Source organism: Sitophilus oryzae, unplaced genomic scaffold, assembly GCF_002938485.1.
Source record: "Sitophilus oryzae breed Bouriz unplaced genomic scaffold, Soryzae_2.0 scaffold_1179_pilon_pilon, whole genome shotgun sequence".
NCBI lineage: Eukaryota > Metazoa > Arthropoda > Insecta > Coleoptera > Curculionidae > Sitophilus > Sitophilus oryzae.
Genome location: NW_022145814.1, coordinates 200,614 through 311,515, shown reverse-complemented (window position 1 = coordinate 311,515; position 110,902 = coordinate 200,614). Strand labels below are relative to the sequence as shown.

The window sequence follows — 110,902 nt, the reverse complement described above, 5'->3', positions numbered from 1 at the left end:
ACAGACTACGCCGGACCGTTTATAATACATATCTATTACCGGACCAGTTAAGGGTTAATTTTGGATATCAAGATAAATCTGAAATTATAAAATTAATTATAGAATTTGTATTATCACTGACTAACAAATAATTCGAAAATAAACTGCAATTTGGCAACATCGACGATGTGCGCTTGCGTAGTATCGATGATCAAAAGCAGCAAATATGGGCTTCAAGGTCAGCCACCGGATCCACACCTTTACCAATCTATGTATTTTTCCTATGGAGTGTAGAAGTAATTTTGGTAAAGATGTGGATCCGGTGGCTGACCTTGAAGCCCATATTTGTTGCATTTGATCATCGATACTACACAAGCGCACATCGTCGATGTTGCCAAATTGCAGTTTATTTTGGAATTATTTGCAGTTGAAATTTTTTTTTGACTGTTAATTGCTGTTAATCAATAATAATACAAATTCTATAATTAATTTTATCATTTCAGATTTATCTTGATGTTCAAAATTAAGGTAAGAAGGATAATGAAGATTGTGAAATGAAAATATTATGAATATATAAAATTCTAATAATAATAACATTTATTATATATTTACATTAGAATTAAAAATTATCATGTACGGATTTTTTTCTTAATGGTTTTAAACTTATTAGAATTATTTTATTTCTTTCAAGTTATCTAATTTCTAGTTATTTACAGGCAACAATAGTTTTGATTATATGTATTGATGTTTTGAAATACTACCATGACGAGTCTTATAGAACAATACACGTCAATGGGAGATAGAGGTAACATCTTACCTATAATGTTACTAATATAATATACTTTGATTATAATGTTTGTATCATAATTTCTTAAAAATATCAAGTTAGTGGATTAATAGCAATTTTAGACATATATTTTATCGAAGAGTGTGTTGATAAGACTAAAATAAGCTGAATAAGCTTTATGTTTTATCTTTTTCTCTTTAGAAGGGAGATGGTTTGTGTCGTAGAATACATTACAGCATTTAATATCGTGTACTTTGATATTCTTTTCTTAATTAACTGTAATTTCTTGTTACCTATAATGCCAAATCTTGACAATATGGTGAAGGTTGAGTTTTGATCTTATTAGTTTTATAGCTGTGTTTATACAAGACCAAATTAAGATTAGTTTGTAATTAGTTTGTGATTTAAATTAACATCTTTCTTATAATATTTTTTGTCTTAATCTTAATACTATATTATTCTTTGTCTGGAAAATAAATGTTAAAATATCTTAATTTTGCATATCCTATTCCATCCTTCCATTAGGAAAAATATGGTTTATAAATCATATTATGCTAAGAAAATCACATAAATTAGGTGTAAAGAGTAAAAGAAATCTTAAGGTAGCAGAAAAATTAATGCAATATATGTATAAGCAGAATTAAACAAGGTAACTGTAAATGTTGCTGAAGCTGATCCATCCTCCATAGTTTTGATGGAATGTTAAAAAACTATTAGGAACATGACATGGAGCTACAGCATTTAAAAATTAAAAAAAGAAAAAACTTGGACACATCCCTTTTAATTCCCGAATTTTAATAAAGCACTTTTTAAACATAGCATTATAATCTAGAGCAATTAGATTAATTATAGGAATCTAGAATTGTATTTCTATTTAATTTTATTGACTATGAAAATACATAATAAGCGTTCACGTTTCACGTGTTGTGCGAAATATTAAAATAATAATATAAATAATATACCGCGTACTATGATTGAAAAAAACAGCGTCAGCGATAACTATGAAATGAAGATCGTTGTCATTTTACATGGGAAATGTCCTCAATCGTCATTTCCCAGCCAACTGGACGCCGTTTTTTCGATCATACAGTATATATTGACAAAAAACACTGAAAAGCACATATTTGTTTTCTACTGAAAATAATTCCAAAATAACTTGCAATCTGGCAACATCGAAGATGTGCGCATGCGTAGTGTCTGTGACTATATGCAGCAAAAACTCGTTTCAAGGTCAGCCACCGGATCCACACCATTACCGTAATTTTTTCACACATACATTTTTGAACTCTATTGACAACTAAAAAAAACGAGAAAAACTATTTAATTGTAAAGGTGTAGATTGTGGATCCGGTGGCTGACCTTGAAACGAGTTTTTGCTGCATATAGTCGCAGATACTACGCATGCGCACATCGTCGATGTTGCCAGGTTATTTTGGAATTATTTTCAGTAGAAAGAGGTAGAAAACAAATAATGTGCTCTTCAGTGTTTTTTTTTGTCAATATGTACCGCTGATGTACCGTATGATCGAAAAAAAACGGCATCCAGTTGGCTGGGAAATGACGATCGATGATATTTCCCTATTTCCCAGATAAATATACATATAAAATGACAGCGATCTTCATTTCACATATTATAGTTATCGCTGATGCCATTTTTTTCGATTTTGGTAAGGTGTACACTCTTGCGCACATTGGTGCGATTACGGCCGCGATCACGATATCCACGCGGCCGCGGCCAAACGTTGCTGAAGAATACACATGAAATGAGACTTGTGTCTAGCCCTAGCAGGCAACTGTTAAGCCCGACCAATCACGTTAGAGCTTTTGACAAACACAAATGAATTAACACACTCCAAATAACCACGCTAACCAACCTGATTGATCAAGCTTAATAGTTGACTGCTAGAACTAGACACTTCTTGAAATGAGCCGTTTCACATTGGCGCGATCGGGTTTTGGAGACGAAGCGGCCTGGCGGCGTTCTATTCTGCGGTGGCGATCAGATTCAACTTGTCGAGTTTGATCGCGTGATCGCGACCCAACTGATAGGAATTTTCCTGTTTTTTCTTGTTGCAATTTATAAATGGAGTTAACAGAGCATCTAATTAAGGCTGTAAAAATACACAAAATTCTATATGATTTATCCGATCCAAGTTACAAAAATAATAGAATTAAAAATAAAAAGTTTTGAGACAAAATTGTAGTTGCAATTGAATTGGATAGTACATATGTATACATTATTATTATTTAAGTTTAAATATTGTAGGTACATATTTAAGAATGTTTTTTTTTCGGTATACATAATTCACATTTTTAATTTGTACGTATGTATACCTACAGCAGGATAGCTCACTACATATAGGTATGGCGGTGAACGCGACCGCGTTGGTGTGTGCTAGAATGATCGCTCATGGATATCGCTGCCCTGATCATGATCGTGATCGCACCAGTGTGCGTGTAGCTTTTTATACTATTATTTTAATATTTCATACAATATGTGAACGCTTATTATGTATTATCATAATCAATAAAATTAAATAGAAATAAAACTCATCTAGATTGCTATAATTAATCTAATTGTTCTAGATTATTACTATGTTTAAAAAGTGCTTTCTTAAAAATTCGGAAAATTAAAAGGGATCTGTCCAAGTTTCTTCGTTTTTTTTTGAATTTTTAAATGCTGTAGCTCCATATCATGTTCATAATAGGTTTTATAACATTCCATTAAAACTTCGTAGGCCTTAAAAATTAATATATAGGGTGTTCCATTACAAAAAAACACAACTTTGATATGTATCTTTTTATGGGGACACCCTGTAAAACTCTCTATATTTTTAAAAAGTGCTTTGAGTTAACCTACATAAGCTCACAAAATTTCATTTCAATACAAACTGTCGTTCGCCTTGGAGCCCCAGCGGCGTATGAGAGGCGCCACCCTGTACATATATATATATATATTGCATTATTTTTTCTGCAACCGAAGATTTTTCTATTCTTACACCTAATTTATGTGATTTTCTTGGCCATATATGATTTATAAACAATATTTTTCCTATGGAAGGATTTGCAAGTATTAAGATATCTTAACATTTATTCTCCATACCACAAGGTATAATATGTAGTAGGTATTAAGACATAAAAAAATTATAAGAAATATCTTAATATAAATCACAAACTAGCTTAAATCTTAAGTTGGTCTGTGTATAAATCTAAGATCAAAAATGAACCTTCACCATATTATCTATATCGCTTTTGGCATTACAGGAAAGAAATTACAATAAATTAAGAAAATAGTATCAAAGTACAGAATATTAAATACTGTATTCTATGACACAAACCACATCCCTTCTAAAGAGATAAAGATAAAACATAAAGCTTATTTCAATCCTATCAGCATTCTTCGATAAAATATATATGCCTACAATAGATGTAATAAATGTTTCATATTGATGATACAAAATAATAATTCTAATATAGGTTTAAAACCTATAAGAAATAATCCCTAAATGATAATTTTTAATTCTAATGTAAATATATAAGTAAATAAATGTTATTATTACAATATTATCTTACTTACAACCAGTGGGGGCTCGTCAGGGTAGGCAAGGAAGGCGGCGCGGCGCCTACCGTACAATTTTGTCATGTTTTTTTTTACATAACATTTATCTTTATTAATGTTGCCAATACACATATAAACACTATTAATACACGGAAATGAGTTGTATCAATTAATATTAATTTAATATTTGTAGTCTTTTATATTAATATATTAACTACCGCTGGCGTATGGCAGCGTTAGAAATCAAAATAATTTTGACCGTCGGTGTATAATGCATTCATCTTTGTTCGGCAATTTGTAACATCGCCTTCAAATTAAATTTCGATCTCCCATTCAGCCGTCGATGAGTCTCTTGTCTCTCTCTAGCCCATGGCTTGGTAGCGATGAAAATCGATGACTACATCGAATTAAGGGGTTTAGGCGATATCTTCGGTCGCCTCGGCGTGCGCGTGGAGCTCGATAGGTTTTAGAAATTCGGTGGTTCGGGTGGTTCCCATAATATATTATTCATCATACGTTATCAGTATTTAAAACTTTAATTAAAATCTGTTTATCGACTCCCTATTATCATATATACATATAAGGAAACTAGTAGTTTTACTCCTTGTCAAATCCTTTGTTCTTTTTCTGCCACTTTATATGACCTTGTTCTCGCCTCCCGTGACCACTGACGTAACTGTATAGTCGTAGTCTAATAACTAGGCAAAGTATAGTCGTGGCACTCGCCATAGTTTCACAGATATGTATTTAGGAAAATATGAGTTCACAATAAAATAAAATAAAAAAATTGATCATCGAGTAAAAACTTGCTTGAAAACAGAATATTTTCACATTTCGCGTAGGTAAAAATTCTTCTGTATCTCAAAATGCGGAAAAAATATATAATGACATATTTTTATATTATTAACTATTTCAGAGGTTTTCTAAAACTTTTTTTTGTTTAATTTTCTGTACATAACTGGATTCTGCATAAAATTCTGCATATAGTACACCGTCTTTATTTAAAGCACACTGCGGTGTGGCCATTCTATTTCTTATTTACTAAAACTTTGGTTAAAAACATTATATACGAAAGGTGGTAAAAAACTAGAGTGAATATAACTTTATTAATACTTAGCTATGTTTTCTTAAACACGAAGCATACCAGAATAAATTCGTGTAGAAACATTTACTTTATCGTATACAGGATATTTTTTAAGGCGTCACCAAAATCGTAATATTTAAAATATTGTATCTCATTTTTTTTAAATGCAACACCATTTTTCTTTCAGATGTAGAATTAAAAGGTAAACATTTGTTGTATTTAAAGTGTTCTTAAATTTTTAGCCGTTTTGCAAATATTTTCTGTATTTCATTACATATGGGATTTCCAACGATTAAATATCAGACAAAGATCATATTAGGTAGATAAAAATTTACTGTTTAAAGAGCCATATGTAATATAATACTGCGAATATCAAACCGTTAAAAATTTAGAAACCCTTTAAATAAAAAAATGTTCACTTTTTAATTCTTCATCTGACAGAAAAATAATATACAGAATGTGGTATTTAAAAAAATTGAGATATACCATTTTAAGTATTCCGATTTTGGTGACGCCATAAAAAATACCCTATACAGGGTGTCCCAGAAATGAGTGCGTAATAAATGAGGCTCCAACACAGCAGCTATGCTATCCGGTGCAATAATCCTCTTTCAACGGTAAAATGAGTGCGAAATAGAATAATGTAAAATAATTAAAAAAAAATAAAACTAACTTTACCATAACTTTTTTGTGACACCCTGTATATAACAAAATATTTTAGGATACGCCCCTTTATAAACCTTGAAACATATGAATAAAACTTTTTTCACATCTTCGACAACGACGGCGATATTGGACTTCCTCGCACTAATAGGCCACCCTGTATATTTAAGGTGGTTTAAAGCTAGGTGTGGCACTTTTCTTCCGTCAAATATAAACTCAATATTTTGTCTATAATATTTTGAATATTGTTATATTACGACCACTTATAATAAAAAATAAATAAAAAAACATAAAAAAATACAGTCCACTAAATTTTTAAGAGATTATGCTATTATAAAATTCTTTCAATTAAAAAATATGAATAATTTGCGGGGACTTTAGATGTACAAAATATTTACTCTAAAATTGTTTCAAAAATAAATCTATATAAATTATCTCGTAAACTATTATTGGAATGAATCATGCGCATATTTGAGACAACCTGTATATCTAAAAAACTATTTTTAAAATCTGCCCACATGCTAAAAAAATAATAACATTTAATTAATTACATAATTAAATGTTAATTGATAATTACTATCAGCTTGCCGATTTATATCCGATGGAAATCTAAAAAACTCAAAGAACAATTTTTTGAATTATTACTACAATTAATAGCAGCAATGCACTCATTTTTTATCAATCCGTCTCTGTGCTGGAACGCAACGCTCGAACCTCGCAGCTCGACGGACGGAATTCAACGTGAATTCAACTAAAACGCTTTGCAACCTGCCGATCATCTGCCGATATTCGACAGCTTACAAAAACTGGCAGAAAATATTTACGAGAGTGCAACTACTCTTTTCCTTAAACTATGCTATTATTGACTAGAATTATTGTGTACTACAGTGCATTTGGATGATAATTTCTAAGTTAACAAGGAGATACGGATAAGTATTAATTTAGATTAAAATTTGGAGTAATTAATGTTGATTTTCAATATGGATAATCCAATTCATGCGATTTATGCGACGTATACAATACATTCATATCATTTCTAAGTATTTCGGTTGAGAGACTTTTTCATGTTTGAAACGCATTAAAAATTAGTGATGGGATAACTCGAGCGAAAATTCGCCCGAGTACTCGATTATTGAAATAACCGACATCGCTCGATTATTAACGAGCGATGCAAGTGACGAGTACCAAGCGACGAACGCAAGTGATCTTAGAATGAAATAAATTGAAATCCGATTTTAATGTGACATACGCGATAAAAAGCCGAGCAAATTTTCTACATACATTGCAGTTACCAAATTTATACGACGCCGTATATACCGGGTGCGTCTCAAAAGTGGCTCACCCAAACTTTTTTATTTTTTAGATAAAAAAATGAGATTTGGTATGTTAGTATATGACATAAATTAGGATTGATTGACGTATTCAATTGTTTTCTGTCACTTCCTGTTTCACAGTAAATGACTACAATTTTTGATTTTTAAATGGCACCCTCGGTATTTTTTTACTTTATTCAATAGAAAATGACATTCTAAATAGAATGACGTATCATATGTCAACTTTTGACATATTCGCTCAAAAACAAATTGTATTTTAAATCTCAATCTAGAGTGCCATGTCTGTGTTACACTAATTTTTAATCAAGGAGCCTTGGAAAAATAGATTTGATCGTCTAATGTTTTTAGTGTCTTGTCCTGACCAATTAAAAGATGCCCAAATCGTATTTTTGATGATTTTTTTGTCAAATGGAACGAGGGTGGCTCATTAGCATATTTCGAAAAAAAAAATTTTTACGAATAATTTGATACCACACACTTGGTACTTCGAGTCAAATTGTCGTTATGAACCGCATGCTACAATTTCAAATAAACCATATGCGAAAATGTCAAAAGTTGACATGTGAAATGTCATTCTATTCAGAGTGTCATTTTCTACCGAATAAAGTAAAAAAAAATACCTAGGATGCCATTTAAAAATCATAAGTTGTAGTTATTTCCGGTGAAACCGGAAGTGACCGAAAACAATTGAATATGTTAATCAATCCTAATTTATGTCATATACTAACATACTAAATCTCGTTGTTTCATCTAAAAAAATAAAAAAGTTATAGGGGTGAGCCACTTTTGAGACGCACCCGGTATATTCATCCGTTGCGTATCTGAGGGACAAAATTTTACGACCTACATCGATAATGCTTCGAAATAAACTAAATCAAGCGATCAAGCGAATCGCTCACTGCTTACTACTTGGCATTCATTACCGAAAGAATATGTGCCCTGCGTACGCAACTTACTGCTTGGCGTTAACGAGTACTTACAACATGTGACGGGTGAAAAACCGTATTTTTAAATACGAGTGATATATCGCTCGAGTGATCACTCGGTTATTGCAATCGCTTGATATTCGAGTACTCGATTATTGAAATTAATCGGTTTTCCTAAGGTTTTTCCCATCACTATTAAAGATAACACTAGAAATTCAATGAAAAATAAACGTTTATCGTCATTTGCCTTACTTTCAATCGAAAAAGATATTTTCATAGCCCTTCAACAATCTGATAACATTACTGATATACTAATAATAGGTACATAAATTTTCATTATTAAGAGATCGGCGAATCAATTTAATATTATATAAAAAGTAATTATTCCTTTCATTTGTTTATGAGTCTCGAAATATGCATATGAATAAGATAATCTGTTTTTCTTTGTAAATTTATTTATCTAATTTGTCTTTGTAAATATATTTACTTATTGTTAAGCTACGTAAATAAATAGAAATAAAATAAAGTCCTATGAACTGCATGGTACTATTATCTACCTTATTTATCAAGCATTAGCATTTAGCATGCTATCTGAGGAAATAAATAAAACACACATATCCATTATGTTAATCATTATCTCATTATGTTGAATGCTGTTAGTTTAGTTTTATCCTAAATATTCTTATGCTATGTTTTTACCCATAAGCTAACATATTGGATTGGTTTTTACGAACTGGGTTAAGATATTATGTAAATTTTGGGGAGCAAATAGATGTAATTTTGAAAAAAAAATTTGTCGCCTACACAGTCCCACAGGCCACGAGCCGCCACTGGTCTATGTTATAGGACAAAAAAGTAATTTTTCAGCATTCCATCCTATCAAATTATGCAGTTTCATTATATTCTTACTAAATAGTTGTTTGTGAGAAACGCTTTCTTGGTGGTGCAGATTAGAAATGTATAAGTTGCTGGTTTTATTCTGTTAAATTTATAACTTACATTAATAAGAGACTAACATCTATCATTTTTTTCATTGTTTACGCAGAGAAATACGAAGGCGATTCTTCATCCGTCCGGAAAATCCCCTTCGTGATTCGATCAGATCATATATGCGGATCAGTATGATCCATTCTTTTTTTTTTCGACTTTGGACGAATTTTCTTTTTTCATTCATCCACGCATCGATAGGTGGATACACCCAAAAATAAGCTAATTTGACGATCATGAGTAGTCTCGGCAGTTTTATGCCGAAAACGAGATCTCGACCTGATTTTTAGCCGAGAATGTACCGAGACCGAGGTCTCGGTCGGACCTTACTCAATATTATCATATCGATATTGATAGCCATAAAAATTGTGTTTTGTTTTTAGTAATAAAATTCTGTTCAATTGAATATTGATTTGAGTTACAAGAAATTATGCATGATCCATCTACATAGGGTGGAGCAAGTTCCCCACCGTGGTTACGTCCATGTCGGAAACTATCTGTTTTTGAGATATAATTTAAATAAGGCGATTGTAAGGCTCCACTATTTGTAGTTTGACATTAATTTTTTGTTAAAAATACAGTTTGTGAAGATTTTTTTTTCAATTAGGAATAGTAATGAGCGAGACTGTCCTTGATCTTAAAAAAATTACGACCAAGAAGAAAACTAGCGTTAGATCTGCAAGACATAGTTACTATGATAAGACAATAATACACATAAAACTAGTTTTGACTTGCATTATTCCACATGAGTATTCAAAATTCAAACACTGAGTGACTTGAGAAAAGAAACAAAGAAATGATTTCAACTTGAATTTATTCTTTCAAAAATTCATAGATCTAGGGCCATTTTAATAAAAACAAAATGTGACATACATATACATATAAAGCCTGTTAACCCACTGTTTCATAATCAGAAAAAAAGGTTTCAAAATCTTAAACAGGAAACATTATGAAGAGATCTTTATTGTTTCCTGTTGAAAGCTTAATTTGGAACCTCGAAATTAATGGTTTCAATTATATTTTATATTTAAGAGTTTACAATCACAACATAAAAAAATACAATTAAAATGAGTAGAATATCCTAGTGACAGCTTGCGGTAGTCAGTTGTATCCACAGTAAAAGCCTAATAATTAGCTTATAAAATAATATTTTTTTTACTTCTAACCTCAATTTCTCTTCATGGATAATAATCAAAGGCCAACATGGCATTACTCGCAAATTTTGAACTATAATTAGTGGTTAACTTTTTTTACTAATGAAAATTAGTACCGTAAATTTAGACGTTCTGAACACTTATATTGAAATTAGAGCAAACAACAGGTCTACATTACTACTTACAAACTTCTACACAAATTGAAACTACTAATTTCGAGGTTCTGAATGAAGCTTTAGACTTTTAATTTCATTTTTGTGGAATGAAAGTTTATGATCAAGCATGTTGTGTGAGGACAATCCTTAATTACCTACTTGATCATAAAATTCTTTGATGGTCCAGTATAATAGTTAGGCTGTCGCAATCGCGCCATGCAATTTTCTCTTTGGACAATCTGTATTTGATTTAAAAAATACACCTGTGTTTAGTGTGTAAATGGTTTCGATCACCATATTATATATAAAAAAATTAACATCTTTTAAGAACAGTGGGTTACCCTGTATTTATTTGGGGCCATCCATAAATTACGTCACACGAATTTTAGGACTTTTGAACCCCTTCCCCCGTCCTTGTCACAGGTCGTATTTTTAGAACCCCCTCCCACTGATGTGACGTCACACTTGTGCTAAATTATTAATAAATATAGATCAAAGTCGAAAAGTTTTAAAGCTTTTTAAATTTTAACGTGTCACAAAACTTTTAATCCCCCTCCCCCCTTTAACGTGTGACGTAATTTATGGATGGCCCCTTTTAATGACATTTATAATCAGTACAGAGTCTATATTATTTATTAAAAATAGAAATCTCATTTACATATATTTTAATTATGTATTAAAAATAACTGAATTAGTGCATAAAATATTATGACTAGCGCATGTTTATGATTATATAAAAAATCTGTTTTTCCTAGCCCATTAACCAAAACAAACCTAATTTCAACTTTATAAAACAGAAAACTTCAATCATAAAAATTAATTTATTTCATTCTTCGATTAGGTTCACTAGCTGTGGGCGGAGGGGGCGGTCCTCGTCTGTCTAATTCTTCTAAATAATTTAAAATTAATTGAGTGCGCTCTTGTGGAATGTGATCCAGAACCAAATATCTGCCCATAAAAAAAATAAATTAATAAAAGCTCAAAAAAAAAAAATTCAAACTTACCTTTTATCATTCTTCAAAATATCCTCAACTTCTTGCATGTGGTTTTGATTTTCTCTTAAAAGATTAAGTGACTTGTGTGTTATTAATTTCGTTTCCTGTAGTAATTCTTTGAACTGTCCTTTTGCCGTCATAAGTTTATCTTTTAGATAATCCTTAAATTCTCGTTCACACTAAACAATAACAAAAATTATTCAATATTGTTAATAGCTCTGACTTGTGTTACTTAAATTTAATAAGCATGTTTGGGTTTGGGCTTTATTACATAGAAGGTCACAATATAAAGTTCGCAAGAAATGGTAAAAATTTAGTGAGTTGGCGAAAAAAAGTTTATACAGTATTACTTCAGCATGTCCAGTAACAAAAAGTAATTTCGACATATATCATATGATTATAGTGTCATTTACAGTCCTCCATTCACGCAGTTGTGCAGCTCTGAACTGTTCAAGAACGCGATACTCTCCCTCCATTCAATTGAGGGTAAAAACATAGTAGAGCGACGAGGCTAGAGGCACAGCGACGAGGTAAGCGTCGCGACTTGAATTTGATCGTGTATTGTAATGGAGGCAAACATAGTAAAGAGATTGCCGAAGTGTCAAGCGACGAGACAAGCGAGGAGATGCGCGTCGAGATAAAAATATGATTTCTTGTCGCGTTGACGCTGGAATGCGTGTGGCCTTTTATCAGTTGACTGGTATCATTAAGTAGGTGTACTGCTGGTAAAGAGACAACATTTATCATTCGCAATGGCTGAGAATAATATAACATCCGTATTCAACATGCGTGCGTTATGGAATGCATCTCATCCAGACCACAGAAATGCTATGCATTAGACCAACTTTGGGCAGAAGTGGCTAGAGAATGTGGAATAACAGGTAACATTGTCGGAGAACATTGTACATACTGGTTTGAATTTGGAAAGTCGAGCAATAAATCGCAACTTTTGTCTCCTTACTATGTACATGTCTCTTATCGCGTCGCTTATCTTGTCTCTTACCTCGTCGCTGTGCCTCTAGCCTCGTCGCTCCACTATTACAGTCCAAGACACTCGAAGAAATTTATCAGAACTTACGAAATTCAAAAAATAAATGTTTAAAAATAAACATTTTCCTTGATTTAAGTCTCTTCAACGAACACCTCAGTAGATTGAAGATCAGTAAATTGAAGCTAAGAAACAACGGCGAATGCAGATTCTGTGGGGAAAATGGGGAAATATCAAATATCTCATCACAGAGTGCGCCGCGCCGAGATGACAACTATTCGTGCCTATAAACTTTGGTATGGCTGATATCGAAGATGGGGAACTAACATCTGTAAAACCGTCGCAGATACTGGCTTTTGTCAAACCCCGGAGACTGTATGTGAGACTGTATGATCTGTATTTGAGTTATAACTCGTTATAACTCAAGAAAGGGGGACACAATAGATTTGTAAGGTCACTGTGATTAACCCCCCTCCTATACATTCTACATGCACCAAGTTCCTAAATAAAGGGGGTCCCACAATTAGTGCGACAAACTGAAAGGGGTTGTAGAAGGCATCAAAACAAGTCATTTGAATATAGGAACCCATGTCCGGAAATGTGCCGTTTTGGCAGGAGGTGGAGTGAAACGTAAATTTCAAGTTACATTATTTCCATTCTGTTGAAGACACAAATGCACACGCCTGGACGGCACTTGGAGTAGTTTTTGTAAATATTTTGAATAAATAATGCAACTTGAAATTTACGTTTCACTCCACCTCCTGCCAAAACGGCACATATCCGGTCCTATACTCAAATGACTTGTTTTGATGCCCTCTACAACCCCTTTCAGTTTGTCGCACTAATTGTGGGACACCCTATATAGACATGTAAAAAAATAATTTTATCAGGTTGCTCTTTTGATTTCAGCCGTAACATAATATACAGGGTGTCCCAGAAATAAGTGCAAATATTTTAAGTGGTAGTGTAGTTCAAGTTCAGAAACACGCCTGAGGTTTTCTTCGCGAAATTTTTTTTGAAAATTCGAAATTTTTTGATTTTTTTTAGTTTTTGGTTAAAAAACATAATTTATTGATAATATGGCAACATAGGTATTAGATTAAATTTACAAGAAAGAAAATCCAGAAAAGATCCAGTGGTTCTCAAAATTTTAGCAAAAAATCTTTTTTTTTTGGAAATTTTCGGAGTAATATAACTCCGTTATTTTGGACTTATTTGAAAAACGATAAAGAGAAAATATGTTTCTTTTATCGAGATCTACCACCCCTTAAAATACTTACACTTATTTCTGGGACACCCTGTATATACCCTGTTGGTTATTCAATTTATGTGGTCTGGATTTTAACGAGTGTGACAGAGACTAATATAAATGACTGGTTGACAGACAGAGAGACAAAATCAAAAGCGGCATACAGTGTTGCCGGTTTTTTACGTTTGTTGGAAAATGTGTGTAGAAAAATATAAGCTATTTTAAAAACTTTTATGTATACTACTGAAATAAAGATAATATATCTAAACTAAATATAATCTATTACAGCTGTAGTAAAATCAGTAACTAATAGTGAAAAATAAAGTTCTAACCCTAAATGCAACCTTTTTCGTAAAGGCCTACTGTTGCGGTTTGAAATTTTGATGCAAAATCCGGCAATAGCGCATAGAAGAAATGTGTCGACCCAATTTTTATCTCTTTTTAATACATTTGATTTTCCATTAAGCTGTCTACATCACTGTCTTACACGTTAAAATCCAGACCGCACAGTTTCGATGACCAAATAATCGGTATATTATGTATTAATGCATACATATTTCTATATTTCTTAGTTTAATTATTGATTTAAATTGAAATTTAGTAATCGACAGCTTATAAATAAATCAAATTATTCATCTCACCCTTTCGCTAGTGGGAAACTTGGAATATCTTGGATCTTCTTTTACAATCTTTTTAATTTCTTTCCAGGTGCTTATTAAAGTAACTTCTGCTGTTTCATCTAACATTTCTCTAAAGCTTTGGCGTTTCTTTTTCAAAAGTTGTTCAATGTGCTCATTGAACAGTTTTTCTTTATCCTCTCGCGATAACGAGTCAGCTAAATCCCATCTGTGATCTTTACGAAGAATCCTTTTGACTTCTTTCCAGCTCAAGTCGGAATTACGGACGAGGTCGACAAGCAATGCATTAAAATGCTGTAATAAAATTAACATAAATTTACTGAAGTCTAAATTTAAAAAGTTTCTTAAAATTAAAATATAAAATTATAGAATATTTTTATATAATTATGGTTGTCATATTAAAAATAATTAATATAGTGCTACAAATGAAGTCGGTCGCATCATATTAAAGCATCATATGGATTTTCTTTATTAATCAATTTAGGTAAAATATGACTGATTATAGTCTAAGAGCTGGCTACATAAAAAACCTTATCATCGTTACATGGCTATTTTTTCTTGTGAAGCATCCTTATATGTTACAGTCATGTCTGCCTGCGCGATCTCGAGGCTTAAAGCGGGGGCGGCCAATCGAAAGGGTGAAATTTTGACACTAAAAGTATAACACTATATTTACTAAATATTTTGACACTATAAGGTACATGAGTTATAATTGCGAAAATAGCTTTTATTTATTATTAAGGAACGTGAAAAATTGTTGGCAGACATTTTCTGGTTGCTAAAATGCCGGCAGACAACGCGAAAGAAGCATACAATTTTGGAAAAAAAATTATGGCTCACATGCATGCCGATTTGTGGAATGTCATATTTATTCATTTTAAAAGCCGTATGCAGACGTATGTAGACAAAAAGATCGTGGCTAAATCAGCGGCAGACAGTTATCAAAAGCGCGGTATTACTCTAGCGCTTTCAGGGAACGCTCCCCGCCTTAAAAACCGTGCGTTTTTTAAACATTTTCCTTTATATTTTAGAAAACTTCGTAGAACTGCCTGTTCACCGCAAATTTTAAAAAATTATTCAAAAAGAAATTACCCACGGTATAATTTCTTAATATACCATCATTACAGCTTTAGTCATGGTTACGACACTAAAAGAATGGATGCAAATACAGAAAAAAAAACAGGTGACTCACAAAATTATTTAAAAATAAATCTTTCTAAAAATGTCTTTTTAAATTTTCAAACTTGAACGGTTAGTTTGGACTCATTTGAAAAACGGTAAATAGAAAATATATTACTTTTGTGTCGAGATACCAGCCCTGAAAATATTTGCACTTATTCAAGACTCACCCTGTAGAGTAATATCGCGCTTTTAATAACTGTCTACCGCTGATTAAGCCACGATTTTTTTTGTCTGCCCTTTTGCATAGTACGGCTTTTTAAATAAATAAATATGACATTCCATTTTTTTGTCAAAATATAATGCTTCTTTTGCGTTGCCTGCCGGCATTTTAGCCACGAGAAAAATGTCTGCCAACAATTTTTCACGTTTCTTAATAACAAATAAAAGCTATTTGGCAATTATAACTCGTGTACCTTATAATATTTTTAGTGTCAAAATTTCACCCTTTCGATTGGTGGCCCCTACTTTAAGCCCCGGGATCATGCTGGCAGACATGATTATTTCATGGCTACACAAAAGGATACTTCACAAGAAAAAATAGCCATGTAACGATGATAAGGTTTTTTAAGTAACCAGCTCTCCGTCTATTAGTTTTTGCTTAAGTTTGTATTCCCTTGTAAAACCCTGTTAACCAGCTTGCTAAATAAATTATGTCAAGTACTGATTTAGGTAAAAAAATGACTCTGGCATTAGTTTTTGCTTGAGGCTGTATTCCCTTGTAAAACCCTGTTAAACGGTTTGCTAAACTAGTTAAGGATTGGTTTCTGAAAAATATCGTTTTAATATGGAACGGTTCGGTAAATGATAGAAATGCAAATGTTAAATTGCAATATATTACTTAGAAAATTTTTATTTTATGCTTTTGTTCATTTCAATAGTTACTTTGAAATTTTTATACAACACCGAATTGTAATAGAAGATAATTATATACAGGATATCTCTTAAATGAGAAGAAGTATTTTATCTGGTAAGTGTATTTATATAGACCCAAGAAACACAATGTGCAATTTTTTTTTTAATTTTTCGGAGAAATTTAAAAAACTTAGATTCCTTGATAACGTTATCAAGTTTTGCTTATTTTTGTGAGAATGAAATCCATACATTTTCTTTGTCAAACTCTTGTCCTTTCGTAATAGACTCAATATCTTATGTTTTTCTTTGTAAAATAAAGATGTGTATGGTTTTACATTTACGTAATTTGGCACAGTCTGCTACGCGTCATCGCAGAATAATATAAAGAACCCTTTAATAAATTTAATTCATTACAACAAACAGAGTATAACAAAGATTTTCGCAAACCCTACAAAAATAATCTAACATCGTTAGGTTACCATCTATTTTTTTAAATTTCCAACGTTAAATAACTCAGTTATTCTCAGTTTATTTGAAAAATAACAAATAAAAAACGTTTTTTTTTGCCATCCTGTATACTCTTCGTCGCGATGTTAACGAAATAGAAAATTCTGAACATTTTGGATTGACTTATAATTGGTCATAGTTACCTTGTTATAGTAATTGTTGACGCAGCGATGGTTGCCATAGCAACGATTATCATGGCCACCGTCGCTATAGAATTTTGTATCATGGTGATCATTATCATTGAAGAAATTATAATATATAACGATTTCAATTTAAGCCTAGTATAATCTTATTTTTTATGTATAAAATAAAATTTACGGAGTCGTAACAAACTTTCACCTGGATGCGTATTTACTAAATCTAATATAGTGCAACGCAAGTAACGCCCCCGTTCAATTTTATTGGTCAATTTAATTAATCTAATCCGTCACAACGTATCGTTTTAAAATCTAATTGAATACAATGCAGCCACAAACGCCTTACGGACGCTTGAAATTAGGCTCCTAAATACACACGGTTATAACGCAACCTAGGAAACTCTTAATTCGTTGCAGCGCAACCGCTGTTTATTTTCCTTTAAATAAGGCTTGTCAAGGCTTTTCAACCCCAAGAGGTTTTAATTGATGTGGCCAATAATAATAATACACGTAAGTTGTTTTAAATATTTGTAAAACGACTCGCTAATATTTTTTTTCTATAGAAAGTATTAACGAAGAACATAGAACAGCGGTGGCTGAATTAAAATCAGAGTTGAGTAGAATCTTCAATTTAGCGGAAACTCAAACATGCAATATTGCCCTTATCAAGAAACTTACCAACGCATTGAAAAAAAATAACCCTGCTAGCCAATTAGACTAGTTTTTTGCAATAAACAGACCGACATTGAGACAAGGAGGGATTATAAAAGTGCAACCAACTGCCCGTGGTAGAAGAAATGCTTCCATTGGATCTAGGCGTGGTGCTAAAAGGGTTCAAAGTGGCAGATTGTAAGAGGAAACATTTCCTAGCGCTAAATAGCATGTCCAATATACCTAATGCTAAAATTTATTAATGCTGTTTTTTATGTATTATAATACTTAATCTTGCAAGAAAGTTCCTTTGTTTATCTTAATTAATAAAGCTAGCAGGTATCATTTATTAGTGTACATATACCTATATCAGTCGTCCAAAATAAAAAGCGTTGAACGTCATCAATGACACCACGCGTCAACTTATGGAGTTTACTGGCATACTCTGTTTTTTTTCTCAGGTAAGATTTCGACAGACGATGACAGAAAAAAAGCAGATGACTTCCATACCAATTCATTTATTTTACTAAAAAATGTTTCTAATATTTTTTAAGTTAACTATGGATGGGTTTATAAATAAATATGTCATGCGTCGTCTCTTGTTGTTATAACCAGTTTTATTGGTTTATTTAAAAAATGACAGATCATATTTCAATATTATTGGTTTGACGCCACGATGAACGACAAACGGACGCCTATGCGTATGAACTCGACTTGAGATTTTTGAGAATTGTCAAACTCTTGTCAAATTATAGGTTATAATTTAATGTCAAAATATGTCAAATAGAAATGATAAATATTTTGCATTTTGGACTGTGTTGTTGCTTGTGTTTCGTGTTTTTTTAAAATTAAGTGGAGGAAAACTCTAGGGAAAACTAAGTGTTGACCCAGACCATAGTTTACAGTTAATATTCGGTGCACAGAGACCGCCAGAGACACAGTTTTCCAGAGACCATGACCAGAGAATTGTATTAGCCACAAATATATTGTATACCATCTCGTATATGGTACCAAAAACTGGAGTATTTGTAAAATAACATCACACGATAGGTAAATAATACATTTTAGTACTGCAGAAAAAAGTTAAGATTAAATTTAATTAACCAAGATTAGTTTTTTTCAATTTTATATAGTTTTTTTACAATATTTTGAAGTAATCACTTTTCACTCAAAATTTAAATATATGAATTATGCGTTCCAATTGTACCAACTTATTTCTTTGTAAAATAAAATAAACTTCTTTGAAATTAAAATGACAGACACATCTATCACTGTCAAGGATTTTGTCGTTGGATAGACTATAGTCGTATTGTGACGTGCAACGTTTTTCGATGACCATTGTAACCACCTTATTATTATTGTGTTCATAATCTTTTATACTGGCGGCGCCAAAAAATGTGCTGCAATGAATTAGGTTTTGTCAACAAAATAACAAACAAAATAACAACAATACTCATTACTCGCCGACACTAATAATTGAAGGTTATGTTATAATATTCTCCTTTTGATTAGATTAACTGCCTTATTTAAAGGAAAATAAACAGAGGTTGCTGCAACGAATTAGAGTTTCCTAGGTTGGCGTTGAAGAACAACTGAATATCGAATCTAGACTGTCGATATCAATAAATCAGTCATACTTAAGATATTTTGGCCACATATCCAGGAACACCAATGGCCTAGAAAAACTAACTGTGGAGGGAAAAGTGAACGGGAAACGTCCTAGAGGGAGATCTCCAAACCGTTGGAAATTGGGACCAAATGAAGACAATAATAGGTCATAGTCTGCACGAGGCCAGTACTGCTGCGCAAGACTGCTCTTATAGAGTAATAGGAAGGAGGTGGAGGTTGGCGTTATAACCGTGCGTATTTAGGAGTCTAATGTCAAAAGTCTTGTAAGACGTTTGTGGCTGCGTTGTATTCAATTAGATTTTAAACTGATACGTTGTGACGGATTAGATTTTAAATTCACCAATAAAATTGAATGGGGGCGTAACTTGCGTTGCACTATATTAGATTTAGTAAATACGCGACCTGGATAGTAATATCTATTTTTGTAATAGAAATAACCCCCCTATGATTTCAAAACAGCCAATTTAAAAATATAGATAAAATTAGTAATAATAATAATTTACAACTCAAAAAATAAGGATTGATTTTTAGTATATACAAATATTTTAGTCTTGCTTTCCTGCTGAAGGAATCAAATTATATTCTGATTTTGAGTTATTTAAAATATTTTACCTGTCTAGCTTCGTCTCTCTTATGTTGCTCCCTTTCTTTATCCCTATCTCTCATATGAGTAGCCAAAGTCCTTTGTACTTCTTCTTCTCTTTTTCTTAGACTAGCTTCTGCTCTTGCTTGCCTATCCTTTTCTTTTTCCTCTTTAACCTTAAAAGAATAAGATTCAATACACATAAACACTTATATTTCTCAGTCTTTACCTTCTCATCCTCCGAATCGTGATCTTGTTCTGCTTCATCGACTTCCTTACCAGAGGCAGCATCATCTTCGTTTCTCTCTTTGTCGCCTTCGTCCATAGGCTCAGATGTTTCTTCTCTAGACTCCTTTTCTTTTTCCTTTTCACGCTTGTCTTTATCCTAAACAAATTGAATACAACGTAAGTATAGCCTGTCTGGCTGGAGGACATGATTTTGACAGATGGTATCCAAATAATGAGAGAAACAATTTACGTCTAAATACAAACGACAAAAAACTGACACTGATGTCATATTTTTTCTCCAGATAGACAAATTATTATTTTTTAGACGTTTGTCATAAATCACATTAGGAATATTAACTACTTTAGTAAAATTATATAATTTTTTCACATTTAAAACTCTCCCAAACTTATAAAAGCATTGTTTTAAATTGCAAATATTTTATAATGTTTTTCCAATCAAACGGAATACCTTGTGTTGTAGGACATAGAGAAACGAAGTTCATATTTATTAATTCACCAAGTGACAAATTAATTGTGCAATAAATTAAGACATAGAAATATATTGGTACCACTCTATAGATATCCCGTCATACTCGGCTTGAGGACAATTTAGAAATATCACAAACAATTTTACATGCACTCATGTCTAAAATATCTTCTACACCGAGACAAGCCGTGATTGGTTGTTTGTGTTTTTTATTGTTACTGGAATTGTCTCGATAAATGTTTCAAGAAATGTTTCAATCAGTTTCGACAAAACTTTTATAACACGCGTTTATATTCTTTGTACTACTTCGTGCAGCAATCAAGGTCAAACTTGTGGTGGCTACAGAAAAATAAGTAAACATGGAGTATGAATAAATATAATTAGTTTGTAATGGAGAGTAATGTAATGCCACTATATTAAACTGATATGAAAAATCAAAAACAGTGCATATAGAAAACACCGATGATTAGCGATGTAAAATTCCTGCTAATTTACAAATCGGTAATATTATGGTAACATTGGTAATTTATAAAAAATAGCTTTTTAAATAATTTTTTACCGGTCAAAACTGTAAAAACATTACAAAAAAAAAAGAAAATTTAAACTAGTCAGAGTCAGAGTTGCCTATGTTAATTCGGTCACACACAATGTATCAAGCACCTTTCAACGTTGGACACATGAATATTTGGCACATGTTGGAGATACTTGTCTATTGCAATATTGTTTCGGTTGTCGGTATATTGCAATTTCGTTTGTCGACTGTTGACGATGGTAAATTTAAAAGTTTACAGCCAACATACTTTAGAAAATATATACTTTGATGAAAAAGAGTAGAGCGGAAAAAAGGAATATTTCCTGTGTTACCGATTATGCGGTAATATATGTCTATAAACCAATATAAATACCTTCTTCTCCTTATCTCTTTTCTTGTGCTTCTCCTTGCTTTTTTCCTTTTCTCGTTCCTCTTTCCTTCTTCTCTTTTCTTCCTTTAGAATTTTACAGTATTCTCTAAACCAGTCTTCTCTCATTCCATGCGAGTCTACAGCTTTGTATCTGGGATCGGTGTCTACCTTCCTCTTAACATCAGACCAATGAGAATGTCGGTCGATGTCGGAGTGCTCTCGAAGCATAGTGAAAAAGTCTTTCTTAATCTGTAAATCATGGATTAGAAATTTAAAATTTTGGAATGGACAAGTGTGCCTAAAAACTAAAATTTGCAGTTATACAAATTATTTATTAAAATAATATAGATATGTATAAATAAGAAAGTATGTATAGAATAGTTGTTCAAGTAACGCTTTTCCCTATAAAAAATAAAGTCAAATCTGAAAATAAAATTTATTAATAAAACCTGAAAAAAAAATCATTAATCCTGAAAGAAAAATTAAAATTCGCATTAATATTTTCCAAAGACTGCCTTTTCGGTATGACAAGTACTATATTTTAGAAAGCTACGAATTATTACAAATCTTAATATAATAATTCTGGAATATTTTTATACAGTAAAAAAACTACAATCCTCTTTCACGTTGGATATTATCATAAAAAGCGTATTTGGAAAATACTTACGCTATGATTAGATTTATAATTAAAACAGATTTGATATAGAATAACAAAAAAACAACGAAATTACTTAGACTATAACCTAGAAAAATATATTTAGCAAACATATGAATATAAAATGGTATGAATATAAGACTTGCATCACTATGTAAATAACTTTAGTCTTTCATTATTATTTCATATTACTAAATTTCTGTTAACTCTGCAATGTTTTAAAATGAGCTTGTTTACTTTTCAAACAAATATACCTAAAATGTATAAAATAGATACAAATTTAATCTATAAAAACATAAATACATTCATTATATTTCTAATATAATTATTGAAAGTTAGAATATTGATTTTATCTACATAGAATCTTTCAATATACCTATAATTAAAACGCCTTGTTTAGACGTTAAGGATATTCTTATTTTAAGTCATTTTTTTATTTGTCATTTTTACTTAAGACAGAATGACAAAGATGATGTAAATAATAAACAGGCCATAAACAATGTATTTTAATCTAAACATGATTAGTTTTTCAAATGATTAGAGGAAATTGCACTATACAGGGTGGCGCACCTCATTAGCATCGGTTGATGCGAATTGTGCACCTCATTCGCATCGGTTGATTATACGAAAACAGAAAGATGTAGAAACAAAATATTTTATGAGTATACGTATGTGGGGAGGCTATGTGCATAATTTAAAATTATTTTGAAATATACAGGATGTTTCAGAACTAAGATCCATACCAAAGTTATATTTTTTCTTATGGAACACCCGGTATTTTATTTCATTTTTGGATTCTTGGGCCCAAAAAAAGGCATGTATTATAAGGAAATATGTTTAAAATATTTGGAGATATTGAAATATGTATGCTACAATAGAATAGATTATTAACACCCTGTACATTACTTTTCAGAATTAATTCTTGTGCTGAGTTTAAAGGTGGGGAAATAAACTTTACTGAAAAATGTTATTGCTTAAATTTATACAAGGGTACCAAAAATTGCTGATCTATTTGAAGGATTTATTTTATATAAAAACTTCGTTATTTCAAATACAACACCCTGTATTTTTTTAAATAAATCGAAGCAGATTCAAATGCTCTTTCAAACTATATTAGGGTTTCCTGTACCTAGCTAGCTCAGATTTTGAATAAAAAGCGATTTTTCAATAAAATCCATGGCAATTTTCTAGTGACATTTAGTAACTATTTTCAAAATCGACATTAGCTAATGGACTTTATTTAAATTTATATCAGGTTATTTTTATTTAATTTACCTACAATAAGGTTAATAAGTAAGTATTTATTACTTTATCAAGAAAAATGAAGCAGTATCTGCTGGCGGAAGGAATGGATATGTTACTAGTGATTTTATTTTGTGAGGACAATTGCTTCTTGGCCTCGAGAGCTTATGCTCAAAAACATTTAAATAGGAATCTTCCTGATAAGCGTTTCTTTGAAAAACTACTTGTCCTATTTCGCAGAGCTGGTTTATAAAAAAAACCCTATTAGAAACCTGTCGTTGGAAGTGAAGAAAATGAATTTGCCGTAATTCGCTCATTTACAGAAAATCTCTATATCTACAAGTCATCGTAAAATAAATCACAGAACTACTTCTTCATTTTTCTTGATAGAATAATAAGTACCTATTTAATAAATAATATTTATTATACTATTATAGATAAATTAAAGTGAAAAATTTAAATAAAGTCCATAAACTAATTTCGATTTTGAAAATAGCTACCAACTGTCACTAGAAACTTACTATGATAACACTAGCCGTCTTGAATGCCATTTTATTGAAAAATTGATCTTTATTAAAAATCTGAGGTAGATAGGTATAGGAAACCCTAATATAGTTTGAAAGAGCATTTGAATCTGCTTCAATTTATTTTAAAAAACACAGGGTGTTGTATTTCAAAAAGTTTTTATGTAAAATAAATATTTAAAATTGACAGCAATTTTTGCTACCCTGTATGCATTAAACGAAGCAATCAAATTTTTCAGTAAAGTTTATTTCTATGGCTAAAAAGTCAGCACAAGAATTAATTCTGAAACGCAATGTACAGGGCGTTCATAATCTTTTTTATTATAGCATGCTAATTTAAATATCTTTAAATATCTCAAAAACTAAAGCTTGTAAACATATTCAATCCTTATAATAAATGCCTTATTTTGTGTCCACGGATACAAATATGAAATAAAATACCGGATGTTCCATAAGAAAAAATATAACTTTGGTGTGGATCTTAGTTCTGAGATACCCTGTACATTTCAAAATAATTTTAAATTATGCACATTACCTTCCCACATATACTCATAAATTATTTTGTTTCTACATCTTTCCGTTTTTGTATATCAACCGAGGCGAACTAGGTGTACCACCTTGTATATTGAGAGAAGACCATGATTCATTTCTGAAATATATATTTTTATAAAACATTTAAATTGCGTATGTAGCGGACTGTATTGATTTTAAAACGTTTTAAATGAATGGATAACGTTTTAAATGAATGGATACATTTAAGTAAAAGTACCACCTTCAGTAAAATTTAAACTGAATTTAATAATTTAAATTAAAAATGGGTTACCTACACAAGTGGAGCCTAAATATTTGTATTTAAATGTCCGGTACGATAAATTAGTGCTGGGCAAAAAAATATTATATATTTTAACTATTATTAAATAACAGTTGGAAACTGTTACTGCTACTTATTATAAACAAGGGGTTTTTATCAGGTTTCAGTAATTTTTGAACTTTATTGTTAAACATCTGAAACAGCATAATCCAAATTGTCTTAAAATCATAACAATCCTCATTTTTTTAGAATAAAAAATGTACATTCTAAAAATATTAAACAAATAAGCTCTGAATTATATGTCTGAATATGTTTATTATATTAATAATAATTAAGAAAATAGTAATATTTTAAACAATTATCAATATTAATTAATATGTTCAAAAATATAATAACTTAGACAGCCTTCATTTATTTCAGTAGTTGAAAAGTGCCTAATCTTTTCTTTGGTGGATTTACAAGTGACAATTTTTTGATATTATTATTGTTAATGACGTAGTTAAAAAAGAACGTAATATTTAAAAATATTAGTAAAAATAAATATATAAAATTAAATTACGTTATTAAGTTACGTTACATTATACGAGTAAACTATAGAGCGATGTTTGCAGAAAGCAAATTGTAACAAGAAACTTGCTCAAATCAATTCTAATAACAGAAGCATCCTCTAGACAGTGGTCAGCAATCCGCGGCCCGTGTTTCCATTTGTTATGGGCAGAGAAGTTTTACCAGCAAAATAAAAAAAAAAGACGAAAAAAGTAATACCGACGTAATTTACCGGAAGAAGCTGGAATACATTTGAAGGCAAAATAAAAAAACTAAATCACCACAATACACCAAAACACTTTTACTTTTACACTGGACGCGCGTTTCGCTAACCATGTTAGCATCATCAGCAGATGATTATAAACTCAACATAACATGGTTAGCGAAACGCGCGTCCAGTGTAAAAGTAAAAGTGTTTTGGTGTATTGTGGTGATTTAGTGTTTTCATTTTGCTGTGTAACACCAAAGGTTCCAACCCTCAACTGTAATATACATTTGAAGGGCCCAGGGAAAAAACTTCATAAGCACCAATTTCTTAATTTTAGAATTTTACAATATTATATATTATAAACTCTGCTTATATGTATAAACTCTGCAAGGTAATAAGTTGTTAAATCCTATGTTATGCCTAAAGGACGTACAAAATAAAAACCGTTGCACGCTATCGATTAAGCTAGTAAATGTGTGCAGTGCTGCCACCACGCAAATATAGCCCTAACGGGACGTCTTCAAAGAGTTTTACATGTCCCTCTCGATACTGTGTTGGCAACGCCAAGAAAGTGGTTGCTGCGGTGCCACGTTTATTCGACATTTGTCAGAATTTTCTGAACGTTAATTGAGAGTTGTGTCTCGTGTGTATTGTGTCTTAAAGCTTTTAAAACCTATATCTAGCGATTGAAAACTGTTGTTTTCAGAATATTTTGTGTAGTGGTTGTTGCAATTCTTGCAAATTATTTGCAAAATGCCCAAGCAGTTAAATAGTCGGTGTCAAGAATTAGTGTCATCTCTGATACAATATTTTGAGGAAGAAAGGGACAATAACGACCCGTTGTTACCTTTAAAGGCGGTTCGAGAAAAATGAAGATGTTTGGTGAAAACTAACATAAAAAGTGTTTTAAACAATAAAAAAAAACATGTTTTTTTATAAATAGTGCTCTTCAGCACTGCCTGAAACTATTTAAAACTGTTAACAATATAAAGCTTATTTAAATTTTTAATAGATCTTAGATATTGTACATTTTTCAAAAAATATTTTTCTTTCTATTACAATCTGGCAACAATGCTGTCTAAAATGTAAGCACGTGCTCGATGGAGGTGGCTTTATCCTGACGAAAGTTCAAACTGTCGAAACTTTTGTGTAGTATCGGGGGCGGTCGTGCGGAGCCGACTGTAAACCGCCTAAACTCCTCCTCCTTTCTTCGTTTAGGATATGTCTAAGCCGAAACAGAATAAAAACGTGTTCTTCTTTCAAATGTTTGGGCAAATAGACAAAAATTTGACGTTTATCCCTAGATCATATATACAGAAATACATTTTTAAGATATTTGTATATAAATTATATATGATCTAGAGATTTTATCATGTGACCAGCAGATTTTATTCAAATATTAAATTAATTTTTAATAGCATTATGTAATAGTTAATATCTTTTATGGGTAATTACCCTTTCATGTAAATATTTTTTAACAATGAATAATTTTGAATGTAACATTGATTGTTGATTTAGTGCTGGTTGATTATTTATGATGTTTTCATAATGTTTTCCGTCAAAAGAAATTAATATTTTTGAATTAGTTTTCAGCAGAGGGCTTTAGTAAAAAATTCGAACCTTAGCAGACTTTAGTAACTGTTTTCTTTTTGCCAAAAAGGTAGATATTTTTTTTATGTTAGAAGTTATAACTTAATGTGAACTTAATTGGGCATTGGGCACATCAAAATAAACGTGAATATCTTGACTTGGTGTTTGTTGTCTATTTTAAGTGGTACTGAATTTATTAAAATAAACGTTGTTTCTCCACATTTCTGTTTTATTTCAATAACAAAATACCACCAGTGTAATAACAAAGACATCTAAATTTTAGCCGAACACACGCCGACCATTTTATAATCAGATTTGGTCGATCTATGATAGAATTGCAGGAATTGTATCACCTTCAACGAAATCAGCTAAGAAGTATTTAAAATATTAAGACAAAACCTTAGAGGGAAAAAATAAAAGGCAAACCCGATTTTTAAAAGAATTTAATATATTCCAAAAAAAATATTTTAACGCCACATGATGTAACACAAAAAGTAGGCAAACATCACTTATAAAAAAAACATTAGAAATTTATACAGTATCCTTTAAGCTAGGCTCACGTTTTTCTGCAGAAATAAGTATTTCAATTCAACACATTCACTATCACAATAACTACACTAACTATATCAACTGGTTAAGCTCCGCATTATGAATATTCTTCACCCGGTCCTATTTTCAAAGTGAAATAATGTAATTTTGATCCTGATTTATAAACAATATTATTTCAATGAAACTTTTGCTTTTAATTTTCCTGTCATGCTGGTAATTGCTTTGGATTTGTATTAACATTTTCAGGGTTAGAGTTCAGTATAGTTTGATGTTGAAACCCTTTCTAACACAATCTCAGCTTCAGGTTTACATACTATTCATATGCTGTAGATTTTTGACCTAAAAGAATCACTAAATATAGAAAAACTATAGGGAAAAAGCCTTACTTTTGCTTTGATAAGGAGATGGCCTGCAATTTTGAGGCTTCCATAATCACTAACAAAATCTTGCTTTAAAATATTTGAAACACGCCTCTTATTTCCTTTTAATTTCTGGAAATTTGTAAGAATTCATGGTGAACACTACTAATAATTTCCGTGTTTCTTACATCTTTGAAAACTCCACTGAGCAGTCTGGGCTAGCATTTAACATCAATATCAAAACTAAGGGCTTCTATTGTCTATGTTATTCACAAGTTAAATTTTTGGTTTGTACCTATTCCGCATTTCTAGGCTTTCAGGTTCTAATTTTGCAAGATAACTTTACATTTTAAAGCCTTTTAAGTGTATATTTCCACAAAAACAAATTGCGTTGACTTTTGTTTACAATTTAAAATACAAATAGCGAGGGGAGGAGCCGAGATTCGATAACTTCCAATCGGGACCATTCGGTTTACCGTTCGCTAGCGTTCGGGTTTTCGATAACTTGGGCTTTCGAGAGTTTATGGTTCTCCCGCTCGATGAGGTGCAACGGTTTTTAATTTGTATCTCCTTTAGTAAAAATCTAACACAGAAAGAACTTGATAACCGCCAGCCGTCCAGTGCTCTCTTGTAAAATTAGTAAAATGGCGCTTATCATGTTTTTCCCCTGGACCCTTCATTTTAGATGGCAAAATATTGAAATTAAAAGGACAACTACAATCTGAGATCCGGCTTTGTGTGGGGCCCGGAATTGTTTCCTCTGAGGTAGATCTTTCGTAGATCTTGAGGATGTTGTCAAGAAGACCATAATGAAAGTCATCCGTTTCCTCAATGCTACCGAATGGTTATAAACACTTAACAATCTCTCAGAATGAGTCTATGATTGAGTGGTATCAAAGTCATGTATATGAGTCAAAATGAGTGGTATCAACGTCATAATTCTGCTAATTGGAGTTCGACAAGCCGTTGTATTCGCTACTTAAACCAACGAACCAACAATCAGAGATTGAAAATCGAATTCAAAAAGATCTCTTCTACACTGGATATTTTCGTAAACCCATTTGCAGTGGATATTAATAATGTGCTAAATAAGTTGCCGATTAATATATGATTTATAAAGTAATACCACGATAAAAACGGCTTTTAAGGCAAGTACTAACTTGGTAGGTTTTTACAGAAATTTACTTTTGATTCACTTCAGAGAGTTAAAAGAATGTGCATTAACGATTATAAGTATGTATAAGTAGTACATATTTATGTGAATAGACTTTTTTAATCATAAACTACCGAAAAAGGAGCATTGTTCTCGATTGATAGATGCATAATCAGACGCGATACCGCGTATTTCTGCATGAGCAAATGAGGCCCGTTCATATTTCCTTGAAGATATTCTGGCCCTCTTATAGCAAAATGTTGCCGAGCGCTGCTCTAGACAATTCTCTTTAATATGATTATTAATAACTACTTTCATAGATATTTTTTATATATATTCAATGTTATTGCTACCTTTGTTAATAAGTTTTCTTACCATGTAGTGGTTTCATTGATCCAAAAAACTACCAAGAAACCCCACAGAAAATACTACTTTGCAACTAATGAAATAAATTCAGCCTGCCAAAATTATTTAGGAAAACATAGAGTGATTTTTTAGGCAAATATACATATTACAAATTAAATAAATAAACTTTTTTTTAAAACTCTAAAAGCTGTAAAAAAGGTAATAATTTTTTAATTTTCTGCCTGGTATATGGTAAATTGGTTTTTGTAGTATATGCTAAATTGATACATATTTTATTTTGATAAAACAGTATTAAAACTCTTCTATTTGATGCGAATATTGATTACCAAAAAAGAAGTAATAATAGCATAAATACTATATACAAAAAGTCACAAATAATTTGTTTGAAATAAACAGGCCCATTACATTGATTTCGACAAAATATTTTACATGTAGTATTTTTATGTACCGTCAATGAAAACTAAGCTCCGAGAGACCTCATTTGACAAATTGACATTCAACAAACTCGCTGTTCCTGTGTGCACTGTGGGAATGACATGTGACAGTTTTTTTGACAGCTTCAAGCAGCCGCGGCAGACACCTCGTAGGAGTTGATGAAAAGCTAGAGAAGATACTGTCATGTTTAGAATTTTGAAACTACAGGTATATGAGCTTAAAAACTATAACGACAACCTATAGTATTCTATTAAAAAGTACTTATAAAACATCATGTTACCAGTGGCATGCATATAATGTAGGCAAAAACAGAGCTGCAACAAGTCAATTTTGCAAAGACTTAAATCTTAAGTCATTTTTAAATTCAAAATGATATAACTCTAACTCAATTTCAAAATAAGGTTAAAATGTTTTAAATGTTAAGTATTTGACTAAAATCATTTTCGTTAAAGTCAAGTCATTTTTCGTAAATACTTAAATCGACATAATGTAATTAGAGCCGTTCTTATGACTCAAGTCTATATTTTTTATTTAAATCATAATGATCTGCGAGTTAAGTCGGCGAAATGACTTAAATCAACATAATCACCGTTAAGTGAAGACAGTATCTATTTTTTAACGTTAATATAAATTTTAAACTTTTCTTGTATTACCGATTGCCGATTATCTATACGAGTATTATTAATTTATTGTATGCACAAATGAGACTAAAATCACATAAAATAAAACGGTTAATTTTCAGAATATAAAAAATGTAGATATGCTGTTTTGTAAAAGAATGTAAATATACCGGGTGCGTCTCAAAAGTGGCTCATCCCTATAACTTTTTTATTTTTTCAGATAAAAAAACGAGATTTGGTATGTCAGTATACGACATAAATTAGGATTGATTGGCGTATTTAATTGTTTTTGGTCACTTCCTGTTTCACCGGAAATGACTACAACTTTTGATTTTTAAATGGCACCCTCGGTATTTTTTAACTTTAATCGATAGAAAATGACATTCTGAATAGAATGACATATCATATGTCAACTTTTGACATTCTCGCTTAATAAAAAATTGTATTTTAAAATTCAATCTAGAGTGCCATGGCTATGTTAAAACACTAATTCTTAATCAAGGAGCCTTGGAAAAATACATTTGATCATCTAATATTTTTAGTGTCTTGTCCTGGCCAGTTAGAAAATGCTCAAATCGTATTTTTAATCATATCTCAATTTTTTCAAATGGAACGAGGGTGGCTCATTAGCATATTTGGAAAAAACATTTTTTTACGAATAATTTGATACCACACACTTGGTATTTCGAGTCAAATTTTCATTACGAACCGCAAGTTATAATTTCAAATAAACCATATGCAAAAATGTCAAAAGTTGACATATGATATGTCATTCTATTTAGAGTATTATTTTCTATCGAATAAAGTAAAAAATACCGACGGTGCCATTTAAAAATCAAAAGTTATAGTCATTTCCGGTGAAACAGGAAGTGACCGAAAACAATTGAATACGTCAATCAATCCCAATTTATGTCATATACTAACATACCAAATCTTGATTTTTTTATCTGAAAAAATAAAAAAATAGATGTGGGCCACTTTTGAGACGCACCCGGTATATGCTTTTTTTTATCAAAGTTAACCTATTCTGTAGCACTTTATATATTTGATACCAATTAAACTTTTAGTTACGTAATCGACGGCGCGATTTTTAAATTCATTGTTGGCCAACCATGGACATATTCGGGGCCGGGCTGACTAACTGGACATTCAGATGGTAGCTCTGCTGTAACAAATGTTAAGTTGCCACATTTATTTATTTTTATTATTTAATAATTTTTTATTAATTTTTAGTTTTGTATTACGAGTTATTGATTTAAATGAATTATGTCTCTAATGCGTTATTAAAGGCAGCACCTTTGGGAATCTTTCACGTACTCTGCAGACCGCACTGACTGGAAGGCCAATGTGTCAGAAAGAGATAGAACCCGTGACTGAATTTCGTCGACGCCGAATGTAAAATGCCCGCAGTAATGCTAAGTCCAAAAAAATGTCCCCATATTAGAGTAAAACATATTTGTAATTATTACTTAATTACTTATGCTATTCTTATTTTATTATTTTGCAAATTTTTGCCTACTGCATGCAATTTACGCCACTGCATGTTACTGATTTTCAGATAAGAGTAGAGACTAAATCAAATACACAAAATATTGTGCATATATTAAAATATTAAAAAAATTATCACATACCTTATAAAATTAATTATAAAACCCAACAATAAAAATGTAATAATGGTAATGGTATCAAAATACTCCAAAGTAACGTATACGTATACGAAAAATACCCCAAAGTAATATAAAAATGGAGGTATATAGATAAACAGTAACATTTCTATACAAAAATGTAAAAAAAATTATACAATTATTAATTTAGAACGTAAAATTAGCTTCATAAATCAAAATATAACCATACAGAAGCGACAAGGCGATCTTTTACTGAACCAAATTTTAAGTGAGTTTTATTTTATTTGTCATCTTTCTAGGTATTGTAAATTTTAATGACAGGTTGTTTTTTCAGTTCAAATTTTAATAAATTGAATACTAATAATTAGAATTAGCTTCTAATAAGCTCCTTTAGAAACGATTTGCTGCTGATGACTATTGCAAATATTAAATTTATTTCCTTGAAAATAAATTATATTTTTTTATTACGTAGAGAAATCAAAAAAAATGTTATTTCTACCTCAATTATTTTTTTTACATTTGTAACTTGTATTTCACATTAAAAACGCGAAAAAAGGAGATACCCTTAAATGCCATTTCAAGTTACAAAGAAATCATTTTTCTTAATGTAACAGGCTTAATTGTCTAAGTACTCCCAGGTCAAAAAATTTGGGACACTACTCCGAAGGAGCCAATGCTTATTGTCGCTTTTTTATAGCTAAGATATCCTGCAATATAAGATTAAAATTTTCGATAGAAATGTTATTAAATTTTTATTTGCTAATGCTGAAGTAAATACTTTACCACATTTTACACTGTTAAGAATTTGCCGACCAATTGTGATACACTGGTTTTAGCTGAAAAACCTTAGTAAAAACACTTAAAGAAAAAATGACCATAAGAGTTATTTCTAACTTTCTACTGGCTCATTTAGTCACATCAATAGAAAAACCAATAGACGAGATGAAGCTTCAATAAATAAACCTTTGAAGATGGGATATAATAAATAATAAACGCATATAGTAGCAACAGAATATTACTACATATCCTATCTATTAATATACTAGATTAAAATATTGAATGTGTTAAGGGGTACATGTCTTAAATAAAATGTTAAGTTTTAAAACCAACAATAAAAATAATTATGCAGGATGAGCCAAAAAGTTAGCAATAAAAGGGAAATTTATTGATTTAAAAAGATAGCTACCCCATAGCGCTCCATTCGGGGTAGATCTACCCCTTTGTCAAACAATTTAACGCTGCTATCTCGTGATAATCTACCCCAATGAAAAATAAGCTTGTAACCACACTGGGTAACGATCTGTGCCATACGCGGCTAAGAAAATCACTATAATAAAATTGATACTGTACCAACCTTGATGGTCTGGTTGTGTAGGAAGTAAATTTTCATCAATAGGTTTGTAGCTTCTGAATAACAGTCTAGGTAAAGCATCTAACTCATTTGCCAGCTCAGAATTAGAATTTAGAGTTAGTAACTCGCTTTTTCATTGGAGGACACTGTCATATTTATTTCAAACCAATAATCAACGATAATATTCGTATAATTTAATAAAATTACTGTAAATCACTATAAATAATGAATTATTTGTAATTGAACTGTAATTTCTGTATTATTAATTCGGTAAATGATGGAGATAAACAATTGTGATTGATTAAAATTTTCTTTCAAAATGAAACTTTTGTTAACAACATTGAGAATTCGAATAATGAACTGAATAATGACAAGGCAAGTGACATCTGTCTAAAAAAGACAGATATTTAGAGTGACAATTTGGTTATGTAAAATTTAGAGTGACAATTTTGATTATGCAAAAGAAATACATATTCTGGTTGTCTAACGATTAACATTAATTGAAAAATAAATCCCTATCATAAATAAGAACAAAACATTTAAACAAAAACAGATCACAAACCAGACAAAACAAATTGTTTGTTAGTAGCAGTTGATAGTAGTCAGGGATATACATGTAGTAGTATTTTGGTTTAATGGAAACAGATACCAGGGATATCCGGCCGAGTGATAATAAAAATTGTTTTTTAATAAAAATTAAAAAATCATAAAATTATAAAGCTAGAATAGTACGATTTCATATTAACTCTAATTTCTTTACGTTTATAAAAACCATTCATAAAAAAAATATATCCTTCAATTTAATAGCAGTTAGTAAGTTCGCTTCAAATATTCGCACATAGGGCACACACGATTTTTTTGTTGAAATTATATAAAACTGTGATAACACGCATCGAAGTATGCCTCGTCGTAAAAATATACGCGACGCAGTCACGTCACGGAGTTCTCCCACAAGTCGGGACGGATTTTTAGAAATTATCTTTATAATTAGATTCCATGTGTCTTATATTATTAATAAAAAAAACTATTTTATTTTGAAAAACCATAAAAAACTGATGATTTTTTAAACTCCCTGAATATTGACGAAACTTTACACATAGACGTAAAATCAAATTTTAAATAACTTTTCTCTTTGATATTTTTCCTTTAAGCTGGTTATGTATTAAAGAATTTTGTAATTTGTCTATGACCGTTTTCATTAATTCAAGAACGTTGCGAACTTTTTGGCAAAGCCTGTAATGCTATGTGACGTCATCATAATGACACTCTGTGATATTATAGAATTACATTTATTATGCTATATGGCAATAGAACTTGTAACAAAAGTAGTTATACTATGTTTCTTAAAACGAGAGAATAAATAATAAATAATCACAATAATTTCATTACTTTTTTCTGATATGGCATTTTCCAAAATAGTAAACTATTATATTATTATTTTGTAATTTAAATGTACACAAGGTAAAATTAACAGCGCACGTCAGTGTTTAAGAAAATATGAATATGGTAGAAAAGATGCTCAAAATATTTTACCTGCTTACAGGAAAAAGTAGACACGGACATCAAATAAGCACTCAAATTACCATATTCAGTATAAAATATAATTTCACATATTATTACCCTCACCATATAAGTGTTTTGCTTAATCATTTAGGTTTTATTGATGTTTATTTCTAAAATGACAGCAGTATTTAATTATTATTGATGTGAGGGAAACACCGACAACGCATGACGGACGCATATAAACTCACATTAATATTTTCTCTTTATGAAACATAGTCTATAAAATGAATAACTTTGAATTTTGATCGTTATTTTTTACCAACATGGAAAATATAAAATCCTTAGACAAGGAAAGAGAAGGGACGGGTAACACGCATATTCTCCCGTGATCGGATAGTGAGGCCAAAATTCGATCGGCGGCCATACTTTGGTGACAAGATTTCGAGGTGACACCGAGCGAATTTTTATGTTTTTTTGACAACTGTTTTGTTTTAAATTTTTAAACTGTGTTATTTAGTATGGTGAGATGTTCAGAGTATGGCTGCAAAGGCCGAAGCGAGAAAAAAGCGGCTGAAATTACATTTCACAGGTAAAAATCGATACACAACTTTTGTTATGTGGTCATAAAATGTACATTTTTTCATTATAGCAGTAAAAATATGTAAAATGCTTTTAATATGTCTTGTACCACATCCAAACCAAACTATTTTTAATAATTCCAAGTAGTATTTTCAATATCCTGTATTATAATTAATGTTTGAAACTATAAATATTGCTACACAGACCGGATTTCACCAGTGACGTAGGGAATTATAATCAGAGAAATACAATTTCTGCAATAAACATATTTTTATATATTTTACATGTAAAAAAATGTATAAAGTATTGTTATCAAATAAGTAAAATAATTGTAAACTATAAAAAATGAAAAATTCTAGTGATAAAAAATCTATATGTATAGTTATATAAAACTTAAATTTACCTGCCAAGATTTGTTGGGGGTGGACAAACTTGTGGTGGGCTACTTGTTACTACATACATATATCTTTTTAAATATTCTTTCAAAAAATTTGCTAATTTAAGTGTATAATAATAGTTTCAGTGAGTAATTAATAAACATTTAAAAATAAATAAAATAACACAAAGCTTCTAGAATTGTTTTATTTTTGTGTGAATAAATTCGGATATTCTTAAAAATAGGATATTCTTATGATTGAAGGTAACAAATATTAAAAATTACAATATTCATTGACTCCGTACGCAAGTGTGAAGGGTAATGGCCAGATTCATTATTATACCGTATGGTCAAAAAAAAACGACATCCTTTTGGCTTGTAAATGACGATCGACGACATTCCCCATATAATTTTACATATAAAATGACAGCGATCTTCATTTCATAGCCATCGCTGACGCCGTCTTTTTTCGATGTCTTTTTGTATAGTTTTTATGTCCTTTTATATGTAGAATTATATGGGGAATGTCATCGATCGTAATTTACAAGCCAACTGGACGTCGTTTTTTTTTGATTATACGGTATAATAATGAATCTAGCCAATTCTCTTCACACTTGCTTACGGATTCAATATTCAATGAATAATGTAATTTTTAACATTCATTTGTGAAATTGTCATTTCTAAACAAACAAGACGCCGTTTTTTCCGATCATACAATATATATGTATATACACGTTTAAAATATATGTTATTACATTATTTTTTATTTAATTATACATTATACACACGTTAATAAAAAATAATTGTCTTGATAATCAGTCCACTGTGACTGTTAAATAAATTTTGCATTATCGACTTAGATATTCTAATATTATAAAGGTGAGACTATAAAATACAAAATTGTACATGCATTACTCAAAATGAAGGATATATTAGTTTACGTTTTACTAAATATTTTGTACCGTCTAGGTAAACCTAATAGGACTGCTCATTCAGCCAAAAGTGTCCGCCAGGTGCATGCGAAAACTACTCGCTTTGTGACGTCATTGTAGCCCTTGTCATGGTTATTAGTCCTTATCCGGCAACCAATAATACACACACGTGCATTATTGGTTCCGAATGCAAAACGTTCATTATTTAGTTTATTTATTTAAACACCTTATATGTAAGCAGTATAGAAAATTAACTGTATAAATTGTATTAAATACTCGGATAATGCGTTTTTAAGAACAGCAGTTCCCAGCATCACCTTTTGCAAGCATTCTTTTTAGAGTACTTCCATATTTTGCTTTAAAATAATTAATAAACAAAATCGTGGGCACTTAGTATGCACTTTGTCACAATCCACAACACAAAATGAACGTATTTATACACTCTATAGCTCTAAAAACTTTAAAGACACCTTTTTCACATTTAAAATTGACAAAATAATTAACTCAAAATTTCTCAGTTGTTACTTTTATAAGTTTACCATAGGCAACTAATAATACACACTATCATGACAAGGCCACGAAGGCTTTGACAAGGGCTACAATGACGTCACAACTGTCAACTGAAGCGCGGGAAAAGGCGAACGTACGTCTTATGAGGATGAGCAATTCTATTAGTTTACCGTTCTTGGTACAAGCTAATTTCTGATGCTACGCCATTGGAGAATTTCGGGTGGTGACAACTTGCCTCACTTTTAGCTAGCGTGTTACCTGTCCCCCCTCTTTCCTTGTCTAAGATAAAATCCCTCTGTCAAAAAATTTACTGATATTCTTTAATTTGAGTGCCTGAACGAATCAGATAGGTAACTCTTTTTACTTTCGTGAAATAGAAAAGGAAAATTATAAAACAAGTGACAGTTCTTCCTCTTGCAAAAATCAACACGAAATGTTATAATTGTCAAAAGTAAAATGTCATCAGCTTTTGACATTTCTAAATATCAGACCAATGCCGTCTCTAATAGAACAGCCTCGGAGCGAGATTTATGACGTCACGCTAGTTAGATACTACGGATTAATAAATAATATGTTGTAGAATACGTGGAAAACATAATTATTCCTCGTATTTTTGGTTTGTATTTTAAAAATGATATAGTTTACATGAAATATACATAATATATAATTAATAAATACAATATATATATATATATATATATATATATATATATATATATATATATATATATACCAATTTATAGTAATAAATACTTTGGCAAATAAACTATCAATCATACAAATGCAGAAAATGTTTTACAATATACAAATAATGAATAGGTACATAAGATAATGGGTAAAATGTAAAATATATTTTAAATTTTGGGGTTTGAAAATCGATCTAATTTAACAAAAAACATTCAATATCTACTAATAGTGATGTATTATTATTTGCATTCACAAAATTTATATGTATATTTTGCAAGTATCAATGTTCGAAAAATTATATTTGCAAAATTATTTTTGTATTAACAATATCATAGAAAAAAAGGCGTCAGCGATGGCTATGAAATAAAGAGAGCTGTCATTTTATATGTAAAATTATTCTCAAATTTTTGATTTTCTCGGGATTTAGGTTCGGGAAAAACGCTAATTAATTTTTCATTTGGTTTTTCATTATTTTTATTTGTTTAAAAAAAAAGCGTTTCGGCTACATTATAGCCTTCATCAGTGTTGTGTCATATGAAAAAAATAGTGTCGAATATAATCCAAAAAATTAGATATAAAATATTCACATCACACACCACATAATGTTTAATGCAATTAAAAAACCAATATAAACTTGTCAAACGATGACCACATATATTTTAAAATTATTATTCTTAACACTAAAACTATCTACATTGACTATTGAGTACGATTTCAGCCATAGTCAATGTAGATAGTTTTAGTGTTAAAAATAATAATTTAAAAAAATATGTGGTCATTTTTTGACAAGTTTATATTAGTTTATTAATTGCAGTAAACACTATGTGGTGTTAGGTTAGGTTGTGAATATGTTATATGTAATTTTTGGATTATATTCGACACTATTTTTTTCAACATATTTATTAATCCGTAGTATCTAACTAGCATGACATCATAAATCTTGCTCCGAAGCTGTTCTATTAAAGACGGCATTGCGTCAGCATGGCCGCAAGTTGCTAACCTAATAAAATTAACACTAGAAAAGCCCGCGGGAACTGTCAAATTCAAAGTTATTCGGTTCACAGACTATATACCACTTTCCTTTTTTAAAACAAATAATAGCAATTATCTTTATAAAACGACTGAGGAGTTAGTACCTGCGGATATTGTGCTGTAATATGTGGACACAAGGAAAAATGATAGCTACCATTACTGCAAGTTTTATTGCCACTCTGTTTTTTTTATTATAGTGGTTTCTTTTATAATGTCTCCTTTTTATTTGGCTCGCAAGTTAAGACGTGTACCCATTATGAGAAGACATATATTTAAAATATATATTCGGTTGTGTCTAGATAACAATATATTAAGGAAGCAACTCTTAATATATTATTACTACACGAAAAGTAATATTTTAATTTAAACACAAAGTGACTTACCGCTTCTCTTTTTAGAAACTTTTCTTCCTTCTCTTTCTTCCGTACCTCAATTAGAAATTCATTAAATAGACTTTCTCTTTCGCGCATTTTTTCTACCCCTTTAAAACGTTCCTCCTTGGCGTATTTTTGAGCAAAATCGCTGAATGAAGATCTGCAAAAGAAGCAAAAATACAAATTTATTATTATATTAAACGCACTGCTATAATAGCAAAAAACATTATTTCAACTTCGTCGAGAATGTACATTGTCGACACCCAATACCTTGTATATTACGACTTGTATAAACATTTTTTTTAAACTTTTACTATATTTTAATTAGGGAGAAAATATAAGACATTACTTACTTGCCATGTAAATGTGCCTCACCAAGAAGTTTTCTAAAAGCATCTTTTCTCTCTCTTAATTTGTTTCTTTTTTCTCTTCTCTCTTCTTCAGCTCTTTCCTTTACATACTTTTCAAACACTTGCTTTCTTTCTTTGGATGTTAATAGTAAATACCTAAAAATAAATATTTTTTTGAAATAGCCTAAACTGATTTTGACAATTATCAATTAAAATTTTGAGTTGTTTTTTTGGTTGGACTGTTTCTTTTTTGGAAAATGTTTTTGCCTGTTTCAATTACTTATACAATAAAATCATTAATTTATCAATTATACTTTAAAAAATAACCAGATGTAAAACTATATTCTCTTTAAAAAGTCCTAATATTTCATTGTAGACTTTTAAAATCAATTAGTTTAGTGTAAAAAATTGTGTAATTTAAATAAAGAATATTAATGTTAACAATCCGCATATTTTTATTGTTTTAAATAATCAATCTTCAGAGAAGTTTATAAGAATCGTATTTTTTATTAGTTTACTATTATTGTATATTTTGCATTATACACTGCCATAAAAGAGCACGAAACTAGCAAAGATATTTATCTGAGAGATCTATTTAAGCTGAGAGTGATATAATAAACCCAGTATACTAAGGTATTTAAAAAAAGAAGACCTAGTATTAAATAATATAAAAATTGAAGCTTGCAAAGAATATATGTGTTTAGGAGTAAAAATCGGCAAGCAAAGGGAGATGCGAAAAGGATATCGAAGAACGGATTGGTTAAGGCAGAAAGGTGATAGGAGCGCTAAACTCGGTGCTTTGGTCTAGGGATAGCTAGGATCACAGAAAAAAACTGATCTATAACGCGATTCTGAAAAGCGTAATGTTATATGGCTACATAGAGCTAGATTATGACAGTCAAGCGAAAAACATAGAAAGAATGTTGTCGACCGAAATGGACTTCTGGCGAAGATCAGCCCAAATCTCCCGTTTAGACAGAATTAGGAACAAGAGAATACGTGAAAAAATGATGGTGGAAGGTAACATTGTACAAGATATATAAGAAAAACAACTGCAGTGGTACGGTCATGTCTGACGACAGAATACCAAAACAAGTGTTGCAGTGGACACCTATAGACAGACGTAAACGAGGCCGACCTAAGCTTTCCTGGAATCAACAAATCAACAGAGCCATGTCGGAAAGGAACCTACTACCAGGAGATCGGGACAACAGACGAAGGTGGCGCATAGAGACTGGAGGGCGATGAAGGACGCTGTAAAAACCGAATACATACATCCAAAAAAAAGTTAAAAACAAAATATTTCAAAATAAATTTAACATATGAAGTAAAATTATATCCAAAATTACACTAAAGCAGTGTCGGGTATACTCTGTTTTTTTTTCTCAGGTAAGATTTCGACAGACGATGACAGAAGAAAAGCAGATGACGTCCCATACCAATCTATTTATTTTACTAAACAAAGTTTCTAATATTTTTTAAGTTAACTATGAATGGGTTTAAATGTAAATCCGTCATGCGTTGTTTATAACCAGTTTTATTGGTTTATTTCAAAAATGACAGATCATATTTCAATTTTATTGGTTTGACGGAACGATGAACGCCGATGCGTATGAACTGGCCTTTAGATTTTTGAGGCTTGTCAAAGTCTTGCAAATTATAGGTTATAATTTTGTGTCAACTTATGTCAAATATCTGCGTTTTGGAAGATGATGCATTTTGATTCATGTTATTACTTATTACGTGTGTTTTGTGGCTTTTGAAGTGGAGGAAAAATCGAAGGAAAATTAACTGTAGACCCAGAGCACAGTTTATAGTTAATACTCGCTGCCCAGGGAGAAAGTCTTATACACCAATAAAGTTACCATCAATAAAGTTTGTATACCATCTCGTCGTAGATAAGTGCATCTCGTATATGCTACAAAGATCGTACTAAACATATACTACTGGAGTAGCTGTAAAATATCGACTTCACAAGATAGGTAAATAATGGATTTTAGTACTGCAGAAAAATAATGTCAAAAGGTACTGGTTTAAAAAAATTAAGATTAAAGTTAATTAATCAACCTTTAAGATATAAAATTTGGCAAGTGTTATTATTAATAAAATAGTTTGTTTTATTTATGTTGTTTCATTTATTCCTGTGGAATATTACAAATTTGTATCTCTACATAAGTTATATTGATAAATATAATAATAAATGCGGGAAGTTTCTTGAAGCTTGAAAGAAAGAAATAGTTCTTTTTTATATTTTTTTGGTATGTGGTGTTTTGTTCTTGTTTGTTTTGTATTAACACATACCGTTTTTTTAAATAAAAAAACTCTATTGCATTTTTTCAGTTTTATACAGTTTTTTTTCACAATATTTTGAAGTAATCACTTATCAGTCAAATTTTAAATGTATTAATTTCCTGCTATGCATTCCAGTTGTACCAACTTATTTCTTTGTAAAATAAAATAAACTACTTTAAAATTAAAATGACAGACACGTCTATCACTGTCAAGGATCTTGTCGTTGGAAACACTATACATTAAGAATATTATTCATTAGATATGCCCTGTTGCTTATTCCATCAAATGAGCATAACTGATATCATAATTTTGTAATAATTGTATTTGTTTATTACTTTTTTTATTATTTGTTATTTATAAATTGTATTTAAACATTTAATTTAGAGTGTATTCCTTAAACGTTCTCCAGTAAAACGCATTTTTTATTTATATAGGTATTCTAATCAATTTTAAATTTAAAAATTTAGAATGTTTATTCACTACATAATAAAACACCAGATTATGTCATCAAACTTAGCAACATCAACAATATACAAATTATTAATTCACAAAAAAATATAGCACAAATGTAGCTACATATCAATGTTGCAATAAAACAGAACCCAAGCATTTTTAATGATAGACAAAAAATGTGACTTTCAAAAGATAACCCTAATATTAAAGTAAAATGTTTAACCGCGTCTTATTCAATTCCCAGTTAAATATCTCGGCATGTTTCGCAGAGCCCGCGTATAATTTGTTGTGCACATATCCTCTTTACCACTGTGTCATCTCACATTATGCATATAATATATTACTACAAAATATCTATATGGGTATTGAATATGCTTTGATAAAAGTATAATATAATTCACTCACCTAGAATCAAAAACAATTTTGTGTAATTCCTTCTCCCATGTGCTAAAAGCTGATACCTGTTTTTCAGCCAGCATTTCCTTGAATAACTTAATGCGCGTATCTAAGGGTATTACCGCTCTTTCCTTTGCCGCTCTCACTTCTGCTTCTATTGCAGCTTCCTTACCTATATCAATCTTCTTTGTATTTGATGCTCCATTAGTTACAGCTGAAAAAAATATAGGTTACAATTATTAATACATCAAATTGTACATACTATGTGTTACATTTTTACTATCCTTGTCATATTTTGCTATGTTTATGATATACAAGGCGAAATTGAAAACAAAAAACGCATTTTGAGGAGAGAAATAAGTTAACTGTTATTATGTCATTATTAATAAAAATTCAAAGCAAAAACTACGCCAAGGTTAAATTTGACGTAAATTAATTAATAAAAAAATCTGGTATCATGCAGACTTTATTTGTGATAATGTACAGGGTGGGCTAAATTGGAAACTTTTAAAGGGAGACACCCTTTTCTATAGACGGACGAAAACTAATCGGCGTCTGGAGCTCAATTTTTGTCAAAAACATGATGGTGAAAACCGCATATCGATATCTGTTACCGTTTCGGAGTTACGTGGTGTTTTTCAAAAATATGCATTTTTAACAAATCGCTGTAACTTTTTTGCTCTGGAAAATTCTGTAACTTAACTTAACAACTTTGATCTTATCTTAAGTTAGAATTTTTCTTTAAAATTAAATCCTTAGTCCCACCCTGATGAAGATCGATGAGAAACGAAACGTCGTATCCAACTTTGCAGGATGGGACTCTGTGCACCGTTGCTCACATTTACTCCGATCGCGCGTAAAGAAGTTACACTTCAAAAAGAACTTTAATATATCAAATTAAAATAATAAACTTACGTGTTGAACTAGAACCAGTATCGGTTTTCATTTTTTTAGCAGGGGTTTCTTTTTCGCTATCGCTATCTTCCGAAGTTCTCTTAGTTTTTACTGGTGTTTTGCATTCTTCTGGTTTGGAAACAGTTGAAGCTAATGCGTCTGGAGGCGTAGCAACCATTTTATCCACATCTGAACGTTTCAAAAGTTCCTCAGGTCTCTCCCAAACTGATGTACGAGAAGAAGGATTGTAGAAAAACACACGCCCATCTCCAGTCCAAACAACACACCTATAATTAAAGGTAAGAAATTAACATTGCTAAAAATATAACCACTAAAATAGCTACTAAATTAAACAAGCGTCTAGGTACACCTCAACAATATATTTCGTAAAGCTTCGCGCAAGCGTATTCTCGGTTTTGGGTCGGGTATTTCACGTGCAATCTAAACAAAAACAAATTAACCACACATATTAACCAAGGCAATCAAAACAGGGCGTGTTTTTATTGCTATGGCCGACAGCTGTAAACAAAAAATTCTATATTTGATGAACTCGAACTTGGGACCCCTCGGTCCCGAAACGACTGCCTTACCAATGGAGCCAAAGCTGCTTTTGTAACCAGGCTATTGTTACAGGCTATACTTAGTTCCTCCGCAAAAGCATTAAAGTACGGTCATGGCTAATGCCAATCGCACTTATTGCGCAAGCGCGAAGCTTTCCGGAATATATTGTTGGGGTGTATCTAGACGTTTCTCTAAATTAAAACTAAAAAATATACGCAAAAGTATAGTTTTATGGATCTCATTGTCTTCAAAATTTTCATATTAAAGGCCAAAGACAACCTTTCATTAGTACTTTTTTCTTCATTTCTTTTTGTTGCTTTCTGCGCAGACACCCCAGTATACTTTACCTAAACTTTAGTGAGTTTAATCTCAGTTTATTTACTACTGTTATAATAAAACTGTTTAATTATTATATTATATTTCTGTTTAATTTTAGATAGTTATATTATTTAATATTGTAAATTATAAAAACGCAAAAGAAATTGTAAATAAACATTATAATTATTATTATTTAAAACATGAAATAACAAAATGAAAGAGTATATCACCACCTGAAACTACCAATGAAAGAGTATACCATCTTATGACCGAATTAATCTTTCGGTTACCTTATATGTTAGCCAATGTCAGACGGGGATTTTACGACCGCCTAGGCTTCTGTCTAGCACAAGAAGGTGGTCTTTTTGAACACTTGTTATAACTTTTTTTATTTAGAGTAATATGTGAGTTTTTTTTGGTTTAGAGAATTTATTTATTTTTAGTTTTGGCTTGTAAACACACTCAAATAATAAATATTTAAGTATTTTTATTTTAAATGTTACCCTAAGTGAAGGTAAACACTTAAAATGAAAATAATAAATATTCGGCACTCCTTGCGTCGTATTCCTAGTGTCACGACCGACCCGTCCAAGCACAACTGTAACTGCGTACTGCCTGACCAGCCGACTAGCCGGCAGTGAATCTCGAGTACGAACGCAAATCGGGTAAACGTAAATTCGTCCGGCAACTTGCTATGTTACTAGTAGCCTGGTCTTCTCTGTATAGCGTTTAACGCTTTGGGAGTAACAAGGTACAGCTTGCCCTAGAGCCGTTCGGCATACAAGGAAAGTAATGTGGCTAGCACTACGCTTCAACCGCCTATTATTACCTCAGTATTGTGAATTCCAAGTACTCATTTAAGGCTGAGTCGACCTAGGTACCCAAACTATCTTTATTTTATTAAAAATAGTCGGCTGATGAAATGCCGGCTGCAGGATTCGAACCCACAACCTTTAGATTGGTAGACGAGAGCTGTACCTCTACGCCACCGGGCACATTTATACTATATATTAAAAATTGGGCAAATCGTACTTTATAAATAATACACAACAATTACAGTAGAATTCACTATAGTTTTAACTTACCATGGTGTACCTGGAACTGGAGTACTAGACACTGGGCGTGACTTATCTTGTGCCTTCTGCTCCTTAGATTTTTCCTCTTCTTCCTTTTTCTTCCTAATTTCCTCCTGTATTTTCTCCAATTTCTCTTTGGTCTCCTGTTCCTTGTCCTGCTGCGTCTCTTGCTTGGATGTATCTGCTGGTGTACTAGATACCTTACCTGTATCTGAATTACTCTGAGCAGTTCCAGCGTCGGTTGATCGTGTTGAAATACCTTGAGCAGCAGCTAGTTTGGCCGCTAGCAAAATACCTGCGATTATTAAAAGAAAACACTTCTAAAACCACATAAAACTTACTTTCCAGATCTTTCATAGGCTGAGGTTTCTCCCAGACTGACTCTGATTTTTTGGCATTGTAATAGTAAAAACGTCCATCGGGTGCTTTGTGTTCCGTCCATTCAGAGGCCTTGGCTATTATATCGGGATCAATTTTTGACATGACTTCAGCTTCATTAATAGCTGGCAGAGCACTGGGAATATTCACTGAAATTGTTATAAGAACTGTTAAGAGCTGCGGTCTAGCCAACAATGTATACAGTATGTCTCCTGATTGTCTTTACAAGAGGAATGCATTCTTCACAAAAAAGTTGCTTGTTCCAAAATGGTTAATCCATTTTGGAACAATTTATGCTTTTCCAAATTTCCATACCGTTTTAGAGAAAATTAAGAAAAACATGAAAATATGGTTGAATTTATAGAATTTTATTCAACGTAATATTTTTTGTTATCTTAAAATGATAAAAGAAGCAGAACATTTATTTAGTTTAATGCTATCGAAAAGACGAGGATGGTTTTCGGAAAATTTGATTCTTTAACAACAGCAAAGAATACGCCATTACGCCAATTACGCCATAGTTGAAAAAATTCAACCATATTTTCATGTTTTTCTTAATTTTCTCTAAAACTGTATGGAAATTTTGGAAACCATTTTGGAACAAGCAAAATTTTTTTTATGAAGAATGCATTTTCTCAAAAGAACAGAACCCACAAAATTAAGAACTGACAAATAAAATGTAAGTTGCTTACTTGGTGGAATAATGCCTGAGGGGATATTCCAAGGAGCACCACCTGGCGGCACCCATCCACCTGGCGGTCCTTGTCCTGGAGGTGGCATACCAAATGGTGGCATTCCAAATGGGGGAAACTGGCCAGGAGGTGGCCCAAATGGCATACCAGGTGGCGGACCTTGCATTAGATTGGAAGGTGGTGGTTGACTATTAGGAGCAATGGGTTTAGCGGAAGAATCTTGCAACTCATCTGATTCTATAAAAATATAAATATAAGTAACAGCTCTAACAGTAAAACAAAATAGTAGTACCATCTGGTTTGTTAGTCACACTTGCTTGAGCTAAAGCAGCTTGTGCAGCAGTTGATGTATTTTGTGGAATGCCAGTGTTTGCTGCTTGAGCCATAGCTTCAACTTGATCCTAAATAATATTAAAGGTCTTGTAATCAAGAATGTGGTCTCTTAATAAATATAACATAAAAATATATAATATATATTTACCTGTGATATAACTTTTATGTTTGGACCTTCTGGTTTAGTCCAAGTTGTTTCCCTTGATCGAGCATTATAAAAATATGACTTTCCTTCAGCGGTTTTTGTCTCTACCCATATTTCTGAATTTGGATCTATAACCGGTGCCTAAAAGAAATAATAATACAATATCAACTTTAAATAAACATATCTAAAACTTACACCAGAATTTGTAGATGAACCTGGAAACTGATTTGATGATGCACTGTTCGGAACCGGCCCACTATTTACACCACTTGTAGGAGGCCCATTCATCATAGGACCTCCAAATGGTGGACCCCCAGGAGCACCCATAAGGCTTGGTGGTCCACCTGCTACACTTCCAGGTGGGCCCCAATTAGGACCATTACCAAAATTTGGTGGACCATTAAATCCTAGTAAATAAATTTATAAAAAATATAAATATGTAATCATCTACCACATAGTTTTTTTACATTTTGCAATATTTTAAGAAACTACTTCTACACATTATTTACATTTACATTTTTCATGATGACTATCATGTTATTGCAAATTGTATTATTTTTCCTATCGATATTATGTATAATTTCACGAGGGAAAGTGGGCTATTATTATAATACAATGCAGCTAGGGCTGGTTTTTACTGTCTTGTCCCAGAATCGTATACAGAAACGTAAATGATATATATATGATAAATTATATGATATTATATGTATTTGAAGTGTAAATGATATAGCGTGATTGCCTTGCATAAACTTCTACACCAGAAAATGTCATGAATTATTTTCAAGGTCGAAAAATGTCCGCTAGGGGGCGCATAATTTGCCCAATCAAAAAACGGGATTTTTCTAAAAAGACATTTTAAATATATATTGCTATTGTCATCAATAAAAATTATATTTTCTTGGCGTAGTGTGTTTTGCTCTATTTTATAAAATAAAGTGCCGAAGGAAGGTTAAATTTGCTTTTATTAAAACAAGGATAACTATAGTTTGGGTTAACACAATTAAACTTATAGGTAACTAATTATAATAAAAAAACTAAAAAACTAAAAATAAATATACATTTATTTCTCTAGCTTCAAAGTCAGCACATGAATTAATTCTGAAAAGTAATATACATGGTGTTCTTCATCACATGACAAACTTTTTTATTATAGCATGCATATTTAAATTTATTTAAATATCTCAAAAACCAAAGCATTTAAACATATTAAACCCTTATAATAAATGCCTTACTTTATGCCCAACAATCCAAAAATGAAATAAAATACCGGGTGTTCCATAAGAAAAAATATAACTTTGGTATGGATCTCAGTTCTGATACACTCTATACAGGGTTGTTCACCACATACGACACGGAGTATTGTAGCTAAACGATTAGATTTTTACAAATTGTAAGTTTTGGGTTCGTTGAAGGACTATTAGAGCTACAATTTCAAAATATTTTTACAAGATACAGAGTGTCCCAAATAAATAAAAAATATCAAAGTTGTATTTTTTTAAATGGAACACCCTGTATATTATTGAATTTTTAGTTTCTACGATTAAAATAAATGTAAATTTGATTAAGGTTTATTACACTTAAACATTACCGTTCTTGAAATATTTTCAATTTTGTAAAACTATATTGACAATATTAGTATCTGTGCTCTTTAAAAATTTGGTACATCTTTAAAAATAATCTAAAATGTCAGTATTCCATGGGTATATTGATAAATGAGTTCTAAATTACAAGAAAATGCATTTTCTACGGAAGATTGAAGAGATAAGTAAAAAATGGTATAATACAATTTGATAGACAATTAAATTGTGCATCTGATTCTCTTAAAATATACAGGGTGTTCCATTTAAATTAAACAAGTTATTGCGGTTTAAAGCAAATAATTATATAAAATAAATATTTAGACACTCTGTATAAGGTAGTAAAATTTTTATTACAGCAACACAATAACTGATCAATAAATAAACTTCAGTAAATATTTAGTATTAAAAACTTTGATACCCTCGGAGAAATGAAGCCTTAAAATTTATACTGCAATTTCACAAAATTGAAAATATTTCAAAAACGGTAAGGTTTAAGTGTAATAAACCTTAATCAAATTTACCTTTATTTTAATCGTAGAAACTAAAAATGTAATAATATACAGGGTGTTCCATTTAAAAAAATACAACTTTGAAATTTTTTATTTATTTGGGACACTCTGTAACTTGTAAAAATATTTTTAAATTGTAGCTCTAATAGTCCTTATATATATATACCCAAAACTTACAATTTGTAAAAATCTAATCGTTTAGCTACAATCTTCCGTGTCGTATGTGGTGAACAACCCTGTATTCTTGAAAATACTTTTAAATCATGCACATTGTCTCTCTACATATACCCATAAAAAAGTTTGTTTCTACATCATTCCGTTTTCGTATAATCAACTGAGATGCGCCACCCTGTATAAGTAACTTTATAGCTTTTCTCTAAGAGATATTAAAAGAAAAATAAAGTTAGGCTGTCGCCTAGTCCTACGTCTAATCGTTGATTGAAAGAATTGGGAAGATACGCAACGTAATGGGCGAATTCATGACCAAGACTGATTTTATTTCCCGTTACGTCTCAAGCGCTATACGGTGGATACACCAATCGCTTTGCGGTCAACGCATAAAACACTAATTTTCTCTAATTCGACCATCGAAGGCATATCAAAGACGGTGCGATATGCCTTCATTGTCGGATCTGAAAGCGACAGTGTTGTCATATTAAAGTGTGTAATATCTGTAATACGTTTGACAAAAATATCTTTGGATGGAAAATCCGCGTTTATGTATTGAAAATTTATTCCTGTTAAACAACAAAAATAAAAATTCTTGTATAGGTAATGAATATGTCGTATGATCGAAAAGTCGTTTAGTTGGCCTGGAAATGACGATTATTGACATTTTCCATAATATTTTACATATGAAATAACAACGATCTTCATTTCCAAGCCAACACTGACGCCGCTGTTTAATCATATAATATTATATTAAAATGTTTAATGATAGAAAATCCGTATTATTAACGTACTGTACCCAAAATCCGTAAATATACGGATTCATCACATCGTCTCCGGCAATCACTCACTCTGTCGACTGCAAGCAGAACTGCGATATAGTATCCTTTATCCGCTGCGCTGTAAACGACTATCGGTGCGCAGTGGCGCAGGGCTAAACTAAATCTCGTGATTCTTGGACACGCTGACGGTAACGCGAGCTACATCTTGGACAGGTATTGTGCAACGAAACCACCCATAAGGTTGCGCATCTTCTTATTTCTTCAATCAACGGTCTAATTAAGAATTACCCCCCCCCGTATATAGAAACTTTTCACAAGGAACAATAAAATTTGGTATCTATAGAATAAAATACAAAAAAAATAGTCGACAGTGTTGTAGGCTATTGTTTTAAGTTTATTTTTGCAGGCAGTGTATATGAATAATAAGAGACGAATTATTTTATTAGCGTTAAAAATCAGAAAACATGTTAGATGTTCAAAACAATTTAATCGACGTTATTGGGTCCAATTCAATTTTAGAAGTTACATAAATATGCCAAAGGAGCTTTTTACATTATATTTGTAAAACTGAAGTAACACGGTGATATTTTCATCTACATCAGAATGTATGTAGCAACGTTCGATTTCTTAGTTGCTTATTTAATGAAAACAAATTGCCAAGAATGAAACCTTGAAATTTTATTTTGCGATAAATCTCGTAACAATAGGACATATCTGAAAATATACACATAACGGTCGTTTTTTTGATAGCGAATACCACTGGTAAAGTGCGCTTTGCCCCGAAGTGAAACTACAACTAACCTCGTTCAAGAAAAAAATAGCACTAGTTCATTGCCAATATTGCGCGAGGGCAGCATAAGCATTAACACTACTTGCAGTACTAGCTGCACTCGGTACAAATAGTACCGAAATGGTTCTCCAACGGTATTTAAAAAATTTCCCCAAATTTACCAATGCTACATAATTGCTCTGAAGTATCCATTGCCTTAACTCTTTTTTGCACTTAGAGGTATGGTTTTACTTTAATATTGTTGGGAAGGCAGTTAAAAAGTCTTGGACCAAGACAATAAATATGATTCTGGCAAATGATATGCTTGGGGTTTTGACGTGTGACGTTGTTTTGAGCTGCATTTCTTGTTTTACGACCATGGCTTATGAATTCTTTATAATAGGAAAATTTTTTCATGAATCTAATTACTGCTTTAGGGTGTAACTATCTAATATCTAATAATTGGCTCTCTTTGAAAAGCAATTTAGTAGAGAACCTCTTATTTTTAAATAACATAAGTTTTATAATATATTTTTGTGCAACTTGTAGTTTGTTTAAAATTGTCACTCCGGCACTACCCCAAACCACCAACCCATAGTTCAAAATTGATTCCACCAGTGCATAATACACCATCGTTAAAGTGCTGAAGCCGAATAAACTGCTGAAGCCGAATGTATATGAAAAGATGCCGCCTTTTAACTTAAATATTTACACTTGCCGCCTTTTTACTTCCAAAATGGTGACGTTATGTTACTTGCCGCTTTTTTTAAATTTCAAAAATCTTAGAAAAAAAATATTTTTGGATATTTAGATGAGAGTAGGGTCACATCCAAAAACACAAAATTGCGAGCGGCAGAGCTTCCTATAAAAGCCCTAATTTTCAACACGTTTTATTCAGCGGTCGCCATTTTTGGAAGCGACGATTTCTTTGACTTGTTTAATTAAACTCTTCTTTTTTTGTCTAAACTGTTTGTATTACTTATATTTTTATTACTTATTTTCTTTGTCTAAACTGTTATTTACGGTTATTTGTCATGGTCAATTTTAAATTAGACAAACGTAAATGCCAAAAAAATGTCTGTGCTAATAACAAGATTCTGATAGTATTGGACTCGGTCATATCTTTATATTGAACTAAATCTATAATAACCCAATCATTACCTTGGTCTGCTGCAAGTATTTTTATTGTATTATTTCTATATTATTAATGTAATTTTCTATCAATCTATAATTTTTTTTAAAATATGAACCGGCAATGTTTTCCCATAATGAACCTATCACATTGAACCTATAGGTACACCAATATGCATATAGATAGTATTTAGATTATCTTCTGTTTCTCTTTATACCATGCTGGCAACTCTTTCTTTTGTGTCGGTATTTGCATGTGTGGAAGTAAATCACATAGGGATCTTATTAAGTCGGAGTGAGAAAAATGCGACGGTGTGCTGTTGCGGCGCTGCCACATTTCTCCGGTACGCCTTTCTCTATCAAGTAAAGTAAAATCAGGATCGCAAACCGCTTATTTTTAAGAGACCTTTATTTTCGAAAAGATAACTATTATAAGGATATCGTTAAGATGTCCATTTTTTTTTATTACGAGAAAACGTCAGTAATCGCGATAATTTAAAAACTCAACTTTTTAACACATAATGGTGCGTTTAGACTTGAGCACGCACGCACTGATCCTCCGCGAATGCTCAAGTGTAAAAGGCTGTGCGCGCACGCTCACTCTGAATCTGTCTGTGCGCGAGCAGTCGCGAACGTGAGCCGTCTGGTGTCGGTTTTTGGTCCGTGCTCAAAGGGATTTTATGTGTGCGCGAACGCTCAATTTGGACCGGCAATTTGTTTTGTCTGAGTTCGTGCGTGCGTGTGTAATTTTTTTTCATTTTCTTTATTAAAATCAATAAAATTATGGAGTGGATCAATGAATCTTCGTTATTATTAATTGAGAAATATGAAAAGTTGCCTATATTATGGGATGTTAAACATTCTTTGTATTATTAAAAAATCAAAAAAAATATATCGCATGGCAAAACCTTGAAAATAAAATTAATAATGAATATGTCGATATTAATGAAATTGCTATTCTAAAATTTGTATCTTTTGTTCGTAATTTTTGGTGTTATTAAATTTTGTAAATATTCAAAGTCAGGCCTGGTCATTCTTGTAAAGTTTTGAACTGGATCATAGCCCCCCTTGTGACACTAAGTTGTTGCAGTAAATTATATCGATTTCTAAAAATTTGGGTTTGCCACCAGCGACGATGTTTTCGATTTTTCCTCTTTTTAATAATTAAGCTGTGCATAACAATGACTGCAGCCTCGACTATTCCTTGGTCGTCCATTACTTTCGCCAACACAACTCTGCTGTGCGCGCACAAATGGATCACTTCATTCGTCGAAAAATAAGTTTTTAATTTGAACGGAGCCGAGAGCGCGAACGACTGCCGTGCGCGCATGCTTAGCTTGTGCGTGCTCAAGTCTAAACTTTCAAGTCTAATATTTTTAGTAGTTCTTGGGTTATCATGTGTTATGGTGCACACATGATAACCCAAGAACTACTAAAAATATTGAAACTTTTTTTTATTTTGATGTTCGTTTCTTTTACAAGATGTTTAAATAAGAATTCGATAGGCTTGTTTGTTTTAATTAAAAAATTAAATTTTCATTAAAATACGCTTTGCGGCGCTTTCCACCTTTATATGTACTCTTTTGTTTGTGCATGTAATAAAGATTATTTTATTTTATTTAAAAAAAGTCTATCCATTTACTTTTGTGCATTGTGTGCTTGTGCAATTGCAATTTTCAGTAATCGTGTAACTTTTTTATTTATAAAATACTGTCTGTGAAGAAAATATAGCAGAAATATTAAGATAGTTTTCAAGAAAAACTACAATCATTTATTTCTAATGCATTTCGAGATATTGATTTTTGAATTCAGAGTTCTAATAGCGCGACCACTGTCGCACACCCACTCAATTCTACTTATTTTTACCAAAAGTGCAAGTGTTTCTAACTTTTACTTAAAAATTTACAAGCTATAGGGAAAATTACGACTCGTTAATAAATAAACAAATAAAGTCACACGAGACGTAATTAAATTGTGAAGCTGAATGCATGATGCACACTCTTCCCTAGAATTTTAAGTACTAATGGGGTCGACCGCGACGAAATCTGCTATATCCCCTTCCACGTCTCTTAGCAATGTGCACAGTTTCTCGGTTTATTTCATATGTTTGGCAACGTTTTTACTTTGTATTGTACTCATCTTACAAATGGAAATCTCGATCCAAGACTAACTTTTACGACTAACTTTAGGGCTCAAACACACTGACGACCAGGTCGCACCGGCCAGGCCGCAGCTACCTCTAAAGCCATTAAATCAAATGATATAGCGCACACTAACGTCCTGACCGTCCGTTGGTCGTTGCGACCAGAAGACTGCACGGAAATATTATTATTTTCTGCTGCTTGTTGTCGGTTTTCTTCCAAATTAATATTTTTTCAGATGAAATCCCTCAAATTCAAGACACAATATTTTATTTTCTATAAGATATAGTGTTTTAGTGTAGTTTTTCCACACGTGCAGAAAATCCAAAGAAATAGTATACAGACTGGATCAAAGGTAAACTTAAATCTAATCCCTTTTTTTATCAAGGGTCGATTCTAGTAAAAACTCAAAACATTTTTATATGACATACCTACTCGATTTATGGTTGGTATGATATCTGTTATTATACCTTTGAGTTTCGATATTTAAAAAATAAAAAAAATAATATTTAAAGTTTTTCTACAACCACTTTTTTTTTATTAAATGTTTTTTTAGTTGTATTGTAGTCATGTACAAGGAGGACAACTGTATTTCAAATATGATATTTAATTTAACGTTTTTCAAACAGGGTACATTAGACTATATTTCTACTAGGTACATTATTTTGAAAAAAAAAATTAAGAAAGTAACTTAAACATTCATAAACATAGAAGTAATTACTGTTGCAGATTCTTCGTTATATTGTAAACATTGAAATAACTGGAAGCTAAACTTTCTACCTGCTTATATTTAGTAGCGATGGGAACTATCGAATGAATTAGACTATCGAATGGTTAATGAATGAATGATTTCAACTATCGAATGGTTTTATTCGAATAAAATCATTCATTCATTTGTATACTAAAGCATATGTGACAACCTCGCCGTGCGACTAAATGGTTATCGTTGAGCCACGACTATCGAATGCTTTTTGATAAATGAAATTTAGTATTCGTTTGATTTTTTGTATGCGTCAGTGCATTATTAGTTCTTCCAAATTTTTATATAACTTCGCCGTATAAATATTGTGCTATTTTTGCGTTTATTAAAATAGTTAAAAATACTAAAATAGTAGTTATTTTTTAATTTTATTTATTGACGATTGTGTGCATATGCAGGTGGTCAAAATTTTTCCGAAAATTTGTGTGGTTTTCCGTAGTCCCGATCTTTCAATTATTTAATTTTATATGGTATATGGTCTATTTTTAATGGGAAATTTTGAGAAGTAGCAATTTTTAAGAGAGATGAGATGAACTTATTAATTAATTTTAAAAATACATATTTGTATTTTTGAGATGTTTTAATAATATGAATTAGTTGAACTTAATAATCATATTTAAGTAATGTGGTTAAGTAAATGTGGTTATCGAACTCAAACTATGGGGTGAGAAAATTAAAATGAAAGTTTTACACGTGCCAATTAAAAAAAAAAAGTTAACGATGTTTGTATTTTGTTTATGCTAATTCTCTTACATGTAGTTTTTTTGCGAAGAAATATTTCATTTATTTTTAAAGTAAATGCCAGTAAAAGTAAATATAATTTTTAAATAGTAATATAAAGCACCTAATATAAATAATTTTGATTTCTAATTTTTTATTTATATTTTCCTTCCATTACACTGCATGCTTAGAAAATGAATAAATGTTTATATTTCATGATTTTAAAATTTGTTGTTAATATAACAAATTAGTTCTGTAATCATTATTATTTAATAAACCAACGTTGCCACACACAAAAAATTTAGAGACTATATTATTTTTAAAGAGGATCTAATATAAATAATTTTGACATCTAATTTGTTGTTTATATTTTGCTACTACTTAAAAAAAATATTTATATTAAACGATTTTAAATTTTGTTGTTAATAGGTATAACAAATTATTACTGTTATTATTATTTATTAAATCAGTCTTTGCTTAAAAACATTAAAAATCATTTTCCTACATCTAAAATAACAAGTATTATTGCAGTGTAACAACAGAATATTAATAAAAAAATGCAGAATATATAGACATACTATCCCTAACTAACTATAAAGCCAAACAATAATATTCTTTGCTAATATCAACTAATACCAAAATATGGCAACAGCGCCCTTCATAATGTATTTTCTGTGTAAATACAAGCACCTCAATAAAAAAAAATAATGTGTCCTTATCTATATCTGACTCCGCAAAAAATCAAAGATGCCGGCTTCTTTCATAGCATTGCCACCGACCGCTGTCGGGTTTCTCGGAAAGAAACTTACGTCGCCGGGCGACAACTAAAATTCAGTTAATATTTTATTATAATCGATCCTGACGACTAAATGAATTTCATAAATGAATGAATTTTATAAATGAATGGTTTTTGCTGCCGAATTATTAGAATACAATATTTCAAGGCAGATGACGGATCTATTCGATAATTTTTATTCGAATAGTTTTCAACGAATGTTTTCTTACTAACTATCGAATTATTCGAATGAATTGCAACTATCGAATGTTTCGATAGTATTCATTCGATAGTTCCCACTACTAATATTTAGAGCCAGTGTCTGACGATCTTTTTTTACGATGGCCCTAATATGTTTACTTCTAAAGTCGATAAGGGCGCCATATCAGTAGAAAAAAGAAACAGAATATCTCCCTTTTTGTGGGTCGCGCGTACACAATACTTTTTGTTTGTTGTGAATAGCAACTTCGCTTTTTAGTTAACTCGGATATTTTAACATTTCTGAAACAATATTTTCTAATTGGTAAAACGTAAAAAATCGTTAGATTTGACAACTCTGTTGAAACTGGTCGTTCATCTGGCCGCAGCTAAAAACTAGTGATGGGAATAATCGAATTATTTTCACCATCGAATAATTAGTAATAATTCATATTTCACAATCGAATTAATAATTCGAATTATTTAGTAGAATTATAAATTTAACCTAAAAATAAATTCGTCCCAGCTAGTGCTCGTGTAGGGGCTATTTTAAACAAATCTGAACCATTGCCATACCTATATTCTATCACTGAATAAAGAATAAAAAAAATATTCTTTATTCAATGTATTCTATTAACTGTACCGAAGCCGTTTAATAAATTAAACCATAATTTAAAGTTTTAAATTTAAAAGTGCCGAGTTTATGAATGTTATTGTTATGGCCTTTTATAAACATTTCAATTCCTATTGAAAACCTCCTCTCTAAAATTTCTTCTAAATAAGTATGTCCTTGTTTACGTGCGGTTCATATTTCTTTTTATTTTATCAGTGAGATGCAAATGAACTAAATAATAGTAGTATTCTTTCGTTCTGAACGAAATGAAAATTTTCACTTAAACTGATTTATTCCTACGTGGTATAGGAAATAACAATGATTATTTTTCTATATCGGATCGTTCCTTTCTTTGTCGATTCCCTTTATAAATCAGTTTAAGTGAAAATTTTCAGTTCGTTCAGAACGAAAGAATACTACTAATAGTAATAGTACCATAGACTTAAAATAAAATATAGACTACACTATTTACATCTCAACGCGGTCAAACAATATTTTTTGTATACATGTTTACTTCTGGGTACAGTCGACCGAGCCTTCCTCATCCAGCCTATGTTGTCACGTCTTTAATATTATCAATATTTTTTTTCTTGTTACACACATATATTGAGATATTAATACTACAGTTTAATAGAGTAGGTTTTAATATTTCATAGATGTATTAAATAGTCCTTATACTACTAAATTATAAGTCGGATACTGTTTAAAAGGATAAGTTCTTTACAATATGACAACACCGATTAGAGGCGAGGGAGCCTATTCATTCATTTATTACCTTGTAGTACGCGTCGCACGTGTGCGGTAAAGCTTTGTTGCCACTATGTCCCCGGCTGTTTTAACGCATTTTCTTAGCTTGTAGTCCTTAAGTGTTTATTTTATTGACTTTTTCTGTTCAAGAACTATAAAATATGGTTCGCTAGTGCCAAATGTGCATGAAATTTGACTTAAATAATCCATTTAAGTCTTGAAACGACTTTCGACCGGTAGGCAACTCTCAATTTAACCATTGGGAGTCAGTGGCGTTGTTGTAGAAAGGCGCTTATTTAGATAATATTTTAGTAAAATGTAAAATCTGAATTTTTTGTCTTGCATTACATTATTTACTTACTTACATTGTAGCAAAATCATAATTATAACCCTGTTAATAATTAATAATGTTTTTATTAAAAATATATTCCGGTTTATTCTAAAATTATCTTCAGAATCTAAAATAACATACAAGAATTTTAAAATGATATTACATTATGAAACAATATTTTTTAATATACCGGGTCGTCTCAAAAGTGGCTCACCCCCTATAACTTTTTTATTTTTTCAGATAAAAAAAACCGATTTGTATGTTAGTAGGTATATGACATAAATTAGGATTTATTGACGTATTCAATTGTTTTTGGCCTCTTCCCTTTTCACCGAAATGATTACATCTTTTGATTTTTAAAGGCACCCTCGGTATATTGCTACTTTATTCGATAAAATATGACACTCTGAATAGAATGACATATCATATGCCAACTTTTGACACTGTCGCTTAAAAACAAATCGTATTTTAAATTTCAATCCAGGGTGCCATGGTGTTGTTAAAAACACTAATTTTTAATCAAGGAGCCTTGGAAAAATAGTTTTGATCGTCTATAGGTTTCGTGTCTTGTATAGGCCGGTTAAAAGATGTACAAATCGTATTTTTAATCATACATATGTAAATTTTTTCAAATGGAACAAGGGTGACTCAGTAGCATATTTGGGTATAAGGGTGACTCAAAAAGCATTTTTTTATGAATATATTGATACCACACACTTGGTTGGCGAAAATGTCAAAAGTTGACATATGATATGTCATTCTATTCAGAGTGTCATTTTCTATTGAATAAAGTAGAAATATACCGAGGGTGCCGTTTAAAAATTAAAAGTTATCATCATTTCCGGTGAAACAGGAAGTGACCAAAAACAATTGAATGCGTCAATCAATCCTAATTTATTTCATATACTAACATACCAAATCTTGTTTTTTTATTTGAAAATATAAAAAAATTATGGGGGATGGGCCACTTTTGGGACGCACCCGGTATAATAAAGACAGTACCGAGTTAAATAAATGTAGTTTTTATTTTATCCACTTCCTATCACCTTCCTTGCTTTAATGGAACAGATTTATGTTTTCTCTAATTTACATAATAAGACATCACTTAACCAGAAAAAAAATTACAACAATATATTTTTTTCTCTCCCTGTCGCCGATTCTATTATATCTGTGGAATAGATCCTGTTTTGATTAATATTAGGGGTTGTAAATGTTTGACTAAAACTAATAATTTATTATTAATTTCAAAAATTACGTAATTTCGATTATAAAATTTCTTCTATAACGTGTATTTTATTATTTTTATCCTTTTGGACTCTAAATTGTTTTTTCTAAACTTTTATTTAAAAACCTGTCCTAAGTCTTAATAAAATATAAAAAGTTTAAATACGATATATTTTTAATTTAATTATAGCTTCATTAAAATAAAAAAATTACCCGGCTATGATACGGAGAGTTCAGGCGTACTTGAGAAACGAAAGACAGTGTTGTGTTTCTCGGCAGAGTCGTCAGGGAACGACCGTTACGACAGAGACAACCTATCTATCGCTCGTATCGCACTCGTTATAACCTAAAACAATAACACAACAATAACAAGACAGTGTCTGACCGCATGTTCCAGCTATTTATGAATGAGATGCTCAGTCTATATTTTATTTTAAGTCTATGAATAGTACTAATTACTAATATTCGTCCACAAGAGGTTATGTTTTATGTTCATTTATAATTTGGTTACCACAGATATAATATAAAATACTACTAATTTTTATCTCGATTACATCGAAAAAGATAATCAAATTAGTTAGTTTTAATTTACTATCGAATTAGTCTTATTATTTAATTCAAATTTTCCCAATACTACTAAAAACGCAATACATCCGGCCAGGTCTTTGCGACCTGGTCGTCAGTGAGTTCGAGCCCTTAGTGGAACCAAATTAGATAAAAAGTTAAATTTTAAGAAAAATTATCAAAAGGGAACAAAAACCTTGATTGTTGTTTTAAATTTCAGATAAACTACAAGTTTTGATTAAATATTTTAGAAATAAATATTAAGCTGAAGTTATGGAGGGTATTGTATTTGACTAAAAGTGGGTCCCATGGGACCCTCCACTGCGGCCGCGGGGGCCTATTGTGGCTAAGTTATGGAGGGTACAGGTTTACCTCTAAGCCTCAAAGCTGAAATGGACAGATATTATTCACCGATCTGTGTCGATGGTTGAAAAATTATTATTATTATTATTATTATTATTTACACAATAGAAAGCGGTATAAAAATACCGATGAGTCTACTGTCTTTTTATGTTGCGCGTAATTTTTTCGAGTTTACTGGCCGTAATGCAAATGTACAGAACTCAAGGTATTCATTTCTTGATCAATTTTGTTTTTAAATGAGTTGAGAGTTGGTACTGAAACACTTTCTTCTGACAGCGAGTTCCACGGGTACACCATGCGGTTAGTCAAAAATTTTTTCGCTGGAGTTTGGACGATCTTTCCTTTTCCAGGCGTCTGCTGTGGCCTCTAAGTTGTGGAGTTTGGCAAGGATGGTATATATTTAATGGGCAAGTGTAGAAACAATTTAGAATTTTGTAAGTCTCTCTATCAAGTCCCCCCCGCAAACGCCTCTGTTTTAATGTGGTGAGATTTAACATCGCAAGACGATCTTCATACTCTAGATCCTTAATTTCATGGGGCATTTTTGTCACCTTGCGTTGAATTTTCTCGATGAGATCAATATCCTTCTGAAAATAGGGACTCCATATTATTTGACCATATTCTATTTTGGGTCTAATGTAGGACTTGTATATCTTTAAAATAAGATCAATAGAGCGGTCTTGAAATGCTCTTTGAATGAAATAAAGAAGAGAATTTGCTTTTTAGTAATCTTTGATATATGCACATACCATTTTAGGTTTCCAGTAACTGTAATCCCTAGATCTTCCTGTTGTTCTACATGTCTTAGACTTAATTCATTTAGGGTGTAGGTTTTGTGCGCATAATTCATTCCAATGCTAAGAACAGTGCATTTGTCCTCATTCAGTTTCATTCTCCATTGTTTGGCCCAGGATTCCACCAACCTTAGATCATGCTGAAGATTGACGTAGCTCGTTTCGGGATTTGCATATAACTTTGTATTATCCGCAAAAAATATGATATTCTCGTTTTATGCCTCTTGCCAGATCGCTGATATACAGGAGGAACAACAGTGGGCCCAACACAGAGCCTTGAGGAACACCGCTGGTCACTTTGTGTTTAGTTGAAAGAGATCCGTTTATTCTGACTTGGAAGTAGCGTCGGGTTAGGAAGTTTGATATAAGTTTGAATAAATTCCCTCTTATGCCGTAGTGGTTTAGTTTATAAAGAAGCATCTGGTGGGGTACTTTTATCAAATGCCTTTTCAAAGTCAAGATAGATGACGTCTGTTTGTTGGTTTCTATCAAAGGCTGCTGTCCAATCGCTAAGACAAGATGTCATGTTCGTTTATTGTGGATCTACCTCAGGAAGAAATCCATGCTGTGTGCTGGGTAAGACATCTTTTTCCATTAGGTATGGAGTAAGTGTGCGGATGATTACCTTTTCCATGCATTTACAGATGCAGCTAGTTAGACTAATTGGTCGGTAATTACCAGCTAACTGTCTGTCTCCCTTTTGTGAAGCGGTGAAACGAAAGAAAGAGACCAAGTATCTGGAAATTTGCCAGATATTAGTAAATCATTAAATAGACATGCTAAAGGTTGTGCGAGGGCATGACAACATTTCTGAAGAAAAACAGTCGGTACACTATCTGGACCCGGCTGTCAGTTTTAATGATTTTATGGCTTCGCTAACGTTGAGCTCTGTAAATTTATGTTAGTAATCTCTTGTGGAAGCCTAGAACTCTGTGAAAGCGTTGGAATGTAAGAGTCATTGGTTGTCGTAAAGACTGATGCAAACCGGTGTGCAAATTCCTCAGCAATGTCACAGTCGTCCATGATAGGTAATCCATTGTTGGGGTTTTAAGAGTGAAACTGATACTTTTGTAGACAGAGTCCTATTAATATATTTAAAAAATTGTTTTGGTGAGCTGGAAGAGGCGATAGATTTTTCGTAGTTTTGTCTAGCACTTGCGATTATGTTTTTTAGAGTGTTGTTTTCCGTCCTGTATGCAGTATAGTTTTCGGGTGTTGGCGATTTAATATATTTATCCCATAATTTTCGTTTGTTAGTAATTTTTTTAAAAATATTCTGATTTATCCATGGTTTTTTAGAATTTATTGTTTTAGTTGTAAATGGGACAAATTTTGTAATAGCTTCACACAATAATTTTGGTGATTTTTTCATATCTGTTTTCTTCCAAATGTGAAGGGTCAAAATTCAAGTTTTCTGCAAGAAATACATTTATTTGTTCATAGTTGGCTTTCCAAAAGTTTTGTTTTCGTATTTTATTGGTAGATCTAGTTGGATATTCGAGTTGCGTTTTTCCAGTAATAACCAAATGGTCACTGCGCCCAATGGTGAATCACTTTCTATGTTGTAAATCAGTTTCTTATTATTTACTAGAAACAAATCCAGAAGCGCATCCTGATCACCCCTGAAACGTGTGGAAAAAATCTATTATTTGATAAATATTCGCTTTCATTAAAGCTGTCCAAAAACAGTTGATTTAGTTTCTCAGTTCTATATAGTGTTTTATTGTTCCAGTTGATTTCAGCATAATTGAAGTCTCCAGTGATGTAGACTGGTACGCCCCTCTGCACACACCTCAGCTAATACATTTATCATATTCCTGCCTGATTCTTCTGCTCGAGTGTGGTGGCCTATATATACATGCCACAATAAACCTTAAACCAGCAATTTTGATGTTCAGCCATACTGATTCAATAGGACTTATGGTTCTATATTTTTTGATACACTAGAGTATATTTTCTGTCCATTCACTTGTTCCTTTACAAAACACACACACTCCACCGCCTCTTTGTTGATTGCGGTCTTCCTAAAAAAATATTATAACCATTGATATCTATCAGACTGTTTCTAATGTCAGCATTCAACCAGGTTTCAGTTATTAATATGCATAGAGGATCGTGTTTTTTAATTGAGATAAAGAATTCTGGCCTTTTTTACTATGGAACATACATTGCTATACCAGAACGACGCCTCTAGAATTTGTTTATTTAGTTTTTTGGAGTTGTACTCTGATTAACTTTTTACAAGCTTTGGTGTAAAATCAAACCCTGATATCTAATTTTATAATTGTTTCTTCCCCTCCTTGGTATGTTGTTCCAATTCGTGCAGGAGTTTTTGAGATGGTTTCTTTGCATTGGTGTTTGGTCTCTCTTATATATATTCCATCATTGTTCTGAAGTTTGCTTTTTTTAAGCTTCAAAATCGCCAAACCGTCTCCTTGTCTTCAAACTGGACTTTATTGGTCTTTTTTATTGCATCAATTTTTCCCCAAACGATACATTTTAATGTTTTCTTTCAAATATTTAGCTTAATGGGCTTAAGTATTTCAACCACTAAGCCTCCGCGTCTGATTCTGATTTTCAGTATCGGTCCCAGGTTCAGAAATACCAAATATAACAAGATTGTTTAGACGCTTTTCTCTCTCTATATTTCCTCTATAGTGGGTGCGATATTATCTTCCCTTCCAAGATTTATCTCACCTTTAGTGATATTTTCCAGTTTTTCCTCCAGTTTCTGGAAATTTCCATGAAGAGCTGCTTTGATTCTCATTTTTTATTTTTACTATGTCAGCAAACGACTGCTTGGATTGAATTGATTTTTCCTTTAGTTCATTTATTTCCGCTTGCAAGTCAGCAAACCTTAGCTTTTTATCGCAGGTAACTCTCGAACTACAGTTATGCAATCTGTACAGAAATAAGGGAGCACTCTGGATATCATTGACAGCGCCCATATCTCAGTTGAAGAAAATCCTGCACAATTTCTGCACAATATGACTTTGCACATATCGCATGGATAGCCAAAAAGATCACTTTTAGTTTCTTTAAAAATACAAGCGGCACTACATTTCGAACAAGATCCAGTCATACTTGTTTATATTTTTGTCCTCTGTTGTAAAAATAACCCGAACGCGGAATTTTATGAGTTGTTTGGAATTCCGTTTTATTGCAAGTTTTTTTATTATTTGGTTGATTTTTTGTTTAGATTTATTTGCAATTTAATATAATATAAATGCACTTTTCCACAAGTAGGCACTGTTATTAAGAACTAAACTTTATTCCAATCAGTTCAAAAAGTAACACCATGTGTTCGACGCGAAAATCGCGAAAAAATACGCACGGAAAATGTCCAATAACAGTCCAAATACCGGGAGTAAACTCGACACGCAGCTATCTCGACGAATATTCGAATGTACTAAATGCATCTAGATTCAATCCGTTCAAAACAATAATTGAATATGCAACAATAGGTTGGTCAATACATTAAAAATGTGTGTATAAGTTGTTTGTTAAAAAAATATAAAAGTAAACTGACTAATAAATAACCCCAAAATAAAATAATCTTAAATCTTTATTACCTGGTGGACCACGGGGTGGTGGTCCTCCTCTAAATAAAGGTGGTGGGCCACCTCGACCTCCACGAAACATACCTGGCGGTGGGCCGAAGCCCCTCCCTCGAAACCTGGGTGGCGGGCCTTCTCTAGGGCCTCCAGGAGGAGGGCCTGCCCATCTAGGAAGAGAACCTTTACTGTATTTCTATATTTAATAAAAACATAAAATAATAAAACCAATAATTACCCAAAGCCTCCTCTGGCTCCACCGCGTCCACGACCAGGAAAATCCTTTATACCGTCTCTACTTTCTTCGTCAAAATCTACATCGTCCTGGAAGTTTTCATCCATGTCGCCGTTATCAATTAATTCGTTTTCGGCCATAGCTGATGTCAAAATGTGAAAGTGTCAAACTGTCTTTTGATATAAATACCTTATCAATAAGTTTTACAATATATGAAAAGGTAATATATCTTGAATAATTACGAATTGGTCAATTAATAAATTAAAAGCTGACCGGATTACCAGAAGTAACCAGAAGTAAAAACGTCCAAAGCCACACTGTCAACTGTCAACAGAGTCAACCTGGTGTCAACTTTCAGCTTGTCAATAGTTTGGTTTGTACCAGAGATATAGAGTTAGCAAGAATGAGCATAATAAACATGCGCATTAAATTCTGTTGTAGTCGCCAAGTGGTAGTAGCAATCCACACCTTTACCATTTTTATTATACTTTTGCCTCAATGTAGTTTATGTAGTTTTTAAGATAAGGTGAAGGTTTGGATCCGGTGGCTGACCTTGAAGCCCATATTTGCTGCATTTGATCATCGATACTACGCAAACGCACATCGTCGATGTTGCCAAGTTGCAGTTTATTTTCGAATTATTTGCAGTTGAAATTTTTTTTTTATAGAATTAATACAAATTCTCTATAATTAATTTTATAATTTCAGATTTATCTTGATATCCCAAATTAAGGTAAGAAGGATAATGAAGATTGTGAAATGAAAGTATTATGAGTATATAAAATTGTAATAATAATAACATATTTATTTATATATTTACATTAGAATTAAAAATTATCATTTACAGATTTTTTCTTAATGGTTTTAAACTTATTAGAATTATAAGTCTATATCTCTTTCTGTTTACAGACAATAATAGTTTTGATTATACAGGGTTGTTCACCACATACGACACGGAGTATTGTAGCTAAACGATGAGATTTTTACAAATTGTAAGTTTGGGGTTCGTTGAAGGACTATTAGAGCTAGAAATAAATAAAAAATATCAAAGTTGTATTTTTTTAAATGGAACACCCTATATATTATTACATTTTTAGTTTCTACGATTAAAATAAAGGTAAATTTGATTAAGGTTTATTATACTTAAACCTTACCGTTTTTGAAATATTTTCAATTTTGTGAAATTGCAGTAAAAATTTTAAAGCTTTATTTCTCCAAAGGTATCAATGTTTTTAATACTAAATATTTAATGAAGTTTATTTATTGATCGGTTATTGTGTTGCAATAATAAAAATAATACTACCTTATACAGAGTGTCTAAAAATTTATTTTAAATAATTATTAGCTTCAAACGGCAATAACTTCTTTAATTTAAATGGAATGCCCTGTATATTTTAGGAGAATCAGATGCACAATTAAATTGTCTATCAAATTGTATTATACCATTTTTTACCTATCCCTTCAATTTTTCGTAGAAAATGCAGTTTCTTATAATTTAGACTCATTTTTCAATATATCCATGGAATATTGACATTTTAGATTGTTTTTAAAGCAACTAATGTACAAAATGTACAGACTAGTAATATTATCGTTTTTATCAAAACGATAATATTACTAGCCCATTTGTATGCAAAAAGAAAACTATTTAAATCTTTATAAAAGAGCATATCATTAATTAAATATAACACCATTATTTCCGCCCATATACTAATTAATTACATACTTAATTGTGTTCGTTAATAAATTATTATAAATAAATGTGGATTTGAATCAGAAATCAATATAATAATAAGTTATCAAATTAAAGTCTCTGTTGTTATAAATAAGCATTTATTAAAAAATGAAATATCATTTTTAAGGTGTTACTTTTATCACACTGTCTAATGCCCATACAAAATTCAGTTTTTAGTATTTGGAGCAATTATTATTAATCAACGCAAACAGTCAGTTAATGTAGTTTGAATACTGGAATCATATTAATTGATCCTCTTTAACAAATATTTAAACAGTTTTTTTTATTTTTTAATGAAATAAACGAATTATATCGACAATATTAGTATCTGTGCTCTTTAAAAATTTGGTACATCTTTAAAAATAATCTAAAATGTCAATAATAAGTTCTAAATTACAAGAAAATGCATTTTCTACGGAAACTTAAAGAAATAGGTAAAAAATGGTATAATATAATTTGATAGACAATTAAATTGTGCATCTGATTCTCGTAAAATATACAGGGTGTTCCATTTAAATTAAACAAGTTATTGCCGTTTGAAGCTAATAATTATTTAAAAAAAATTTTTAGACACTCTGTATAAGGTAGTATTATTTTTATTATTGCAACACAATAACCGATCAATAAATAAACTTCATTAAATATTTAGTATTAAAAACATTGATACCTTTGGAGAAATAAAGCTTTAAAATTTTTACTGCAATTTCACAAAATTGAAAATATTTCAAAAACGGTAAGGTTTAAGTATAATAAACCTTAATCAAATTTACCTTTATTTTAATCGTAGAAACTAAAAATGTAATAATATATAGGGTGTTCCATTTAAAAAAATACAACTTTGATATTTTTTATTTATTTCTAGCTCTAATAGTCCTTCATCGAACCCAAAACTTACAATTTGTAAAAATCTCATCGTTTAGCTACAATACTCCGTGTCGTATGTGGTGAACAACTCTGTATATGTATGTATTGATGTATTGAAGTATTACCATGACGAGTCTTATAGAACAATACATGTCAATGGGACATAGAGGTAACATTTTACCTACTTTCAAACACTTACTTTGATTATGTTTGTATCATAATTTCTTAAAAATATCAAGTTAGTGGATTAATAGCAATTTTAAACATATATTTTATCGAAGAGTGTTGACAAGACTTAAGACTAAAATAAGCTTTATGTTTTATCTTTTTCGCTTTACAAGGGAGATGGTTTGTGTCGTAAAATAAATTACAGTATTTATTACTGTAATTTCTTGTTTTCTATAATGCCAAATCTTGACAATATGGTGAAGGTTGAGTTTTGATCTTATTAGTTTTATACCTGTGTTTATACTAGACTAACTTAAGACTTAGTTAGTTTGTGATTTATATTAAGATCTTTCTTATATATTATTTGTTATGTCTTAATCTTAATACTATAGAAAGAAAGAAAGACATTGCTTTATTGTCATAAAAAAATTTTACAATTTTGTTGACAAAGCTTAAAAAAAAGAATATAAAAAACATACAAAACTTCACTTAACAATAGAAAAACATATAAAACTAACAGCAAACATACAAAACTAAAACAATACTTTATACAATTATAGAAATTGTACATTGTCAAAAATTTATTTAATTAAATATAAATAAAATATAAACATACATGTAAATAAACAACTGTATATAATGCCAATACTAAATTTAAATGGATAGAAAACAAAATCATTTCTTAAATTTAGTGAATGTGTGTTAAATTTAGAACTAGATATTAATAAAAAAATCGGCTCTGCGAAATGCAGGAAAGGATGAAATGGAATTAATCTCAGATGGCAGATGATTGTGCATTTTTTTGCATTGTACAATATGGAACTCTTTACTAACTCAGAGTGAGGGGTTGGCAGATACATGTTATGCTCTGCGTTCCTAATTGGATAGCCATGAACTGGCCCTAGAGAAATACTCGATACGTGCTTGCGAACTAGGCAGACGGATTCGAGTATAAATAGGGAAGGAAGAGTTAATATTTTATATCTTTTAAACAAGTCCCGGCAGTGAGCACGACTGGTTAGCCTCAGTGAATATCGCACAGCTCTCTTTTGTAATTTGAAGATACGCTCAAATTGAGTCGCACAACACGCACCCCAGAATGGAAGTGCGTATCGGAGATGCGACTCAAAAAGGGCATAATAGACTGTCCTAGATGTTGACAAATTAAGCACATTAGTAACTGATCTAAGTGCGAAACAGGCAGAACTTAATTTTTTAGCTAAAGCATCGATGTGCAAATCCCATTTTAAATAGTTGTCCACAACAAGGCCTAAAAATTTCACAGAATCAACGACGTCAATGGTGGTATTATCAAGTTGAAAAGGTAGCAACGTACTTTTATATGATAAGACTTTAGTTTTAGAGACGTTGAGACACAGATAATTAGAATCGCACCATGTTTTTATGTTGATTAAGTCACTGGAAATGGTTCTATGAAGTGCCGTGGTGTCCGGGCTGCTCCATGTGAAACAAGTATCATCCGCGAAGAGACAGATTTAACCACTGATGTCCAGACTAGCAATATCGTTGATAAACAACAGAAACAAAATAGGACCTAGCACTGAGCCCTGAGGTACTCCGCATTCTATTGGCTTGCAAGAAGACACAGTCTTATCAACCCTCACACGCTGGTTTCTGTTGTAAAGGTATATTATGCTTTGTCTAGAAAATAAAATATCTTAATCTTGCATATCCTTCCATCCTTCCATATTAGGAAAAATATGGTTTACAAATCATATATGCTAAGAAAATCACATAAATTAGGTGTAAGAATAGAAAAATCTTAAAGTAGCAGAAAAATTAATGCAATATATGTATAAGCAGAATTAAACAAGGTAACTGGTTAATGTTGCTGAAGCTGATGATTCTACGGTTTTAATTACGGAGGCTAAAAAGCCTTTTTAAGGGCTCCATAGTTTTAATGGAATGTTAAGAAAAACTTATTATGAACATGATATGGAGCTACAGCATTTAAAAATTAAAAAAAAAAGAAGAAACTTGGACACATATCCCTTTTAATTTTCCGAATTTTTAATAAAGCTGCATCATACGGTATATATTTACAAAAAAACACTGAAAAGCCCATATTTGTTTTCTACTGAAAATAATTTCAAAATCACTGCAATCTGGTAACACCGGCGATGTGCGCATGCGTAGTATCTGTGACTATATGCAGCAAAAACTCGTTTCAAGGTCAGCCACGGGATCCACACCATAGATCCACACCTTTACCCAACCCAGAGACCCAACCTTTACCCCTTGACAAATACCTAAGATAATTTTGAGGGTTGTTGGTTCCTTGCTTGAATATTTTTGTTTGTGTATCGGGCAACATCAAAATTGTGCAGCTTATTCACTTAAAAATGTACATCTGTGGTAATTTAACTTCTATCCGAAAATTCGAACAAATCCCTGAAGGTTGGTGATTATACTATACATAGTTCTACATGGAAAGCTGTATGGCGCTATACCTGAAAACAGGTTGACAAAGTCAAAGGAATAAAATGATTTTTTTAATATTTTATAGTCATAGAGAAAGATTTTCTCTATGATCTAGGAGCAACCCTGGCAATTTTCCGAACCCTGGCTGACAACCAATCTGACAACAGTGTGACAAGTGCTGAAGTTGACAAGTGACAACTGACATATATAGATAAACAAACAAAATGACAGCTTTCTAAGAGTAAATAAAATAATTTATGCAAAGAATTTCTGTTGTTATATGTAAATTCGTTCGGGAATAAATGAGTTTTCTAAATCATTAGTGTACTTTGTTACTTTGTTGTTGTTAGAGACCTTTTATTGAATTTTGTTTTTTAGATGGACTCCACCCGTAATAGTCATATTAAAGAGGCCCAAGCTACTTTGGCTTCTATTCAAGAAATATCTCGGCTTTTAAATACAGAACTTAGTCCCGAAGCTTTAACAATATGCGTGAGACTTTGTGAAGCTGGTATTAGTCCAGAAGTATTAGCTGCTTTGGTTAGAGATCTTTTAAAGGAGGTTCGTGAATCACAATTAAATCATAATCAAGCCAGTTCATCAAGGGAGTTCCAAGCTAGTAATTAAATTTTTATCTATTCGGCTTTCTGGACAGTTTAAATACTGAGATGGGAATATAGATCATGCAAGAGTACAAAGCTGATGTTTACATTTTATAATAAATAAAAGTACTATCAAATTTGTAAGAGTTTGATAAAACTCCTGATATTCTACCAGAATTTTTTATGCACTGCCAGTAGCGTGTCAGTTTTGTAAACATGTATTTTAAGTAAAGTGACTGTTCAGGTGTAGTTTAATGCCGATTCAGTTCTAGTGTGATTTTGTCAGTTCATTATAATTAAAAAAGATGTAATATAAATATCATGGTAACATTTGGACTTTATGGTGAAACTCTAAATTCACCTCTTTTATTAATAGACATAAAACCTAACCTAGCCTGCAACATTAGCGTATATGTCTTGTATATGTTATTTGAATTTGTTTCTGTACCAAAGAAATAATATTTTGTTTAAAAAAATATATAATATGGTAATAATTATGAAATAAACACACAGTAAACATGAACGACTTTCAGATATCTCTCTGATTGCCTATTCAGACACAGAAATTAGATTGCAATGTTGCCAGTTATGTTTTCAAATTATACTACCTCTTCTTTATGTTATAAATTCTACTGTATGATTGAATAAAAACTGCGTCAGCGATGGCTATGAAATGAAGATTTCTGTCATTTTATATGTAAAATTATATGGGAAATGTCATCGATCGTCATTTCCAAGCCAACTGGATGCCTTTTTTTTCGATCATATGGTATTTATAACATAAAGAAATATATATTGCTATTGTTAAACTAACGATTTTATTAAACCCTTAGTAATATTTCTTTGTTATAATTTAATTTACATATATGAGTTGGGCTCAACTTTTGTTTAGCTGAAATCAGTTATGTAAGAAATGTTTGTTTATTTAGTATTTGGAAGCCTTTTCGAATAGTATGTCACAAAAGTTATTCTGCAGAAATGCCTAATTTTCAATTTTTCAACTTTAGATGGGCTGAAATCAGGCCAACTTGAGTTTAGCTAAAATCATTAGTTAAGCAAGAAATACTTGTTTAGTTTGGTTTTTTTCCAAATAGAAAGTCACATTTTTTTTTTGCGGAAATGCATTTTTTTATCGACTTTATAATAGCTGAAACCAGTTACATAAAAACAAATTTCTGTTTTTCATTTTCATTATAGAATTTTTTCTAGACATAATATGTAGACATGCAAAAAACTTCTTGTTTAAGTGTACCATTTTCATTGATTTATTGATAAAATATTGTAAAATATAGCGAGATTTGAAAAACACTCGGCAATTGAAGGGACCAATGCAAGAAGTGCCTAAGTCAGCTTAGTCAGGTTTCTAGTTTAAGTTTTACATTTCACTTTTACTCTATTTGGGCTCTCAGGTTCTATCACTTCCTGATGAGATACATGCCTGAAATTTGTAGGGTAGTATCAGTGACCCTCTTGGAGTCTCCATACCAAAATTCAGGCTTCTAGATTAAGTTTTACATTTCACTTTTGCTCTATTTGGGCTCTCAGGTGCTATCACTTTCGGATGAGATACAGGCCTGAAATTTATAGGGTAGTATCAGTGACCCTCTTGGAGTCTCCTTACCAAAATTCAGGCTTTTAGCTTAAGTTTTACATTTTACTTTTACTCTGTTTGGGCTTACTACTACTTCTGGATAAGATACAGGCCTAAAATTTGTAGGGTAGTACCAGTGACCCTCTTGGAGCCTCCATACAAAATTTCAGACTTAATAGCTTAAGTTTTACATTTAACTTCTCTATTTGGGTTCTCAGGTACTACCACTTCCGGATAAGATACAGGCCTGAAATTTGTAGGGAGTACCAGTGACCCTTTCGGAGTCTCTATAACAAAATTCAGGTTTCTAGCTTAAGTTTTACATTTCACTTTTACTCTATTTGGGCTCTCACTTCCTGATTAGGTACAGGCCTGAATTTGAATATGTAGGGTACTTAGGGTAGTATCAGTGACCCTCTTGGAGTCTCCATACGAAAATTCAGGCTTCTAGCTTTAGTTTTACATTTTACTTTTACTGTATTTGGGCTTACTACCACTTCTGGATAAGATACAGGCCTGAAATTTGTAGGGTAGTATCAGTGACCCTCTTGGAGTCCCCATACCAAAATTCAGGCTTCTAGCTTCAGTTTTACATTTCACTTTTACTCTATTTGGGCTCTCAGGTTCTTTCACTTCCTGATGAGATACAGGCCTGAAATTTGTAGGGTAGTATCAGTGACCCTTTTGGAGTCTCCATACCAAAATTCAGGTTTCTAGCTTAAGTTTTACATTTCACTTTTACTCTATTTGGGCTCTCACTTCCTGATTAGGTACAGGCCTGAATTTGAATATGTAGGGTACTTAGGGTAGTATGAGTGACCCTCTTGGAGTCTCCATACCAAAATTCAGGCTTCTAGCTTAAGTTTTACATTTCACTTTTACTCTATTTGGGCTCTCAGGTGCTATCACTTCCGGATGAGATACAGACCTGAAATTTATAGGGTAGTATCAGTGACCCTCTTGGAGTCTCCATACCAAAATTAAGTTTTACATTCTACTTTTACTCTATTTGGGTTTACTACCACTTCTGGATAAGATACAGACCTGAAATTTGTAGGGTAGTATTAGTGACCCTTCTGGAGTCTCCATATTAAATTTCACGCTTCTAGTTTAAGTTTTAAATTTCAGTTTTACAGTAGAACTTATAGGACACATATCGGAATTAACACGGCCGAATTAATGAAGTATCTGGATTACTGGAGGAATATTTTTATAATGTTATTGTTTCATACTTTTATTGTTTCGAACCTTAACTCAAAATTTAAACACATTTTTATTTAAACGAAAACGCAAAACGCTTTATAAAACATATTAAAACTTCTTTTTGATCTTATAAATTGCACTTATTGTACCTTGTACTTACATGTACCTACATACAGGGTGGCGCCTCTCATACGCCGCAGAGGCTCCAAGGAGAACAACAGTTTGTATCGAAATGAAATTGTGAGGGCATATGTAGGTTAATTCAGAGCACTTTTCTACAGGGTGTCCCCAAAAAAAGTTACATATCAAAGTTGTGTTTTTTGTAATGGAAACACCTTATATATTAAGAAACACCTAATAAAGAATAGTTTTATAAGAGAAGTATATGACTAAAATGTAACGTTTTTGACATATATTTTCTAGAAATAAAGAACAATTTTTATAAATTACAATAAAAGCTACCTAAATTGGATTATACCCGGTATACCCTAATATGTAGTTAAATTAACTATTGTACTTTAAATCAAATTAAAACTTAATCCAAAAAGTTATACAGGGTGAGACAAAATTAATATTGAACATTGGTCACCTTTAGAAGCATTTGGCATTTACCTGCTTTTAATCATTTGGCAGAATTTGGCTTAAAAGCATGTTACTCTTTTATTTTAAACGGAACACCCAGTATTTATTTCGATATTCAATGAATAATTCATATCTCAAATTCAAAATACTATTAGGGTTGCCTACCCCTCAAACAAAGATTTTCCTAGATATTTTCATTTACATGATTTGATCTGGGTAGATCTTATTTTAGATTATTAGATTATTTGATAAAATCTAGGGTGGCTGTGATATGTCTGACGTTACTGCAACATAGCTGTCTAATTAGTCCAACTTTAACAACTAGTTATCATTTTGTGTCAGTTAAAACAAAAAAAATTCTCTAAAATTTACCGAAAATGCAAACTTATCCTACATCAGCGAAAATTGATATGATTCTATTAGTTGGTGAATGCAGTGTGCATTCACCTATTAATAGGATACTTAAAGGCTCCTGATTTTATCTAGTCTAGGTTTTTTATGGGGATATGCTAAAGACAGTGTTTAAAAAACTCGAACAACTATTGTCGACAACATGCGAGAAATTATTGTAGCTGCTTTTCGAGGTAGAACTTTTTTAGAAATAAAGAACAATTTTTAAATGACAATAAAAGCTACCTAAATTGGATTATACCCGTTATACCCTAATATGTAGTTAAAATAGCTATAGTACTTTAAATCAAATTAAAACTTGATCCAAAAAGTTATACAGGGTGAGACAAAATTAAATTTGAACATTGGTCACCTTTAAAAGCATGTTACTCTCTTATTTTAAATGGAACACCCAGTATATTATTCCGATATTCAATGGAGAATTCATGTCTCTTCAAAATACTATTAAGGTTGCCCACCCCTCAAACATAGATTTTCCTATATATTTTCATTTACATGATTTGATCTGAGTAGATCTTTATTATTTGATAAAATATAGGTGGCTGTGATATGTCTGACGTTACTTCAACACATTTGTCTAATTAGTCCAACTTTAACAACTAGTTATTATGTTGTGTCAGTTAAAACAAAAAGAATTCTCAGAATTTTTTTCCGAAAATGCAATCTTATCCTACATCAGAGAGAATTGATATGATTCTATTATTAGTTGGTGAATGCAGTGTGCATTCACCAACTAATATAACAATATGTAATTAAATATCAGGCTATACAAGGTCAACTAAAATTTAGGTAGCTGTTGTCGAAATTTAAAATTTACTTTTCATTTTCACAAAATGTGAAATATGTCACAATCCTTAAATTTTAGGTATATGCGTCTTTAATAAAACAAACTTTTATTTTTTTTCTAGAATCCGAAAATCAATTAATATATAGGGTGTTCCATTAGAAAAAACACAACTTTGATGTGTAACTTTTTTGGGGGGCACCCTGTATAATTCTATATATTTTTATAAAATGCTTTCAGTTAAGCTACACAAATTTCATTTCGATATAAACTACCGATCTCCTTGGAGCTTCCGCGGCGTATGAGAGGCGCCACCCTGTATATGCACCTATAAGATAACTCAGTTATTACTTACTACAACATCCATATTAAGTAACTACGCACCTTAATACACATTCAATACGTACATAAAAATATCAACAAATGGGAAATTAACATTTAATTCGAATTGAATTGATTGATTTGAATTAATTGGCTTTTAAAAAAAATAATAGATTTTTATCTGCATACATACTTATCGATTTTGCTGCCTCAACAGCCTTCTCGTTTGGCAAAATATTTTGCCTAGAAACACCGTTTTCTTCTACCCAGTAAATACATTTTGATACAGATTGCATTGCTGTAAGATCTTTATTAAACAAGTCATTTTTATCACAACATTGTTATCCTCTGTTTCACTTTAGTCGTTATTTGTTTCTTTTGTTTCCAGTGCTTAGTATTTTCTCTTCAATTTGTCTCTGCCTTATATATCAGGCAAACTAGAGACAAACTCTTATTCCCCTTAAGTTCATTTACATTTTTTTTACTTTGTACATGGTTTGATGTTTTTATTTGTTCTTTGTATGTCTGATTTTTTATATCGAATGAATTGAAATATTAAATTTCGGAACAGCAAAAATGGAATGTTACGGATGGCATAGAAATGTTACGTATCCTTCCTTTCTTGTCAATGCAATCCAATCTTGCCTTTCTTAAGCAAGAGTTGTTTAGCTGGCTCTATTTTTTAGCAATATACGATACTCCTGACTCCTGTACTACAGAGAAAGACTACATACTGCATCTAACCGTCCACCGTCCAAAAAAATGCGATCTTTTATTTTTATTTGCCTTTGAATTTTGTTGGCACAAAGAGATAAAAATCAGTGGCGTAGCTTATATAGGTAACCAAGGGCCCTGGGGCAAATTAAAAAATGGGGCCCCACTGCTATGTAAACTGATTAGGTTTTATCAAATAAAAATATGAAATATACAAATACTACGTATATGCTAAGCTACTCAAGCTCTTTTTTGTCAAATAAGCTCTTTTTTGTCTTTTTTATCAAATAAAAATATTAAACAGTAACAACATAAATTACAATTAATACTTGGTGTAGGTTTGGCTAATAAAACGAAATAGAGAAGATTCAAGGGTTTATTATATAAAGGTCGGGCCTACCAACTGACTAAATAACAATTATATTTACATTTTTTTCCTGGCTTTAGTTTTCGCAAAAGTATCAATGACTTCGTTTAAATCCAGGCTTGATGCGGTTTTGTTTTCAATTGCTATTAGCGATAAATGTCGGAGTCGAGTTTGGCTCATATTATTTCTTAAATAATTTTGTATTATTTTTAATTTTCTAAATGACATTTCAGCCATATTTCAGCTGCTGCAGAAGTGACAGGAATTGCCACAGGTTACTACATTTAACGGTGGCGACCATGAACGATCTCCTGCCCGCGAACCTGAATTAATGTACATACTGCAGGTGACATTAATTCAGGCATTTTTTCACGATATTTCGCGTTATACAATGAGCTGTAGCGAAATTTATATATTTGACACGATTTATTGACTTAACGGACATCAATATGAGTGGTAAAATCAAATAAAATTGAACCACTATATTAACCAGTACAAAAAAGTTTATTGACATTAGCTTACTTCCTGATACAGCATTAATTTTTTAACTGTTCTCAAAAAAAAAATGTTAACTCGAATTCACAATAAAACGCACATCGATGAATAATAAAACGCACATATCACTATCCGTCAAATTGAACCAAACACTGCCAACCTACAGAAAGAATTTAGGGGAACTCCCTAGGCATAACTTTTGAATTTCTCTCAACTGAGTTGTCATGATTAAAGTGGGGTTGCAACCTGTCATATTTATTTTGAAAATGGGAGAAATTTCCAAAAGTTCAGTTCGATCGAGATTTCTGGTAAGGTTGATAATATTTAAGCTTTCAGGTTCTACCACTTCCTGATGAGATACAGGTCTTAAACTTGCAGGGTTGTATCAGTGACCCTTCTGGAATCAGTACCAGCAGAAAAGAGACTCCATTTGACGGTACTGATACTACTATTCTAAAAAAACATTTTTTAGTAATATTTATAAATTACATGAAGAATATCTGACTCATTAACATTACCAGTGATGTTGATTAACACCGATATGTATTATAGAGTATGATCGAAAAAATCGGTAGTATTTATTTTTGATTCCATCAAGTCTTATTATAAATTATATGTATAATTTATTCTCACAACTTGAACTCTTTATCAATTATTAATTTATTCTCACATATCTACATGTAAGTTTGTGTCGTTTCGTCGATTTTTTTGTAAAATGCTTCGTTTCGGGTTTCGGACATACAAGGTGTAGAAGTTTCATTTTTATTTCGGTTTTTTTAAATAATTTCTGTACTAACGTCGATATTTGGATCAAAATGGATGTCTGGGTGTTTCTTGCCATAACAAATTTGAGTCGCTGTTAGTATGACTTTTACGTACAGAGGACGCCACCTACATGTTTTTAACTGTTTTTAAGAATAGATAATAACTTTTCGTCTGTATTTGTATTATGCTGCTGGTAAAAAAAGAGCTGTTGGCTGCTATGGAAAAAATCGCTATGGACCAATGTGAAAATTGCTATGGACAACCATTTTCAAGATATTTGGAATCAAAATAATCAATATATTTTATCTAATTCAAATTAATCATATTTTTTTAGAAAAATTTATGATAAAAGTTTTTGTTGAATTTTTGGCACAAAAATATTTCAAATTTATTATTTCAGTCTAATAACTATCTATCATGTTTATTTTTTGTCAGAGACAGTGATGACATATTGATTATTTCAATTCCAGTTGCCCGAAACCGTTCTCGAGAACAACTTCTCAGCCTCCTGTATGGCGAAACTATAGGTATTTTTCTTATTTTTGGCATGCACATCTTTATGGGATTTGAATTGCGCCCTAATTGTTTTTAATATACAGGGTCCGGCAATAGTGCTTCGGGCATCTGTAACTCCTAGAACAAAAAATTTGGATATTTTGTTCAAGTGCGGATTTAAAGTATGTTCTAGGATGTATTTCAGGAAAATATTTAAAATTCTATAGGGTGGCTCAAAAAAGTGTGAGTGGATCGGGATTATTTTTTTTTAAATGGAACACCCCGTATATTATTGCATTTTTGGCTTCTTTTGAGATCACTTTACATATTTCGATAGGTTCAGAGATACATATTAATAAATAAATAAAAAATATACATTTTCAGCCTTTCTAAAACAAATTATTAAAGATACAAGAACTGTCCTGAAATCAAAACTATATTAAGTATTTACTTTAGATGGTCTGTACTTACTTTGCTTTAAATATGGTAACCTTAAATCATACAGGATGTTCAAAATTTTATGCCAAACTTTCTAAAATATAAAATAATTTTTCTTCGTTTTTTTAAATGGAACACCCTATATATTATTTTTTCAATAGATGGAGAATTAAAAAATGAACATTTTTTGTTTTTATAGTGTTTCAAAATTTTTAACGGTTTTGCAGATATTCGCGGTTTTATATTTTATATGGCATTTTCCATAGTAAATTTTTATCAAAGCCACCCAATAATTGTTTTCTCGTATTTTGCTGTTGAGAGAGCCATATGAAATAATAGTGCTTGTAACTGCGAAACCATTAAAAATTTTGAAATACTTTAAATATAAAAAAATGTTCATTTTTTTAATTCTCCATCTAATAAAAAAATAATATACATAAAATATAAACAAGAAATCGTCGGTGAAACGTGATAAACTGCTAACTCCATTATTCCTAATTTTACAGGAGACCAAAAAAACGGTACAAAAAAATATGTACACATGTGGGAAGTATTTTGATGCGTTAATATGATAAAGAGATAAGAATTTTATTTGCTGGGGAACAATAAAACTCAATATTTCGTGTTACGTCATTTTATTCAGACACAATAGGTAGATAGCAGATATTCGTCTTGCAGAAATAAGAAATAAAAATATACTTCTGGAGATAGCAACCTTTATTGTTCGAAATTTTGAAAGTGGAAATTAATATTACCCAAACAGATTTACAAATAATCAATTAAATTTAAAAAATATGATATTCATAACCATATATTTATAATATTGTCGGTCTAGAAGCAAAACATACAAGTCCAAAAACGAATAAATTTTTAATGAAAATTTTAAAATTTTTTGCATTTTTAAAGAACTGAAGTAGCAGAATTTTGAATTTGATTTTTTTTTCTTTGGACATGAATATGAAAATAATTTAAAAATTAAACTTATAATTCTTAGAAGATATGGTAGAATCCTTCCATGCTTATCCTAATTTTTATACAACGGTAGAGTAGACCCAGCTTGGAAGACAGTGCGTGATTTTATTAAATATTTATTACTTTTCTCCTTATTTTTTTAATTTTTATAAAAATTATGTATCATTTACGTGAAAATACGTTGATAAAAATAAAACTGATTAGGTATTATGGAAATTCTTATACATGTAGGTAATGTTATTTAAATTATTTATAGCACGCCGATGAATTGCTCGTATATAGAGAATTTCGTTTTTCCCCTTACCCTTTACGGATTATATAGATAACTATTAGGGGGGCCCTTTATAGTTCATTAATAATTAATGAGAATTAAGAATAATTATTATTCTCTTAACAATATTTGCTTTTGCATTGCATTATGGAATTTGCATTGCATTGGTTTACCTTGTATTAGGGTAGTTTCCTGATTTCTATACAGGGTGAGTCTTAAATAAGTTCAAATATGTGCAGGGCTGGTAAACCTCGATAAAAGAAACATAATATTTTCTCTTTACCGTTTTTTTCAAATAAATCCAAAACAACTGAGTTATTTCACTTTTAAAATTTCCAATTTTTTGCTATAATTTTGAGAATCATTGGATTTTCTTTCTTGTAAATTTAATCTACTACCTATGTTACCATATTACAAACAAAGTAGGTTTTTAAACTAAAAATTAAAGAAAAATCCAAAAATTTTTTTTTTTTAAATTCCAAATTTTCAAAAAAAAATTCGCCCAAGAAACCTCATAATCGTGTTTCTTGGGTCGAAATATACTACCCTAAAAATATTTGCACTTATTTAAGACTCACCCTGCATATAATAGGGAAAAATTGACCAAAACGTAAGGCGAAAAAATACACAAAAAAAACACACTAGCCCCTCCTTACATTGCCACCCGGGCCCCTTTGGCCTAGTGCGACCCTGGATCGACGTACTGTACTAAAAAAACATACTATTACGAATCTGTGTGTTTGCTTTAGCGTGATCGTAACGAAAATTACGGAGATAGCAGCATTTCGGTGGCTATTTCAGATCACTAGGAATTAGCAGATATTATTGAGTTAAAATAAAAAATTTTCTTTAATGGGAAAAATATGTTTGCTTTCCCTACTTATAGAGTATTTTTTTCTCTTTCTAATGGTTTAAAAAAAACTTATTAACGTAAAAAATGGAGTTAGCAGGTTATCACGTTTCACTGACGAAATATTAGTTTATATTTTAGAAAGTTTGGCGTAGAATTTTGAACATCCTGTATGATTTAAGATTACGATATTTACAGTAAAGTGAGTATAGGCCATCTAAATTATATATCTAATATAGTTTTGATTTCAGGATAGCTCATGTATTTGTAATATTTTTTTTAATGAAGGTTGAAAAATATATATTTTTTATTTATTTATTAATAGCTTTTAAACTATCAAAATATATTTATTCATATCTTAGGATTATGTAAAGTGATCTGGAAGGAAGCCAAAAATGCAATAATATACAGGATGTCCCATTTAAAAAAAATCATCTCGAACCACTCAAACTTTTTTCAGCCACCCTGTAGGAGTTAAAATATTTTCTTGAAATACATCCTAGTACATACTTTATGTTTACACTTAAACAAAATTCCCAAGTTTTTTATTCAAGGAGCTACAGATGCCCGACGCACTATTGCCGGACCCTGGATTATGTCTTCAAGTATATGCTGAGGAGGGAATGTCAGAATATATGTATAGAATCTCTCAGGTTAATAAATGACGACTAACATAGTCATTTCGATGCTCGAGACCAGCCAGCAGCCTCTATCTGCTATTCTCTGCAAGAGAATAGCCCAACCACAGGCCGAACAGTGTCAGCAGAATGACCGCAAGCAAGGTTACGTTAAATTTCAGTGGTAAGTTCATGAAGGTAACGACATCCAATTAGAAGATACATTTGATGAGGTAGATACATAGTTGACGTTTCAATATATACTGCATATACAGGGTGAGTCAACGATAGAGTAAAGTTCATTATCTCATTTGTTTCAAGGTTTACAAAAAAATGTTTAATATAAAAGTTATAGGGATGGTTAAGATACACATTTTATAATTATTATAGAGTATACAAGGTGCTTCAAAAAAGTGTGGCGGCTATAACATATGTTTTTTTAAATGCAACACCCTATTTTTTATTTTATTTTTAGATTCTGCGTAAAATTCCATAACTTTTTTATATATAATGTTATATACCTAAATTAATAGTTTTTGTAATATTTCAATTTATTTAAACAAATGTTAAATTGCAGTGTGGTAAAAAATTGTCAATGGTGACATTGTTTCTTATGTTGGAGTACCAAAATTTGGTAGGAGAGTATTATAGAGATGAAAAAAAAGATATATGTAAAGATATTTTAGTTAAATGATACAGGGTGTTCAAAATATATTTCTGAATTTCAACTATTCAAAATTAAAAAATCTCAATTTTTTTAAATGGGACACTCTATATATTATCATTTTTTCTGATAGATTTTACAAAACTCTTCAACTTTTATTAAGTATGTCATATACCTATTTTTAATTGTTTGCGATTTATTCCCATTTTTTCTATTTTTACCCATATTTTTAATACAATTACCCTATAAAATCATAGTTACCATGACAAAACAAAACTATTTATTACTTACCTTTAACAAGTAGCTTCATAATTAGTTACAATTGCTGGTATTAGTTAAAATTAATTAACTTTACTCAAATAAACTAAATCGCAGTAGTGAATTTCTTGGGTATTTCTATATTATGATAAATGACACTTGGGATTTTTCGTCGAGGCGAATAGCCACTGATTAGCGTAATACTAGATTAACTAATTGCTAAAGACTACTGATATAGGAATTTTCTTCAACATACAGTAAAGTTTTTTCTCGTAGTAATTCTGATTTATAAATTTGGTAAAGCCAATTTACTACTGCCGCGAAACCGTCCCATTACACACTGAAGATGTTTTCTAGATAATATACATCTATTCTTATAGTAGTTAGCAAAGTACTATATAATATATAGTACTGAACCACAAAATGTGGTTTTCTAGGCTTGTCCGTATATATCAGTCACATTGACTAATTCATTTGAAGAAAATCTGTAACTATTATCTTTACCATTTATACTTATTACAACAAATTAAACTAAAATTCAAATTTTGTTCTTAACTTGCTTAACGGACATGAAATTGTGATAATTATTACTTTTTGTCATGGTAACTATGATGCTATAGCGCAATTGTATTAAAAATATGGGTAAAAATAGACAAAAATTGGAATAAATCGCGAACTAATAAAAATAGGTATATGACATACTTAATAAAAGTTGATGAGTTTTGTAAAATCTATCAGAAAAAATGATAATATATAGGGTGTACCCAAGGGTGTAAAATTGAAATTTCTTAATTTTAAGTAGTTGAAATTCATAAATATATTTTGAACACCCTGTAGCATTTAACTAAAATATCTTAACATATATCTTCTTTTTAATCTCTATAGAACTATCATACCAAGTTTTGGTATTCCAACTTCAGAAACAATGGTACTACTGGCAATTTTTACACACACTGCAATTTAACATTTGTTTAAACAAATTTAAATATTTGAAAAACTGTTAATTTTAGGTATATAACATTATATATAAAAAAGTTATAAAATTTTACGCAGATTCTAAAAATACAATAAAAAATAGGGTGTTGCATTTAAAAAAACATATGTTATATCCGCCACACTTTTTTGAAGCACCCTGTATACTCTATAACAATTTTAAAATGTGTATCTTAACCTTCCCTATAACTTTTATAATAAACATTTTTTTGTAAACCTCGAAACAAATGAGATAATGGACTTTACTCTATCGTTGACTCACCCTGTACAGGGAGGCGCACCTCATTCGCCTCGGTTGATTATACGAAAACGGAAAGATTTAGAAACAAAATATTTTATGGGTATAGGCGGGGAGGCAATGTGCAAAATTTAAAATTATTTGGAAATATTATATATCTAAAATTATATTTTTTCTTATGAAACACCCGGTATTTTATTTCATTTTTGGATTCTTGTGACCAAAAAAAGGCATTTATTATAAGGGTTCAATATGTTTAAAATCTTTGGTTCTTGAGATTTAAATATGCATGCTACAATAGAAGAGATTATTAACACCCTGTACATTACATTTCAAAATTAATTCTTATGATGAGTTTAAAGGTAGAAAAATAAACTTTAGTGAAAAATATTCTTTCTTCCTTAAATCTATACAGGGGTACCAAAAATTGCTGGTCTATTTTAAATATTTGTTTTTCATAAAAACTTCGTTATTTCAAATGCAACACTATCTATTTTTTAAATAAGTCGAAGCAGATTTAAATGATCTTTCAAACTATATCAGGGTTTCCTATACCAATCTGGCTCAGATTTTGAATAAAAAGCGATTTTTCAATAAAATTGTAATCAAGATGGCTGGTGTCGCCATGGCAATTTTCTAGTGACACTTAGTAGCTATTTTCAAAATCGACATTAATTTATGGACTTTATTTAAATTTATAACAGGTTATTTTTATTTAATGTACCTACAATAATGTTAATCAGTTATTTATTTATTATTTTATCAAGAAACATGAAGCAGTATCTGCTGGCGGAAGGAATGGATTTTACAGTGACTTTATTTTGTGAGGACAATTGAATTGAAGGCTTTATGCTCAAAGATATCTAAATAGGATTTTTTTGATAAGGGTTCTTTGAAAAACTACTTTTCCTATTTCGCAGAGTTGATAGTGTGATGTATGAAAAACCTATTAGGCAGAAACCTGTCGTTGGAAGCGAAGAAAATGAATTTGTCTTAATTAGTTCTTTTCTAGAAAATCCAATATATCTACAAGTGATCGTAATATAACAAAGAACTACAACTTTATTTTACCTACTTACTTATTAAACTATTGTAGGTAAATTAAATAAAAAGTAAACTGTTATAAATTTAAATAAAGTCCATAAACTAATGTTGATTTTGAAAATAGCTACTAACTGTCACTAGCAAATTGCCATGGCGACACCAGCCATCTAGATTGCCATTTTATTGAAAAATCGCTTTTTCTTTTTATTCAAAATCTGAGACAGATAGGTATAGGAAACCCTAATATAGTTTGAAAGGGCATTTAAATCTGCTTCGACTTATTTAAAAAAATACATAGTGTTTTATTTGAAATAACGAAGTTTTTATGTAAAAGAAATATTTAAAATAGACCAGCAATTTTTGATACCCCTGTATAAATTTAAGGAAGCAATCAAATTTTTCAGTAGAGTTTATTTCTCTGGTTGTGACCAAACCAAACCAATACAAGAATTAACTCTGAAAAGTAATGTACAGGGTGTTGACAAACTTTTTTATAATATCATGCATATTTAAATATCTTTAAATATCTTAATTAAAAAAACAAAAGCATTTAAACATATTAAACCCTTATAATAAATACTTTATTGTATGCCCAATAATTCAAAAATGAAATAAAATACCAGGTGTTCCATAAGAAGAAATGTAACTTTGGTATGGATCTTATTTCTGGCACACCCTGTACATTTCAAAATAATTTTAAATTATGCACATTGCCTCTCTACATATACCCACAAAAAAAATGTTGTTTCTACATCTCTCCGTTTTCGTATAATCAACCGAGGCGAATGAGGTGCGCCATTCTGTATTTTCAATTTATTTTCTTTTTTTTTTGTAGATAATTTGAATGTTGTTGACTAAAATCTATGGAGTTTTTCATAAACAAATTTATTAACAAAACATATACTCTTCGAAGATAATATACATTTTAGTTTATAAAATATGTAATCAAATTTAATATACCTACTAATACAAATGTCATTACATTAAATTATTACAAAATCATCAGTCATTCACAAAAGTTCACTCTTGAAATACTTAACAATAATACTTATAGGTACATAGAAAAATAAGAAGGTATGAGAATACTTGTTTTGGATGTTTTGAATATTAAAAATAATAAATACTAAGTTTATATCAGAATTAATTCACAATAAATTTCCATTTAGTAAAAAATCGTCATAAAGATCTTAATTATAATGTTCAATTGGAATACCCTAATGGACATGTTAGATTTAACCAGATCCAAATTCAAAAATATAACCAGCTCCAAAAGTACCAGCTTTACCAGGTTCATCATTATATTCTGGTTCTTTTTCATTGATATTGTTGCTAAAAGTGTTCGGTCTTTCTTCAGCTGAGCGATATAGCAATTTAGGAGATGCATACGGTTTTGGCTGGTAATATTGGCGTTCAGGTTGGGGTCGTGGGTAAGCTTCTTGTCTATATTTCCCGTCATCATAATCTTGGGACTGTGGCTGCAAATAAAAATAATTAATTAGGTTTTGTTCGAAATGTAGAGTGTAATATATGAATTTTTTGTCAAACATTTCCACTTGTTTTTTTTTTGAAAGTGGGGGACAATGGTGAATTTTGAAATATAATATCTATTTGGACTGACATTCTTTCATGTTGAAATTTTATATGACGTCTCGACTTATGTATGTACAAGGTGTCCCATTTTAGTTGAAATCATTCGGTATCTTCGTTATTAGTAAAAATAGGAGGATGCGGTTTGTACAAACTTGTCCCATTTTTTTTTGTCAAACAGAAGATGTAAACAAAATTTTCAAAGCCCTCTTCATTTCTGAGCTACAGAGTCTTTTCGAAAATTTTGCAATTTGGGACAGCCTCTCTTTTTGGGCCGTATCTCCGTTACTGGAGATTATTTCGAGAAGGTGAAAAACTGGTTATTGTAGAACTTTTTACAGTGGCGTAGTCTGTTTTTCTGTGAAAAAAATATTTTTGAAAACATGAACTACAGTTATGTTTTTTCAAACGGAACACTCAAACGGATTAAATTATCCGTCTTGCTATGAGCTTCTAAAAAATATATATCACTCTATATTTATTTTCACTATTTACGGCAATATTTAAAATAATTATAGAAAGATATTATTTTCTTATTAGTAGGCCGTGATAAAAAACAAAAAAATCAAAATCGTATTCACTAAAATAGCCATACACATATTAAAATGTTATTTGGGATTGAAATATTTCACTTTCGAACTCTTACCACTGAATCTCCGAATATATTTTTTTTATAACGGGATGGGTTTGCAAATATCTAAAAGCTTGCCTGATAGCAGTTTCCAGGTGTTTGACATTGTTGTAGTTGCCACGATATATTTCATATTTTAAAAATCCCCAAATACAGAAATCAGGAATGGACAAATCCGAAAATCAGGCAGGCCATCATATGAGTCCATTGGTTCCAATTCATTGATTTGGGAAAAAGTCATTTAACAAAATTCGAATATTTTCATCATTTCCCCCATCTTGCTGACGGTATATTTCACGTAAATTAGCTAAAGGAATATCTAAAAGTTCCGGTACGATAGCTTCCAAGTTTTACAAATAGCGGTAGAGAGTTAAGTTTCCCTGATATATAAAGAATTTAGTACCTAGACAGAGCAGTATACTTTTAATACTTCTTTAGTTTCTTTTATTATCAATCATGGCCTACCAATAAATATGATCTTTTAATAAAAAAAAAAAAACTTTTAAATATTGCAGTAAATAGTAAAAATAAAAATATATATTGATATACAGGGTGGTCCGAATTGTATTCCGGAAACTTCGGCAGCATATTCTGCAGATAAAAATAAGTAAAAAAGTTCGTATAAATGTATGTCCTAAAATGCTTAGTTTCGGAGATACAGGGTGTAGAAGTTTCATTTTTATTTCGATTTTTTCCAAATAATCTCTAAAGTGACGTCAATATTTGGATGAAAATTGGTGGATGGGTGTTTTTTGACATGAGAAATTTGATTTTTTCAATATGACTCCCATTTGTAGGTGGCGCCACCTACATGTGTTTTAACTGTTTTGAAGAGTAATAACTTTACGTCGGTACCTCTTTAAAACTACTGAGTAAAAAATATACATTTGCGATTTTTTTTACATAAAAAAGGTCTCTTGGTAAAAATCGCTACGAGTAATGGTTCTCGAGATATTTGGAATCGAAATTATCAATACCTGTCATCATTGACGTAAATTAAACATGTTGACTAAATAATAATTAGACTGAAATCATAAATTTAAAATCTTTTTGTGTCAAAAGTTCAAAAGAAATTGTTTAATCATCATTTTTTCGCAGAAAAACTTATGATTAATTTAAAAAAATAAAAATTTATTATTTCAGTCAAATAACTATACTCAACGTGTGCTTATTTTTTGTAAATAATGACATATATTGACTATTTCCATTCTAAATATCTTGAGAACGGTTGCTCGTAGCGATTTTTACCAAGAGACATTTTTTAAATAAAAAGTCATAAAAATGTATATTTTTTTAGTCAGTGGTTTTATACAGGTACGGTCGAAAAGTTATTACTCTTCAAAACAGTTAAAACACATGTAGGTAGTGCCCCCTACAAATAGGAGTAATTTTGACGTTACTTCAGAAATTATTTAGAAAAAATCGAAATAAAAATGAAACTTCTACACCCCGTATCTCCGAAACTAAGCATTTTAGGACATACATTTATACGAACTTTTTTACTTATTTTTAAGTTTCCGGAATACAATTCGGACCACCCTGTATATTTTTGAGAAGCTGCCATAAGCCAGATCATATAATTTGTAAATATGCAGTGTGTTCCATTTAAAAAAACATAACTTTAGTTCACATCTTTAAAATTATTCTTTTCGTAGAATAACAGACTACGCCACTGTATTCTGGTAAAAAGTTCTACGATAAATAGTTTTCACCTTCTCGATACCTTTAACAATAACAGAGATACGGGGGGGTGTCCCAAATTGCAAAACTTTCAAAAATACCCTGTAGCTCAGAAACGAAGAGGGCTATGAAAATTTAGTTTGTGGCATCTTCCATTTGACAAAAAAGTGCCACAGGTTTGTGCAAACCGTACTGTTCTATCTTCACTAATAATGGAAATAACGCATGATTTCATTGATTTCAACTAAAATGGGATAGGGGAGAGCGGGTACAGTTGTAACAGTTTTTAGAAATTTATTTTTCAAAAATAGAATGAGAAATTTCGCGAAGTGTACATATTATCTTTAGATAGCCTAGACATTTATCATCAAAATGCACATAAGAAATCGAAGGTATATTCACCTATGTAGTCTTAAAAAAGGCAACAGTGGTGTGATGACATGTGTTACAATTGTACCCCGCGGTGGTACAGTTGTAACATAGAGGAAGGGACAAATGTAACGTGTTTAGTATATTGATTTTTCATCTGAAGCAAATAAAATTTTAGCTCCTAGAATCTGACAAACGTTAAGATATGATTTGGATGCATTCAAACAGTAATAATTGCTAGAAAATGAATGCCAACTTTTATTTACAATATGTGAAAAAACTGGTTCAGACAACAATCTTCAAAAGTTATACCTATTCTATAGAATTTTTTCTAAGAATAATTCTAACCTAGTCACAATCGTAGATTTTTCCAAACAGCGTTCTAAAAAAAACTAATGCGCCTATAAAAAATACAATATTAAAAACAAGATAATTAAAAACTTTAAAAAAAATGCTTTTTCTTGTTGGGGATAAAATTCGAGTATGTGGATTGTAACCACTTTAGTAGTTTCACCAGCTTGTATTTTTTTAAATAACGGAAAAGTGTTACATGACAGAGGTCCAAACTTCTAGCAACTTGTCGAAATCCAAGATTTTCGTTCACAACCAAACCCGCAGCTCTTTTTATAAGTTGTTTTGTAGGTCCCTTATCACTATTAATTATTATTACTTAGGCATGTTAATTAAAAAATGAGTACATCTAACGAAACAATGGGTAGGTATCATTGTAACATGTTACAAAAGTACCCTTTGCAATTGTTACAATTGTACCGAACTGACAACCCTGCACTTTTATTGAAATTAAAAACTAGAGCAAAATTTACCCTTAAATGAACCATATCATGTTAAATATACATGCATAGGCTACAAAAGTATATACCTACATTGACTGTAAACTATCAGATATGATAGTTATTTAAAAACTGATAAAATGGCTTAAGTTTTGCTTTTGTGTCGATAAATAGATATAGCTCTATTGTTATGTCACTGCACCATTGCAAAAGTCTCAACTGTCGTCAGATTGTACTGAGTCTGGAACTTGAATAACTGACAAGGTGCCATAATAATGTATTTGAATTTAAAAAAGTTATGGTACCTGTTACATTTGTACCGCGTTACAATTGTACCCGCTCTCCCCTACCCTGTACAAGATGTTATGAAGCAAAATCTAAAATAACATTCTAGATGTATTTCTAATATACTAGTCGGGATCATTGGACTTATGAGGAGCTTCTGAGATGTTCTTGATGTCAATACTGGGCTGACTAAATAGTTCAGTCATTGGGGATTTTTGCTTGAAAAAAAGGTCCGGAAGTTTTGAAACTTTGCTGGTTTATAGGTTTTGGGGTCCCTAACTAAAATCCATAAAATGCACATTTCCAGACTTGCCGCCGGCGCCGCCATCTTGCCAAGATGGCGCCCAAAATTGGTGTTTTGTAAATATCTCGAAAACTATGCGTTTTTTTGCAAAAAATTGAAGAGAGCAAAATTAAAGAGAATAACATTTCCTATAAAAAAGGTTCTATGAAATTTTTCGCTAAAGTCAACCGTTTAGGCACAAAATACCTAGAAATTTGCTATCCCTATAAATCAAATGTCGATTAGGGTTCACTAAAACTAGTTTTAGTTTTAGTTACTAAAACTAGTTTAGTATTTTCAATTCACATTAACAGTGGCGTGTCATGAAACGTGTCTCGTGTCTGCTGTGCTGGGCTCATCAGGGTGGTCTCTTAATTCATCCAACTCTTCATCTTCAGCCACCAGAGAGTTATCTACATGCAAGTAGAATCAAACCAACTCCTCTTCATCGGATTCGTCGAGTGATACTTCAGTGACGTTGTCACAGGATTTCCCATTGCAGTATGAACAAATCATTGAATATTTTAATCTTTCTTTTCTGCATCCGCAGGCTTTACCACAGTTGTTGGTTTATTTACAGGATAAAAATGCCAATAGGGCTTTTGGAGCTGGATCTTTCAACGTTGTGACTGGAGTAATGCCTGTTTTTGTTTTCTTCCAACCCCATTCTTCGGCATCTTTGGTACAACCAGACCAATGCTGAACATGGTGGTAAGTTTACAATGAATGCTGTCGTGTTGCTGCTCTAGTCAGTGATAAAGATGCTAAATTAAATTTACTTTTGGTTACGGATTTGACGAAACACTGGTATCGATATTTATCCAGATTTAGTTTCTAGTTGTCTTTGCATCCATAGAGATCAAGAAGAAATTTCTCACCTGCAATAGCAACTTCGTCAGCGGTGGCACGCTTGTTTTGAAATGCTTCTATAGGAGCTTGTAAGTCTCTACGTTTTTCAAGTGTTGTCAAAGTTTTTAGCTTCCCTTGGTCGAATAAGGCCGACGTCGTATCACACCCACTTATTTCGTGGAGGAACAAGATGTTGTCCTTCACCGCTTCGACGCTTTTTAAACTCTGCGACGAATAGATGCTGTCGACCGTTTTCCTCTTCCAGGCTTCAGGAGGTATACATTATGGTGAGCCTTGCACAGTGCTGTCAACAGAACAATGAGGTCGACATCCTCTCCAACAACACCTGCGTATTCACATGAAGATGACATTTGGATTGCCGTATGTATGATTAATGTGTCGGCATCTTCTGTAGCCTGGATCACGGTGATGTGCGCTTAAGATAAAAATATTACAAGAATTCATTTGAATACACCGTTTTGTTATGAGACACAAATATATACGCATATTATATAGATATAAAGCAGTTCATAGAAGTTACCGAAATATGTTGTCATAATTTGAGCTCTTATGCCTACACGGTTAACTTAAGCGAAAATTTCCTTATAATCTTTTTTGTAGGAAACTGTATTCTCTTTAATTTTGCTCTCTACATATTTCTTCGAAACGCATAGTTTTCGAGATATTTGCAAAATACCGATTTTGGGCGCCATCTTAGCAAGATGGCGGCGCGAGCGGCAGGTCTCGAAATGTGCATTTTGTGAATTTTAGTGCTGGATACCCAAATCATCAATCCCACAAAGTTTCAAAACTTCCGGACTTTTTTCCAAGCAGGCCCCTTTTTTATACCCAATGACTGAACTAAAAGCCGTTTGGCTTGTTGTGCATGTAGGTTGGCACTTTGAATTTAATTGTGAACCAGTACTGCTCTTTATTAGTTATTTTGGTTTTGGATTACTGTATCATGTACTGATTGCTCCATACATTTTCTGATATTCCTTTCTGAGTCCCTTAGTATCGCCGATGTAAGTTCCTGGTCTTTAGTTGGATTGTTCTTAGGTTTTGTTATGCAGCACTGCTAAGGTCGAGGCCGTAAAGAGTGTTTAAACTTTGTACTTCTGTCAAGTCTTCTGTGTTTTATTACTGATTTCTTTATAGTATAGCTGTATTGCTATACTGCATTTTGCTCCGCATCCTCTGGACAGCAATCCGTACATCATTAGTAACTTCAGAATTGATGTCAAGAACACAGGAAAATTTTTAATCAGAAATCAGAAGGGCTTGACTCTACGGGTGATTTTGTCATATGATACGGCATTTCATACAACAGGGTCCAGTGACCCTAACTAGTATTTAATTACTAGCTCTAATAAAGCTAATTTAGATATATTACTTTATACTGTGATACTTACAGTCGAAGAAGATATTTTATTTAATTTTTATTAATACCTGGTTATACGATTCTTCAGCTTGTTGACGCGGCTGTGGCACTGGACCAACTGGTTGAGGAGCTTTAGGCAGATGATCAGCTTCCAATATTTTGAAACCTTCTTTCCCAGCTATGTATTTTACAGAAATTTTTTTGCCATTGGGGTCAATGTAGCTGTAGCCACCACTTCTGCTTCTAAATAATGAAGAGAACAGCAGTGTTTAAATATAAAACTATATTTTTAGTAGTTGAAATTTATAAAAAGTCCTAATTTTATCATTTTCCTTATACATAAAAATCGGCTATGAATATTTTATAAATTATCAGATTAGTAAATAAATATACCTGTTATAGTAAATTTTTCGAGAAATATATATTTCGTTATTTCAGTTATGTTTAAGGAACTGTCTTTTTGTTTTTTCCCTACATATTGATTGGCTATTTGTTCCTGTAATTCTGATTGTCATGGGGGAAATATTTGAAGTTAATGAATTAGTAAACGATGGTATGCATTTTTCATTAACTTGTGGACAAATGGAAAAAATTGCAGATAAACTGTTGAAGAATTTAGAATATATCCGAGGAATATAATTCGTTTATAGTAGAAGGGGCTGCCTTCACAAGCTGCTATATTATTATCAACCTTAGAGTTGGACTTATTTTTCCTTTCTATACGTTACCGCATGGCTGCAAAAATTCTAGAAAGTTTTTGAAATATATTTTTTAATTTTCTGTTTTGATCTGCACTCACCGGCACGAAAAACGGACACCTTACATTTTTCATGTAATTTAAAATTTTATACATTATGTTATAGTGGATCGATTTTATTGATTTTTTAAAAAAATTGTCGCTAAATTAATTTGACTTTTTAATATCTCTTTCTAAATTAAAAACGAAAGTTGCCATCTGCCAATTATGCGAGCCAAAAAAAATGTTGATATTTTGGTGAAAGTTTAAAACACCCTGTGGAGCGTGTTAACAAAGCAAGGAATTTAAAAATCATTCTATCATCTAAGCGTATCGTTTCTCTAAAGTTTGTTTTTTGGTTCATCTCAATAGCTTTATTTCTTTTGGAGATATTCGCTATTAAAGAAAACATTAACATTTTTTCGTATTTTTTACTTAAAACAATACCTTTACTTTTGGTCCTAGTCAACAGACCAATAAAATAGTGTTTATGGTTTATGTAATGTCTCTCTTCGAAAAGTCATATTATTATTGTCTGTTGGGCAGTTATTCTAGCAGAGATGGGAGATGGTTTTAAGTCCAAAAGTTGATCTCTACCACACTGTGTCTCTACCATTTAAAGAAGCAATAGCCGATACTTCAGAACTTAAAACCATCTCTACTAGAGTAAACCAAAGAGTAAGTAAACGTCAATAAATAATAATATGCCTCTTCAATGACAGTGGCATTACAAACACAATAAAAAACTATTTTAAAAGTGTCTTGATGAGGACCCAAAAGGAAAGGCATGCTTTCAATGCTCAAATTGCTATAAATCGTTATTGTCTTATTAAAAGAAATTGTCTTAAACAAAAGCCGAATATCTCTAATAAAAATAAATCTATTGAGATGAATAATAAAACTATCGAGATAAAACGTACCTAGATAACAAAATAATTTTTTAATTTCTTGCTCTGTTAATATATTCCACAGTGGCAAAAATTCACCAATATATCAACATTTTGTTTTCACTCGTATATTTGAGGCCCTAAAAGTCAAAAGAGTGATAGTCAAAAGAAAAGTGAAGAGGCACTAAAAAGTCAAATAATGTAGCTAAAAATTGCTTAAAAAATAATCAAAATCGGCCCACTAGAACAAAATATATTGAACTTTAAAATACATCAAAATTTTTTAAGGTGCCCGTTTTTCGTACCGGTGAGTGTATATTAAAATTTCACTCTTCTCTAAGACAAACTTATTTTGTATTTTGTATAACGAAATAGCAAAAATAAGTCCCAGAAAAAATATATATACTAAATCTCTCAGGAAGTTAGCTATCATTAGTTAGTTTAAAGTTATATTAAGGGAAAAAATCTGCAGATTAGCCAAGCGTACTTTGTGTGATGAGAGATAAACATTTCATAGGTGAAATTACATTATATTTTTATTTAAATCTCAAAATCAAAGCCCGCTTGATCGTATAACATACCCGTCAGGTGCAATACTTTCTCCTTGGGCTAAACCATTTTCTGATGTAAATAAGTATTTGAAGTTTCCATCGTGGTTGAGAGCTTGCTTGTGAGTCAGAATTTGTGGTGGGGGTTTCCTTGGATATGATTCATTATCTTCTTGATATTGACATTGGCAGTGAAGCACAAACGTGAAGAAAAGACTGAGAATCTGAGAAGAAAAGATAATATATAGGTACTGCTACCGTTATATTTTTTAAAAGAAGTAATCGTATGCTAAAAACGGCGTTAAATATGGATGGGGAATGACAATCGATAATAATTTTGGCGAGGTCAATCCCTAGACGTTATTTACTAAGAATTGACATAGCACTTCTCAAAATTAACACTAGAAAGATTAAAAATGATAGAACGTTTCCGAACATACAAATCTATTTCCAAAAAAATATATTTTTTCTCGAAATCATCATTTAAAAATCATTTATACTCAATATAAAAATAAATTACAACTTTCTTAAGGCCAGCTTAGGGTATGCAGATGACATAGACACGATCGTTCGGGGGAAACATGAAGGGACCCCACGATATTATCCAAAGCGGACTCCGAATCACTGAGAGATGGTGCAGTACTGTCGGGCTGAGCATCAATTCAGACAAAACCGCGGTAGAAGGATTCACCAGAATGTCTGAAAAATTTGAAAGGAATCCATTTAGATGGAAAGGAAATACTGCCATCACAAGAAATCAAATACCTGGGAATAACCCTGGATAGTAAACTTCTCTGGAACAGTCATATGAAGAACATTACGAGAAAAGCCACAAAAGCTCTCATGATATGCAGAAGACTGGGCGGAAATGAATGGGGCTGTGCCCCTAACATTTTGCTCTGGATGTATACCTACTATAGTAAGACCCACGATTACTTATGAAGCAGTTGCTTTGATTAGTTGGATCAGTTGCCATGATTACTTATGAAGCTGTTACTTGGTACACAAAAGTAGAGCAACGTACAGCAAGGCAAAACCTGTGCAAAGTACAGAGATTGGGATGCATCTGCATCACAGGTGCCATGAGAACATGCCCAAGAGCAGCAACGGTGATCATCCTAGACCTACCATCACTGCACATTACCGTCGGTAGATATGCCAGTGCGACAATTATTAGAATGGTCGTTGACGGAAACAGTACTGTGAGAATTTTCAGGTCAGGGGCTTGGAACACCCTCAAAAAGAAAATTCTACTTCTCCAACCTGTGGATGACATACCAAGAATGTACAATTTTGAGAAACACCTCACTGTAGTATTGAGCAATAAAAAGGATTGGAAGAGAGAAACGTTTGCTCAGTATGTCAAAAACCATACCATAACGTGGTATACTGATGTTTTCAAAAACAAAACTAGGAGTATTTGGACCAAAAACTAAATTCTCCGAACCAATGGACACCTACCCCGCCATCTTTCAGGCAGAAATATACGCTATTGAAATATGCGTACAATTTATCTTAGGAACTATCGAAAACAGGAAATAACCATCTTATCCGATAGTCAAGCAGCACTAAAATCGATCAACTCAGTAACCATCAATTTCAAGTTGGTCAAAGAATGCCTAGAGAAGCTGAACAAATTAGGCAAAGAAAATAAAGTCCTCATATTCTGGGTGGCCGCTCACCAAGGCAATGAAAAAGCAAACGAGCTAGCTAGAAAAGGGGCGAAGACTCCACTAAATGGACCAGAACCGTTCTGCTTTCCAAGCGGACACCAACTAAATGCGGCTTATGAACCTGGAGGACTCCATCCGTAACCTGAAATGGAATCTTCCAACGGTCTAAGACGCTCGAAAAAGTTTCTCAGAACTTACACTTGTGTCTAGCCCTAGCAGGCAACTATTAAGCCCGACCAATCACGTTAGAGTTTTTGACAAACACAAATGAATTAACACTCTCCAAATAACCACGCTAACCAATCTGATTGGTCAAGCTTAATAGCTGACTGCTAGGGCTAGACACGACCGAGAAAAATCAAAGATTTTCTTTGGTTTAAGTGAGAATAACGATCTTTGTATTGTCACGGGGTTTCTAACAGGACACTGTCTTCTCAACGAACACCTCAGTAGGCTGAAGCTGAGAAACAACGGTGAATACAGATTCTGTGGGGAAAATGGGGAAACACCAGAACACCTCATCACCGAGTGCGCCAAGACGACAATCGTTTGTGACATAAACTTTGGTACGGCTGATGTCGGAGATGGAGAGCTGGCCTCTGTGGAGCCGTCTCAAATACTGGCTTTTGTCAAAGCCCTGAGACTGTATGATGAGTTGTAACTCGTTATAACTCAAGATAGGGGAACATAATAGATCTGCATGGTCGCGGTGATTAACCCCCCTGCTAAACATTCTACATTCTTAATGCCAACTGGCAGTTAGCGCCATTAAAAAATAAACAAGTCCGGGCCAAATAATGACGTCTAGGGTTTGACCTCGCCAATATTATCATCGATTGTCATTCCACAACCGTCTTGATGCCGTTTTTATAGACTGCCAGTGGAGAACAAATGTCAAGAAAAGGTTGATAATTTGACAGAATATATTAATTATGGTTTATAACAATTATTTTAAAAATATATGTTTGGGCGAACAAAATAGAATTAATTTAACTTTATTGGTGAAAAAGGGGTTTTCATTTTATTCAAAACAAGCTTAAATATCAATCTATTAATTAGATTTTTTTTATAAAAATCTTCAAATATTCAATATTTGAAAATTATTACTATTTTTACTTTTAATTTATTTAATAGATTTTCGTGTGAATGATTGGTATTTCTAGAAAGTTTTTTGCTTTTTCCTATATAAATATTAATTTTTAAAGTTTTATGTCAATTATCCTCGACTGTAATGGCACTGTAACGCTGTTATTTTCGACAGTAGATACGGTATAATATATTACTCCTATAATACACTTTTTTTCTATAAATTTTTCTATTTTGCACCATTTTCTATAACCTTAAGTTTGTTTAAAGATGTTTTTAGATATTTTTTCATTTTTATTTTGGTACTCTCCGTAATGATTTATTTTTTAATTTAACAGTTCCATATTTAATCATCTATTTAAATTGTTACAAAAATTAGATATTTTCAGACTTTCTATAAGAACAATTATATATTATGTATTCCGGGTGCGTCTCAAAAGTGGCTCACCCCTATAACTTTTTTATTTCTTCAAATAAAAAAACGAGATTTGGTATGTTAGTATATGACATAAATTAGGATTGATTGACGTATTCAATTGTTTTTGGTCACTTCCTGTTTCACCGGAAATGACTACAACTTTTGATTTTTAAATGGAGCCCTCGGTATTTTTATACTTTATTCGATAGAAAATGACATTCTGAATAGAATAACATATCATATGTCAACTTTTGACATTCTCGCTTAATAAAAAATTGTATTTTAAAGTTCAATCTAGAGTGCCATGGCTATGTTAAAAACACTAATTCTTAATCAAGAAGCCTTGGAAAAATAGATTTGACCGTCTAATGTTTTTAGTGTCTTGCTTATCCTGGCCAGTTAGAAAATGCTCAAATCATATTTTTAATAATATCTCAATTTTTACAAATGGAACGAGGGTGGCTCATTAGCATATTTGGAAAAAGCATTTTTTTACGAATAATTTGATGCCACACACTTGGTATTTCGAGTCAAATTTTCGTTACGAACAACAAGTTATAATTTCAAATAAACCATACGCGAAAATGTCAAAAGTTGACATATGATATGCCATTCTATTCAGAGTTCGATTTTCTTTCGAATAAAGTAAAAAAATACGGAGGGTACCATTTAAAAATTAAAAGTTGTAGTCATTTCCGGTGAAACAGGAAGTGACCGAAAACAATTGAATACGCCAATCAATCCTAATTTATGTCATATGTCATATACTAACATACCAAATTTCTTTTTTTTATCTGAAAAAAATAAAAAAGTTATAGGGGTGAGCCACTTTCGAGACGCACCCGTTATTATGATTTTTTTGCTAGAGAATGCAATTGATAACAAAAATCTTGCTGTATATTAATATACAAGGTGTAAACAATGTACTAAAAAGTGCATTAAATAATTTTATTTTCTTTCCTTATTTAGTGATAGAATAATTGTGTAGCGACAGAATACTTTTTAAATTATAAGTTATACACTTGACTCTAATTTAATTATTTCAAAATTACTGGAGTGCTGCTTTTCATAAAAGTCAATAATATTGATATTTTTTCATCACGTATAAGTAAATATCTTAGTTGTCATCAAAGTATTATAAAAAATAACAAAAGTTAAGAAAGGAATCACTTGATTTTTTTCTCTATAATATGGTCTAATATTAACGTTTGCTTTGCTATCACAAGTATAAAGTGTACAAATTAAAATGGTTTTAAATTTTATCCAAAGATAATAAAAATGTGAGTGAACGTTTTCGTCGGTTTGTAAATAACAGGCGAAACAGGCATGTCTTGCAGCATAATAAATCACTTTCACGCACCAGTTAAATACCATAACTATACATTTATTAGAGCACAGCAATCGGTAAAATGATTATAAAGCGCCGTGTAATTGACCACAAAAATGTTTATATGCAAAAGTATCTATATGCCTTTAAGTTACATAATTGTCTAAATTGTAGAACGCTGTTTTTTGCCTTTGCACAATCGGTTACTATATATTTTTAATAACAATATTTCATTTGTCGATTGTATCGGAAATCAGATTACCAGTTTAATGAAATGTTGTGACAATGCTTTTTATTACGCGCGAAATTAAATGTAATTAACTTTATTTCATGTTACACGGTGTATCAAAAAGTTTGGAAGATATTGAAAAAAAAAACATACTTACACTTACCGCGGCACGAAAAACGGGCACCTTAAAATTTTCATGTATTTTAAAGTTTTATATATTTTGTTCTAGTGGGCTAATTTCGATGATTTTTTAAGCAATATGTAGCTAAATTATTTGAATTTTTAGTATCCTTCTAAATTAAAAATAAAAGTTCCCATTTGTTAATTATACGAGGGAAAACAAAATGTTGATATTTTGGTGCAAGTTGGAGCACCCTGTGGAATATGTTAAAAATCATTTTATCATCTAGGTACATCCTTTCTCGATAGTTTGTTTTTGGTTCATTTCGATAGATTTATTTTCCTTGAAGATATTCGCTTATGAAAAAGACACTAAAATTTTTCGCAATTTTTACATTAAAACTGTGCCTTTGCTTTTGATCCTAGTCAACTGACCTAGTAAGTCGTGGTCCCGAAGCTGGCCTTCTTGACGTAAGATTTGCTTGGTTTAATCTTCTTCTTACATTCCATTCACTTACATGTACGTTTCTTAGGTGCAATTCCTTAGAAATTTGAGAAGCTGGCAACGGGCTAGTCATCGTCTCGATTTGAAGTTCTCATATGAAGGTTCCTGGACGTCTAGTATATGAACTTGTCTCGAAGAAGCGACTGCACTGTACTTCGTGCACACCTAAATCGGTCATTGGCGTAATTTTGATCTCTATCATCTTTAATTAAGGCAACTATAGCAGATACAACTTCTGGACTTTGCAAAAAACTTTCTGAACATCTGGAAAACTATCTCTGCTAGAGTAACTGCCCAACAACCAACAGACAATAATAATATGATTTTTCAGTGATATGAACACTGATATTACATAAATCATAAACTCTAATCATAGGTCTGTTGATTGGGACCAAAAGAAGTCATGGTTTTTAATGTAAAAATTACGAAAAAATGTTAATATCTTCATCAAAAGCGAATATCTCCAAAAAATAAAGTTATTGAGATTAACCAAAAAGTAAACTATTGAGAAAAGATGATAAACACTGAGAAGATAAAATAATTTTAAAATTTCTTGCTTTTTAACATATTTCACAGGGTGTTTCCTCGTACAATTGACAAAGAGGAACTTTCATTTTTTATTTAGAAAAAGACACTAATAAGTTAAACAATTTAACTACAAACTGCTCAAATCATCATAAAAATCGGTCCACTCGAAAACAATATATAAAACCTTAAAATTCATAAAAAATTTAAGGTGCACGTTTTGAGATTATTAAGTTATCGGAAAAGAGTTTATGTAGAATATATTCAGCATACCTAAGAACATCTTTTACATCATGTGAAAACTATCATAGCGGTAAATTAAAAAAATCTTGTTTAAACATAGTTTTCAAGCATCCTAATTTTGGACATTTTCTACGAAAAAATGACGTCATAGATTTAAAAGAAATCTAAAGTATCGTTTTCACGCATCCAAATAATTTCGTACGAATTTCTTGGTTAAGTTTATGTAGCTCTCTGTCATATTTAATGTATATTTTTCCTATATAGAAGGATGTGATTAATAAGTGATTATCGCTTGGTGGCCATATTGTAATTGTCATTTTTTGAAATATTAATTCAGAAGTTATTTTTGTCAGTTCCACAAAATTTCCCGTCAATTCTTATTACAAAATGGCAAAATGTTTAAGATAAGAAGGATATATGTACTTTATTTCGTTGTATAATCTTTTGAATACAATTCGAAGTTTCAAGATTACCTAATACTGTTGCCTGACACTCAATGCGATACAGGCAACACTACACCTCCTTCGGAGTCGTAGTGTTGCTGAGTAACGCATTTTGTGTCAGGTAAAAGTATTATTCCATAATCCCAAAACATCTTGTGGTATTACATTCGATAATCCTTCAATTTTTTTATCTTTCGTCATGTTGGTTTTCTTAGAAAATGTCCGAAATTCTGATGCACGAAAATTAGGCTAACACGATATGCAAAAATGTAGTTAAATAACTAACTACAGAACGTTAAATACGTTAAATGTCAAAGCGAAAAGTTGTTAAAAAGCTTTAAAAATATACAAGGTTTTTGGAGAATATTCATTTTTGATTGGAAGAATATTCATTTTTTGGTGGAATATTCATTTGGTTCTGACATGGTTAATTTTCTCTGCTGCCTTGTAATTAATCTTAAACAAATGATATCTTTAGTTTTCAGGATAGCAAACGTATTCAATATATTAGGAAAACTTCAACCTATCACATTATTTTTTCTTACGATTTAGAGAATCAAGATATTTAAAACTATTTTAGAGTAATTCTGATTGTGTTAGTTTATTTTTTTTTTGTTTTTATATAGATCAATACAACAAGTTGAATATACTGAACATCAGTGATCGCTAGTCCTAAATTTAAACTGTGAATTTTTGAAAATGACGAGGCAGTTGAAACATGGAATTAAACCGAGACAATTTTCGCACAATCATTTTTGTACAATTTTCGAATACAGTTGTCTCAACAAGAATGCCTTGCCGAGTTGGTTTCTGTTTTCGGCAATGAAGCACCACATCAGGTCAACTTCTCGTTGGTTTGGAGAAACTAAACGTGGACGGATTAGTCCTAGCGACGATCAAGTACAGGTCCACCAACAAGGGCAGTCACCCAGGAAAATGTCGATACTGTACGTAAGCTGATCCAAGAAGATCGACATATGCGACATGTCGTGAAATTGAATTATCGTTGGACCTCAATTAAAAAAAAATTACGCGAATTATGTGAAAAAAATAGTTTCTCATTGGATACTGCTCTGTTAATGGAAATATAGAAAGCAATTAGAGTCAATTGGTGTAAGAAACCTCTACACCGGTTTAACGCACGAAACTCAAAAAATATTTATAGTACCTATTGTTAGTGGTAATAAATGCTGGATTTATTCTTATTAATTCAAAAATAAACGTCAATCGGTTGTTACTAGAGCACAAAAAGAACCTAGTACGCATAATTGTAGGTATCTCACTGGAAACTGCCCCACGGGGGTAAACCTCGTGAGATGGAAGATTTCCAACGACGACTACTGCAGAGAATGTGGAGAGGAAGAAGAAACTATAGAGCACCTGCTGTGCCACTATTCGGCACTGGAATACCGACACTTTAAAACTTTAGGACAAGGTTTTTTGGAGCGATAAAGAGCTGGAAATGCTTTAACGCAAAAAAAAAGAATGGGAGGAATGTTTGGTATAACAATACAGGGGTATCGCAATGGGCCCAAAGCCTCCGAGTAAGGGATCAAACATGATCCCAAACCTCAGCAACCTAACCTAACTTAACCTAGTGGTGACAAATGCTGGATTTATTCTTATGAACCCGAACATAAACGTCAATTGGCTGTTTAGATGTTCCGAGATGAACCAAAACCGACGAAAGTTATGCGTTTTCGTAGTGTTTCCAAAAGAAGTGATGTCGACATTTGTCTCAAAAGCGGGTCATGTAGCAACAATTCGTTTGCCGCATCAAAGAACTGTTACTGTTAATTGATACATATTTATTTGTTTGCTGGATGTAATTGCTGTTTGGGAAAACCCCCAACAACGAAATTTACCACACAGCTCGAAAAACAATTGAGATTTTAAAGCAAGAAAACATCGAATTGTTGGACCATCCTCCATACAGTCCTGATCTAAGCCATAACAACTTTTTTTACTTTTTTAAAAAATAAGAATGAACTGTATGCATGATTAAAGGTTCCAGTCCCCAGAAGATGCAGTCAGCGCCCTCAAAAACACAACAAGCGAGTGGAATAATTGCTTTCGGAACTGGTTTCGACGCATGCAAAAATACATTTCTCTTCATGGAGAATACTTTGGAAAACAATAGTGTTTAGAACTTATCTATTGTTTTTTTTCTACCTCTATAGGCAAAATATATAATAACCCTCGTAAGAACAAATGGACGTCACTTCTATCATGAAATCTAGAAAGATCTACTTTGTGTACTGTACTAACAATCGTAGATAAGTTTTAGTTTTCATTACATTTAATTTTCTTCCAATCCACCGACAGGTAGTAAAGACAAATTTTGCAAAATCGAAAATTGAAAAAATCCAATTTTTTGAAAGAAAGTTTTCTTATAAAAGAATTTCAAAGCACCAGTCAAAAACTGACATTTTGATATAAAATTGAGTTCTGAACAACTTTTCACTTTGCAATTTTTCGATATTTTCTTATATCATTAATGATTGCAGATTGCAGATGAATTAACGTCTAAATTTTTACCGTTTGATCGAAAAAAATGGCGTTCAGTTGGTTTGGAAATGAACATCGATGACATTCGCCATATAATTTTACATATAAAATGACAGTGATCTTCATTTCATAGCCATCGCTGGCGCTGTTTTTTATTCGGTCATATTGTACCGTATGATCGAATAAAAACGGCGTCAGCGATAGCTATGAAATGAAGATCGCTGTCATTTTATGTAAAATTATATGGGAAATGTCATCGATCGTCGTTTCATGGCCAGCGCTGACGCCGTTTTTATTCGATCATACGGTATTATAGCTCTATGTAAGTATATTTAAATTCATACTCTTAAGTAGTTTGGTTGTTTGGTATAACTAAGATTTCGGACCTAATTTTATAGAAAATGACAATTATACTTCATACGTTTCAAAAAGCATGTGATATCTCTCGTGGGGAGATTCCTCACGTAAAAATAAGATTTATTTTTTATATCAACATAGGACCGATTTTTCTTTGTTTCATAGCTATAGGGGGTTAAAGTATTTTTTTTCGATTTATTAGAATTTTCTTCAAAGTGCTCTTAGTGATTCGAATGAAAATTTGAAGGTTAAAGTTATTATAAGTGCTACACATTTTGATGCTTAAAAAATATCGACAGATTCACCAAGGACGTGCACATGGGTTCTCCTGGCCTCATGTGCCACTGACTTTTTCCTTTTTTTAATAAAATTGTGTAGATCGTTTAATGCCGATTGAAAGTTATATCTCGACATTTAGTTGATTTCGATCTCCTTGATGAGATTAACACAATTTTATTAATCACAATTAATAAAATTAGTAAATTACTTATTTAATCTAATTTGTTATTAACATTTATATCACTGATGTTTAGTGCTACCTACAGCAAATTAAAACAATAATAGTGACATTTAAGATAATTACAAAAGACTTATTTTTAAAAGTTTTAACATCCTAAACTATGCATTTCCTATGTTTATAGCAACTTTTTCCTTATTTTTTGATGAGGATTCAACTAGTGCTGATTTAACACTTTGGCCAGTTAATAACATTAGAAAATTTTAAATGTTGCTATTAGCACGAATTTTCTAACAAAAAATAAAAAAAAATAGTGGCGTACATGATTTTTTTTATCAAAATATTCTAGTGATAACTCATATGCACGTCCCTGGTATATATGTTGTCCTTATAGCAATTTTTACCCTCAAATTTTCATTCGAATCACTAAAAGCACTTGGAGGAACACTATAATAAATCGAAAAAAATGAAGATTTTGACCCCCTATAACTAAGAAACAAAGCAGATCGGAAAATAAATCTTATTTTTAAGTGACGAATCTCCTTACGAGAGATGGCACATGTTTTTTGTAATACCCAGTATATCTACAAAACCGAATATCCAAACTCATTTTTTTTGAACTTGTAGGTAAGGTTTTTTAAAAAGGTTGTTTGAGAATATTCCTAAAATAATATACAGGGCGAATCTTAAATAAGTGCAAATATTTTTAGGGGTAGTATATTTCGACCCCAGAAACACGATTATGAGTTATGCAATAATGCAAAAAAAAAGTTTGAAAATAGAAAATTTTTTGGAAAAAAATTTGGAAATTTTTAGTTTTTAGACAGAAACATACCTAATTTCTTGATAATATGACAACATAGGTAGTAGATTAAATTTACAAGGAGGAATTTCCAGAAAAGGTCCAGTGGTTCTCAAAATTTAAGCAAAATTTTAAACTCGGTTAATTTGGATTTATTTGAAAAATGTTAAAGAGATGTTTCGTTTATCGAGATCTACCAGCCCCGAAATATTTGCACTTATTTAAGACTCACCCTGTATAATAATATAAAATATAACATAATAATTCAAATTTTTCTACTATTTGTTATACAAAATTTTTTAACTAGTATATGTATTTTTAAAATTGTTTTAGTAAAACCACAGGTAAAACTATTAATTATCAGTAATAATTTTAAATATAGATTATAGATTTTTTTAAATTGTAAATAGGATAATTTATATGAAGAAAGGATAGTATAAAATATAGCAACCGATTAAGATTCAAAAGTAATCCTAAAATGATATATAAATATTCCAGATTTATAAATAATAGATCATTTGACTAATATTTCAAATTTATTTAAATTTTAATTACACAAAGATATTATTTAATATTATATAATTAGTATCGGTTTGTCAAAACCATTATTCTTGTGTGAGTTATTATTTTGTAAAGAGAGCCAAACCTGTTCAAATTTATAGAAAATTATTTTTTTTGTGCAATATAGTTTCAAAACCCCATGTTTTACATAGGTTACACATATTTTTCTTTACATTCTACTTCTTTAAGTTAATCTAGATAATTATATCTGCAATTTTAAAGTTTTTTAGAATTTTAATGAAATCTACACGAAAATAACCATATCGGTATAATTCACTTACGGCTAACTTAGACATGATTATATATTTTATCCTAACACTGTTCCACAAGTATACGAATATGAATGTCCTGAAGACAGTGAACGCGGGACCACTATGGCACTGTCCAATAATATCGGACTCCTTTATAGATACGGTGGGCGTCTGTCCATAATGCACGGTTATTTGGAACCCCACGTTGAAGAGAAAGTAAAGAGTTTTAGGGAGGGCGACGATAACGCTAAGCCCGTTTGGTTTCGGCCTGTCTCCACTCATTTCTTTATTGATTCTTATAATTTCGTATTATATTCATATTAATGAGTATGGGCGAAACAAGTATGGACTAATTCATTATGCCTGATAATTTTATTTCTCAAATGTCATAAAAGTATTAGTTTTTGCCATAGATAAATGAAACAAGTTTAGATTGGAATGTGCCCATAAGGACAATGTAAACACTATTTGGCGCTATTCTTGCAACGGTCGCGACCCAAAACTTTTGAAAATTTCGGACCGGTTCGGCTTTTTCCGGAATTATATCGCCAAATATTGTTTATTCAAATTTATTATTATTTTCGTTTAATTTTATAAATAAAATACAGTGTTGCATACAAGAAACTTTATTTTATATAAGGACGCATGTATGAAATACCTATGAAACATTGGAAACCGACGTTATGCCACGATCCACGATGGTTTTTGCGGTTCACATTTCACAGCACAGCTTTTTAAGTTTTTGATGCCACTTTTTCACAATTATCACCGGTTGGAGTAAATAAAACTTGAATTAAACTCACAAGATAGCAATAATTACTTTGAAAGTGGACGCTATAAACACTTTTCGGAATTTCTTTAATGAGAGCGGTTTAGATTTTGAAAGATTATTATGATTTTTGAAGATTCTGACTTTGACAAGAGAAAATTATTTCTGTTTTTGTTTGCCGTTGTTCTTAGCGACCGCTATAGCAGCGCCAGATCGCGTATAACGGTCGCGACCCAAAATAATTTCGCGACCTAAAATTTTTACGGGCTTTCCAATCTAAACTTGTTGCATTTATCTATGGTTTTTGCGACATGACTGACAATATAAAAAAGTCAATTAACGCCTAGGCATAAAAGTAAAGCACCAATAAAGCGCTTTTACGCCTAAGCATAAAAGTCCTAAAATATATTATTAAACTGACATAAAGTGTCAAATTCAGCGACCGTAACTATGGTTTCTCGATATACAGGGTGTTTTAAAAACATGTACCATCTCTCGTAGGGAGATTCCTCACGTAAAAATAAGATTTATTTTTCATATCAACCTAGGTTCGATTCTGCTTTGTTTTGTAGCTACAGGGTGTTAGTTGGTTTAGTTAATTAATACTTAATATTTTTTCGATTTATTATGATTTTCTTCCAAGTACTTTTAGCGTTTCGAATGAAATTTAGAGGGTAAAAGTTACTGTAAATGCGACATAATTTAACGCTAAAAAAGTGTCGACAAATTCACCGGGACGTGCTGCCACAAATTACCTATAACAGATGCGAAAGAAAGCGACTGCATCGGAAACCGCTCGGCAAACCCGACACGCCTATTGAGTGGTGTAAATACACCAGTCGTTTAGTCCGGAAACCTATGCTGTGTCGTATTCGCTTGCTGGAATGACATAGTGCGTGGTTATATGTTTCTTTTTAAAACGCGTTTAGGATTTTTGTTGAACTTTTGAACTGTTATTTCTAAGTTTTGGTAATTTGTATATCTTATTTAAAATGGGATGCAAATGTGTTTATTTATAAGGAAAAAAAAAGATATTTATAGTATAAAAATTAATTTATTTAACAAAATTTAATTAAAAATGCGACAAAATAGTTACCTTTCTATTGGTTCTATCGGACATTTTTCGACTATATAAATCTTTATTTGTAAACTTTAATACATCAAATATTTTCAATCTAATAAATCATTTAATGATGTAAATAAGAGGAAATTTCTCACATGGGTGGTCAAATTTTATAGTTTTCTTAATATCAAACAGCCTCTGAGAAATGTTTTCAACTCAAAATGCCTTTTAATTATGTTTGACTACATCATTAAAAAGGGTCTTCAAATACATCAATGTGATATTTGTCTAAAATTTGCAAAAGAATCCGAATCTCTGGATAACTCGAAATTATTTACCCATTTAAAAGCCTTTGATCATGAAAGTGGAAAAATTTGTTCATTTTATTTACAGGCTGGAAAAATTATTTATATTAAATTTTGATGAGTGTTGCACTGAAGAAAACATTCAGAGGCTGTTTGATATAATGAAAACTATAGAATTTGACCACCAATTTCCTCTTATTTACATCATTAAATTATTTACTAGATTGAAAATATTTTATGCATTAAAGTTTACAAAAAATAAAGATTTATATAGTCGAAAAAAGTCCGATAGAACCAATAGAAACCAATAAAAATGTAAAATGTATTTTGTCACATCTTTAATTAAATTTTGTTAAATAAATTAATTTTTTATACTATAAATATCTTTTTTTTTTCCTAATCTCCTACGAGCTGATATTCCTAATCTCCTACGAGCAATCGTTAAATTACTGTGAGATTATACAGAAAAGTCCACAGACTTCGAGACATAGGAAAATCAAGTCCATTTAGCGTGTATCCAAATTTTGACAAGTTTTCAAAAATGACAGTTTTGTTTAGACTGACGTTTAAATTCACCTGACTTCTCGGTGAATGGTTTCTTTTTATGGGGGTACATAAAATCTAAAATTTACGGCCATGAAGAAATTCAAAACTTGGAGCAGTTAAGGCAGAAAATATTTAATGCCTTTGACACTGTCACCCCTGATATGTTATCCAATGTGAGGAGGGGATTTTATGATCGTTTGGGTTATTGTTTAATGCAAGAGGAAGGAATGCACTTTTGAACAATTTTTGTAATTTTTTAAGTTTCATTATCCTGTTTTTTACCGTTTACCCATTATCTACCTTGACGAACATGGGAAAACGAAGGTCCTTTTCAGGACCACAAATATTTTAATTGAGAAAATTGGTAACTTTTTTTTGGATTAAAAAACAAAAGTTGTTAATATAATATCAATTTAAAAGTGTTTTAGTAGTTTTAATACACACTATGATATAAAATTTATTATTATTATAATGTACATTATTAATACTATTGTTCATTCGAAATGGCATTAAGGCCCAATTGCAACAATGATTTAAATTTTTCTTAAAGATAAGTAGAGCTTAGAATGAGCTGTATTTATATTTACTTTAATATTCACCTTAAATGAGGGAATTTGACTGATACAATTTTTGAATTTGAATTGTTTTTAATGATACTAACAATTTTAGTTCAATTTTTAATAAAATTTATTTAATATTAATAGAAATCCAAGAGATTTGAAACCTCTTTTAGCGATTTATAACATTCTCAAATGAATTACAGGTGCCCTTATTTTCTATGAAAATCACACAGCTTTTTTCATAGTCGCTGCAGTTGCTATAGCTATAAAAAACTAATTTTTTAAGGCGTGAAAATTGCGACACACGCTAAATGGACTTGATTTTTCGTATGTCTCGAAGTCTGTGGACCTTTTTGTATGCCTCGACAACATATTGGTGCAGATTATTTTCACCCAAAGAAATAATAACCCAAACTATACATTGATGCGGATTGTCTATGAACTCTTTCTGAAGGTCACAGAAACCTGAACGCGTAATTCGATGTTCTTTCGCATCTGTTATAGGTAATTTGTGGTGCTGCGACGTGCATATGGGTTATCACTAGAATCTTTTTCTAAAAAAGCATGTAGGCCACTGACTTTTTTCTCGTTAGCGAAATAGTGTAGCAGTTTAATTCCAATTAAACGTTGTCCTTGATATTTTGTCATTTTGGCCTCTTTGATGAGATAAACGCAATTTTATTAATTTGCCTTGTTCCAAGTCTAAAAGCAACCTTT

The 110,902-nt window shown here is 31.4% G+C and overlaps 2 protein-coding genes and 1 long non-coding RNA gene across 4 annotated transcripts; 1 reads left to right on the top strand and 2 right to left on the bottom strand.

Annotated features, from left to right (window-relative positions):
• Positions 1 to 10,116: 10,116 nt before the first annotated feature.
• Positions 10,117 to 65,848, bottom strand: LOC115891058 (transcription elongation regulator 1-like). Of its 2 annotated transcripts, none has more exons than XM_030911459.1 (18): positions 65,533 to 65,848; positions 65,313 to 65,464; positions 47,767 to 47,978; positions 47,575 to 47,712; positions 47,386 to 47,494; positions 47,094 to 47,330; positions 46,365 to 46,550; positions 46,033 to 46,318; positions 44,090 to 44,355; positions 43,184 to 43,388; positions 40,037 to 40,189; positions 39,693 to 39,843; positions 21,660 to 21,905; positions 20,269 to 20,424; positions 20,069 to 20,215; positions 14,502 to 14,792; positions 11,633 to 11,802; positions 10,117 to 11,576 (listed from the first exon to the last, which is right to left on the bottom strand). In XM_030911459.1, the coding sequence occupies exons 1-18, from the start codon at positions 65,667 to 65,669 to the stop codon at positions 11,450 to 11,452; spliced, it is 3,369 nt and encodes a 1,122-aa protein (XP_030767319.1). In that variant the 5' UTR covers positions 65,670 to 65,848; the 3' UTR covers positions 10,117 to 11,449. The 2 variants fall into 2 exon arrangements, with proteins under 2 accessions (XP_030767319.1, XP_030767326.1); XM_030911466.1 differs by having other exon boundaries at positions 46,033 to 46,306.
• A 5,058-nt stretch (positions 65,849 to 70,906) lies between these two features.
• Positions 70,907 to 71,673, top strand: LOC115890996. The gene is made up of 2 exons (XR_004051735.1): positions 70,907 to 71,059; positions 71,114 to 71,673. It is a non-coding gene; the product is annotated as an uncharacterized LOC115890996 (long non-coding RNA).
• A 14,657-nt stretch (positions 71,674 to 86,330) lies between these two features.
• On the bottom strand, positions 86,331 to 107,266 carry LOC115891052. Its single transcript, XM_030911453.1, has 4 exons — positions 106,973 to 107,266; positions 95,471 to 95,661; positions 93,335 to 93,509; positions 86,331 to 86,885 (listed from the first exon to the last, which is right to left on the bottom strand). The coding sequence occupies exons 1-4, from the start codon at positions 107,222 to 107,224 to the stop codon at positions 86,643 to 86,645; spliced, it is 861 nt and encodes a 286-aa protein (XP_030767313.1). The 5' UTR covers positions 107,225 to 107,266; the 3' UTR covers positions 86,331 to 86,642.
• Positions 107,267 to 110,902: the final 3,636 nt, after the last annotated feature.

Coding starts and splice junctions, on each gene's coding strand:
- LOC115891058 (XM_030911459.1), bottom strand. CDS start 65,669: ATGGCCGAAAACGAATTAATTGATAACGGCGACATGGATGAAAACTTC. Junction 65,465..65,532: donor GGAGCCAGAGGAGGCTTTGG/GTAATTATTGGT, acceptor TTCTCTTCCTAG/ATGGGCAGGCCCTCCTCCTG. Junction 43,389..44,089: donor TACTGGTTCTAGTTCAACAC/GTAAGTTTATTA, acceptor TATTTTTTTCAG/CTGTAACTAATGGAGCATCA.
- LOC115891052 (XM_030911453.1), bottom strand. CDS start 107,224: ATGAGTGGAGACAGGCCGAAACCAAACGGGCTTAGCGTTATCGTCGCC. Junction 95,662..106,972: donor TAATCATGTCTAAGTTAGCC/GTAAGTGAATTA, acceptor TTTTCTTCTCAG/ATTCTCAGTCTTTTCTTCAC. Junction 86,886..93,334: donor CTGAAGAATCGTATAACCAG/GTATTAATAAAA, acceptor TTTTATTTGCAG/CCACAGTCCCAAGATTATGA.